The 121,896-nt window shown below is 39.8% G+C and overlaps 2 protein-coding genes and 1 non-coding gene across 3 annotated transcripts; 2 read left to right on the top strand and 1 right to left on the bottom strand.

Moving 5' to 3' along the window:
- Nucleotides 1–373: 373 nt before the first annotated feature.
- On the bottom strand, nt 374–50,433 carry FIGNL2 (fidgetin like 2). The gene is given in 3 exon segments (XM_051963583.1): nt 374–5,357; nt 5,359–6,058; nt 49,283–50,433. Coding segments are annotated over 2 exon segments (2,025 nt in total). The 5' UTR covers nt 6,048–6,058; nt 49,283–50,433; the 3' UTR covers nt 374–4,021.
- On the top strand, nt 6,963–7,069 carry LOC127539560 (U6 spliceosomal RNA). The gene has a single exon (XR_007947987.1). It is a non-coding gene; the product is annotated as a U6 spliceosomal RNA (small nuclear RNA).
- Nucleotides 50,434–104,461: 54,028 nt separating the features above from the next.
- Nucleotides 104,462–112,321, top strand: ANKRD33 (ankyrin repeat domain 33). The gene is made up of 4 exons (XM_051963588.1): nt 104,462–105,527; nt 107,021–107,150; nt 109,599–109,739; nt 110,875–112,321. Exons 1-4 carry the CDS (start codon nt 105,327–105,329, stop codon nt 111,567–111,569), a joined length of 1,167 nt encoding a protein of 388 aa, XP_051819548.1. The 5' UTR covers nt 104,462–105,326; the 3' UTR covers nt 111,570–112,321.
- The last annotated feature ends 9,575 nt before the right edge of the window (nt 112,322–121,896 follow it).

Below are 121,896 nucleotides of genomic sequence, written 5' to 3'. Positions count from 1 at the left end.
CACTAATACAGATCTTAAGAGGTAGTCAATCAATGGTCTTTCAGGACTTTCGGTGGCTCCAAATGGTATCACCCTGCAGCCTGTCCAACAATGAGCCTCTGTACATGTATGTCACTTTGTGGAAATATAATGATTCATCTCTGGAGTCACATTCAAAGACTTTAAAACTGTTTTCGGAGCCTTCAAGAATACTAATGCCAAGGTGAGTGATGTTAATAAGACTTCAGTGGAGGATTTAGTAACAAATTAAAAACAGAATCAGGCTCCCAATTAATTTTTGTTTACACCAGATACCCCATTCAGAGTGTTCACGTCACCTCTGCCTTCCTCCCAATCCAGCCCTTGTGGGTTCCCCAAGAAAACCACTGGCACCTCACATCATCTCTTTAATACTGTGTAATACAATTTTTTTTCTTTAAAATACAGTCTTTTCTGAGGTAGACAGACCACAACTCCAGAGCATGGGTCAGACAGGAGATAAATATGCCCATGTACAATACATTGCAAAATGAGGTAGAAATGGTTAGTTACACACCTCCTCCCCCAACAAAATCTGGGGGGAGGAAGAAAAGGACCAGGTGGTAAAGTAGGGCACTGGTCCCTCCCAGACCTCCTGCCCCTGGATTCTTTGGTAAACCCTCCCAGCCTCCCCCCGACCCAAAACCTGAAATCTTGAACTCTACTCCCTCCACTGTCACCTAAAGATGTTTTAGCCCTCCTCCCCACCCAATTCCCCTTGAGGTAGGTGAATCTCTATGTCCCCATTGTATAGATGGGCAGACTTGAGACATCTGGGGGATCTAGGGGGGCAAGGGATAACTTTCCCCATGTGCAAAGTGGGGACTGGGCAAATACAATAATGTGAGGGGGGGGGGAGAGAGTATCTGGCAAAAAAGAGGATCCCTGAGTCCCCTGGGAGGGGAGGGAGTGGTTAGTGAGAGATCTATAAACATATCTCTGCCAGACAGCCAAGTCTGCAAATCAGAGGTAAATTCCCTGGAGGCTGGTGTCTGTGGGAAATTTGTAAAATCAGTGCTATCCATCCACTTCTCCAGAACATAGATTCATTCCCTCCCAGTCCTCCACCAAAAAAAAAAGTCTGAGTGGCAACCTACAAATCTCTTCTCTTCCCTGATCCTCCCAAAGTTTTTTTCCTATGTGACATGACTAGTCCTGCAGTTACTAAGGAGCCTGGGGGTAGGGCTAGATTTATAGAGAAGGAAATAAAGGATAGAGGGCAAAAGGGTTAGAAATAAGAGTGAGGGCAGAGACATGGGGAGGAAAGAGGACAGCTGAAATTAAGGAGGGATGATTCCCTCTCCTACACTCACTGGGGCAAGGCCGTGGGCACTGCATCCCCAGGGTCTCACAGACTGTGCCAAGCCTGAAAGAACAGGATTGAGGCAGCTAGATCCTAAGTGGTCCAGAGCTTCTCTTGGCCTAACCCCACCAGGAAGGATCTCAGAGATGGCAAAGCATCCCCTCCAGAGCCCTCAGCTTCATCCTAAAAGCTTCTAACCTAGCCTGGGAACTGGGGGAGCTGAAGGACCTTTACCATGCTTCCTCTTTGCCCTTTAGCTTAGATAATCTAGACCATGTTGCCTCTTCCCTTCCCCCTTTTTCAAGAGCAACTTGGGTAGGCTTAGGTTAATTTTGGGTTGCTTGATGATTGCATCAAGAAAGGCCACTGTTGCAGGCTAGGCCACATCCTTGGGGACCATGGAAATCACTGGCTTCATTTAGAAAGGAGAGGTCCCAGTTAGAGTATCCTTCATCCTGGCACAACGCTCAGGGAATCCAGAGGACCCAGGATGATGAGGGGAGGTCAGGGGGGGTAAGTTTGGGACAGGAATGAAAAGTAATCGAGACTCTGCAGACAGGGAAGGAAGAGAGAAGAGTGTGGCAGAGACAGGCTATCAGGAAATAAATCTGAAATTGGGTGCTAATAACTGTCCCTACTCCTAGTTCCATAGACCAAGGCACAGAAACACCTTCCATCGGTCATAGCCACATGTGGGTTATAGCACAAGAGGCCTGGGCATCTGGATGTGTGGGAAATTCTGAATTTCTGAGATAAAGGCCTTCCCAGTGAGATGGGGGAGAGGGGAAACGACCAGGGAGGAGCTTGGTACAAATAGCCCAAGGCCAACAGGAAGACACCCACCTATGGCACTATCTAACTATTCCCCACCCTGAATCCCCTGTACTTTGAGAGATGGGCAGAATGGGGAAGATCCTTTGGGTTTGCCTCAGTTCTCTGGAGAAGTGTCCATGACAAATCTACTGGGAGTCCCTGGTATCGATGGGAGCAAAGGGAGGGAGGAAGAAATACATTTCACTTCACCTCCCTCCCCTTAGCTCTCTAATTCAGGGCACTCAGATGACGTTTTCCTTATTATTAGAACCAGGACATCAATCCTCTTCCCATTCCAATTCTGGAAAACTCAACTTTCCTGAACCTTCTAAGGTAATGCTGAGAACTATTTGCCCAGGAGTCAGGAGCTCCTACTGGCACTATAGCTGCCTCTCACTTCCCACCAACTGAAAACCAAAAACCTTCCAGGGACATCTCAGCACAAATTTACATCCCAGTGATGGATGGGGTCCTAAATCCCAGCAGACAAGACGCGTGACTTGAGGATCTTCCCTTCCTAGCCTCCATTCGTTAGAGCCCTTTGAAGTCCTGCCAAACCACTGAGAGTTCTTCCTTCTCCCAGCTCCGGAGATGACCAGCACATAGAGCTTTGGAATTGGGATAGGGAAGATCCCAGGATGCATAGTAGGATTTGGGTTTGTTTGTGTTTTTTTCAAATAGCTTTTTCAAAACTCACAACTTTTCTACAGAATCCAGCAGGAGACAGGCAGAGAGATAGGGAGGGGGAGATAGGAGAACATCCAAGATAGAGGGGATTCCGGGCTAGGGAACATCCCCTGCCTTAAATAACCAAATCCAGCAGCTCCCTCCCAAATCTTTGTACTTATGGCCTCAGACCTGGAGAGGAAGCCCCAGAAATACATTCAGCTTCTCTTCCAGAAAGAGCTGGGAGTTGGGAGGAGGGCCAGAGTCAAGAAGTTTTTGATACTAGTCCCATTTCCTAAGCCCTTTTTTGGGAGAAGTTGCTCTCAGCCCCAATAGGGAAGCTAAGGGAGCAGCTTTATTCAAAGACATTCTTTCTGGGGTTTCTTCCTGAGTCATTAAAAAAAAAAAAAAAAAAAAAGACAGAAAACAGCAACTTCTACAAACCTTACAAAAATAATAGGGAGGTCTAGAATATGAAACACACTACTCCCCCCACTCAAAAAAAAAAAATCCCTTGCTTGGGGTATTATTTGGCTTTTTTTCTTTTTTAATTTTTTTTTTTTTTTTTTTTTTTTTGGCTCCCACAGGCTGGAAGGCAGCCCGGGATAGCAGAGTATTGGTCCCAGGAAGGAGACGGAAATAAAGAGTATTGAATTATTTCTCCATTCCTGGGATCTTTAACAACAGACAGAGGCTACAGACCCCTTTGTCTGCTATTCATGAACACTGCTCCGGCTATCTGTTAGGGACAGAAAGTCAGAGATGAATAGATATCGAGAAAAGAAGGAGGAGCTACAGAAAGAGATGGCAGTTAACAAGAGAAAGGGAAATACACGCAGAAAGATGGATGGAACTGGAGAGAGCTAGACAAGAAGAGAAGAGAGAGGCCAGTAAAGATGGAGATGAGATGGGGGAAGAGAGAACAAGACAATCCTCTCCACAAAGAGGGACAGATGGGAAGAAAGGCTCCTGGGACCTGAGGTCACTTAGCCCAGGGCTGGGTAATAAATAGTAGAGACCTGAGTATATCGAGCCTTCCCTGGGTGACCAGGCAGGGCCAAAGCCTCTTCCTCACCGCGGAAGGAAGCAGCTCACACCGATTCCCCTCCCTCCCCTCCCTCCCCACCGCAGACCCCTCCCTGATATCAGTCTGGTTACAGAGACATCCCAAAGTAGTCATCGCTCCCTGCCGAGGGGGTTGGAGGGCATCCCCCCCACCCCTCAGTGTCCTGTGCCATACATCTTGTCCCATTCCACATACAAGTCCAGCTCCTTGGGGGATGCTTGGGGACACACTTTGGCCAAGGCTGCCTCAAAGTCTTTGTAGGAGGGGGCCGGCTGCAGCCCCGGGAGGCCCCCCCCAGCTCCGGCTCTGGCCACGGCCTGCTGGCACAGCTGCACCAGCTCGCCTCCTGAGTATCCCTGGGTGCCCCGCACCAGGGCGGAGAGCTCCCCCTCACTCAGCCCGCAGCCCTGCTGGGCCAGCGACTGCTGGAGGATCTGCCCGCGGGCAGCCGCGTCAGGGAGGGGCACGTAGAACCGGTGAGCAAAGCGCCTCCGGGCAGCCTCGTCCAGTGCCCCCGGGCGGGGCGTGGTGCCCACCACCACTACCCCCTCCCCACCAGAGCCACCGCCCCCGTCCAGGTAGGCCAGGAGCTGGGCCTGCAGGCTTCCAGAAGCGGGGGCCTCATCCTGGGCAGGCAGAAGGGCTTCCAGCTCACTGATCACCAGCACGGCGGGCGGACGGCACCGGGCGGCGAAGAAGGCAGCTTGGAGCAGGCGCCCGCCCTCCCCGGCCCCCTGGGCGGCCAAGGCTGCCCCGCTCAAGCGCAGCAGCATGGAGCCCAGCTGGGTGGAGAGGCAGCGGCCCAGAAGGGACTTTCCTGCACCCCGAGGGCCAAAAAGCAGCAGAGTCCGGGGTGGGCAAGGCCCTCGCGAATACGTGGCCGGCCTCAGCATGGGCCACACCAGCTCCTCTTCCAGGGCGGCCTTGAGGGGGCCCTGTCCCGCGATGTCGGCCCATTGCACCGGGGGGCCGCAGTCCACCATCTTGCTGGTCACTAGTTCCAGAGCCACAGGGTCCACACCCTTGGGAGGCTCCCCGGGGACAGCAAAGCCCCCCCGAGAGGTTGGGACCAGCCCTCGCTCCGCCGACACCCGTTCGGGGAACTTCTCAAAGGACTCTGGGTGTGGGCTGTAAGCTGGAGAGCCCAATCCCTTGAGAGAAGGGGCCCCTCCACCGCCATATTTTCCCGACACCTCCTCCCTGGCCCCTGGCAGCTTCCCTGGGAACCCGTTGCCTTGGCATTCGCCATTGTTTGAAGGAGGGTAGGGGGGGCCGTCAGGGATGGCGGGCTTGGCGGGCTCATAGCCACATTTGTGGTATCGGCCTTCCCCACCTTCGTCAAAGGCCTTGCGCTTCAGTGAAATGCTGGGCTCGCTGCCTGGGGTGGGGGGCTGGAAACTGTAGGCTGCGGGTGTGGGAGGGGCATGGGCTGGTGGGGGCAAAGGGGTGGGTGTTGCCAGGCCCGAGGAAAGGTAAGGGGTGGGGGGTGGGGGGTGGGGGGAGGCCCCCAAATCCAGGCTGAGCTGGGTAGCCCCCTGAGGGGTAGTTGTACAGGGAGCTGGAAGGGCCATAGCCAGGGGGAGGGGGAGGCTGGAGGAGCCCCGCTGAGGGTGGGGGGGGCAGAGCTGCACTTGCTTGCCCACAGTAGCCAGTGGTAAGGTATCCCCCACCATATCCTGGACCATACTCAGGCCCCCCAGATGGGCCCCCACAGGCATTGCCAGTGTATAGAGGCTCAGGAAGATTCCCGGCTAAAACGGGGGATCCTGCCAGGCCCCCCGACCCTGCTCCCACGCCCCCACTGACTGCCTTGGCTCCTGGAAGACCCTCATGGAGGGAGGTAACTGGGTATGGGGGCTCCGTCCCGGGGGTCCCAGGCCAGGAGTCCACCTCTCCTTTGGCCCCGTTGATGGCTCCGAAGGCGGCCTCTGCGTAGCCCCCCAGGGCGGGCCTATCATAGGGAGCACTGAGCACGCCGGAGTACTTCTCGGCGTAGCGCTTGAGGAGATTGGAGGCTGTGAGGGTGGAGATGTCATCATGGGCCCAGGCGTAATGGCAGCGCTGACGGCCTGCAGCGGGCAGCTCCAGCTTGTGGGCCGGCGACGGAGTGGTGGAAGAGACATCCAGGTGCTGGTCCGGCCACTGGTTGAGGGGCTGGGCATGTTCTGGTGTCCAGTGCATCTTCGACAGAGCTGGAAAAACACAAGAAAAGGATCCGTGAAAACCCGACCCAGGTCTTGCCAAGGCTGCCCGGGCCAGTGAGGGCATCAACCAGGCTAGGACAGCTCTCAAGTCCTCCCTTTCAAGCTCAGAGGGTCAGGTTTGTGACCCCAGAGCACAGTTACATCCTAGGGGCTCATCCAGGAGGTGAGGGGTTAATTTATAATCAACCTCAAACCCCTACTGCCTTTTTAGGAGCCCCACTCACTTTTGAGGCTCTTACAAAGTTTGGTTTGGTGTGGTTTTAAGCGATTTTCTATATTATGGCTTAAATCTGGACATCGATCTGAGATCCCACAGATTTTAGGTAGATAGAAAAGGAGTTTCCTGAATGCTTAAAAAGCCCGTGTGTCATCCCTTTTTGGAGAGTCAGCTTGACCAGGCTGATAGGAACCCTGATCACCTGGGTCCCTTTCCACTATAACACACACACATGCATAACAGATACATATTAACATCAGAAGCCAATATGGTAAGCCTGGGGCATCCCTCTAAACAGCATCATACACAAGCACCCAATTTGCTATGAGTCAGTTCCTCCATCCATCCATGTTCCTGCCATTAGGAAGTTGTAAATCACCTCCCGGTTCTGAAACTAGTTTCTTCCTTAAAAAAGAGAGAGAGAGAGAGAGAGAGAGAGGGCTGGACTAGGAAATTCCCAAGATCCCTTCTCGTTTTAAATTCTAGACTATGAACAATGCACAGGTATATATATACACACACACATATATAAAACCCAGAACATTATTTTCAAAGATATAAACACTTATCTATGTCTATATCAAAGCACAAACCACTACCCATGCGCGTGGAAAGAGCAATGGATTTGACATCGGAGGACCTGGGTTCAAAACCATAAGCTAGATGCTTGAAGGTGTGCTCATTTTGGCAACACATATACTAAAATTGAAATGAGACAGAAAAGATGAGCATGAACCCTGAACAAGGATAACAGGCAGATTTGGGAAAGGCGCTGTCCCTTCTAGACAGATGGATGGGTGAATGGATTGAACGGTAGAAAAGCAGACTAGACAGATAGACAAATGGATAGATTAGACAGACATAGATTAAACAGATAGACAGACAGACATATGCAAAGGCAGGCAGGCAAGCAGACAAACAAAAAGATAGATTAGACAGATGGACACACATCAGATGGATCAAATAGATAAACAGACTAGCCAGGCTGCCAAATAGATCAATCAGACAGACAGATTAGTCAAACAGATGTGAGAGAGAGACATACGGACAGAAAGACAGAGAGGCAGAGGGAGACAGAGATAGAGACAGAAGTAGAGAAAGAGAGAGGAAAGATAGAAAAAGAGCCCATCTTTGAGATTCCCCCATGTTTAGAGACCAGGATAGCAATTAGTCAGCAAAGAAGACTGAAAAGGAACAGTCAGAGAGAGAGAGAAGAACCTGGAGAGAATAATGTCAAAAAAACTCAGAGGAGAAAGTAACTAGGAGGAGAAAGAGGGTGGCCAATAGTGTCAAAGGCTGCAGAGAGAGGTCAAGAAGGATGAGGACTGAGAAAAGGCCATTGGATCTGGCAATTAAGAGATCACTAGTAACTTTGGAGAGAGCAGGTTCAGTTGAGTGATGAGGTCAGAGGCCAGATTTGTTGAGAAGTAAATGAGAAGAGAGGAAATGGAGGTGACAAGTGAGAATATCTTTTTCTGGGAGCTCAGCAGAGAAGGGGAGAAGGAATATAGCACAATAGTTTGAGAATCTAGTGAAGATTTTTGTGTTTTGAATGTTTTTTTTTTTTTAATAATAAGGAAGACTTGGGTCATTTGTGGGCACAGGAAAGGAATCAGTACAAAACAGCAACACCAGTAACAACAAAACAACATTGGCTAACATGTATATAGACTTTACAAAGAACTTTAAATATGTTCTCATTTGATATAGGGAAAGATTAAAGTTTAGCAAGAGGAGAAAGATGATAGGGGCGGGGGGAATCCACTAGAGAAGACAGGAGGGGATGGAATCACAAATAGTTGCCTGCTATGTCTTTTTAAAAATCTAGGCTGAGTAATTAATTCCCTCAGTGACCACATCAGTCTCTTTTTTGAAAACTCCCTTTTTTACTCCTCATAGGAATTGTTTCTCATTTAGCCTTCAGAATTTAATTTCTGAGTTTCCCTTTCTACCTGAGTGGATACATGCCCCATAGAATTGGAGAATTCTGCCTCCTCTTTCTCTGAACCCTTACTTTAACTATAAAATAAAAGGTTTGGACTATATTATCTTGCAAGTTTCAAATCCAATGAATTCATTTACAAGCAAGCATAGACTGTGAATCTTGGGTAAGTGATTCCTGACAGTTGGCCCCCTATCCTCAAGGTTTTCTGGTAGGCACAGATCCTTGTATCATACTTCATACTCTCAGATAACAAAAAATGAAGGGAATGAATTGGAATCAAAGTGATTCAAAACAATTCCAATAGACTTGAGATGGAAAACACCATGCCATATCCAGAGACTGAATGTGGATCAAACTATACTATTTTCACTTTTTTGTTGTTGTTGTTGTTTTTTAGTTTTTTTCTTTCTTGTGGTTTTTCCTTTTTTGATCTGATTTTTCTTGTGTAGCATGGCAAATATGGAAATATGTTTATAAGAATTGCACATGTTTAATCTATATAGGATTATTTGTTGTCTCGAGAAGCAGAAAATTTTGGAGCACAAGGTTTTGCAAAGGTGAATGTTGAAAACTATCTTTGCATGTATTTGGAAAAAGTATTAAACAGATACACAACATACCCAATGGTCTTACTCCTTTAAGATACTGCATTAAGATGAAAAGGGGGCTAGAAGAAAATTTGGAACTCAAAATTTCTAAAAAATGAATTTTATGACTACTTATGCATATTCTATATCTACTGCTTGCCTTCTCTATGAGGGTGAAAGCAAATAAAATACTAAATACAAAAAATTTCTAAATCAAATAAAAAAATTTTTAAAAATGTTATATGAAGTAATTACATAAATATTCTGCTTCAATACTTGAAGATACCATATTTAGATACCATATTTTTTGCTTAAACTGTACAATGATAATTCAGGAAAATACCCCTTTCTTAAAGTTGATTTTTTTTTTTTTTACTGTAAAGCATTTGTAATAATGTAAAAATGAGTCTTACCAATGTTCAATAAAAATGATGTCTTGAGGGGCAGCTATATGGCACAATGGAGAGAGCACCAGCCTTGGAGCTAGTGGGACCTGAGTTCAAATCCCATCTCAGATACACTAGCTATGTGACCCTAGGCAAGTCACCTCCTCCCTCCTTTTCCAAAATAATCATATTTTTAAAAATATATAATAACTTAATGGAAAGAGCACTAGATTTACAGTTGAGAGTAGTTCAAATTCTGGCTTAACTACTTAATATTAATCCCTATTTGGGAAGAAGGTCAATGGAGTACTCTAGGAATCTGTGTTTAGTCCTCTGCTATTTATTTTTAGCAATGACTTTCTATTGCCAGATGAGGGAATACCTTAAAAAAAAATTCTTTGTATCTACTACATGTAAAATTCTCTCTAGGTGCCAGAGATTCAAACAGAAAACTAAGTCAGCCTTTGCTCATGGGCAGCTCCCATTCTAATAGGAGACAATACACATGGAACATTTTAGCCGTAAGTCAAATAGCAAACAGGGTGACTTGCCCAGGGTCACACAACTTGTGGTTATCTTAAGCTGGATTTGAACTCAGGTCTTCTTGAAGACTCCTGGTCTAGTGCTCTGTTTACCCCAGGAAATGTGTTCAATGGAGCAAAGATAGTATACTAGTACATCCAGATAAGAGGATAAAAGTGTGGTCTGGGATGTGTAGACATGCAAATATTACAAAGGTAGGGAAGGGCTGGGCTTTCATTTTTGCCTTCTATTTTAAATATACAAACCCTGCCAAACACTCTGGTTACAAATAGCTAACAAAAAAAAAAAGAGATGTCTATAAGGTAAATAAAGCTAATTTTCTGAGTTTTCCACTAAAGCATCTGTTTTAAAGATAAAGTTTTGAATATTTAAAAAATAGTTGAATATTCTCTTCAAGAAAGAAATAAAAGAGGCCATGGGGAAGAGAAAAAAAGTTCTCTAGCTGAACACAAATAAACTTGCTATATGAGACTTAAAGGTTTTAAGTTCCAAGGCTTTTTCTACGTAGTAGGTTATTTTTAAAAACATGATTATTTTGGAAAGGGAGGGAGGAGGTGACTTGCCCTCCTTCCCGGATTGAATGAATGAATGAATGACTTCTTCCTTATTCTATCACAGGAGAGTTTATCCGGAGAGAACTGGCCAATACTAACTTGGTCTTGCCATAGATAATCCCAGCCTGCCCCATTCAAATGTTATACCAACTTTTGGCTTATTTGGAAGACTCAGTGAATATAAACTAGAGACTTGAATCAGAAAAGGTCCCCAGCACTCTCTATGCTATGCAATCCCTTAGCCTCCATGGGCCTATTTGTTCATCTGTCAAATGGGTTCATACTCTTTCCAGCACTTCCTTCCCAACAATGTTATTACAAACATGAGCCACTGTGAAATATCTGATTTAGCGGTCACTTTTCAAATGAGAATACTGAGGTTCAAAGAAATGAAATACCTTGTCCAAAGTCACAGAATGAATTATCACTGAGATTATCCTAAAAATAATCCCAAACCTCTAAAACTCTCTGTTCTAGATCTTATTGCTAAATTTCTAACTTAATAGATGGACTTTCCCTCTCTGTTAACTACTCTCTTAAATTTTGATTTGGGAGGGAAAAAAAAAAAAACAAGTTGTGTGGGAAGAGGGAGTTTTTAACCTAGGGTAAATTTCAGGGGGTCTATGAACTTGGATAGAAAAAAACTTATATTGTTATTTTCAATCACCTCTACTTAAAATTTAGCATTACCTTGAATTATTTAAAAATGATTCTGAGAAAGGTCCCTTGGTTTCACCAGATGGTCAAAGGGGTCCATGACACAGAAAATAAAAACCTCTGACATCGAGAGGAAAAGCTCAAACAGTACATATTAGAAGTTCAAAATTTCATATGCCAGCTGCTTTTTTTCCTAATACTAAAATGTTCTTGTTTCTGATATTAAGTTCATAATAAAAAGGAAAAAATTTAAAAGATTCTATATCCACCATAGCCTCCCCCCCCAATATCTCAGGCTGGGACAAAGGGGGCCTTGGGAGGGATGGATCCTATTGTCCTCTGTCTCCCGATGGAAATCTCATTAATCTATTCACTACAGCTCTGACATGCCTTTTATGGAAGCCTTTTTGTCAACTGCTTAGAATTGGGGGTTGGGGGAAGCTAGCTCACTGGGCAGAACTGGTAGAGAAGTCATTTCCCTATCCCACTTCCTCTTCAAATGCCAACCCCTCAGTTGCTTCAAGAAGGGAATAAAAGAGGACTTCTCCGAGGAAGAGAAAAAGGTTCTCAAAAAGGAGAGGATAAGAAGCATATGACAGAAAGGGCAAAAAAAGAAAAAAAAGAGATGGATGGGAGGAAGGGAAAGGGGAGAGGTTACTTTTGCCTTTGTATCTCTAGTACTTAGCAGTCTTTGGCATATAGTGGGCACTTAATTAATGCTTGTTGATTGATTGATTGATTGAAAGAGAGGAAAAAGGACATGAGAATAGGGAATGGGGAAAAGTCTGCTGAATTAACATTGACCCCCCCCAGGTCACCCCTAGTTAACCCTTTTACTTTGCTCCCATCTTAGAATGGGGACCCTTCCTCTCCCCTTTTATCATCTAGTATAGAAAATTCCAGTGTCTCAAAAGGGGTGAGGGAGGACAGACACACATATGCATTGTTAGTGAAGTTGTGAATTGATCCAACCATTCAGGAAAGCGATTAGCAACTATATCGCCAAAAGTCACTAAAGTGTGCAGACACATAACCCCAAAATGATTAAAGAAAGAGAGAAATGACCCATATGTATAAAAATACTTATAGCAACATTTTTTAATCATAAAGAACCAAAACCAAGTGGATGTCTATTAATCAGACAATGGCTGACTAAATTACAGCAAATGAATGTAACAGTGTACTACTGAACTATATCGAGTGACTGAGGAACATAACCAAAAGAAGAATTTCTGCAATGACTGCTATCATAAAGGAAAATGACTGTAAAAGTTCTAGGAATTCTTAACAATGCAATGACCAATCACAGCTCCAGAAAACTGATAGTGAATCATGCTTCCTTTCCAATCTCTTGCCTGAGAAGTGAGGGACAGACAGGGCAGAATGCAACACACGTCCAGCATGGCCAATGTGTGGATTTCTTATTTAGGGAGAGTGAAGAGTTATGATAGAAAGTCAGGGGAGGGGCATAGTGCCACATATACCCTTTAAAAAAAGAAAAGAAAAAAAATCAATAAAGTATTTTAAAATACACAGAAGAATTTAATTCAGAAAGGGACAAAAACAAGGACAATGTTGGAACTACCAAGTTAAATTCTACATATACTTAAAATAGTTATATACAATAGAGATGTCATGATACCATATTTTTAAAAAGAGCTAAAGTCTGTCGCTTACATCTGTAAGACCCACATAGAGAAGGTTAGAGGAAATGATCAGTAAGATGCTGACTGTCTTTTATACAATCCATTCCTGGTCTCTATCAAATCTCCAACTTTATTTCCCTTAGATTCACAGTCTGATTTCTGTGAGGCTCTGGTCATAAGAATTAACACCATAATATTTCCCTTCAATATCCCACTGTACCCTTCTAGAATGAAGGGAAATGAGGAGGCTTTCATTTTGCAAAGTGAAAAGGTCAAGGAACAAAAGAAGTGATTTGCTTTGTTTAACATAGCAGGTGTAGGTTAGAGATCCCAAAGGCCTCTGTCCCAACTGGATACTCTTCCTCTAACCAGAGGTACCCAGGTAGAGTGAGGAAAGAGAGATCAAAATGAATGGATGAAGAACTAGCGATGTTTGCCTTTTAAAAAGGTACACTTCCTCAGATGCTGAGATTTTTGATCCTAGCAGACAAGACTAGAAGCAATAGGGGGCAATTAAAGAGGGATAAATTTTGGCTCAATATGAGGAAGAACTTCCTAACAATGAGAACTGTCCAAAAATTAAATGAGGTTGCCTATTTAACCAGAGACTGAATAACTGTGTCAAGGTTGATACCAAAAGGATTACTGCATAAGGGAGAAAAATTAGTCTAGATGGTCCCCGAGGGTCCCTTCCAATTTGGGAGAATCATGATTCTATGAAATAAAAGGGTCCAATTTCAGGCACAAGATGAAGTGAGATAGCCAATTTGGAACAATGAGGCTTTTGCCCCTAACTAAAATTGTCCTTCATCCCTTTTCAATCCATGAAATGGGTCTGTTTCTGATGTCCACCCTCCCGCTTAGGGGTAGACTTCTGGGTCTTCGGGGACCTTGAACTGAAGGAAAGGGGGATGGAACTTAAAGGGGAGGATGTGTGGTGATCTTGCTGCTGAGTTAGGGCCAAACAGTTCAAAGTGAGAGGAGTCAGCTGGTCAGTTCTGCTTATTGTTTTATGGGTGAATAGCTATGTACCTTTGGGCAAATTGTATAATTTCTCAGTGCCCTAGTTTCACCATCTGTGAAAGTCAACTGACACCACAGGTCTTTATGGCCCCTCTGGGACCAGGAAATAATGCTACAAGGCAAATAATCCTTCCTCCCCCATGTCCAGATGAATGGGCTGAAGCCATTTGCCTCTCTGCCCTCCGCTCATGGTATTTTCCCCACGGGATATGAATTTTCTCCCTCTTTCTCAGAGTCTATAGAAATCTCAACCCACCTTCGAGGGCTTGTCCAAATCCCACTGCCTCCAGTGATCTCTCCCGCCTGATCATACTAAACCATTTATTTCATCCTTGTCTTTTCCTCGAACTCACAGACTTTGGAGCTGGAAAGGAACTAAAGGTTCAAGTCCAAACTGAATGCTCTTCAGAAGAGGAAACTGAGGTCTAAAGAAAAGAGGGATACTTTGCACACATTCCTGTATCTAGAAACGTGCAAGGTGGAAGTCAAATTCAGGACCCTTGTCTCCAAGCTCAAGTCTTTCCTCTACAGCACAAGGGCTCAGTCATCTCTCATCAGACCACAAAATCCCTGCTTCTCAGTAGCCTATTGAGTTAGGCGTATAAAAAGGGGCCTATATAAACTTATCAGTCCATTCACTCCTATACTGAACAAACCACCTTGTTCCATTCTCCCCATCCAATCCTATGGCAAATGACTATCAAAGCCAAAAGGAATGGGGAGAGACCCCAAGGAAGCAAGAAGAGACTCAAGCACTGAGGATCCCAGTAAGATACAGGGAGATTAAAGATATGAATTTAGGATTGTACATGTAAAAACCTATATTAGATGGTTGCCACCTTTGGGGGGGTGGGAGGGGAGATGGGGAAGGGAAGAGGGAGAAAAAAATGGAAATCAATAAACAATAAAAGTAAACCTTGACACAAATAACTCAAAAAAGACATTCAAAACATACATGTATACAGAGAGAAAAAGAAAGAATTAGATGTAGCCTGGCAGAGCCCTGTAATAATCAAATCAAATGAGCTAGATGATATGTTAGATAGGGTGCTGGAACTGAGGTGAGAAAGATCTGAGTCCATATGTGATCTCAGAGACATTCTAGTTGTGTGATCTTAGGTGAATTTCTATTGGCCTCTATTTCCTCAACTATAGAATGGGGACAACAGTAACTACCTCGAGGTTTGAGGGAAGAGGAAATTAGTGATATTCTTCAAGGATTTTGCAAACCTATCAATACCAGTTCTGATGATGACAATTATGTTTTGAGTGGTAGGTGAAAAGCAGAGATAACAGAATCAAGGGACTCAGTAGAGGAAGAGTTCTACCAAAAAAGCAGGTGAACTTTTTTGTTTGTTTGTTTGCTTTTTTCTTTCTCATGTTTTTCCCCCTGTTGGTCTGATTTTTTTTTACAACATGATAAATATGGAAATATGTTTAAAAGGATTGTACATATTTATCCTACGTAAGATTTCTTGCTATCTTGGGGAGGGATATAAGAGGGAGAGAGAAAAATTTGGAACACCAAGTCTCACAAAAATGAATGTTGAAAACTATCTTTACATATATTTGGAAAAATAAAATATGATTGAGAATTTTTTTTTAAATGAAAGAAACAAGTGAAGCAGAATAGGGAAAGTGAGAAGGAGCAGAGCAGGAGCTAAGAAAAAAGGACAGGTTTACAAATGGCACCTGAGCACAGGAGGAGTGGAAGCTCCATTCCCAGGAGACACTACTTCTGTCTCCTGTATGTGTTACCTTTAAATATGCAGGGTTTAAAGCAGGAGTTCTTGGGATGAGAAAAGTTTGTGGTTCAAATAGAAATGTAGACTTAATAACACTGATATGGATGACAGATCCCCTAACCTCCTAACCATTACCCCCTTCTTCCCCAATGAAAACCAGGCAACAACCCAATGAGACAGTGCTATCATTGTATGTATTTTATAGATAGGGAAACTGAAGCTGCAAGAAGCTGAATATCTGAGGGAGGATTTGAATTCAGAGCTTCCTAATTCCACCCACTCTGCCACAGAGCTGCCTCACTGAACCACACCTCATTTGTGCTTATTAGTCCATCTGCCAATTCCTTCTGCCCCCTGTTCCTCCTTTCCACCTGTCTCCCCTCCCCTCATGATGCTGACAAAAGGAAGGGATGGAATTCCCATCAAATCCCTGATCTCCACACATGGTAAAAACATCACTATGAGTCCGATCCTGTTTCCTCGTGGACAGTGGGGCCCACTTGACCTGCCCTCTCTTCTCTCCCACATCAGGGAAAGAAGCAGCTCCGGCTGCTCGTATGTCAAAAGCCAAACAGCAGGAGGTCAGCATGAGAGCCGTCTGACCCCCAAACTGCCTCCATCTGGACTGTATGTGAGGGGGTGCTTCTAAGCAATAGAGAAGTCCCTTCTCTGTCCCCTCGGTCAGGGCCACAGCTGAGCTGTGTCCATCTGTTAGCCTGTAACTGAGTAGTCTCAAGTAGATGGGGGCAGGTATGGACAGGGGAAACAAATGGTGGCAAAAGAATGTAATGGAATACTAACATCAGGAAGGCTTCATGACCTGACACAAAGTAAAGCAAGCAGAGCCAAGGAGAAAAACATGACAATGGCAACAATGGGAAAAGAAAGAATAACTACAGAACAATGACCATTAATGCTGCAGAATGGCACAGAATAAGCTTGGTCCCAAAGAAGAGACGAGGAAAGACATCTTCATATTACTCTTTTATAGAAATGGAGGGATGGGGTCCATAGGTACAGAACAGGGCATACAATTTTTTTTCCATGTATTAATTAGTTTTGCTGAATTTTTTTTTCCTTAAAAAAATATCTTGTTATATGGGACAACTCTCTAGGAAAAGAAGGGGTAATGCTACAAGAAGAAATTTATGCAGTGCAAAAATAAAATATAGCAATAAAAACCAAAGAAGAAGGGTGGGGAAGATGGGCAACTTCCTTCAGGAGGAAGAAGCTGCCCAGGCCAGAGCTCTTCAAATATGGAAGGGGGATAATGATTTCCTCAGGCTCCCAGGCCTGGGACAGAGGAGCAGAATACTACTTGTTCCCAATCTCAATCCATACTCAGCTCTGCCAGAAAAACTTGCCTGTTCTTCTACAGTGAATAATCTTCCCCCAAAAAATGCATATTAAAAAAAAAATTCCTACATATCATGTTATAATTATTTGGCTAATACCATGATGTAATGAATTAAAAGTCTGAAAAACCTGAATTCTAATCTAATTCTCTGACACTGGATAAAGGTCCATTTAGAAGAATACCAGATTTGGAGTTAGAGGGTCTAGATTCTCTGTCACTTATATCTGAGTTACTTTGAGCAAATCACTTACTTTATTAAGGGTCTTAGTCATCTCAATAATCTTCAAGATCCATTCCAGTTCTAAATTTATAAGCCCCATTGTCTTCTTTGGGTCTCAGTTTCTCCATCTGTAAAATGAACTCCAAGGTCCAAGTTTCTATGGGTCTATGATGCCCTTCATTCTATGTGTCTAGATCAAATATTCCCTCTAAATTACCACTTATGAAGGAGAAAAGTAGACTGAGCTTCAACACTCCCTCACAAGTGGCTCCTCTTCAGTTGGGGTTTTGAGGGACAATCCTGGCCAATCATAGTTTCAACACATCTCTACAGATGATCAGTCTACAAATATTCCTAGCTACCTATCCTGGCAAGTAAGATCTTCCTAATATCTAGCATACTGCATCATCTTTTACCTTTAATTTTAGTGAGAGAGTCAATGACATCCCATTGATGTCCTTTGCCTCTATGTTAGGGCCATAGAATGGTCACCTGATGAGGCTTTTGGTACTGAATAGATTTGTGCATCTGGCTCCTAAAATCTGTGGCCCATCTTTCCTCCCTGCTTCCATTCAGAGAGAAAGAGTAAGGGGCCTGGCCCATTCAAGAATTCTTGGGTGAAGAAAGATGAATAGTTTGTTATGGAGGAGTATAGGCTAGGCTAAGGATTGACCCATTTCCCTCCCTCCCTCCCTCCCTCCACTTCACCATCTTTCTCAACTTTTACTCTTTCCCACCATCCTCACTATATTCCAGGAACAGCAAAGGGAAGGAAAGAGCAATTGAGAAAATCTTCCGGAGAAAATACAGTACAGGAATCACAGAGGGTTGTCCAGGCTGTCCAGCCCCTTTTCCAGAACACTAGGGTTAGCTAGTAGAGATACAATTTTACAATCTCCATTCAAAAAGGCAGGTTTATCTATACAGTGAGTGGATGGAGGTGGGAGGAGGCGAAGAGAAAGAAAGGGAAGGAAGAGCCAGGGACTCCCTCATTCTTGGGGCCTGGACTGAGCCTCTTTGTCTCTGCCCAGTGGCCCAGGCAGGTGGAGGAGAGGGGGTGCCTGGGAGGAGGGGGAGAGGAGACCGGGACAGGAACGAATGTTCTTCTAGTCTCCCCCACCCCGCTGCCTCCCAGCTGCCACCAGCCCCTGGAGCATTGTAATGGTTTGGGCCAATCACGAACCAGCTCAAGAGAAAGTCCCAATGCCCAGTTCAATCCCAAGGGAGGGAATTAGCACTTTTGAACCACTCAACCCACAACTAACAAAGCAAGAGGCGGAGGGAGGGTGGGAGAGGGAGAAGGGAGAAAGGGGAGAAGGGAGGGAGGCCCTTTTTAAATTAAAAAGGGGGAAGAGAATTTATTCCTCTCCCCAACCTCAGCCCCTTTTCGTTCCCCCCTCAGGATAGAGGCTAAAGATAAGCAATTCCAGGGGCACTTAATTTCTAATTAAAACAATGAATCACTGATAAAGCAGCTTCCAGAAATAGAGACTAATGGCCCATCTATTATGCCCGGGGGTCTTGGAGGGGTGAGGACCTATCTCCCAATCCTGTCCTCCCTCCAACATCACCCAGCTATTGACCTCTATAGGAAGGCTGGACGACACAGAACAAATGAACAAGCTGACTCCTCCTCCCTTACCCCTGCCCCGCCCCTCAAGCAGCCGCCCCTCATTCTGGTCTCCACGCCGGCCAACAAACACAAACCCCCGCACGCATGCACAGGCACACATCCACATCCATCCCCCAGCCTGGGCATCTGCCAGTGGGCAGGCAGAGGAGTGGCTAGGGGCGGAGGGCGGGCAGGGGCCGGCTCTCCACCTCCCTCCGCCCCCTCCCCTTGCAATCTGGCCTTCTTTCAGGACCAGAGCCCCGGCACCCTTTGTTCTGTTCCCTCGCTGAGTGACAGCTCGTTTGTGGCGCCCCTGGGGCTTCCAAGCCGACTCCGGCTCCCGGCTCCAGCTCCGACCTCATTTGAACAGCAAATGGTTTTTCCAGCGGTGGTCCTTTCAGGCCGAGCTCTCCAGCCCCCCTGCGGCTTCCCCTCCCCCGCGTTGGCCCTTTCTGTCCTTCCTCTTCTTAGTCCTTCGCCACCATCCAGCACCTCTCCTCTCCGAAAGCAACCCGAGCCCCTCGCTGGACCCCCTCCCCAGACCCCCGTTACAGGGGGCAGCCTTTTCCGGTGTGCATCTTGCCTCCAGTGGACACTAAGCCGTTTCCTCGGCTCCCCACTCACGCAAAGGAATCCCCTGTAAACCGTCTTCACATTCTGATTTAGAAATACCCCAAATAGAAAGGGGGCACTAGAAATGGGGGTCAGTGGGCCTGGGTTCACATCTTTGGCTCTGCCTGTGGGGCCTCAGCAAGGGACCTTCATAAATGAGATTAGACCAGATAATCTTCAAAGGTTCCTTCCAGTCCTAAAGCTTAGGATCCCAAAAGCTCTCCCTCTTAGTAGCTATATGATGTTTAGGTAGGACACCTAACATTTCTTCTCATCTGTAAAATGGGGTTAATACTCCTAGCCTCAACCCCAAATTGTGAAAGTAAATAGGACAGTTGGATTTGGCATCAGACAATCCACATCTGAATCTCCATTCTTTAATGCCATCCCATCCCTAATATATGGATCTCCTGCCCAAGGATGCTTGAAGAGAGAGTGAGAGAGAAAAAAAAAGAAAGAAAAAAGGAAAAAAAAACTTACAGCAACAGCTTTTAAATTATCAGTGGGTGAAGCTGACCCAGGGACTTTTGCCCTCCTGTGCCACATGACTTGGGAGTCTTAGAACCTAAAATCTGAATGGTATTTTTAGTATTCTACTCCAATCCTTGCACATCTTCCATTCTGCATGCCCTTTTTTGAGGCAGTTTGCAAGCCCTCCATAACTGAGTAGAAATGGCTCCAAGAGTGGCCATGTCAAAGGGAATCATCACTATGGTTACTGTTAAAATGGGTCTCACCAAATTTAACTAGGGTGGCCCTTGAAATGGCCTGCCTGGGTCAGTACCTTGCCAGCCTGTGCTTCCATGGCTTTGGAGAGCCCAGAATCACTCCCATGCCAGGACAAGATATCTGAGAAGGATCAAAGAAAGCTCTGCTCCCTTACCGTTTAAGTAGGTCTTAAGTATAAGTCGGGGAACCTAATTGTCCCCATGAAACACAGTGTCACTGGAAAAATACTCAGCAGCAAACTTAGAAACAAATTTCTGAAACATTCCGAATATTTTACTGGTATCTTCTGGAGAGTACCAATTAATAGGGGCAGGTTAGGTGGTGCAGTAAATAAAGTGTTAGGTCTGAAGTCGAGAAAACTCATTTTCATGAGTTCAAACCTTGCCTCAGAAACTACCCTGTGATCCTGGGTAAGTCACTTAACCCTGTTTGCCTCAGTTTTCTTATCTGTAAAATGGACTGGAGAAGGAAATCTATTACTCCAGTATCTTTGCCAAAATGACACATCAAATGAGTACTTGTTATTTTGGGTTAAGAATACCTTGTAACAAAAGGTTTGGCAATTGTCAATGCTGTAAAATTATCCATGCAGCTAACTTGTAAATAAAAAAGCTATTTTAAAAAATACCTTGTAACTCTTTTTTTAAACTCTAAGGTTCTTGAGAGCAGGATCCAGGATTCCTCAAAGGCGTCCAAAATATCCATTTGATAATAACAGAGGTAGCAATATAAATCAGGAATACCTGAGTTCAAATGCATCCTCAAACACTTATTAGCCCTGTGACCTTAGGCAAGTCACTTTACCTGTGTCCTCAATTATAAACAGAATAATAAGGACACCTACCTCACAAGGTTGTTTTGAGGATCAAATGAGATCATCTTTTAAAGCATATAGCATACACCAGGCCTAGCATATGATAGATGCTATATACATTTTAACTATTTTAATTATTATTCAATATATACTTGTTGAATTGAAAAATAACCCTTCATAAATCATGGATAAGTGAAACTACTTTATTACTGCCCAGTGACTACAACTTCTTCCTTCCTCCCCAGTCATCCATCTTTTCCCCCCCTTGTTTTGATAGTCTCCAGTTTAAATCTCATTTGTGGCTGCAGCTCAGTCAGGATTTGGTTCACAGAATGTCAGAGTTGTGAGGAATAGCAGGGATAATTACCCCCAGCATGCCTTATTCACAGATGGGGAAACTGAGGCCAAGAGAAGTGATTTGTTCAAAGTTATACTGCAGCAAAGCTAGAATTCAAAGCAAGGTCCTTTGAATTCAAACCCAGAGATCTCTCTACAACCCCGCAACTAGCATGTTTTCCCTCCTTCCCTCCCTCTCTTTGTATCTTTCCCTCCCAAGCAGAACAGAAGCACAGAGTGGGCCTGAAGGCAGAAGCCAGTGGGGTTCCCCTCTATTTAGCCTCATAGCCTCATTTCTCATTAGTCCCTCTGATTGCTTTCGCCCAGACCATGGGCAAAATAGACTTTCAAAGTGAAAGGAAGTCCTGGGGATTTAGGAGGGAGGGGCTCTAGGAAGATTCCTGCACACATTAATTACTCCAAAGGTTAGATTCTGCTTGTCTCCAAGACCAAACTTTCTCAGATTTCAGCTCCCAAGGCTGAGAGCCCGACCTGCTTTCTAGATGTATTTCAAACTAGAATCCAAACATTCAGGGGAAAAAAAAACTTCAGGGATAATATCTTACTGATTGTCCAGGTCTCATCACCACACACCCCTACTCTAGTCATCCAAACCCATATCCCCATTCCCTGTTGTTTATGAGCCCAGCCTACTCACTGTCCCTAATAAAACCCCTTCTCCACCCTCATGGCCACTTCAGCCCTGCTCTGTCCAAGCTTTTTTTTTTCTCCAGGAAGATCACAAACTTCCATTACTACTAGTCCCCTACCATCAGGACAGAGAAGTCCCCAAGATTGAACTCTGATCATGTAAGTCTGGAGTTGGAGGTTCTGGGCCGTAGGTTATATTCACATATACCTGCCTCTCTCCTAAACACATTGAAGTGCCAGTCTGCACTTAAATCACAAAATCCTGATCAGAATGTTAGAGCACCTGGTACCATTTACTCCCACCCACGCTTTTTACTGATGAGAAAACTTCAGTTCATTTACCTCCTTTATCTGCTGCTTTTTAAGATTTCTCCTGTCCAGTCTCTCTCTCCTTTTATAACCATGTGTCTGCCTCATGTACCCTAATACACCAAAACACTGAAGAGGCTGTGTGTGTTCCCTTCTCCTGTTCTTTCACTACATCATCCCAGAAGCATGGAATAGACACAGATAGTGTGTGTATGGGGTATAGGGTTGGGGGAGGAGGGAGAAAATAATTGACGACCTAGAAGTCACAAGATCAAAAATCAAAGTTGGTCTAAGGTACCTCTTCACACCACTCAGATTAGCTAAAATGACAGGAAAGATAATGATAAATGTTGGAGGGTTTGTGGGAAAACTGGGACATTGTTGGTGGAGTTGTGAACTGATCCAACCATTCTGGAGAGCAATATGGAACTATGGCCAAAGGGCTATAAAATTGTGCGTACCCTTTGATCCCTCAGTGTTGCTACTGGACCTGTATCACAAAAACATCATAAACAAGGAAAAAGGATCCACATGTGCAAAAATGTTTGTGGCAGCCCTTTTACTAGTGGAAACTGAATGGATGCCCATCAGTTGGGGAAATGGTTTAGTAAGTCATGGTATACAAAAGTAATGGAATATTATTGTTTTATAGGAAATAATCAGCAGGATGATTTCAGAGAGACCTGGAGAGACTTACATGGACTAAGTGAAGTGAATAGAACCAAGAGAACATTGTATATAACAACAAGAAAATTATGTTTTTATCAACTGTGATAGACGGGGCTCTTTTCAACAATGAGGTAATTCAGACCAGTTCCAATAGACTTGTGATGGAGAGAGCCATCTACAACCAGAAAGAGAACTATAAATTCTGAATGTGGATCACAACATAGTATTTTCATCTTTTTATTGTTGTTTGCTTGCTTGTTTTTTTCTTTCTCTTTTTCCTCCTTTTCAATCTGATTTTTCTTGTGCAGCATGATAAATGTGGAAATATGTTTAAAAGAATGAACATGTTTACCCTAATTTGGATTGCTTGCAGTTTAGGAGAGGGGATAGGTGGGAAGAGAGGGGGAAAAATATGGAACACAAGGTTTTGCAAGGGTGAATGTTGAAAACTATCTTTGCATATAATTTGAAAAATAAAAAGCTATTATTTAAAAAAAAAAAAATACCTGGAGTTGGACATGATCTTTGGGGGCATCTAATCCAACCCTCCCATTTATAAATGGAAATTGAGCCCTCAAAACGTCCCATCACTCGTCCTATCCTCTTTCTCCTCCTGTCTCCCAAGTCACCAGTGATCTCTTAACTGCTGGAGACAATGGTCCTTTCTCAGGCCTCACCCCTCTTGACCTCTCAGCAGCCTGGGACAATGTGGATTCCCCTTTCCTCTGGTATACTTTCTCTTTTCTAGGTTTTCAAGGCATTGCTGCCTCTAGCTTGTCCTCCTATTTGTCCTTCTCTGTCTAATTGCCCGAATACCCCTAGCTCTTATCTTTGGTCCTTTTCTCTTCTCTTTGCACACTTGGGCTCAGTGAAATGACCTCCTCCCCTCACAGTGAGTTTAATTGGCGTCACTTTGCAAATGACTCCACAACCTTGCTTGAGTTTCTCTCAAGAGCTCACAATTAATTCCAATACTATGTAAACTATTTGGGAAAATAAGTAAAGAAGGAGTTCTGCCTTCTAAGACACAAATATGGTTCTGATACTAAACCAAGAAGAGTCAAAATAGAGAAAAAAAATTACATGACTATTGCCAATATTTATATCGCACCTATTATTATGTACCAGGCACTGAGCCTTAGCACTTTTCAAATAATATCTCATTTAATTTCATGACAGCCTTGGGAGGTGGCTACTACTATTACCTCTATTTTACAAATGGGAAAACTTCCCACCCAGTCAGGAAGTATTTGAGATCATATTTGAAACCTGATTCTAGATCTGGTGCTCTATCCACTGCACCACCTAATTGCACTGACATTTCCAATTATTTGTCTCCTATAAGCATCTCATGTTCAAAACAGAACAGAATCTTTTCCCCAAAATTCACAGATCCTCTTCCTAACATCCCCATTTTTCATTCCAGCACACCATCCTCCTTTCAGTTTCACACCAAAATCTCAATACCTTATATTTTTTCACCTCACGTATTTTATCATTTGACAAGTCATGGATTCTTAGGTTCTTTTTTACCTTAAATTTATGCTGAAATGTATAGTGCTATAAATTCCGCCTATATCTCTTGTATCTGTCACATTCACTTCACTCAAATCATCCTACTTAACACCCTTACCACCTTTCACAAGGATTATTGCAATAGCCCTTTAATTAACCTTCCTGGTTCAACCTTCCTCTCCAATCCATCCCTCACCTGTCTATCAACAACCACACAAGAAGCTTCCAAGTCACTAATAAGAACAAAAATGGTTTAACTTAAGTTGCTAATCTATTAGATTAGCAAAGTAACAAAAGGAAAAATGACAATTGTTGGAAGAAAAGTAGGAGGATGGGGACCACTAATGCAGAGTTGGTGAAGCTGAGAATTGGTTTGACCACTGAAAAGTAAGCGGCTCTGTATGACTTCTAAGGGGAAAAAATACAAAACCTTCCATTTTTTATTTAAAAACAAAAACTTAGCCATGTTTTATTTATAGTTTTATTAGACGTGATTCTCCCCTTCACACACCTGTCCAGTCAAATGAGCTGTTTTTCACCTGCAATATTTCACCTCCAGACTCTTTGCCTTTGCCTAGGATGGGCCTTATACCTGGAGTGAACTCTCTCCTTACTCTGCCTCTGAGAATCCCAAAAGCATTCAAAGCTCAGGCTCAAATGCTACCTTTTACAAACTCTTTCCTGATTGCATGTGGCTTTTTCTCAAAATTACCTTCTATTATCTTGACTTTGTCCCGCCACGGACAATGATGGCTCGTGTGAGTGAGCCTGATGCTTTCATGTAATTCTACTTAACTTATATTCAATTTACACACAAATCAAAATCCTTCTCCATCACCACTATTCCATATACTATGAGATCCTTGGAAACAAGAACTGTTTTTGTTTCTGACTTAGCACAGTTCACTGCACATAAGTAGGTGCTTAATAAATGTTGATTGATTATTATACCATCCTACCTGGGTCCTTTTCACTTGAGAACTATTCTCTTATTTTCCATTAAGAATGTGTGAAACTGGCTGCCCATCCCCCCTGGGGGATCACTGTCCTGATCCAATCTCTTCCTTCCATATAAGATTTTGCTGCCCAAGTCTGACAATGTAACCAAAATGGATGAATATTTTTTTAAAATATAAATTGCCTAGATTAACAGAAGAGAAAATAAATTACTTAAATAGTCCCATTTTAGAAAAAGAAATCGAACAAGCCATTAATGAACTTCCTAAGAAAAAATCTCCAGAGTCAGATGGATTCACAAGTGAATTCTACCATTTAAAAAAAATAATTAATTCCAATACTATGTAAACTATTTGGGAAAATAAGTAAAGAAGGAGTACTGCCTTCTATAAAACAAATATGGTTCTGGTATCTAAATCAGGAAGATCTAAAATAGGAAAAGAAATTTCCAATCTCTAACATGAATATTAATGCAAAATTTTAAATAAAATATTAGCAAAGAGATTACAGCAACTTAGCAGGATAATACACTATGACCAAGTGGGATTTATACCAGGAATGCAAGGCTGGTTCAGAAAAATTATTATCAGAAAAACTATTATGTTGACAATATCAATAACAAAACCAACAGAAATCATATAATAATTTCAATAGACTTTGCTGCTTTACAACCCAATTGTTTTACTTTCCCTCCGCCCTAATATTCCTTCCATAGGAATCCTCTTGAAATTTTAAATAACAATTACCATGCTATCTCCCATTCTCTCACCAAGTCTTTTCTTCCAGACCTATTCACTGCAGATTCTAATTTGTCTGTAAAGCCCAGAGGCTAGGACACATATGGAGTATGGGATAAGATCTAAGAGTAAAAACAGTATCTCCTGATTGGGGTAGGGGAGTACATTTCCCTCTTCCCAAAGGAATGGGATGCCAACGTGCATCATAAAAGCAGAGAATTTTAGAACCACTTCTCTCTGCTTGGATGAGGACAGATTACCAGTCTTGAAATTCAACCTAAAAAAAGGCTTGTAGGAAGAAGGATTAAGATGTAGTTATAGTGCTTCCAATGTGCCAAAGCAATTGTACTAAGCAACTTATAAATTATCACATTTGATCTTCATAAGAACAATTAATAGGGATATAATATTAATACACCCATTTCCAGTCGACAGAGTTTAAGTAAATACTTGGGGTCACACAGTTAGTAGATATCTGAGGCCATTCAGATCTTCCTGATTTCAGTCTACTGTCATGGAAACAGCACACTGGGGTTGGAATTAAGAGCTGGCACAGTGGATAGAATACTACATTCAGAGTCTGAAAGACCTGCATTCAAATCCAGCCTCATTCACTTAACAACTGTGTACCTGGGCAAATCCCATCTTGGTTTCTTCATCTGTTAAATGAAAATAACAGTATCAACCTCCTAGGGATTGTGTGAGAGTTAAATGAGATAATATTTATAAAAAGCTTGACACAGATGAATGCTAGATGTTGCTACTATTATTCTGAATCTACCAATTACTAGCTGTGTGACACTAGGCAAATCCCCAGAAACTGGGGTTCCCAGTGAAATGTACATAAAAACACTTCTATTAGCAATCCCATGAGAAAGGGGTAAAGCTAAAACACTGAGGATAAGCTGATGAAGTGGCTATTAGAAGTTAGAAATTTACTGGCGTTTTCCTGACAGGATACATGTCCTGTCCAATATAGGAACACTACCTTGTACAGCAGAGGTTCCCAATAAATCTTTACTGAATTGAGTGCTAAGAGAAAGGTTCAACTGTGATAATTAATTTCTGGGAGGGAATGATCCAGGAGTTCACATAGAATGTGTTCTTTCTATGGCTTGAGTCTAGCCTTGCCTGAACCAAAGTGGGAGAGACAGAAGGACCCCTGATCTGGCTAATGCCTTCAGGCTCAAGAGTCACTCTCAGCTTCCTCCAAGCCCTAAAACTAGAGGTCACATGCTCCTAACCCCCCACCTATGGCTCTGCTTGTAATCTTCAATCAGTCCTGAGAATCCAAATATGGTGACTTCCTGAGGCAGAGTACATTCTGTTTTCATTCATGGAGCTGTCTGAGTTCTTTCATCCTTGCTATCTCATCAACCCATCAATCAACATGGTGTACAACTTAGGTCTGGTGGGGGGAAAGGAGTAAAGAAATGAAATAGATCCTCCCCTCACTTAACATGCTGATAAGTATGTAAAGAATATAAACAGTGATTTAGGAGGAGAAAGGAACAAACTTAACCACTCAAAAGTCCTTTTAAGCAGGGAAGCCTCAAAGGGAGCTGGGGGTTCCAAGAGGGGTTCCTCCTGTGGGGAGAAAAAATTTTCCAGGCCTGGGGCACAGACAGCTTGTACAAAGGCAAAGAGGTGGGAGATGGAATGTCATGTATGGGGAACTACAAGTATGCAAGTATGCGAAGGGGGATGGAGCCAGATTGCAATTTAAAGGTCAAACAGAAGTTTGTATTATAATCTAAGGGCAAATGGGAGCTACTGAAGCTTCTTGAGTAGAGGACTGATATAATCAGACTTGTGCTTTGGTAACATTAGTTTGTCAGCATGTGGTAGAAAAATGGATTGAATAATAATAATAATTATTATTATTAATATAGCATTTTAAGTGTGAATATAAGTGCAAAGCACTTGACAATTATTTCATTTGATCCTCACAGCAACTTTGAGAAATAGAAACTACAGTTAATCCCCATTTTACAGACAAAGAAACTCAAATGCATAGCTCCCCCACATACTGTTTCCCACACATGACATTCCATCTTCCCCCTCTTGCCTTTTTACAAGCTATCTGTGCCTCAGGCTCAGAATGTTCTTCCTCCTCACCTTCAGCTCTTGGAAGCCTAAATCCCTTTAAGTGACTTGTACAAGGTCACATAACTAGTAATTACCTGAGAGAGAGGATTAGAACTCGGACCTTCCTGATTCCAGGTTCACCCACTGCACTGTAGCGAGACCAAAATAACAGGCTATTGGAATAATTCAGACAAGACATAAGGAAGGTTTTTTTTTTTTTAATGTGGGTTGTGAAACAAGCCTGATTTAAGAGAAGCTTGAGGAGGAGAAATTAATTACACTTGACTGGACACCAAGCGTGAAGAGGTTGTGGAGTAAAGTGACTGGAAGATTGGTCACGCGCTTGACAAGAAAAGCAAAGTTAGGGAAGAAACAGGTCAGGAAATAAGAGGAAGGTTGGGTCTGGGGGGGAAATAACAAACTCTGTTTTTTTATATTCTGAGTCTGAGATACCTATGGGATATACAGGTGGAGAGATCAAGCATTCCCCACACTACTTTATACTCATTTCACCTAATTCTGCTACCAAAATAAATACTAAAGTCAACAGCCTTAGTGCTGGGGTCAGTGAAGCTGTCCCAGATCTAATCTGATTGAGGAGGCTGGTCAAAATGACCATTATAGACTCTTCCAGCTCTGTTTCCCTATCTGGTCTAGATATGGGAACAAGATCCATCTATAACAACTAACATTTCCAGAGCAATCTGAGGTTTGCACATATATTCTTGCTTATCTAGACCCAGATAGGTCTAGATTTCTTATCTTTCTTCTCCTTATCTCTTTTTCTTGCTCTTCAAAATTCTTCCCAACAGTTGGATCTCTGCCCCTAAGAGTGAGAAGATCAAGTAAGAAACCATTTGATAGGAAATGTGAACTTGAATGGTCAAGGTAAAGCTTTTTGAAAATTAACTATGAGTTTGGTGTCTTTCCTTCTTCCCTAATCCCAATTCTCCATTTCCTAATCATTTATTCAAAATCCTTCACCTTGAGATTCTATTGTCATCCTTCCTACTATGACCACATTAATTTTCCTTATGCACAGTTCTGAAAATGCCACTTCTCTGATAAAAAAAAATCAAAATCAAAAACACCTTCCTATGTCTATGAAGTCAAGTAATGCTCTCTCGTCCTCATCCATCTCTATCAAAATCCTCTTTATCCTTAAAATTTTGCTGCTGCTTCCTCTTATGAAGTTTCCCTAAGAACAGAACCTACATGTGCAAAAATGTTTGTAGCAGCCCTTTTTGTGGTGGCAAGGAATTGGAAACTGAGGGGCTGCCCATCAATTGGAGAAAGGCTGAATAAGTTATGATATATGAATATTATGGAATATTATTGTTCTATAAGAAACAATTGGTAGGAAACAAAAGATTTCAGAAAAGTCTGGAAAGACATGAACTGATGCTGAATGAAGTGAACGAAACACTGACATTGTACAAGAGAACATTGTACACAGTAACAAGATTATGTGATGATCAACCATGATGGACTTGTCTCTTTTCAACAATGCAATGATTCAAGGCAATTCTAACAGACTTGGAATGGAAAATGCAATCCACATCCAGAGAGAAACTGAATGTGGATAAGCATAGTGTTTTAATCTTTATGTTACTGTTGTTTGCTTGGTTTTTGTCCTTCTATTTTTTCACTTTTGATCTGATTTTTCTTGCATAACATGACAAATATGTAAATATGTTTACAAGAATTGTACATGTTTAGCCCATATCAGATTGCTTGTTGTCTTGGGGAGGAAAGAGGTAAGGAAGGGGAAGGGAAAAAAATTTGGAACAATAACTTTTATCGAAACAAATGCTGAAAAACATTTTTATATTTTTAGAAAAACATTTAGAAAAATAAAATACTATTTTTAGAAAACTAAAGCTTCCCTGATCCCCTCAGCCCACGAGGATGCCTGATTCCATTGAACTGCCACACCATGATGAGCCTTTCTTACAGCACGGGTCACATTCTGCCTAGCATTGTCATTTTGTACATGCACCTCTGATCTTTGAATCCAAGTTCTGACACTTATGACCTACATTATAATTGCTTGGTCACAACGCTTACTCTCTGGGCTCTAGTTTCCTCATTTGTAAAATGGAAGGGTTAGAGTGTAAGACAATCAATAAGGTTCCTGCCAGCTTTAAATCCTATGATCCTACTACATTAGGGTTTATTAACCCAGGGTTCAAAGAACCCCAAAGAGTTCATGGAAATATGTCAGAGTCTTTGAACTTGGATGAAAAAAAAAAAAAAGATATCTTTATTTCATTAACATTTAACTGAAATTTAGCATTCCTTTTGATTATGAACGTAGGTAACAAAACACAATTCTGAGGAAGGCTCACTACACTGCAGAAGGAGCCAGAACATACAAAAAAGATTAAGAATTCCAGTGTAAGTTATAATCTTCGTGAAGGAAAAGATTGTGTTGTTTTCCATCTTGATATCTCCAGTCTGTCATGTATAGAGTGGGCTCTTTGGATGCTTGTTGAAGAATGAATAAGTGACTGGTATTTGGAGTCAATTTGGAGTCAAACTTCAATCCAGCCCTCTTTAAATATTAAAACTTTTAAAATGTATTTTTACTATTACTATCATTTAAGCCTTGAGTTATTGTGCTGAATTATAAGCACTTGAGGATAGGAACTATCTTTTATCCCTTTCATATTCCCAGAATACAGTAGGTGCTTAATAATTGTTTATTGATTGTTTGCCTAATTTCCCCAAATCTTTCCACCTTCCAATACATCCTGCACCCTCATAATATACAGAGTAAAGCAAAGCAAATTCTTTCATATATATATATGTATATTTATTATGGGGATTCTCTCTCTTTCCTCCCCCCCTCTTGTCTTTGTTCAGTTAGGGAAGATATGCAATAGAGACAAAATATATGCTTTTTATTTGAAAAAAATTTAAAAGGAAATAAAAGGAGTGTTAGTCCAAAGATAGGGTTGTGATTGGTAGAAACAAAGAGCAGCTAAGACAATGTAGTGAATAAAGTGCTAAGCCCGAAGGAAAGGAAGGAAATCTGGCCTCAGATACTTTCTAGTTATGTGACCCCAGGAAAGTCACTTAACTCTGTTTGCCTCAGTTTCCTTGTCTGTAAAATAAACTGGAGAAGAAAATGGCAAACTACTACAGTGTCTTTGCCAAGAAAATTCCAAATGGGGTCACAAAGAATCAGATATGGCTGAAAATGACTGACAACGGAAAGAAGAAATATTTTTACCTACTGAATAATGAACAGAAAAAGTTACTTGACCTTATTATGCAAAAATAAAAGGGATCAAGAAAGCCTGAGATTGCATTAGCCTTTGGGGATACCATAATACCTAGCTAATTCAAAATGAGCTTATAAATCCTACCTTTCTTCACAAGAACCAAGGATGCTTTATACCTAGACTGCTTAAACTTTTTCCACTTGCAACCCCTTTTCACCCAAGAAATTTTAATGTGACCCTGGGTGTATAGATATATAAAACAGGTATACAAATCAAACATTTACTGATAATAAATCATAATTTCATGACCTTCCCATTCAGTTACAAAACCCCATATGGCATTGACCCCACAATTTAAGAAGCTGGACTTTATATGAGCAGACTATCGTCCCCAAAGTATGCAGTTGTTTATAATTCCAGCAATAGTGTTAAGTGGATTAAGGTCTGTTTCAATATTTAGACCATGGAACTGATATTAATAGATTGAACAATTTGGCATTTCTGCTGAGATTTTGTGAGAGAATTCTCTAGAAGTGTTCCAGAAATGTCTTTGCTCCTGTGCTTTCAATATTCTTATCAATAACTTGAATAAAAGCAAAGATGGTTATGAATTTTGCAGAATATACCAAACTGGCAAAAATGATTACGACAGAGCAAATGAATTAAGACACAAAAAGATCTCAACAAGGTAGGAAATGGGCAAATTCTTATATGATAAATTTATCACCAAAGCACAGAATTTCACGTTGAAGATACAAATGACTATCTAGTTTAGAATCTAGCAAATCTCTGCATTTACTTCATTTGTTCAATCTTTCCCATCCTCCAGAGCTCTAGTTTCACTTCCACTTTCTCCACAAAACTTGTTCTGTATCACTAGGGATCTCTTTCTTGGTCCTCTGAGTTCCTAAAATTCTTGCAGTTTGCAATATTCACTTTGTAAGTGACCTTACTCTTTCTTACAGAAAAAGAATACGGAAACAAGAATAAGCATTTAGTAAGCACTTACTATGTGTCATGTGCAAATGTTCCTTACCCCAATGCTCCAATCCATTTGAAGTTTTCTGCAAGCTATATTCCTGTTACCTCTTATTAGCCATTAGTCTTATGTAGGTGCTCAAGGAGTTGTTTAATAGGTTAATGGATAAAGGAGTGAATTGTAGGATAGATGAATTAATGAACAAAAAGTTGAGAGAGATTGGGAGAGAGAAAGCATTTCTTAAATGCTTATTTTGTGCTAATCATAGTGTTAAACTAAGCTAAGCTAGGCTATTCAAATTAAAACATCAAATATAAAGCCACCCAATTGGCTCCTGGTTTCATAGCAGAATCAGGACCAGAATCCAAGTCTTTAGATTTCTTCACAATCCTTCCTCGAGGTTTGGGAGATGTGGAGAAAAAGTAAGTCCTGTGTGTGTTCTGTGGTAGGATTTTGCTGAGAAAGGTCCAGGAGGGAACAGTGTATCAGACTACAGATGGAGCAATGGACAAGAAGATCTGCATTCAAATCTTGGACACTTACAAGTTATGAAATTCTGGATAAGTCACTTAATCTTTGTCTGCCTCAGTTTCCTCATCAGTAAAATGGAGATAATAATAACACCTAGAAAGATTGTAGGGAGGCTCACACAAGCCTCCCATTAGGACTAGCTTTTAGAGTATTGCTCTTTGGGGTTATTTATGCACTGGACCCCTCCCTAGATTCTCCTTTTTTTCTAGCCCTTCCCATATCCATAAAATGGCAATGATTCCCTTTCCTCCTAAGGTATCTCTAGTTCTACTTGACTGAAACTGATCTGCTTTATAGTAGATAGGCCTTGCTAACCATGCTGGGCTCAGATCAATAGAAAACACATCTGAATCAACGGAAGGACTTATGGGATGGATAACTGATAAATTGTTAGAGATAGCTATGTGTGAAAGGTCCATTAAAAAAACAAAAGCTCAGTTGAAAGTTTAATTGACCTGGTTGGTGTTTAAGGGTCAGAAGAAAAATGCAGTAGTGAATAAAAAGTGAACCCTCAAGTTAGGAAGGCCTGATCTTAAGGCTTTCCTCTCACTGTATGTTCCTCAGTGTTCCTGATCAACTCTCTGATAAGAAATTGCAGGATAATACAGATCTGCAATAGTGGAGGGAATCTCCACACAGGAGTTCTATCTATTCATGAAATCAAAGGTCTAAATATTTTTTATTTGTTTATGGCTAAAAAATTTATAATAAAATAATTTTTATTTATATTTTGTTGTTGTCATGTCTGATTTTTTATGACTCCATTTGGAGTTTTCTTGGCAGAGATACTGGAGTGGTTTGTCATTTTCTTCTCTAGCTCATTTTATAGATAAGGAAACTGAGGCAAATTGGATTAAAGTGACATAGTCAAAGTCATATAACTAGTAAGCATCTGAGGCCAGATTTGAACTCATGAAAATAAGTCTTCCTGACTTCAGGCCCAGTGTTCTATCTACTGTGCCGCCTAGTTACCCCATGATTTGTATATATTATAAATATTATAAACCATGTTAATCTTTTGTTGTTAATATTACATGTTCTATGCATGTGCTATCACATGTAATATATTTATGTAATATTGAATATTCTGTGTTTATATGTACATATTTTATGGACATGCATGTATATATGTGTGTGTGCACACACACGTATACATACATACATCTACAGATGAATGTGTGTATCTTCTAAAGCCTCAGCATAGTGTGGCAATGACCCTAGTTTCTATATAGTGGAGTCCAAACTCCCAAGGACCTTCCTGGCTAACTGAGACTAGCCTGGTTAAGGATGGACAGACATCTCTGTTGAACACTAGATAAGGGATTCTTTGACTATGGAAACCAGCACAAGATATAAGTATCACTATCCCAGTTTGGTGTGAAAGAGAAATGGATCTGGAGCAAAGAGACCCCATTTCACATTTTTTAGCTGTGGGACCTCAGCTTTCTCATGCAAATCTCAGTTTTCTCCTCTGTACAATGGGGGTGATGATTCTTATACTCCCTATTTCACATAATTGTGAGGAAAGTCTCAGGCATGTGCCAGCTGTGTGAGACACCGGGCGATTCACTTAATTTCTCAGCCTTAGTTTCTACATCTATAAAATGAGAATAAAAGCACTTATCTTGTAGAGTTTTGAGAATCAAGACCATTGCAAACCTTACAGCTATTATTATTATTATAGAAATCAGTTACACAGCTATATATATTAAACAAACTTGAGTTTTCTGAATATGCACTGAACAATAGGGTTGGAGAGGGTAGTGGTCTAGAAACCTTTCATAAGGTAACAAAGGAATGAAGAGAATCCTTTCTGAAGTGAACATTTATCTTGGATGATCAAAGTGATGATGATCTTAGTGTCTGAATCGATTCTGGTTTTCTTTGACAGTCACCATTTTGTCACAATTGTGATTCTATATAACCACTTTTTCTCTCTTAGATTTAGTTTCTTTTTCTATAAAATGAAGGGGTTGGATTGGGTCATTCCTCAGATATCTATTAATTCTGGTCCTCAATCATTCTCGGATTCAGTCATCTCCAAGAACAACCTGACCTTAGTTAGATCACTGTGAAAACACATGCTTAGACCCAATACCTTGAAGTACAACCAGAAAAGAGCAGCCTTCCCCTTGGTTTTCCCTTGCTTGATTGAAAGAAGTGGAGCATAAAATCAATAAGAAATGACCTTTGGCCTCTGAGGAAATTCCTGGGAAAGGCTGAATAACCTAGGACATCAACTCACTCCTCTGTCTTAACCATAGTAGTTTGGCTACTGAGAGGCGGAGAAAAGACTAAGGTTTGCCAAAGGACTCCATGAAGACACCATAGGATGAGATATATACCAAAGACCCAGGGAATTACGGAAGGCATGGTGCCCATTTGTAGAACTTGTGCTGGCAAACAAAACCTTTTCTATCATACATCCTCTCATCTGATTCTTACAACAACCCTGGGAGGCAGACAGAGGTGAGTACTATTATCGAACCTCATTTGATGGATGAGGAGCTCGAGGTAAGATAGGTAATCTGGCACAACCTCTTGGTAGCCACTGGAACTTGGATCTGTGTCTTCTGACTCAAAATTTTAGGTTTCTTCTCCTCCCCCAGAGTGATATGTGGACATTTATGAGACACCACCTTTCATGCCAATGCCCAAGAAATTTTCCTAACCACTGCTTCTGTGAAATTAATTCTATAGGCAGAGTCTTTTAGTTATTTTCTACTGCCTGCTAAATAAAGGGTAAAATTCCCGATTTTGGTATTCCAGAACCTCCACATATGGATCCAAATTTCTTTCCCAGCCTTATCTCAAATTATTCCCCTTTGTATTGAAGGGGAATTAATTCTCATCATGGATATAGTACTTGGAATCAAGGAAACCTCAGACAGTAGCTGTTTGATTTTGGGAAAGTCACTTAATCTGTCTGTGGCTCAGTTTCTTCATTTGAAAAATAAGGGAGTTAGTAGCCTCTAAGATCTCTTTCAGTTCTAAATTTATGATTCTATTATAGACTCTGAATTCTAAACTAGACTGCTCCCTCCCTGCCCATCATTCTCAATTAAGTTTTCTTCTTTCTGCTTCTTTGCTCATAACCATCCATCATGTCTCAAATGGACTAAAGCATTACTTTCATCTGCTAAAGTCTCTCCCTTATCCTCAAAATTCAAGTCAGGTACCAGTCTCATCCAGAATTCCTTCTCTGACTCTCCCCATGTGAAAGGGTTCCATCCTTAAAATTTCACCAACTATTTTATCAGGCACACTTCTTTGTACTTATCATATTCTATCTTGAATCTTAGCTATTTATGTCTATGACTTATTTGATTGTGGTAAGCTCCTAGAGAGCAAGGTCTAGGTCATGTATGGTTGCACATCCCCAACATGATCAGCACCTAACATTGTACCTTGTATACTATAGGACTTAATGTCTGTTGAGTTGAATCACAGAGGAGAAGATTAAATAAATATTATGCAAGCTGGAGCAATTCCTGATGAGTCAACTGAGTAGAAGGAGGGACCAGAGTCCAGGAAGATTAATCTAAGAAGATTTCCTGAATGAGATGACTTTGAGGTAGAACGTTGAAAAAAAAGAAGGATTTAGAACCAGAGACCTCAAAACGTATGTGGGTTTTTTTTTTTTAATTTACCAGAATAAAAGACTATCCAAAGTTCATTCCAGGCATGGATCCTTTTAACCTAAAGTGTGCTTTGGGATTGCTAATGAGCCAGCTACAAGAAAGCAGAACCAACTTGACTTCACCCAACAACCCTTGAATTGCATCAAAGAGTTAAAAGTTAAAAAAAAAAAATTGAAAATTCCAAGAATTTTCCTTGTTATGTAATTTTGATTCTCCACTCTGAGAAACTCAGTTTCTTCATCTGTAAAATGAGGGAATTATCTTGAATTAAAGCTGTCAAAAACAGAGATTACAATTTAACCAGATTAAAATGTTATTGAGAGACTGGGGCTAGAGGGGAGAAACTAGGTTGCTCAGTGGATAGAACATTAGCTCTAGAATCAAAGAGTTCAAATATGGTCTCAGACACTTGACATTTGCTAGCTGTGTTACCCTGGGCAAGTAATTTAACCCTGATTGCTTCATCTGCCCTCTTCTTCCTCCCCCAAAAGGAATTGGGAAACATTAACAAGATAAATAAAAATGCATTAGAATATAGATGATATTACTATGAGGTTTTCTAAGTCAATATGCCACAGAGATCCTTATATTCCACATAGTGGCCCCCATTTATTTTGTAGTTTGATACTGCTGGACTAGATGTCCAGCAACTTTTAAGAATTTTCCAGAACTTATGATCCCCATTGCTTTGTAATTCAGTCCATGTGGACTTCCACTGACCTGCTGTTTAACAAACTGACCTTAGTTGAGGTAAAAGAATGCTATTTTGGAAAAGAAGGTGCCCATCCTCCTTAGCTATGAGGAAAAGACAGAGTAACTCCACCCAGATGTCCCAGAGTGCTTGCCTTAGGAAGAGGGTTTCAAGTAGCTTCTTCTATTTTGGAAAGGGAGCAAGAAACACTCACAGTAATGCTCACAGTGATCCCAGCTTGACATTCAACAGCTATCTCCAGCCTACTGTGAAGTTTTTCTTCTTATTCCCTTTCATACATGCTACATTCAGCCGAACTGAACAATGAAACCTTTTCTGAATTTTGCCAAACTATCCCTCTCCCAGATTTCCTGGAAGACTGGGACCAGCTCCCTTTTCATCCCTATCTGTTGATATTATTCTTCTTCCACATGGTATAATTTAGGTCCTTTCTCCCAAAGAAAGGCAGCCAAGAAGGAAGGATTCTTAAGAGGGGTCTGGTCTGCATCTTTTCTTTATCTGACATTCATTCTGCTTTGTTTCATGCTTATTTGCATACCCATCTCATTACTCTCCCTTCCCCCAATCCCCCACCTCCCAAAAAGCACACCCTTCAAGGACAGCCTCTATTTTCTCCCATCTCTTTTTATTTACATTAGCTTCCTACAAAGCACCTATGCATTGCAGATGGTTTTTAAAATGTTTGCTGAATGGAAAAAAAGGTCTTCCGCAAAGGGCAAGGAAGTTTTCTAGATTTTCAAATTGCTTACATTTTATAGCCCCTATATTGGAAATTCTCACTAGAAGATCCCTATTGTCAGGCATTTAAGGCCTGGATAATTTTGGTCCAATTTGCCTTTCCTGGTCTATTTCAAGTTCCTTCCTTACAACTAGCCTAGCTGTTCCCTGAATTCCACATTCCTTTTACTGAGTCCTTGAATTCCCAGGGGCCATCTGACCATGCTTGGAATGCAGGCCTTTGGTATCTGTGCCTCTTAGAATTATCTTTCTCCAAGGCCAACCTTGAATCTTTTCCTTCCAATCCAATTTTGAGTATTCTCTTTCCTCAAATCTCTTTGTATTTTCTTATTTGAGTGCATGTTGCATCCCCACAATCAAATAATAATAATTAACACAAAGTGGGAGATAGAAGAGCTGGATCAGTTGTGGTATTTGAATGGAATGGAAGATAATTATACAATTAAAAAAACAAGGGAAAAGATGATGTCAGAGAACTATGGAAAGACTGGTCTGAACGGATGCTGAGTGAACTGAGCAGAACCAGAAAACAATTTATGCTATAATATTAGTATTAGAAATACATACTTATATATAAATACAATATAAATTAGTATTAGAAAAATGAATAATTTTGAAAGACTTAAGAAGTATGATCACCTATATAACCAACTATGACTCCAGAGGAAATAAGACTGTTAGCCACTTAATGAATGAGGTGATGGATTAATATGCTATATAAGAAAGGCATTTTTGGATGATAAATGTATGACTATATTTTGTTTAATGTAAGACAGTGATTCCCTTTCTCTCTCTTCTTCTCTTTCTCTTTCTTCTCTGTCTTCTCTATTTCTTTGTCTTCGTGTGTGTGTGTGTGTGTGTGTGTGTGTGTGTGTATGTATGTGTGTGTGTCCTTCCTTTCTTCCTTCCTTTTCTGTGGGTAGAAGAAAAAGAATGAATGTTTGATCATTAAAAAAGTAATTTTAAAATCCCTTAAAAAAGAAAGCATAATGGCTTTTAAGTTAATGGATTTGAGTTCAAATTTCACACTAGAAACTTACTACTTGAATAACATAAGGGCAAGGAATCCATTTCTTCAGATAAAGACCCTCTGACATCTTTCTGTTCTATATTTATAATCCTCACCACCACCAATGGGGGAAGAAATTATAATTCAGAGTGGTTAGGTAACTAGTCCAAAGTAATGCACTCAAGTATTAGAGGTGGGTTTGTACCAGATGCAACCTTTCCACCACCTGCTCAATTTATAGAAGAGAGAAATTGTCTCTTTTTTATGTATGTGAACTTGTGTTTGTATTCTCGGCATGAAGAAGGTAGAGCATTTAATAAATATTTATTTACTTTAATAAGGAAGAGGTAAGAGTCTGTAATCCATTGAGCTGGGAAAGGCAACATGGGAAGAACTCTAGCTTGTAGTGAAGGGACCTGTGTTGGAATCTCCTCTCTAAAGTTAGATCTGGGGCAATGTTGCGTTCCTTTGAACCTCAGAGCCTCATCTATAAAACTACAATGATTCTACCAGTCCATCTATCTCATGGGGTTGTTTGGGAATTTAGAATTAAAGGACAACCATGTTTTAGGAAAGCATTAGACAACTAAGATCTAGCCATCAGTTAATAGTTCGCCTTCCCTCTCCTACAAGTGTTGGCCCCTTCTCCTCAGTTTCTTCTAGGAATTGAACCCTTTTTTTGAATATTGCCTGGACCAAACTACAGCCAGGACCGAAACTTGCTGAAACAAGAAGATCCTCTGAAGGATTCCAAAGCCACAGAGAGAGAGTACTTTGAAATCAGTCCTAGTTTTGGATTATCCAGGAACTAATTCCTTGCTTCTTTCTATTTATTCCACCTTCTGTTTACTTCTTATGAGTGACCATGAGGTTATTATACTCCTACTTCAAACTGCAAAGTGTCCAGATTAGTTAAACTATCTTTGGCTAGAGATCTCTTTTTCCCAGAAGGCCAACCCTTTCACACATATCCCAAGGCTTGTCACTCAACACAGGAAGTCCCTTCCCATCCCCACCCCCCACAGTACACAGAACCATAGGCTTTGAGTTGGAAGGGATCTTAAAAACCAATCCCAATACTCTACAGATGTAGAAATTTAAACACAAAGAGGATAAATAACTTTTTCAGAGACAAACAACTAATAAATATATGAGGTAAGCCTTGAAGCCAAATCTTCCTGAGTTTAGTGCTCTATGCATGAAACCATTTTGCATTTCATGCCTTGCTAAATGCCAGTGCCATATTTTCCCCACCATTTATCTTACCCCTCCTACTCAGGCACTGCTAATGACTGGAGCTACCTAGATCCACTACAAATGGTTATCTAATCTCAATAGGACCCTCAGTGCCACTAAAAAGTCCTTTTTGCTCCTCCCTAAGTAATTCTCTACTCCACTCTTCACAAAGAGTGAGCCTTCTTTTCTCTCCCCAAAACTTCCTTTTCCTCTGCTATCTCTGCTGAGGACTTCACCTCCATCAACCAAATCCTGGCAGTTTCACCAACCATCCCCTATACCTGAATGTTTTTTAAGCTCCTAATTTCTCTGGCTCTCCTCAAAAGTCCCAACTAAAATAATATTTTCTCCCTCTTGGTTCCCTTAATTATGGTGCCTTTCCTCTATTGATTAGAACTAATTTATCATATATATATACATATACATATCTTGTTTGCACATAGATGTTTATATGCTGTCTTTCCCATTACACTGTGAGTTCTATGACAATAAGACTTTCTTTTGTGTTTCTTTGTATTCCCGAAGTTTAGCAGTGTCAGGCTCACAGCAGGCACTTAATAATTGGTTATCTAATGTCATATTTTACCCAGAAAATACAAACTATATGCCACAAGCTCCCTCTCCCTTTATCTCAAAACTCCTGGACACCATCCCTCCTTGCTCCTCCTTTACTGTGCTCTAAGATAATTAGGGTTTCTTTCTCCTCAACACAAGAGCAAAAAAGAAAAACACATTTATATAGGCTCTATTATGTGACAGGCGCTGGGCTAAGTGCTTTACAAAAGTGGTTTCATCTGATCTGATGATCTTATTTGATACATGTGCCTAGGATCTTATTCCCTCTTTTATTTTCCAAGAGATCCCTCCCTCAGTCATTACTATTTACCCATTCTTTTGATACTACCAACAAACATTCCTTTTTCATTCATCCTTAAGAAAAACTAAAAACTTTACTTAGGCCCAACTATTCCCTCAAGCTGTCATTCCGTACCTTGCCTCTTTTTTCAGCCAAATGTCTAGAAAAATAGCTGTCAACATACCATTTTCTGCCTCAAATTCACTCCTCAACTTTTGCAATCTGATTTCTGATTTGATCATTCAACGAACACTGCTCTTTCCAAAGTTTTCAGTGATCTCTCAATTGCTAAATCTGATGGTCTTTTTCTTGGTGCTCATTCTACTTGCCATCTCCAATGCATTCCCCACTGTTGATCTTCTCTGGCTTTTGGGGACACTAACTCTGACTTATGTCTTTGAGGAGATGAAGAGCCTTAACTGTCATCTATAAAAACACTGAGTTTTAATTATCATTAATGAAGAGACTAAAAGGTTATCATTCTGAAGCATTATTGTCTTGTGACTGAGAGACTATGAAAAGAAAGAGAAAAAAACTGACTTCCTGAGAGGAATGAATTTAGTTCTTTTTTATGAGTAAATAAGAAAAGGCTTCTTGAGAGACTTTGGATGTAATCTTAGGAAATGATGGATGGGTATGTGTTTCACAAACTAAATAATTTGACTTTGTGTTAATATTTGTTACAATATTAATACATTGTCACTGGTGTTTTATATAAGTCTTTGAGAGTGGAGATTTGAAACATAGTGTTTATAGAAAAAGATTTTTTTTCAGTTTGATTAAATACATAGTTTCATAAACTGAGATTGAAGCCCCAAGCTAATTGGTAAATCTGTCTGGGCTCTTCCTACCTCTAGTAATAGGAGTTAAGGCTAGTTTTTCCTTAAGAGATGACAAAGGTTAGGATTTGATTAGTCCAAGGGAAGAAGGGGAAGGAGGGAAGGCTTAAGCTGTGTCCTTGGATGCAGCTTTTGGAGAGCCTCTGTCTTATTAATGTGTCTTCCTGGTTATCCAGAAGCATAAAAAATCCCATTTTCATGGAGTGGAGAGTCTTTCAGATTTGGTGGATGTCCCAAGATTACCTTAATCACCACACCAACCCTTGAGATCTGATATGTTTACATACGGAGATGAAAGGGGCCTACATCTATGTAGACTATATGTTCCTGTATTGTTGTTGAATATCATTTCCATATTAGTATTAAGTAAATCTCCTTTTATTAACTGTTCAATGTCCTCATTTTGATCCAACTTCAAACCTGAACTAACAAGGTAATGAATCGAATCAATATCACTCTTAACAACTCTGAAGTCCTCAAAGCAATCTGTATATTATTAGGTAAATGTCAACCAACTTTTAAAATTCTGAATTTAATGTTCAGGGGAGATGGTTTATGAAGATCCAGACAATACTTTTGTCAGGAATGCAATTGCTAGCCTGGAAAGCTTAAGAGCATTCTTGTACCAAGAGTTGATATCACTGGAAATCATTTACCTTCACCAACAGGGGTAAGGAAACTAAGTTACTTTCTCAGGGACAAATAGCTAGTAAATATAGAAGAGGCAAGTCTTGAATCTGGTTCTTCCTGAATCCAACTCTACTGCCCTATGCACTAAACTATGTGTCCATGCACTAAGTCACTTGGTAACAATCAGACTAGCTGTTCTGTACATAAATTGGAATTTTTTGAAGTGGACTATCCTCCCTTCACCACAACTCCCCATTCCTACCTCCATCACCCCACCCCCCAGAGCCAACATGGATCATGTTTGGACCAAGACCATGAAGAAGGTGACATGGGTCATCATAGAAAAGAACAACAGCTGCCTGGGCAATTCCATACTAACAAGTGCCTGTGCTAGGACATTATCATCAACCCCAGCAAGAAACTCTGCAACAAAATTGTAGGATATATTACTCATCTGATAAAAGAGATCCAGAGAGGCCCCATGAGAGGTAGCTCCATCAAATTGCAGGAATAATAAAGCAAAAAAAAAAAAAAAAAAAAAAGGGATAATTCTGTCCCCAAGATCTCAGCTTTGGATCAGGAGATCACTGAAGTGGACCCTGATACCAAAGAAATGTTGAAACTCCTGGACTTTGGAAGTTTGTCCAACTTACAAGCCCATTGTTGGGATAGCCTCCAAAACAGCAAGAGAAGTTGATAAATATTTACTTTTGATTTCTAACAAACTCAGGAAACACTCTTCCCCTCTCAAAAAATGAAATGGATTGTCACTGAAAAATTTGAAGATTATGTATATGAAGCTAAATACCTAGTGTAGATTGACAAAAATATACTCATGTGACTAATGGAAAGTTTGTTGCTATTCACCAAAACTTGGTAGCAACAGTAGCCAATTTTGAATTTCGCATATGCTAACAGCCTGGGAAAACAAATGTGGATGTTGCTGACTTCTCTTAAAGGACATGTGACACAAAAGCCATAGTAATTTCTAAGGAAGAAATGAAGGCTCAATGCCATCCCTAGGGAGTGGGATTATAACCAAATAGACAACAGAAGTCTGGAACGTCCACTAGACAACACGTCAGCAACTCATGTGAGCTTTGTTTCATTAAACCAACCTCTATTTGTCTTGGCTGTCTGTGGATGACTAGAAGAGATAAATAGATAGTTGGCGATGGATTGTGAGAAGTAATACAAGTTAAGAAGTAAAGCTGTAATGCTAAAAAGGCCTTGAGTTCCATTGGTGGTTATGATGACAGAAGTTTAAGTTGTAAAAAGATTGTCACTGTTACCACATATAAGATACCTGCAAGTAGTTGTTTCTTGTAATAGTCATGAAGGAAACAAGCATTTACCAAGGGTCTACTATGTGCCAGATACTGTGTTAAACCCTTTACAGATATTTTATTTAAAAGCTCTACACTGTAACTCTGGATATGCAGATCAAGAGAGGACCTACAACCAGTAAATAATAGATTTTATTGATCCAAGATAGCTGACTGCAAAGAAAAACTATTACTAACTAGTACAGCATGTTTGTAGAACATAAGCAAACCTTTGGAATTCATATGCATTGACATTTTATCACTGGAAAGAGATAAGAAGAATATAAGCCATATTTTAGCATTGACTAATTGTTTTGCTATATTTGCAAAGGCACATCCAAGTAGAAATCAAAAAGCTTCCACTGTTAAGTAATATAGAAGTATCTTTTAGTATTTAGATTCATTTTGACCAAGGAAAGAAGAGCTTTGAAACCAAGTTTTTTTAAAGAAATGCTAGCTTTGGCAGGTAATTGAGAATTGTACATTGAAGCCCTCAAGGAGACCAATATCCTGAATGTTTCAATCAGGTGTTGATGCACATACTGAGAACATTTTGAAGGTTAAACATAAAGTTCTCTGGGGTCAACGTGTATTTTTTTTTATTAATATAAATCTATTAGAAATTATATGACAGGTTTTATAACGTCTTTACTAATGTCTGCCCATAAATCATATATACCTATTGACATGATTTGGAGTCTCAGAAATTGAAAGAGATACAGTTACTTACAAACAATACTAATTTCAGTTGACAAAAGTTGAAGAAATTTTATCAGCTATGACCTCAGCTTAAAAGTACTCTATCAGAAATAAACAAAGGTTCGATGTCCAAGTTTGTTATCAAGAACTACAATAGGTGATAGGGCTTTGCTGAGAAACATTGGGATTCAAGGAACCCATCACAAATTGGACATGTGGAGATGTCCACCCCTTTCAAGTTGCTGAGAGACTGGATAACTTGCCAGTGTATAGAATAATACTGGAAAGTAATGGAGGTTCTATAAAATACAAATTCATTTAAATCATCTATTGCCTATTTTATAATCAGTTGGATTCCCTGAGTAAGGATAGGCAAATAATTAAGAGGTGTTTGAAAGGAGATTATCTACCAGTTAGAATTAAATTTTCTGAGTTGCAAAATAGCTTGGAAAGGTATGCTCCCAGTAAGGTTGACACCACGTCCAGGGTACAAAGCTCAAATATAAGTTTGGGTGTGGATACAAAAAGGTAAGTATATCACAAAAGAATTATCACCATTTGACTTCTGCCTAAACTAGACTGATGATGTTATAGAAACAAGAAAAGTAGATAGTCACAGAATCAGTTCCTGTTGATAAATTATATACATTGTTACTCTATACTTTTTATGTGTAAGAAGTGTTATGAACATATTATTGTATTAACTATGATTATAGTTACTCTATCATTTTAAAGTTGCATTTAACTATTATTATTATTATTATTAATAGCGTTGAATTATTTTTTCCTTATCTGGAACAACTTATCAAGTGGTCTTTACATTATATATTTGTATCATGGGTCTAATATTAATGAGTATTTTGACATACACACCAAATGATTTTTCAGGAGCCCTAAAAAAGTTTTAACCATGTGGAGAATATAACGCTAACTCTAATAGTCTTCCTCAAAGACAATACTTATCATATCTATATCTTTAACAAGTTTTGGAATCTTGGAGCAGTGATAATTGAACTTTCATTACTTGAGAAGTCAGTGGTGAATATGTGAGTTTTAACTTTGGACCATAAGGACTCTAAGAAGAAATGAAGAGCTGAAGTATCATCTATAAAGAGACTGAGTTTTAACTGTCATCTGTAGATCTAGATTTAGCTATCATCTGTGTGGAGACACAGAAAATATTTCTCATTCTGAAGCTATCTATCACACCTGGAGAGAAACTAAAAGAATAGAGATAAAGTACTGATTTCCTAAGAGAAGTGAATTTACTCTGGATTTTCTTGGGACAGAGAGGTGAGATTGTGATCCAGAAGTGAAATCAAGAATAACTAATAGTTAAAAAACAAGTCTAGCTATAATCTTCTTCATAACCAAAACATTGTAAATAGTTATGTCTTTGTGTTGTTACTGATTACATTATTAATAAATCACATCATTGGCAACTGATATTTATTTAAGCCTAATAGAGTAGGGGTTTCAAATATTTTGAGACATAAGCAATGATTTATAAGAAAATAAATTTCTCTAATTTATTAAATAAAAATGTTTGGCCTTGGAATTTAGAACTGATTGTCTAATAAATGAGTTTGAAATTTTCATAATTGATAAAGAAATATACAAATATGCCCCCAATTACCTTAGAATAAAAGATAATGAGAATGACCATGGTAACAAGCCAAGTTATGAGATATAATATATGCCATACATCAATGTGATTGATCTTAAAACCCAGTTACATAAAAATGTACATGTTGTCTCCTCCTTGATAAAATGGAAATGATTACATTTGTAGTTCTATCACCCTAGCACAGTGCCTGCCACCAAACGGGTGCTTAATAAATGCTTGATTTTATTGATGGATATGGTAGAAAGGCACTGGATATGCAGCAAGATTATATCATTTTTAATCCAGATTCCCACACTTGCTATCTTTGTGATCTCTGAGCTGAGGCTCCAGTATGTAAAATAAGAATAATATTACTTGTACTACCTTCCTCAAAAAAGAAATGTGAAAAAATGTCTGGCAACTTAAAGCATTATGTTACAAATATGCTGTTATTATCACATAGAGTGTCACTTAGTCTAGTAAGACTCCGTCTCTTAGTAATAACTCATTACTCACAACTCAAGCCATCAAATACCCACTTACATACATTCTAGACAGGGACACATATATCAGTAGCTCCAGATCCCTGCTCTACCCCCGCACCATTCTCAACTTCTATCTAGTTGGCCTGGCATCATGGAGATTTGATCTGTTTCACTGGAAGAAGAGGAGGTTGAATGTGTCTGACTTTGCCTCATATATAATACTATGGCAGAACTAAACTCATAGGCTATTTCCTATATTTACTCCTGAGATGGAGCATATAGAGACTGTCCCTGAGTTCCAAACACTTTTGGCATTTTTCTTCATTGTCCATTACAGCAGATATGGAACATTAGAGACAGAGTAGTTCCTGTGACTCAGAGGATAGGGCACTTTCTTTAAGAAGTAAAGATTCTTTCCTAGGAGAGTCTCCTGCTCCTCCAGTTTAGATCTTCAGCAGGTTCATTGGAACCAGTTCATCCTCAGTCTCTAGTGGACACCTGTAGTTTTCATTCAGAATCTCTGGCAATTATCTTTCTTCTTCCTTTCTCCTTACTCCCCACAGCAGGAAATTACTTCTATAGGTTCCCCTTCCAGTCAGCAAACTGTAACTAATTTTGGCCCGAAGCTCTAGCTTTCTAACTCCTCTTCCTCAACCTTTCTTCACCTGTAGTGAAGGTTTTGAGGATAGTGGGCTCAGGTATAGGCATGTAGGAATTCATATCTGAGAATATTTTTTTCTTATAGCTGAGAGGGAAATTTTAACAGGATTCTACCCTAAGCCACCAGGCTCTGTGCCTTGTGCTCAATCCTCCTCCCCCTTCCTATCAACCTCTTCCCTTCCTTTCTCCCTCCCTCCCTCCCTCCCTCCCTCCCTCCCCAGCACTGGTCTTGGAATAAGGCAGCCCCTCCTGTCCCAGCCTGGGACAACAGCCCCTAGCCCAGCCACTGGCCACCGGCCACAGCAAAACACAACACAAACATTCTTCCGTCCTCTATTCTCCTCCAAATTAGGTCTCTATGGAGACAGGCACAGGCAGCCTGACAGCCCCACAGCCTAATCCTGATTTAGTGACCATCCCTTTAACAGCCCACCCACCCCAGCAGCCAGGGCCCAGCTTCCCTCAGGCCCTCCCCTTCCTCTCCTCTCCTTTTCTCTTCTCATTTCCCAAGCCTTCTCCTTAACAAGGTGGAGAAGATAAAAGATCCTGAAAGACCCTAAAAGTGGGGTTCAGGATACAAGGCAAGGGATACCCTCAGGAATAAAAGGTTTTCTGCCCTTTGGCCAGAATGGGAGTGGGGTGGAGACGATTTGACCTTTCTGATCAAAACTGATCCATGTAAAATGAGGGGGTTGGACTACATGACCTCCAAGGCCCAATAATAATAGTTTGCCTTTTCATAGCACTTTACTTATATTATGTCATTTCAGTCTAACAGCTGTGGCATAAGTGCAGTTTTTTGTTTTTGTTTTTTATCAATGAGCAAGCTGAGTCACTACAAGCTCCTATATGAAGTTAGATTCAAATGGAGGTCCTTATGATTCCAAGTCCAGCTCTCTAGCTAGTGTTGCCTTCTACTTCCCTGCCTAAGAGTCAAAAGACCTGGTTTGAATTTTGCCTCTCTATTTTGCCCATGTATTAGCTTGGCAAATCACTTTCCTCTATTCTGTTGCTCATTTTTCTCAACTAGATAATGAAAGGCTCTGGTTACTAGATGATTTCAGAGGTGCCTTGTAAACCTAATTCTTATGATGCCTTCTATGTTTAATATTTGGTGGTTTTGAAATAGTCACCTCCAGGACTCAAATCCAGAGGAAGATTTCTGGGGAAGCCTAATGGATCTTGAAGGCTCTCCTGGCAGGTCACTGGGTATCTAAAGACTCCCTTAGACTCTCCCAGAGCCTTTCCTTTGGTGGAGAAGAGGTTTGGGGAAAAAAAGAGGGATCTTGTGCCCCTATTATAAACACCCTGCTCCTTCTGGAGCCTGGAGTCTGTGGTCAGGAGGGAGGAAATGAACTGCAAAGATACAGCAGTCTCCAAATGTCCACGGGGCACCAGGCAGGAGCCAGGAGGGGTTAGGGCGTCTTTTAGGGAGTGGGGGCGGGGACGGACTGTGCCGGATAGTGCTTTATCCTCCTGTCACTTGGGGAGGGGGTGGATGGAGAACCTATCCTGCTCCAGTATCTCTCAGCGTAGTTACTGCTCCCCCAGTCCACATACACACACATATACACACACACACACACACACACACACACACACACACACACACAGAGGCCTCCGGACAAAGACCTAACAGGGGTGGGAGGGGCCAGAGGGCCAGCCCCTCAGCTCGTAGAGTCTCAGAGGTTCCCTCTGAACCCTGAACCCCCAAAATTCAAGCCCTCCCAGCATCCCCCAATCCTTGCCAGGCTCCTCCTCAGAGCCAGATGCAAGTCAAGGGTGCAGCACAGAGCCTACTCGGAAGGGGAAGCGGCCGGTGGTGGTTTGGAGATAGCCTTCCTCAGAGTAGGAGGTGACCCTGGGCTCCCAAGCACTAGCACTGGCCTTCTCCTCCCTCCGACCCCATGCCCCGGTTGGGCCGAGCAGTTCAGCCCTACCCCACCCATCCCAACACGGCTCCGCCGATGTCCCGCTCTCGGACAATGCCTCCGGACTCCCCGCCCCGACCCATCACCCACCCCTGGCCTGCTGCCCCTACTCCACCCCCCCTCCCCTCCCCGTCCCCTGTCTCTCCTCAATCTGGCCCCGACCCCAACCCGCAGTCCACTGCCCCCGGCCCGCTCGTACCTCGGCATCCCGGCCCCAGTTCTAGGTGAGTGTGCGAGGGCCGGGAGGGCGTCCGGTACCAGGGCCGGGCCGGGAGCAGAGGCGCGGACCAGGGACTGCGGGCCGGACCGGGGGGGCGGCGGCAGCGGCGGCGGGCCGACCGGCCGCGACGCTGACCATCCTGAGGACGCTGCTGCCGCTGCCGCTGCCGCGGCTGGGAGCGGGACTGGGCAGTGGGGGTGGCCGGACAAGGGGCGGCCCTGGCTCCCGGAGCAGGGAGGACCCCCCTCCCCCGCCCATCCCCCGCCTCCTTCCCTCCCCGGCTACCTCGGTTCCCGCCCCTTTCCCCGCCCCCTCCCCTTACCTTTACCCCTCCCTCCTTCCCCCAATTCCTCTCAATGCTTCGCCCTCCTTCCTTTCCCTCTCCCCTCGCTTCCCTGCACTCCTTCCCTCCCCCCTTTCCCTCCGCCCTTTCTGCTCCCTCCCCTTAGTCTCTTCTTCCTTTCCGAACCTCCTTTCTTCTCTCCTTTCCTAACCTCTGTCCCCCACCCCCACCTCCCCAGGGCTCTCCCAGTCCCTCCCCCTTCTCTCCCCTCCCCCCTCCTTCTCCTCTAAGATAAATTAGCCCCGAGGAAAGGGGGTGGGGGGGGGGGCGGCGAGTGGCCAATGGTGCGTGGAGAGTTGTCCTGGCTTCTCTCTCCAGGAGTGCCCCAGCGGCGTCCCTTTTCCTCTCTCCCCTCCCCCTTCCCATCTGGGCCTTCGGAGCAAGAGATTGGGGGACAAGGAGAGGGAGAGTTGGAGAAAGCTCTGGAAAGTCAGGGGACATTTAAATAGAAACGGACTCAAGGGAAAAGGCCAGGGAACAGCTGAGGAGTGACCCCTGTGCCCAAAAGGAAGCAGAAGTGGGTAGGGTGTGGCTGATCGAAGGCCACTGAGTTTTCCCTGTGGACCTCCTGCCCAAGGTCTGCTGGGATCTGAGCAGGCTTCCTAGGGTAAAGTAGGGATAAGGGTGCTGAAAGGGAAATCTGAAAACTCCATTCAGTCCCAAAGCGTTCTCTCTGAACTTCCACCCCACGTAAGGAAATGAAACTATTTTCTACAGAAAGACTAGCATTCTTCCCCTTAGTTACCCTTTAATCATTCAATAAATATTTATTAAATACTAATTATGGTAATAATAGCTTACATTTCTATCCCTTTTTGTAGTTCCACATCCCATATGCGTGTATATTTCATTTGGTCCTTGCAACTGACTCTGGGTTGTTGTTGTTTTTACACCCCATTTTACAGATGAAAAAACTGAGTCACACAGCTAGCAAGTAGGAGAGCATCTGTAATTCCAGCTTTAGTGTTCTTTCCACCACACAGGGAAGCAAAATTAACAAGCTTGAAACAAAACAGCAATACAAGAGCTGAGATAGTATATACCTTGATCAAGACTGGAAGTAAATAATATCCCAGAAAGGAAGGATCACTATGGGCTGAGATGGTCAAGGGAGGCTTCATGGAGGAGGGTAAGACCTCCTAACCAGCCTCCTCACCTAAAGGTCTCTAACCAGTCTACTTAAGACTGAAAAGTATCTTACATATCATTTAACCCCAAGCCCTCCATTTTTGGTGTGGGAAGGGATAAGAAGTGGGAACATGGGAAGATCCACCACTTTTTTTTTTCATCAACCTGAGAATCCCTGACATAAAAGCTCCCCACAGATGTAGACCTGTTAGCAGCTTGTACTTAGGATGTTAGAAAATTCTCTTGGACAAAGGCCCCAAATCACACAGTTAGTATGTTGTTTCTGACTCCACTCCATGCTGCCTTTCCTTTTAACAACTGAAAAAATTGAAAAGTTAAGTGTCTAAGGTCACACAACTACAGATGTGTCACAGTCACTTCTTTGCACACAAGTCAGCAAGATTTCCCTTTTGTCTCCTAGGTAAAGTTCAAATCCAGTCTTTTTTTGAAGGCTCTCAGTACAATCTTACTATTTAAGTAGGTGGAGTAACCATTTACATACTCCAAGTTCCAGCTAAACTGAGCTAGATTTAAAAAAACAAAAAACAAAAAAAATACATGAAAGGGTATCTCAGCACTCTGCTTAGATTGCCTAGTAAGTTCTCATCTATCCTTTAGAGCCCAACTCAGATGCCATCTCCTCCATAAAATCTAGACTGACCTTTCCCCCCACTCCCGCCATTCTTCAGCACTGTGCCTCCCATTGAATTCTGTCGGTTCCTCTAATACACATGTAGTCTGTCATATTTATTTTACATGTTGAATCCTCTACTACACTATAAGCTCTCTAAAAGCAAGGATGTACCTTGTTTAAACTTTGTATAATCTTGGCACTATTTGAGTTGCTCAAAATAGGTATTCAACATAATGTTTTATTTGATTGCTTCGAGTGCCCTATAAACAGTAGGGTTTTAATAAATGCTCATGGAATTGAATTACTGTATGTCCTGCCAAGTTCAGTTTGGTAGATCATCTGACAGAGAAGTCAGATGTCTAGACTTGCAAGGTACTCATGGAAAAGCTCCAAAGTTAGAGCATCTCTGTTCCAATCATCCATTCAGTTAGATAATATTATCCTCATCCACACACTCAGCAGAGTTCCCAAAAACACCATGATGGCTCTTGGCTGGGAATTTCTTTCCCCTCTCCTATTTACTTAATAATATTGTAGACAAATAGGAAAAATGATCACCTCTTTTAAAGCTCTTTTCCATCCTCTCTTCTTTTATTCCTTCCCTCTTTTTTCTTCACCATTTTATATCATTTCTCCCTCTTCTCTTACCTAATTTCTTTTCTCTCCCCAACTTTTTTCTCTCTCCTTTTCACCTCCCTCTTTCTTTTCACTCCCCACTCCTTCTTCACTTTCCCTACTAATTCAAATCCCTTCTTAACCTTTATGTAAACTACCTGCACCAGATGGGTTTCATTATATTTTCTTTATATTCACATAAATAACCCATTATAATTTTTTACTTGATGAAAGATATCACATTCACACACAGACATATATTAATATAGTCACATATAGTAGCGATAATTTATGTAGTATTTTAAGGTTTGACAATTATTTTACTTATATGCCATTTGATCTCAGACATAAACATACAAATGCTGAAACATGAACACTGAACCAGAAATAGTCAAATGCACTTATAGAATACTGGACTGTCTAACCTCATTCTGGTTCAGTTCAGAAGCTCTCCATGTTGTTTGTGATATGTGTGAATGCACTTGGGAAAATGCACCCATAAATTTAGAATGTCATCCATCTTTCAGTCCATTGCTTTGGACTTGATCTACAGGATGATCAAAAGCTAAAACATGGATTCGAAAGTATGGACCTGACATGATTTGTGTGTACTGGTTGATTTCCCTGGACTCCTTGCCATGGCCACCTTTGTTTCACCAAGTTGTTTCTTGACATGGGCAAGGAGAGGCTGAGTCTAAAGCTGCCACTGCCCCCTCCCATCAGATGATTAAGGGTCATTTGCTGTAGGATTGGGTATTTGTCAGCTAGGAAGGCTGGAATGATGTATTAACAGGGATTTAATGAGCTTGAGGCTGAAGGAGCCACACTTCATTTCCTGACTATTCAGCCAGGATGGTGGATGGTGTGTGTGTGTGTGTGTGTGTGTGTGTGTGTGTGTGTGTGTGTGTAGGATTCAGATTTCCTCCTCACCCCCACTTTACTTCTGCCCCCTCCTGCCCCAGGGATTAAGCATTTCTACAAAAAGGGTCAATCCATTCTGCATGTTAAGAGTATCAAGGCCCTGTCATAGAAGAAACTTTGAGTCTGAAAATTTCAAGTTAACTCTTGTTTGGTGAATCCCTTAAACTGTAAGGCCTCAGTTTCCTCTTCTGGAAAATGAAGAATTTAGATTAGATCTCTAAGTTCCCTTCTACCTTTAACGGTCAATAAACCTAAGAATTGATTGATCCTCTTCCTCCAAAAAGAATCCCATTCATTCAGCTGAGAGAAAGAGATGGCACAGCCTCCCTTGATCATCTCTGTAAAAGATGTTATTTCTCCCTACTGGGAAGTACTTTCCTAGAGTAAACTTTCTCTTTGGTCACTTTGGCCATAGTGGATCAGTGTTTCATTCAGTTCAGGTCAATAGACATTTATTAAATGTTCATTATTTGCAAAGTACTGAACGAGGTCCTGAGAATACAAAGACTAAAAGGGGAAAAATCCTTTCCCTCAAGAAGCTTATGGACAGAAGTATCAGTAGAGTTAGAGCAGGAAACTACTTTTTACCTAATCCAATCCTTTCCTGTCATAGATAAAGCAAGGAAGGGCAGATTCACAGAGGTTAAGTGACTATTTAAGCGTCACAAAAAAGTAGTTGGGAATGGGTGGTGGGGATACAACTTTTATACAAATAATTAAAGACAAAGTAATTTAGAGAGGGCAGCTAGGTGGCCCAGAAGATAAAGTTCTGAGCTTAGTGTCAGGAGATTCATTTTCCTGAATTCAAATATGGCTGGGCATGTTATGAAATTGGAAGAAAGATAAAACACTAAGGTGGGGAGGGAAAGGGAAGAGAAAGTAGTTATACATTTTAAAGACATAATCTTACAGTATGGTGGAGAAACTAGTTTAAATTCTGCTTCTCATGTTTGCTGTGTTCAATCCTTTCCTCGTATACAAAATGAAGAAATTAGCCTAGATCAGTGGTTCTCAAACCTTTTGGTCTCAGGAACCCTTTATACTCTTAAAAAAATTTTGAGGGAACCCCCCCCCCCAAAGAGCTTTTGTTTATGTGAGCGTTATCTACCAATAGTTATATCAGAAATTTAAGATGATAAAAAATATACACTAATTAATTTAAAATAGTAATAAACCCACTAGATGTTAAAATAACATTTTAATGGAAAATAACCATATTTTCCACACAAAAAACCAATGAGAAGAGTGGCATTGCTTCACGTATTTTTACAAATGATGGAAGACTACTGGATTTTTCTATCAATTTCTGCACTCAATCTATTGTGATAAGTTGTTTTGGCCAAAATATATGAAGAAAATCTGGCCTCACACATACATGCAGCTAGAAAAAAGAGAAGTATTTTAATAATCAGATAGTATCTTAATACTATTTTTTAAATAATTTTGATTTCATGAAGGGTGGGGCTTGTCAGGAGTCTATAGACCATATCTGAATAACCCATGGTTGCAATGATTGTGAAGATACCTTCCAACTCTAAATGCTTACACTTGGATACTTCAAATCTATGTAGAATCATAAAAGCTCTATAGGTTGATCTATGTCTTCAAAATGTTTTCATAAAATGAGTAGATACCCACCAATTGGGTAGTGGCTAAGTAAAAGTATGTGGAAGTAATGCAATATTGTTGTCTATAAAAAATGATGAATGGGCTGATTTTAGAAAAACCTGGAAAGGTTTTCATAAACAGTTGAGTGAAGCAAGCAGAACCAGGAAAATATCATGCCTAGAGATTTGGTTCTTTTCAGCAATTCAGCCATTCAAGGCAATTCCAATAACGTTTGGAAAATGCCATCTGCACCCAGAGAGAAAGAACTATAGAAAATGAATATGAATTAATGCTATTTTAACTCTTTTTTTGCCTCCTTTTTTTCTCATAGTTTTTCTCTTTTCTTCTAATTTTTCTCTCCCAACATAACTCATATAGAAATACATAAAAAATGAATGCATATACATAACCTAAAAGAAATAAATAAATAAAAATGTTTAAATGCTTTCATAAATTACTGTGGATGAAAAGACTCTTTAACTAATGGCCAACCCAGGAATGATCAATGCCACCAAAGCCAAGTAGTCTGGTCCAGAGGGACCAACATAGTTGCCAGGTCCTTATTTAAAGCCTTTTTAATTTGTTAGGGAAATTACCCTCTGTTGAAATAATCTTTAAAGGCAGAGGGTCACTAAGAGAGAATGATTTTAGTAAGTAATAGCAGATATTATGTAGGTTTACAAAAAAGATTACAAAGCACTTTACACAGGTTCTTGTGACACTATTGTATGCTATTATTTCCCTTATTTTATGGATGAGGAAACTGAGACTGAGAAATATTGAATGATTTGCCTAGGATCATGCATCTAGCAAATGAATTAAGTTGGATTTGAACTCAGCTCTTTCTCACTCTAAATCCAGGAGGGGGCAGAAGAAGGAGATTCATCTTTCATCCTCTAAAAAGATCAATGACATCACACTGTAATGCATTTGTCCATGAATTCATTAGACCCATAATGGGAGAGGAAAATACAGAGAGACAGAAGCAAAATACAGCTCTTTGGTGAAGGGGAAGTAAAAAAAGAGATTCTTCCTTGATGGATTTTAGAAATTGATACAGGAAAGACGGGGAGAAAAGAATAAAAAGCAAGTGCTGGTAAGGGAGCTTCTTATATTCTGGTCTTTTGACATTAATAGAACACTTGCTTCATTGTCTTTTCCCCTCATCTGATTGGGAAAAAATCCAGCCAAATCAGCTAGGATTTTGGAGTACTTATTATGTATTATGGGAAAACAGATTTAGAGGTAGCAGAGACTTTAGAGAAAATCTGGCCCAATTCCTTCCCCCCCCCCCCTCTCTTTTAATAGATGGGGAAATTGAAGCCTACATCAGTCACACAGAACTAGGTCTTCTGACTCTGGATCTGTATTATCTCTGATATACTATATTAATTCCAGTTCAATGAGCATTTATTAGCCTTCCACTATATGGAAAACTCCAAGCCCTCAGTGCTCCCAGATACTGCAAGAACTTTCCTCAGTTAATTGTTTCTTTTATAATTTTAATGACTTTGATTTTTTTTTGTAAAAAATCTTTTAATTGTAAATTATCAAAAATTATTCATTATATCTCCTATGAACTTCTGTCCCTTGTTTGCAAGTGAAGAAATCTGTCGGACTAGAAGACTCAGAGAGAGCTCTGCATTAATAAGGAAGCTAGTAGTGAGAATTCCTCCATCAACATTCCCCATATTGATAAAATCATGTGTTTGGTCCAAAAAAAATTTAACCCAAGATTGTATAGGCTTCAGAGCAATGGTCCTCAAACTTTTGGGTCTCTGAATTCTGTTAGAGTCTTAAAAACCCAGAATCTCTAAGAGCACTTGCTTTCTATTGGAAGTTTTCATATTAGAAATTAAAACTGATAAATTAAAAAAAATTTATAATTTTTTCCAAAATACATGCAAAGATAGTTTTCAACATTTGCCCTTGCAAGACCTTGTGTTCCAAAGCTTTCTCCCTTCCTCTCAACCTCCCCCCTCCTCTAGACAGCAAATAATCTAATATATATTAAATATGTGAGATTCTTCTATGTGGGTTTCCACAATTATCATGTTGCACAAGAAAAATCATATCAAAAAGGAAAAAAATGAGAAAGAAAACAAAATGCAAGCAAACAACAACAAAAAAGGTGAAAATACTATTTTGTAATCCACATTCTGACAATCCTCTTTCTGGATTCAGATGACTCTCTTCATCACAAGACGAATCACTTCATTGTTGAAAAGAGCTATGTCCATCAAAACTGATGATTGCATAATCTTGTTGCTGTTCTCTTGGTTCTATTCACTTCACCTAGCATCAAAACTGATATATTTTAAAATATTAATTTTTTAAAGTAACAATAAACCCATTACATGTTCATATAATAACATTGTGATATTAAAATTACTATTTAAAAATAATTAATGAGAATAATGGACTTGTTCTATACATTTTTGCAAAATCTTTGATGATTACTTTAATAGGAAACAGTTGGATTCCCATATCTGCTTTTGCAGTCTTTTGTAATATATTATTTTGAAGTACAAAAAGAAAACCCAGCCTCATACAGATAATATATTTGGGAAAGGGAGGAGTATTTTAATAGGCAGGTAGTATTTTTGTACTTTATCAAAATAATTTTGACCTTGTGGACCTCCTGAAAGGTCTTGGAGAGCCCCAGGAGTCTGCAGACCATACTTTGAAAACTACTGATAGAAAGGATCCCTGGTGAAGATAATCCCTCTATCAGCACAGGCTGGCATCTTCTTTCTAAAGGATGTATATACATATGTGGGGGCTACCCAAGTATATAAATATGGCTAATGGGTAGCATAGTTAGATATGATCTGTCATCTGATTTAATGCACCAAGGCCAACTGTCTTTCCTCTTTTTTAGGGAACAGAAAGGCTGTACTGACACAGCCAAACGCCTGGCTGTGTGATGGGGAGGAAGAGGATTGCAGGATCCCAGACTGCTGAAGCTGGGCAATCTCTCCTCTAGTCTCTAACAGGGATGTGGGGCTGGAATTAAATCTGTCACCCTTAAATATACCTAATCCAAGTGTACTAATCTGGGTTCAGAAGAAGGTGAACTTAACTGTCTGTTTAGATCCTTCAACCCTTTATCAGAGAATGGATTTCATCTATTTGATCAATTTCCTATTTATCTTAGACATCAGAGAAACTAGCTGCAAAAAATAGTTTCCTTATCATTTTAACAATACTGAATTGTTTGTACAAAAGCTTCCAGATTTTTAAAATAAGAAACTCATTAATTCAAGTTCATACAAAAATAGAAATCAGAGAAAATATATATGTGAAACATATGTGTGTGCACGCATATTATATTTATGCATATTTATATTTATGTTTCGGTCAGATGATATCATTTTAAGGAGTTCTCCCATTAGGAATGATGTAACTCAGATCAAATGAGAGAGAGTCCCAGATTTTGCCCAAAGGTAAATTCTCCAAAGTCATTGGAGTAGTAAGTTGTGGATGGAGACATGATAGAGCTTCTTCCTTTCTCCCTTTATGACCCTGAAGAGAGGTTGAAATTCCTCATGTCTTCCTTTTTTTATTCTTAGAGCCCAGAAAAATGCAAAGAAACTAAAGACCCTGATTATTTTCTGTAGTTATCAGCTGGCTATTCTTCCTCCCCAGTGGAGGGCATATACCCATACCAATGAAGAGACAGCTCCATACTAGTGGACCTTAGGGCCTGAGTCACAAATAGATAATATATGTTAGCAATTGGCCTTATAAAAATTTCAAAATTTATACATCAATTTTATCTCCTATGATACTCTGATCCTTGTTTGTGAAGCAATCTTCCCCTAACAACAGTTGTGAAAATATCTCCTTCCCTGCTCTTCTAATTTATTTAATATATGATATTTCGTGAAGAGGCAATTAAGGATAGTGGAGAAAGGCCAGAAACTGTAGAAACCTGGGTTTGAATTCCAGTCTCTGATCCATAATGGCTCCCTGAGCATTGACAAATACTTAAGCTCTCAATGCTCTAGAAAACTACAGGATTTTAAGTGACAGAGAGGATACTGACGCGCATTAATGTAGAAAATTTCCTTCCCTGGTAATTCCTAATGAAGTAACAGGTCTAGATCCCAACATTATTACCTTTTATATTTTGGTCATGTATCCATTTGAAGATTAGTGTGTATATTGTGTGAAAGATTGATTTAAATCTAATTTCTTTTTTTTTTTTAATTAAAGTGTTTTATTTTTCAAAACCTATGTGTGGACAATTCCTCAACATTAGCCCTTGCAAAACCCTGTGTTCCAATTTTTCTCCCCTTCCCCCACACCCTCTCCTAGATGGCAAGTAGTCCAATATATATTAAATATGGAAGAAATATATGTCATTTCCATTGACCTCACTATTCTTTCCTAGAAAAGCTTGAAAACATACATATAATTTAATATTCCTACTTTACAAAAAAAATTAGTTCTAGATAGATACTATTTAACACATTAAGGGATAATCCATTTACTTCTATGCATTTTGATGTGTTTTTTTAAACATAAAGGAATATTGTATTTTCTAGAATTTTAAAATTTTAAAAAATTTTTATTAACATAATCACATTTTAACAATCTTTCTTGTTCTATTAATTTTGGCATTTATATTTTGAAATATTCATCTATGTAATTTATTTTGACATTTTTGCTGATAAGTAATTGGACAAGATAGTTTTCAATAAAATTTCTTTTGCTTCTTCATTTGCTGTGAATTTTCCTTTTTCATTTTTGTTATGGGAATTTGATTTTTCTATTTTATCAGATTATTAAAAGGTTTGTCAGTTGTTAATCAAATCACTCCTAATTTTATGTATTTATGCAGTTTTCTTTTTAATTTGTAATTTCACTTATCTCACTTTTTGAGGTTTTTTTATTTGTTTCTTTTCTAGCATTTTTTAGTTGCATACTAAATTCATTAATGTATGCTCCTTTGTTAATCAAAGTGTTTAAAGATCTGAATTTTCTTCTGAGGGACTGCTTTAAATGCACCCCTAAACTTTTGTTATGTTGTCTCATTGTGTCTCATTCATTGTTCGGTCTGGTGGTCTTTTGAGGTATTTGCTGGGGTATAAGTGGGAGAATTGGACTCCTCCAGGATCTTTCATGACCCAGAAGTGCTTAGTTAGCAGCTCTTGATTCTACCAGAGCAACATATTTTCCAGCTATTCCCCCTTCACTTCATTCATAAGACTCCTAACCAAATTCAGGTTCCCATCACCTCCTGCCTGTATTATGCAGACTCTCTGCTAATTCTTTTCCAGTCTCTAATCCATCCTCCATACAGCAGACACAGTCATCTTTTTATAGTATAGATGCAACTTTGTCATTCTCTAGGTCAAGACCTTTTGGTGAATCCCTATTGCTTCCAAATAGCACATTCTTTTTAGCATCAAAAGCCCTCTACAATTATCTCTAGCCTATCTTTCCAGGCTTAATACACACTTATTCATCTCCCACACTTCACTTTTCAGACAAAATGGTCTGCTTGCTCTTTTTTATACAAAGCATTCCACATCCCACCTCCTAATTAGTCTCCATAGATGTAGTCTCTTCTATTCCTTCCACACAGTTGTCAAATTGCTATTCTAAAAGTGGACATCTGGACATGTGCCTCCTCTCTTCAAGAAGCTTCATTGGCTCCTTATTTCCTTCAAGATAAAATGTGCTCTTCTGATTGATCTTTAAAGCCTTTGGAATTTGACTCCTGCCTGTTTCCTGGCTGTTTATACATTACACATTATTCTTCATGGATCCTAAGCTCTAGTCTGTTTGCCATTTTCATAGAACATTCCATCTCCCACCTCCATGCCTTTGTACAGGCTTTCCTCCTGCCTGGAGTGTTCTCACTTTTCATCCATGCCTCTTAAAACCCCACGCTCCGTACATAAACACAATAACAATGATTAGGAGTATAATTTATTAGGGAAAAAAAGTAGGGATAATAATAATTGATTCAGACAAAGTCAAACTTAAAGATTCAATCAAGAGAGAAATCTACATTATGTCAGTCATGTTAATTTTATTTTAGATGCATGTCTATATATTATATATGCATAAGTATACATGTGTTCATGTGTGCATACATGTAGGTTAATGTACGCATGTATATAGTTATATGCATTCTATATGTGTATATATGCTTTATGTTTATGTATGTGTATGTAAGTTTATGTATGCATAGATAAATATGTGTATATATTTATATGTGTGTGTATGTATGTATGTATATATAAATATATCTGTGCTTAACTAACCTGCTTAGGTGGGGAGTATAAAAGGGGAAAGAAAGAATAAAGTAAAAAGTGCTCAGAAGTCAACAAAAGAGAACCTACAAGGAAGCAAAGATAGACAATCATGAATATAGCATCTTCTATTATTATATATGCTTTCTTAAAATAGAAATTTATTGTATATTTTGAATCCTTTCAGTTGTTCTGCAGGGCACATGATAATGCTTTGTTTTGTTTTGCTTTTTTCCTTTTTCTGTTTTTTTTTTCTATTTTGTTTTTTCTTATTTTGTACTTAAGTTTTAAATAAATTTTAAAATAAACCATTAGCTCCCTCTAAGGCTCAATCATCTCTTATAGGAAGTTCTTTCTGATTCCAGTAATTGATAATTTGCTCTTCAAATCATTCCTTTTATACTTACCCCATGTTCATGTTGTATTTCTGCAATAGAATATAAGCTTCTTGAGGGCAAGGTCCATTTTTCATTTTGTCTTTATATCCCTGGAATCATGAGGAACCAACAATAGGCACTTAATAAATACTTATTAAAATAGAGCACTCTTTCATAAGGGAAAAGAAGAGAATCAGAATAGTAAAGCAGGAAGGAAAAAATTGTAATTGCAGAATATCCTTCCTCACAATCTCATTCATTTATTCCATAAACATTTCCAAAACATTCATGCCCAAAACAAACCTCCAACATTCAGAGCATTGTAGGGGATAAAAGATTGAGATTCTGTTCTTGAACTCATGGCAGTTATAGTCTAGGAGGAAAGGCAAACATGCCCGTGAGTGCTAGAATACAGGTTAGAATGTCAGCTTATATAGATTTGTTTCATTGGTTGTCCCCCGCAATATGTGTTTGTTGAAGGAAGGACTCAGTCCCCAGACAACCTCTCTGTTTTATTCCTTCTTCCCCATCTAGTTCTCCAAGTTACTCATACTTTAGTGAAGAAAACAAACTCAGGATTGGGAGCAAGCACTGCTTGCTATTTATCACTTTTCTTATGCTCTTTTCTTCCTCTTCAAAATGGGATGAAAAATTGCTCTAAGTACCCCAGAGGGTTCCTTCAAAGATCAAATAAGATAATAGATGTGAAAGTGCTTGAAAAAGAGAAAATGATACAAATATGGGGTCTAGAATTATAGAACATTAGAGCTGGAAGGGGACTTAGGGTCGATATAGTCCAATTGTGTGATTTTACATAATAGTATGAGTTCTGAGAGGGGAAATCTCTTATCCCAAGGTATTATTATTGGGCAGCTAAGTGTGACAATGGCTGGGCTTGGAGTGAGCAATACTCCTAGATGCAGTTCAAATCTAGCTTAGGACACTTACCAGTTGTGTGATTTTACCCAATTTGCCTCAGTTCCCTCATCTGTAAAATGAACTGGAGAAGGAAATGGCAGACTACTCCAGAAAACCCCAAAATGAGGTCATGAAGTGTTAGACACAACTGAAATAACTCTACAACATTATTATTGTTGTTGTTATTATAGTCTCCCTTACTTCACTCTTTCAGCTCCTAACATCTCAAATCCATTGTTGATCCAAGGAGATAACCTTCCCCAACTCTACTCTGTATAAATACTCTTTCCAAATCTTCCCCTAGCCATACCTGGACTAATGCCCTCACCCTCTGGCTCCACATTCTGTAAATATTTAACCCTCCTTATTATTTGTTTATCATCCCTCCATGTTCTAAGTTCACTTATTGTCATTCAGAAACCTCATCTCTATCTGTCTACTGTTTCAGACTGAGAAACTCAAGGGCAGCTTCCTGAAAGCAGCCCCCATCCTATTGTAGCTTTTACAGTTTAGAACTAAGACCCAGTAACACCACAATTACTCCTGAAATCCCAAAGAGATGAAAAAGAGTCCATGTTTACAAAGTTAATAGCTACTGCTATTAATAGTTAATAGCATAGCAGTTCTTTCTGTGTTAGCAAAGAACTGGAATATCAAGGAATGACCATCAGCTGTGAAATTGCTGAACAAATCATGGCACAAAAATGTGATGGAATATTTTGGGGATGTAAGAATTGTAAAAGGGACAATTTTAGAGAAACTTGAAAATTTTCATATGAATTGATGCAGGATAAAGGGATGCAAAAAATAGAATGCTGGCCTGAGGTCAGCAAGACTCATTTTCCTGAATACAAATCCAGTCTCAGACATTTACTAGCTATGTGACCCTAGGCAAGTCACTCTACTCTGTTTGCCTCTGTTTTTTTTTTCTTTTTAAAATATTTTTTAATAATAGTTTTTTATTTTCAAAATATACGCAAAGATAATTTTCAACATTCACCCTTGTAAAACCTTGTGTTTCAAATTTTTCCCTCCCTTCCCGCCACCCCATCCCTTAAACAGCAAGCAATCCAATATATATTAAATATGTGCAATTCTTCTATACATATTTTAATATTTATCATGCTGCACAAAAAAATCAGATCAAAAATGGAAAAAAAGAGAAAGAAAGAAAAGCAAGCAAGCAAACAACAACAAAAAAGATAAAATACAATGTTGTGATCCACATTCAGTTCCCACAGACCTTTCTCTGGATGTTCTCTTCATCACAAGACCATTAGAATTGGACTGAATCAACTCATGGTTGAAAACAACCAAGTCCATGAGAGTTGATCATCACATAATCTTCTTGTTGCTGTATACAATGTTCTCTTGGTTCTACTCACTTTATTTAGCATCAGTTCATGTAAGTCTCTCCATTGCCTCAGTTTCTTAATCTGTAAAATGAGTTGGAGAAGGAAATGACAAATTACTTTAGTATCTTTGCCAAGAAAACCCCAAATAGAGTCACGAAGAGTCAGATATGACTGAAAATGATTGAATAACAATAACAACAACAAAAAAATAGGAGCAGAGCTAGTTGGAGAATACACATATATATGTATACATACACACACACATATATATAACACACAATATAATATTGTAAGGACAAACAGCTTTGGAAGAGTTGATAGCTCCCTGGCTTGATCCCACATATGGCCTTCAGTTTTGAATCCCACCATTTAGGAAGACCACTGACAAGCTATTGGACAGATAGTAGAATACTTCTTAGCTATGGCCTCAAAACTGTGATTGAAAGAAACTGGTGCTTTTTAGCCTGGGAAGGAGGAAGGAAGTCATGTAGTGTGATTGAAACAAGATTTTTATTAAAAATAAAAGTCTTTAGGTTCAAAAACCATCCTGCAATTCCTCATTTGTATAATCATGAGAAAGTCCTTTTATTTCTAACAAACTCAGTGGAGTTGAAAGATGGAGAGAAAGCTTTCACACAAGAGGAAGAAAAGAAAAACTATTTAGGGCAGTATAACTTTCAAATCTTTTCTGGAATCATCTTTGACTCTTCCCTCTCCCTCACCATCTATTTCCTCCTTCCCAGCCAAACACATGAGATCTTATCTATTTTACTTCACAGCATCTGGTGCATTCATCCCCTTCTCTCTACTTTCAGCACCCACCAATCTAGTTCAGGTCCTCACCACCTTTCACCTTGGTTTCTTATGGCTTCACTGTTTCCTTATCTGTAAAATGGGAATAATAATAGCACCTGCCTCACAGGGATATTGTGACGATATGAAACCAAGGTGAAAGATGGTGAATCATGCATGGGGGAAGAGGAAAGAAATAAGCCTTTATTATGTCCTACCTACTATGTTCTAGTAACTACAGATAGGTTTAGAAATATTATCTCATTTCATTTTCATGATAATCCTGTAAAGTAAGTGCAATCATTATCTCTATTTTACAGATGAGAAAACTGAGGCAAAGCTAAGTGACATCCTTGAAAAGGATAATAATTGATTGAAAGGAATTTGTCATTTTATCATTATAAACAAGAACTAGCAAATAAAAATGTTCAGATGCACAAATGAAAATAAAAAATATAAAATGATAAACTTATTTTTCTATTTGAAAGCATATTTTATGTGTGTGTATATATATATATGTATATATATATGCATACATACATACACACATCTATTTAAGAAGGTAACAATAAAATTATCCTTTTTTCTCTTTGGTCCTAACTTAAATTTTTCCTGTTCTTACATTTCCCAATATTTTGTTAATGTCTCACATTTACAGAGCACTTAACAGTTTATAAGCATTCTGGGTGTTTAAAAATTGTCGTGCAGTTTTAAGCTGTTAAAACATATAAGACTTTTTTGGTACATATGTGTGTGTGTGTGTGTGTGTGTGTGTGTGTGAGAGAGAGAGAGAGAGAGAGAGAGAGAGAGAGAGAGAGAGAGAGAGAGAGAGAGAAGCCTTGTTTTGAGTGTTCACAGTTTTTCCAGCATGGAGTGTGTTTTGTCTTCTTCCATCTAGGCTTCTTTATTGACCATTTGCATTTTGGAAAGCAGCTGTGCTCCTTTTGGCAGTGCCTATTTGCTGAGCCCAGTGTGGACAAAAAAAAAAAAACTGACTTGGTAAGAGAGGGAAGGACTTCCATTCTCCTGCCCGCCCTCTTTTAAACCAGTTCTAAAAGTGAACCTGGGAGATATTTGTTTCTATCTTGTGTTGTTTGTCCTCAGTGAAACATACATAATCAAGCAAAACAATTGCCTTTAATTGGTCATCCAAAAAAATGTACCTCTCACTCTACTTTTTTAATTTCTGTTAGGAGGTGGACGATATGTTTTCTCATTGGTCTTGAGTGGCCATCAGCCACTACATTCATCAGAGTTTTTAAAAGTCTTTCAAAGTTGAGATACTATCTCATGATAGTCATGAGACATGAAAGGTCAAAGTAATCTTATGAAACTCTCACTTCTATGTCTGATTTACCATCTACCCTTCTTAAGTGAAACTTTTGGACTTCAGTTTCTGGCTCATTTGTTCCAACCCAGTTAGTACCTGCCTAAGATTAGACTTCAACTCCTTTTACAAGTACTGAGGCTCACAAACATCAAACCAAGAATACAGCTCATTCTTGGAAATAAAAGAGTGATTTTTCCTTCTTGGTGGATCCTGTCTCCCTCCACTCCAGTGGACACCTATGCAGCCTTGTTGACTCACTCCTGCTTTGAGTGGCATTGGGGAGAACAAGATCAGGATTTGTTCTTTCCTGTTGCTCTCTTATCATTTGTAGATTCCATAAAACTATGGATGCTTTGATTTATAGTGACTGGTTTATAGCTCCTATGATCCTTTTTCCAATGATTGGATGTTGCCAGAAGTTGGATACATTCAAAAATGCTTCTCTTTGTCATGTGGCTAGAAAACTAGAAGCAGCTGTAGAATAACTCCAATGCTCCAAATCTCTCCAAGGAAGTTCTAATACATCTCTGTAATACCAGCCCCTCCCCATATCTCTTCCACATGGGGGAATTACATCAGTCCAAAATGCCAATACTTACTGACCAGTTTCTCATTATATATTAAATATCAGACCTTTGAGAAAGATAGGTTCAATTAAATGTTACCCTCCTAATTCTGTCTGCATTAATTTTATTCATGTAAAACCTTTTCAATTTGAAACAAATTATCTTCTTTGGCTACCTCTACCTTTTGTTTAATTAAGGATTCTTCCCTTAGCCAGAGTTGGACAGGGTACCTCCTTCCATTTTCCTCTATTTTTGGTTATGTATCCATTTGGACCTTATTGTAGCATACTGAAAGATAATAGCCTAAATTTACTTTCTGCCAAATTGCTTTGCAATTTGCCCAGTGGTTTTTGTTAGCTAAGGAATGCTTACTCTAGTTATTGGTACTCTTGGGTATCTTAAACTATGCTTGATTACTTCTAAGTTTTGTTTACCTACTCTGAACCTTTGATTCATTTTCTAGGTTTTAACCAGTATGGAAATATATTCACTAATAGCTCTTTTTTTTTTTTTGCTCTCCTCCTTTTTTTCTTAAAAAAGGTATTTTTAATTGAATTTTTAAAAAACTTAAATGCGAAATAAGAAAAAATAGAAAAACAAAGACAGAAAAAGGGAAAAAAACATTATCATATGCCTACTCAGAACATCAGAAAGTATTCAAAATTTGTAACAACAAATTTACATTTCAAGAAAGTATATATAATAATAGAAAATGTGTTCATGACTATCCATCTTTTCTTTGATTCTTTGTAGTTTTTCTTTTTTTTTGCTGAGCATGATTTACTTTATTCTTTTCTCCCCTTTCTTCTCCTCCCCCTCTCATCTCCCAAGTAGGCTACAGTTAAGCACAGATATATTTATGTATATATATATATATATATATATATACACACACACCTGCACACGCATATCTTTATGCATACATACATATACCTATCTATATCCATATATACATACATACACAAATATATACATATACATACATCTAAAATTATTAATATGGCTGACATATAATGTAGATTTCTCTCTTGATTGAATATTTAAGTTTCATTTTGTCTGAGATCAATGATTATTACTCCTACTTCTTTTCCTAATAAATTCTACTCCTGATCATTATTATTACCTCTTTTTATTTTAGGAAATATTAAGCAATAATATTATATTGATGTCAGGATCTAAAGTCTGTGGTATCATGTGAAAGATCTAATCGGTCTCCTTTGAATAGGAAGGATTACTCGCTGTCAAGAAGACAGGACTCTCCTCCAAATTCAATGGTTTCATTCTAAATAAAGGTCCAGTAAGTTCTTATAACAGAAGACAATCAAGATCAAGAAAAGATCTTGATTTCCTGGAATTAAGATATTTTATTTCATTTCTTGTGACAAATTAGGAGTGGAAGTGAGTATTTTTGTTTAATTCAATTTAATAGCAGAATCTCTTGAATTCATTGGACATTGAACAGATTGAAAGATAAATCCTCTGCCATATAGTAAGCATTTGATAAAAGTTGATTGATTGAATGATTAAAAAGGAAATCTGGGGTTTGGGAAGTGATTTTTTTTAAGGGTCCATTACATATTGACATTGTTTACTCTTTCTTTGTTTTATCTTGCAGGAATGTTGCCTTTTGTTTATTCAACACTATAAAATGGAATAGTCTTCTTCCATTGTTTGGGGCAGAGGAAGCTTCAAATAGTAGGAGAAATTTTGCCTATTTAGATCTTCCTCCTAGGAGAAATGCATTTCGTGAGTGTATATATACATACATGCAATATTTTATATATGTGTGTATATAACCATGCCTGATCTTTTGACTCTGTGTTTATGTGTATACACACACATGCTTACATGGCTTGCCGGTTGGTGCGCTTTTTCTTAAAGAAGACCAAAATGGCACCCATTGTGTTGGAATCAAGGTATAGTGTGTCCAACTGTGGCTGATCAGACTAGCACCAGCTAAGAAGAGTCTACCACAGGTTGGGCACAAATAGTCCAAATGAACATTAGAAGTGGAAATGTCTCTAAATTTGTGCATCTAAATTTGTTTCTTTTGAGCTACTGAACTTATGCTTCACTCATAGAGCACGACAACTTCTTTGATGCAGACAAACCCTGCTAGGGCAGTCCTTTGCCAGTGTCTTCCATGTCACATGATCAATTTCAAAGTTCTTCAGAGAGAAACTGAGGGTGTACTTCTTCTGACTTCCATGTGATCACTTGCCTTGTGTGAGTACTCTATAAAACAGTTTTTAGGAAAATGTAAATTTGGCATTCAAACAATGTAGCCAGCTCATCAGAGTGGTGCTGTCTGCATAAAGTTTGAATGCTTGGCAGTTTAGCTTGAGGAAGGATCCTAGTGTCTGGTACCTTGTCTTCCAGATGATCTTCAGAATTTTCCTAAGACAATTCAAATGGAAGAGATTCAGTTTCCTGGCATATTCTGGTATACTATCCAGATTTCATAGGGATGCAACAATGGGGTCAGCTCAATGACTCTGTAGACCTTCAGTTTTGTAGGCAATCGAATACCTCTTCTCTCCCACACTTTTCTTTGGAGTCTTCCAAACACTGAGCTAACTCTGGCAATGATATGTCAATCTCATCATCTATGTGTACATCCCTGAAAAGTAGACTGCCAAAGTAAGTGAACTTATTCATAGCCTTCAATATTTCTTCATTTATAACCATATTTCACATATAGATAGTGTGATGCTGGCTAGTGGAGAAGCTGTGTTTCCTTGGTGTTAATTGTTAGGTCAAAACTGGGACAAACAGCAGAGAATCAATCAATACTTCATTACATCTTAGCTTACGAGGCTACATTGAGTGCCCTATCATTGATAAATAAAAAAAAAATCATGAACTAACTCTTCCTCTACTTTAGTCTTAACTTGTAGATGTTTCAAGTTAAATAATTTACTGTCATTGCAGTAGCTGATCTTGATTTCATTATCATCCTTGTTGGATGCATCTGACATCATTATTGAAAACATCATGCTAAATTCTCTAAATCATTATTGATTAAAAATGCAAATTAAGATAACTGAGGTACCACACCATTTTTCTCAGATTGGGTAACATGACTGGAAAAGATAAAGATAAATGTTAAAGAGAATGTGAGAAAACTGGGATACTATTGCATTAGTATGGAGTTATAAAATGCCCCAACCATCTGGAGAGCAATTTGGAACTATGCCCAAAGGGCTATAAAATTAGGTATACCCTTTGATCCAGCATGTCACTATTGGGTCTGTATCCCAAAGAAATAAAAGAGGAAAAAGGATCCATCTGTGCAAAAATGTTTGCTCTTTTTGTAATGGCAAGAAATTGAAAATTGAGTAGATGTCCAACGATTGGGGAATGGTTGAATAAGTCATGGCATATGAATGTAATAGAATATTATTATTCTATAAGAAATGATGAACAACTGATTTCACAAAAACCTGAAGAGATTTATGTGAACTGATGTGAGTGAAATGAGCAGAACCAGAAGAATATGGTATATAGGAACTCAAGATTATGTGATGGTCAGCTGTGATGGATTTAGCTCTTCTCCGTGATTCAAGTGATTCAAGACAATTCCAATAGACTTGGGAAGGAAAATGTCTTCCACATCTAGAGAAGGAACTATGGAAAGTGAATGTGATTTGAAGCATAGTATTTTCACCTATTTTTGTTTGTTTATCTGCTTTTTCTTTCTTATGATTTTTTCCTTTTTAGTCTGATTTTTCCTTGCACAACATGACAAATATGGAAATATATTTTTTTAAATTGCACATATTTAACCTATAGCATTGCTTTCAGTCCTTTCAATCAATCAATAAACATTCATTTCACTTCTACTATTATGTGTCAGTGCTAAGCACTGAGGTACAAAAAGAGGCAAAACAACAGTCCCTGCCTTCAAGAAGCTTATAATTTAATGGGAGAGAGCATGCAGACATATATGAGGAAAGTTAAATATAGGATAAATGTGAAATTATCAACAAAGGGAAGACATTAAACATAAAAGGGCTTCTTGTAGAAGATGGAATCTTAGTTGGGACTTGCAGGAAGCCAGAGGGGTCAGTACAGAGGAAAAAGAGCGTTCCAGGCATGTGGAACAAGAAAATGTCCAGAACCAAGAGTTGGAATATCTGTTTCATGAAATAACCAGAAAGCCAGTATTTCTGAACCAGAGTGTGTATTGGGGAGCAAGTTGTATAAATCCTGGAAAGGTAGGAGGGGACTAAATTATGAAGGACTTTGAATGCCATATAAAATATTTTTTATTTGTTCCCAGAGACAATAGGAAGCCATTGGTGTTTATTGAGTAGGGGAGAGTGGTAGATCACTTTAGGAAAATCACTTTGGTGGCTAAATAGAGAATAGATTGGTCCAATAGACCTGTGATGGAGAGAGCTGTTTGCATCTAGAGAGAAAATTATGGGGACTAAATATGGATCATCCTTTTTGTTCTTGTTTGCTTGCTTGTTTTTTTCTTTCTGATTTTTCCCCTTTGTGATCTGATTTTTCTTGCGTGGCATGACAAATGTGGAAATATGGTTAGAAGAAAGCACATATTTAACTTATATTGGATTGCTTGCTGTGTAGGGAAGCAGGGAGGGAGAGAGGGAGGGAGAAAAATTTGGACCACAAAGTTTTGCATGGCTGAACGCTGAACACTATATTTGCATGTAGTTTGAAAAATGAAAAGCTATCATTATTATTTTTTTTAAAGAGAAGAAATTGGATGGAAGAGAGACTGGAGTCAAGCAGATCCGCCAGCAGATATTGTAGTAGTCCAGGCATGAGATGATGAGAGCCTGCTATATAGTGGCAATATTGGAGGAGAAAAAGGGATAAATTGGACAGATGTTACAAAGGTGAAATTGATAAATCTTGGCAACAGCTTGGATATTGGGGGAGGTGGGTTTCAGAGATTGTGAGTAATCTAGGACAACTCCTAGATCCCCAAGTCTAGAGAAAGAACCTGGGTAAGTTTGGCCAGAGATAGATTTCTTTACCCTGATCCCCCAGAAAATTTGATTTGTAGCATGAAAATTGAATTCATATTCCATGGTTGGGGCTGGTCCTCAGAACTTAATATCTGTATGGCCGCTCCGATAGCTCTCATAGCTGGAGTAGCTATGTGCTAGGATCATGGTGCTATTCTGCTTCCCCCCACTCCATACAATCCCAGATGGGATGCTGTGCAGGGTTAGACCCGCCTTCTCCCTCCCTTCCCTCACTGCACCAAGCCGGCATCTGCTTCTTGCCAGAGGTGCTGCAGATTGTGGTTCTGAAGCAGGAATCCTGTTCTCTGGGTCTCAACTTCTCTATAGCTTCTAGAAAGAGCCTTGATGATCTAGAATGGGGCCTCCTTTGTATTAACTCACACCTATTCCTTTCTCATTGTGTCTCTTTATCTGTTTGTTTTTTTTTTGTTTTTTTTTTTGTTTTTTTGGCAGGGAGGTAATAGGTGATAAGGTGGGGATTATCTCACTTGTGATCCTCTTATTTCTCTGTTTAGCATTTAAAATGCTTCATAACCTGACCCCTCCCTACTTTTCCAGTATTCTTACACATTACTCTCCTCCAAGCCCTCAGCTTTACTGGCTGATCCTGTCTTTCCTCTGTGTCTGGAATGCCTTGTCCTCCTTCAGGTTTCACCTCAAATCCCATCCTCTGCAAGAAGTCTTTCTTGGTCCCTGATGTAGGTGCTGTTGCCTTTCCTTCTCAGATTACCTGTGCATGTACCTTGTATGTACTTGGTTATTTACATTATTTCCCCATTTGGAATGTGCCCAGAGTGCTCCTTGATTGCCTGCCTCTTGTTCCTGTTTCACCTGGCACTATTTTCTATTGCTTTTGAAATGGTTCTGAAGAACTAACTGGGCTTACTTGGAATTTTTCATGTTATTCCTTTTGCCAAAATTCCTTCTCATTGGACATTACATTTTCTACTTTTGGCTTAATCAGAGTAAATCAATGCCATGTGTTCCCTTTCTCCCCCCTCCAAATGAGGAGCCTCCATTCATTCAACATCTCCTGTTGAGCCTTGAAGTACAAAAGAACCTCTCGAATGAGTTCAGATCTGACCTCAGACACTCACTAGCTGTGTGACCCTGAGCAAGTCACTTTAACCTTGTTTGCCTCGGTTTGCTCATCTGTAAAATGAGCTAGAGAAGGAAATGACAAATCACAAGTGGAGTTGCAAAAATTTCCTTTCTTTATTTATCTTTCTCTTCTCCATCTTCCTCCAAAGAGACTGAAGCTATCCTGAGAAATCAGAAATAAGGTGAGAATAAGGCAGGAAGCAAGTGTAAACTGGCAGGCTGCTGTCATCACAGATCAAGCAAGAGGACAGGAAGCAACCTCTCCTTGCACACTTAATCCTCATATCACCTCTGTGGGGTTGATAGTATAAGTGTTAGGATCCCTATTTAAAATTAACAAAATTGAGATTTGGAAAACTTGGCCAAGGTCACATAGCTACTAAGTGGCAGAGTAAGCCTTTCCCTCATTCTTTTTGGTCTCTCAGTGCTGATGTCCAGAGCATTGTCCTGTATATCTTGTGACAGCGATTCTGTGTGTCCCCTCCTCCCAGACCCAAAAGAGGTCTCTGGGATTCAGGTGAGGAATGGTTTGTGGAGATGGGTATATGATGGAATTCTCTCCCAATCCTCATCCCCACAAAGGGCAGGGGAGTAGAGAGGAAAGGTTTCTACTCCATCTGAGACCCTTGGAGGCAATGGCCATCTCTGGGTATCACTGAAACAGACTCACTGCCTGTCCACAGCTGCCCTGCCTTCCTAAATGATTAAGAGGGCAAGATCTGCTTCTAATTCAGGGATACTCTCTCCTTTCCCCCTTCCTCATAACCTACCACTATTGTTCAAACAAAAGATACCACCCTGTCTGACTTCGTCTTATCCTACCTTCATCTCATACAGGTCCAGCCTCATACAGATCACTAACTATTCTGAATTTATTTCACCCCTTTATAACACTATGTAAATTATATGCAAAACTAAGACATGTTTCCTGCTTCTGGACTGACCAGAGTGAAATCCTTTGTCTGTCCAATCCAGCAGGTTGGAAGCATAATCAAAGAGTTTCTACCATAAATCTTGGGCTGTCAGTGTTAATGGCTCCTGACTAATTACCTAGGACTTAGGATCCAGAGCTCTGACTGGCCATTAAAATTCAATCAGGCGGAGCACTGAGCTATTAAATATTCATTGGCTGAGCTTCTTAACATAGGTTTGGGATACAGTTCTGAATACTCCCTCATTCTGTCCCCTGGCATGCTCTTCAATTCTTCTCCCTCCCATTCTTGGCTAAATGACTGACTTATACCCAGCAGCACCTGGTGTTTTAGCTCATTTTCCCCCTGCTCCTCATACTCCCACTCCATCCTGATTTGGCTATATGTATTCAAAAAGAACAAGTAGTCTGACAAAAGGGAATCTTTTCTCAAATCCTCAATAAAAGGGCACATGCTGTTCTTGATATTATCATGTATGGTAACTGCTAGAGGTGCTTAGAGACCAGGGGTCCTAGATCAGCAGCCCGTATCATTCACTTGCTGCATGAATCTGGACAACTGTGCAGAAGGTGGAAAAAGAGCAGAGTCAGCAGGCTGCTCTCACCACAAATCGAGCAGGAGGACAGAGAGCAACCATACACGCGCCTGTGGTATGGGCAGGGTGTTTGTATCCCTATTTTATAGATGAAGAAACTGAGTCTCAGAAAACTTGGTCAAGGTTACATGGCTAGTATGTGGTAGGGCAAGCCTTTCTCCCATTCTTCCCTCTCCCCAGTACTGATGTCCAGAGCTCTGTCTTGTATATCTTGTATCTCATTTCTTTATCAAATATGGGTCTCTTTCTGAGTCCTCCTCTCCTAGCTCCAAAGAGAGGGTTTTTTCAGGGGGGAAGGGAATGGCAAAGATAGCTCAGAGAATTAAATTCAGGTTGGACTCTGTCTGGAAGTACTAGCTGAGTGACCATAGGCAGCTTGTTTTGAACCTGTTTTCTCATCTGTAAAATGGGGTTACATTATTTTCCTCATGGGACTTTGCTAAGCAAAACTGCAAGTTTATAAAACTTGTAGTAGGCACAGACACGTGAACTATTATTGCTATGGACCTCTCTGGGTCTCCAGTTACACTGTGAAATGAGGACTAAAACTTTTCTTTTTGTTTCTTTATCTAGAATGAGGAAACAAATGAGAAATCCTTGGGAAATCTCAAACTCAGTGGTCCTTAATGCAGACTGGGAGGAGATTTGGAGATACTGGGAATTGAGGGGAGGTCAGAAAGGAGGTTTATTTGGAGGAAAGAGATAAGGACATCTGCAGCCAGGAGAAATCTGGGACTTTGGTGGGTGTGGTGGAGCTACAGACACAATATCTGAAAGGATAGAAAGCTAAGTCTGAGATGCTCCAAATCCCATTCATAAATCCATGTCCTTTTTTCCCCTGCTACCACTCTTCTCAATTCAACAAATCAAAAAAAAAAATTTATCAAGTGGCATAGTGGATAGAATATTGAACTTTAGTGTCAGGAAAGTGGGTTCAAATACTGCCTCTGATGCTTACTGGCTATGACACTATGGTAGAATCATTTATGTGCTCTGACTCAGTTTTCTTATCTGTAAGATAGGTATAAGACTGCTTATAAAACAGAACATACAATATAAGATTATTGTAGATTATTGCAAGGCTTACATAAAATGTCATAGGTAAGGTGCTTTGAAAACTTTAAGGCATCATAAAAATTACATTTATTTATTCTTTAAGCATCATCTGTGGGCAGAGCACTGTGCTAGGTATTTGGTGTATGTCTATGGGACCATGTGGTAATTCTGAAAAATGGATTTTGGGAGAGTGGCTACCTTGGAAGCTCCTATGATTACTGTATATAATACTTTTCAGAGGAAATCATCGCCGGCAAAAGGATGAACTCAATCTTTGATCTGACATCAGTTGATATGAACGTTAAAAGAGTTATATGGACAGTGCAGAGACAAGGTGAAGTTGAGCTGCCAATCCTCAGCTGGATACTTGGTAGACAAGATCAGAGAAATAAAGTTGAGGTGAAACAGACTCTTTAGAACTCACAGTTCAATTCACAAATCACTTTTTTAAAAGGAAGAAAGAGAACTAACTTTGAATGTAATTAGGAGAACCTCACCTCCAACTCTCTTTCCCACTCCCCACTTTCATGAACTGGGACTAAAGAAGACCTAACTCTCCCTCTAGTGCTTTCTTCTTTCTTCCCTTTGGATTGTATGGCATATTACTTCCCCTCTGGAACATCTTGTAAGGGGGTCAGGAAAGAAGGATTTCTTCTAGCCCACTCCTGAAAGTTGTAGAGGCTTTGAACGCATTTACCGCCCAGGTGAGTCTGAGTGGTGCTTTTGAAAAGTAGACTTTGGGAGAGTGGCTACCTTGAGAGCTCCTATGATTACTATCTATAATACTTCTCAGAGGAGATTATCACCCACAAAAAGATGGGCTCAGTTCTTAACCTGGCGTGGCAGTTGACATGGATTATAAAGGAATTGATTGGATGGACAATGCAGAGGCAAGGTGAAGTTGAAATGTCAATTCAGTGGATTCAGATATTGTCTCAAGTTTTGGTAATTTAAGTATCAACCTTGTGGGAGAATTTTAAATTACTGGTTCAAGCTTAAATCTTGGTGAGTCTTTTGTGTAGCATTTCTTTTGTGTGAGGTAAATAAATAGTTATTTGTAGAGTAACTTTCTGTTTTCCTTTTAAGGAAAGGCTTCTAGACAGAAGCCTAACCTAAGTTTTAAATGAGTCTCCCTGAGGCTCCAGGTTGGGACTTTAAAGAGCTGTAGTGAAAGGGAAAAGGTCTTATCTTTAGGGGTGAGGATCCCTTCAGGATTAAACCCAGTCCCCATTCATAAATTGAGAGTTAGGGATCCCTTTAAAGAAAGAGGCCTAGCATTAGGCTCAGCCGCAGTTTAGTGTTGTTACATAAATAAACAAGAAAAAGAAAAAATCAATAATTAAGAAAAATTGCAGACTACGAGCATGGTAGGCAGATGGTAGTATAGTGAGGATGAAGAGAGCCTGAGGGAAGCAAATATAATGAAAGGAAAATTGACAGAGGCAAAGTATTGATTTAAAAGAAAGGAATAAAAATATTTTTTTAAAAAAATGAGAAAAATGCAAGCCTAACATTCATAACTAACTATGAATAGAGTAAGCAAGCTAATAAAACCAAAGGCTGCAAAATGAAAAAGAGAATAAAAACCAAATTATTACGCTTGACTTAATGAGATACAATTGCACTATAAGACAAGCGAAAAATGATACATCCAGAAAAATCTGGGAGTATTTGTTATAACTGATTCAGAATGAGGTAAACAGAACCGAGAGAATAAATTATGCCACGAGTAAGGGAAAAGAATGTAATTGTTGAAGACTTAAGAAGTCTGATCAATACAATGACCAGTGCATTAGACCAATGAATCATGATTTTCTTTCTCTTGGCAGAGAAGTAAGGGACAGAGGAACAGAATGAGGCATACATTTTCTAGCCGACATGTGGCTGGACTTGTTTTACTCAATTAGACTCATTTGTTACAAGGAAGCCAGTTTTTTTTTTTTTTTTTTCTGGGAAAGAGGAAAGACATTTAGAGAGAAATAGGGAAATCAACTAATTAACATTTTAAAGGAAACTATTATGTGCAAGGCACTGTGGTAAGTGACAGTGATTCCAAAAAATAAAAACATGTTCAGAAATGAATAAAGATAAGTAGGACAATATTAATACTGTCATGCTAAATTTATTCCAAAATTTTTAAAAATTCAAGCTATTTGTAACAGATTTCTGATTTCACCTACAATTCTCTTGGTTTTGTTCCTTGTTTGTGAAAATGCTCATGTTTGTTGAATTTTAAGTTTATAACAAAAAAAAAAAGTTTTCAAAAGTTAATGCACACATTAACAATGAAAGAAATTAAGAATGAATAATTGAAGGGATTTTCAATGCTCATGTTTGGGGCATGCCAATATAATAAAAATTAAAATAGCAACCACAATTAATTTAAAGATTTCGTGTTATGACATTCAGATTATCAAGAAGATGATTTATAGATCTGGACAAGATAAAATAAAATTCCTCTGAAGAAAAAAATTATTTAAACCAAAGTTAATAACTTGGAGTCCATAAACTTAAAAAAAAAAAACTTTTGATAACTGTATTTCAGCATAATTAGTTTCCTTTGTAATAGTATGCATTTTATTTTATGAATTTGAAAGGCAATATTTTGAAAAGAGATCCATACACTTCACCAGTCTGTGTGCTAAGAACCTATGATTTAGATATGATCTAGAAATGAATGAGGAATAATACTTCCATATTCCAAATCATATTGTAAAGCAATAACAGCAAAACAACATGGTATTGGATAAAAGGAAATAGAAAATTAGATGAATGAAACAGACTAGACAAAAAGAATTGTAAAAAAACTGAACTCAATGTAGGAAGTGAATTATTTTTTAAATAGTATTTTATTTTTCCAAATACATGCAAATATAGTTTTTTAACATTCACCTTTGCAAATCTTATGTTCCAAACTTTTCTCCCTCTCTTTTCCCCATCCCCTTCCCAAGATAACAAGAAATCTGTTACAGGTTAACATGTGCAATTCTTTTAAACATTTCCATTTTTGTAATGCTGCCTAAGAAAAATCAGATTAAAAAGGGAAAAAAAAAAAAACAAGGAAACAACCAACAACAATGAAAAAGGTAAAAATACTAAGCTTTGGTCCACATTCAGTCTAGGAAATTAATTCTTTTTCTATTATTAAAGCTTTTTATTTTCAAAACATATATAGGAATAATTTTTCAACATTGACCCCTATAAAATCATGTGTTCCAAACTTTCCCTTCCTTCTCCCCACCCGTTCCCCTAGATAGCAAGCAATCAATGTTAACCATGTTAAAAATATGTTAAATCCAACATATGCATACATACTTATACAATTATCTTGCACAAGAAAAATCAGATCAAAAAGGGAAAAAATGAGAAAGAAAACAAAATACAAGCAAATAACAGAAAGAGTGAGAATGCTATATTGTGATCCACAGTCAGCTCCCATGGTCCGCTCTTTGGGTGTAGATGACTCTTTTCATCACTGAACAATTGGAATTGGTTTGAATCATCTCATTGTTGAAAAGAGGAAGTAGCTCTTTTCAACAATGAGATGATTAAAGCCAGTTCTAATGATCTTCTGATATATAAGGTATATATAAGATCAGACTTTTTTCGATGTGTCAGTTAATTTTGCTGAAATGTTTTCCCCCACTTTTCTGATGCTTTGTTATAAGACATGGCTTTCTGGGAGAAGGGACATGATGGGAAATATAAAAATAAAAGATGATAAACATTTATTTCTTTAAAAAATAACTGTTTATGAGTGTGTATATGATAGGGATCTTTTATAAATTTTCACATTTATTCTTTCTCTCTCCCCTATTCCTTTTGTAATAAAGACTCAAAAAAGGTGAAAAAAAAAGTTCAGCAAAGCTAATCAACATAAAGCCTTTCCCTTCTTCTTACAGAATTTTTCCATTCCATTCATTTTCCTTAACTTGGTTGCTGATTCCTCAATCAATGGTCTTCTGAGTTTTTTCCCCTAGTTTTGGAGGGTCTTTTTTGCCTCTACAAAAAGTGCTGCTACTTATTTTTGATGTATATAAAATCTATTTTTTATTTTACTTGAGTCTGATTGTATATACACTATTCCACTTTTGTGCAAAGAAAAGTGAGAGGTTCATTTTCTTAACTCTCCTCCAAAGCCAAATATAATTACACAGTATAAAACTGGGGGTAGAGAGTTGTTGTTCTTCACATTACATTGTTGTTACTATATATGTTGTTTTCCTTGTTCTGAATTCTCTGAATTCTAATATATTCATTGTTTCTTTTGGTACAATAATGTCACATTACATTGATGTATCCTAATTTGCTTAGTTATTACCCAACTGATGGAAAGCTACTATATTTCATATTCCTTGTAGCCACTGAAAGTGTTGCTATGATTATCATGATGTGTGTGTGGTCAAGGAAGTCCAAGGCAAAAGATGGCCATATCTTTTGTAGCAGTAGGATCTCTGGGTCAAAGAGCATCAGTTACATTTTTATTTATTTATTTATTAGCATAAATTGCTTTTCAGAATGGTTGGACATATCCATAACTATACCAACAGTGGATTAGTGTGCCTTTCTTCCTCCAAGTCACCTGATATTGACTATTTTCATCTTTTGCTGTCTTTGCCAATTTAAGATGAAACTCATAAATAACTTTCAGTGGGTCAGAGGACTCAGAGTTAGAAGAGACCTTAAGAAGTCATGAAGTCCAATCTTCTAATTTTAATATGAGGAAATTAAGGTTCAAGGAGACCTGATTTATCCAAGGTTATACATGATAGGTTTATGTGTGTGTGTGTGTGTGTGTGTGTGTGTGTGTGTATCTCTGTGTGTGTGTGTATAAAATAGATATCAGAGCCAAGATCAAATCTAGGTCTTTTGAATCCAATATTCTTCCCACTATATTAAAACTCTTTCTTTGCTCTTGCAAAGAAGAAGCTGTTTTCAGCAGGACTGGCCCTTCCAATTTATGATGAAAAATCCTATCCATACCCAGAGAAGGAACACATTGTGTCTGAATATAGATTGAATTATTCTCTCTTGCTCTCTCTGTCTCTGTCTTTGTTTTTCTGTCTGTCTGTCTCTCCTTTATTTTTCTTGAGAGTTTTAATTTTCATTAGGGTAAGAGATCCATGTTTTCTTTCACAACTTGACTTTTATGGAAATGTTTTGCATAACTTCACATGTGGTTTCTTAGTTGTGGGTGAGGATAAAGGAGAGAATCTAGAACACAAAAATTTTACAAACAAATATATACATATATTTAGTTTCAAATGTAACTGAGGGAAAATCTTAAATAAATAAATCAAATACAAAAAAATTTCTAAAAAAAGGATTGGCCCTTTCATGTCCAAAGTCTATAAACTCCAAAGGAAGGAGGTACAGTGCTCTTAATAACACTGTTATTGTAGGAATTGTAGGATCATTACTCCAACTCAGTCTTAAAAGTCTAAATCCATTTATTGGGAGAGCTCATCAAATGCCTTGAAAGGGAGGAGGAGAAAGGGAGAGAAACAGTCTTTGTTGAGCTTTTTATTCTTCTAAGGTGGGAAGGAAGGAAGAAGGTCCCATCCTTGAATGCTACACAAATCATATTTTCGGCATAATCCTAAAGACCCTCAGGCAGAGTAGCCATGAACTCTGGAAGTGAGAGATGGTATAGAGAATAGCTATTCAACAAACACAGAATCAGCTGCTTTACTATTCTAAGTATAGGAATGCAAAAATAGACATGAAACAGACCCTGCAATCAAGGAGCTAACAATCAAATCATGGCTAGTGGCTTGGAGGGAGAGAAGAATCAAGATTAATGAATGTGGAGGAATTGGGTTTCCCTATTAGAGAGGAAGAATGGCATGACTATAAACTATTCCAGTAGGTCTGGGGGTTCCTTCCCTGCAATGACGAGTGTAGAACACAATCAACTGTACCTGCTCACATGAGGCAACTCTTTGTTTTCTGAGGATGTCAGCAGAAGATTCTGCTCAGCCAGCCATCATCCACCATGCCCACAACTCATCAACCCTTCCTTTGTTCCCTAGTAGATACTGTCCCAAGGGATCATCCCCTTCAGTTCTTGTTGTACCCAAGGTTTCACTGACTTGTAGCAGTATCAGTAAAATGTTGGTCTTAAAAAAACATAAACTTCTATTTTCAGGAGGGGTCATGAAAAGAATTTTGTACTTTGTTGAAGGAAATACAACTTGCTTGCTTTCTTCTTTTGAAATCTGAAGTTGCATATTTTTGATGTCTGTCATTTGTTTGCTTGTTACTCTGTCAGCATATAAAATATAATAGTATATATATTTACTATAACAACAAGAGGCATATATATAGATGGTATATATGTGTGTATATACATATATGCTTTTCTTAAAACATACATATGAAAAATATATTTACACATATGTATTCATATATACGAATATATTTTGTGTGGCTTTTTGTATATTTTGTAACCCTATACAAAAAGCCACACAAAATTGTGTGTATATATTTAAAAATATACACACAAAAGAGAAAAGTGAGAAAAAATGTACACATATACATATAGACTATTCACCAATATATTAAATATGTACTGTATATATGTATATATTGCATAACATGTGAATATATACAACATATATATATGTCTAAACGGAGCAGTTAGGTGGTACAGTGGATAGAGCATTAAGTTTGGAATCAGGAAGATGTCTTCCTGAATTAAAAAATCTGGTCTCAGAATTTTACTTGTTGTATGAGCCTGAGCAAGTCATTTGACCCTGTTTATCTTCATTTCTTCATCTGTGAAATAAGCTGTAATTTAAGCTGAAGAAGGATATGGCAACCAGTTCAGTATCTTTGCCAAGAAATCCCCAATGGGATCATAAAGAATCAGACATGACTGAAATAATTGAACAATAACAATATGCATGTGTGTTTACACACACATAAATACACAATATACTAATATAAACACATACACATATAAATATGTGTATACATCCTGTCTACAGATGAGAAGTCAAGGTGAAATTTGTTCAATGCATTCTTGTAACATCGAAATAGATGTCTAAACTTAATTCTCATTAAAACAAGCAAGGCAACTTAAAAAGAAATCAAACAAATTCAGACAACCCCAAGAAGGAAGTTATTTTAGCTCTTAAGAAGAGATTAAGTGCTTGGGGTGGATTTCTCAGTGTTCCCAGACTATCAGGCAGACCTTATGGTACAGTGGTACAGTCTATAAGGATCTCAGACAAATTGTTTGGACTTAGGTCACACAGTAAGGCAAGCACTCTAGATTTATTCAAAAGTAAAATAAAAAATAAGATGAATGACTCCTCAAAGGGTATCCAAGTTTCATTGCTAGAATCCTAGTTATTCACCAGATTGCACTTATTGCCTTTTATTCTTTTTACAAAATATTTTTATTAAAACTTTTTATTTTCTCTCTGGGTTCTTAGGGCTAAAATTGTAGCTCATGAATGCCTGCTTATGCATTCATCTTTACTAGTCAGACTATCTAACATTTATATAATAAATGTAACTGAGGTTTCAATCCTGGATCATTTGCAAAAAATTCTCATCACTGATGGAGAAAACAGTGATTCAGTATTACTTGTCTAAAGGGTGGCGATGGTTTGAATACTTTGGAGAAAAGAGAACATTTTCTTCATTCCTGTTTTGAGGGAGGATACATGTGTTCCAGAGTCTCTTCGAGGAGAAACTCATAGAGAAAGGTAGATTTTGTAAGACAAACACGTAAGAGGAAGCCAGTTCAACATGTCCCACATTTTCAGCTTGCTTCCCTAGAGAATGTGGGAAATCTCTTCTTGGTTGGCTGAACTGAGATTGCTTGCTCCCAGGAGGAGAACTCATTGACTTTGTACATTTTCAGGTATAATGTTTGCTCTCTGCTGGAATAAATAAGTTTTGCTTGCTATATACTGTGATATTCTTTTGCATATCTTGAACAAGGTTGGAAGGAATCACATTAGCATGTCAACTTGGAATACTCTTTTCTTTTTAAGAGATAGTGATCAGAAAAACAGCTTGAACCTAAAAACAGCTTTCTCTTGAAGCCCAACTTCTTAAACTGTGAGTCACAACCCCATTTGAGGTCTTGTAACTAAATGTAAGTGTTGTGAAATTATGACATGATTAGTAAATGTTTGATTTGTATAGCTATTTTATATAATTATGTATCTAGAGTCCCATAAAAATTTCTCAGATGAAAAGGGGTTGTGAGTAGAAAAAGTTTAAGAAGTTCTGATCTAGACCAATAATATTTAACAGGCAGACAGATAGATTTCTTCGTAGGGCTGTACTCTTGGTCTCTGGGAGTTTAGAGAGAGGATACTCTTCTGAGAATCCATGGTCCTTCTCCTAGTCCCCTTCAGACAGGAATCAAACCCTTCCTTAGAGAGGATGGCATAAAATTCCAGAGCTATCTATTGCTTCTACCTGAGCTGCACTTTTATAACTTACATAGACAGGTACATAACTTACATGGACAGCATAGCCACCTTACACATTAACTTTTATATGATATTTTAAGGTTGACCCATGGGATCCAGCTTTGGCACATGCCGAGGCAACCAAAGAGAGTGATGCATATGAAAGATGGCAAGAATCTGTTTCTGGGAAAATTATCCGGCATTCTTTTACCATGTAGGTGAGAATACAATAGGGGAGAACAGGCTCTTTCCTGTTGGCTATGCAGTCAGAATGAGTGGTATCTTTAAAATCACCAAACTGGAACAGTATCCTTCTCTTTCTAGTTGCATCCCTGGTCCTGATATCCCAAAGTATAGGTACTATGAACTAAAATAGGTGATTACTTACCATCTCCTTTTTAGACATAATGAACTTGAGAACTGGGTTTCAAGTTTTGGTCTGTTTCATTTATTCTTTTTAGTTCTAAGAGGGAGTGGAGTAGGGGAGGTCCCCCTTCCCCAATCAAAACCTTGACCCATGGAGATCTTGAAGCCCAGGATTCCACACCAGATGTTGTTACTAGCCCTGAGAAGTCAGGGTACCTGGGTACCAGGGTACCTGAATGGAGGGTATCCCTGGACTTTGAATTTTGTAGGACTAGAAATTGAATTAAATTGTGAATCTAACCCTCATCCCTTCTGCAGAGACTGAGATGGCAAAAGTGGAGGTACTGGAAGCAGTGGTGGTAGGGAAGGAGTTGTATATTTGTTCTTTCTGTACTTTTGCAATAAATATTCCTTTGTAAAAGCTAATTCAGCACGTTAAGTAGGTAAATGGAATTAGGATGCTTAAGGACCTTTCAAAATTTGGAAACACGATTAATGGGCCTTTGAGTCCATGACAGAGATTCCTCTGTCTTCTGGTGGAGGAATGAAACCTAACCTTCAAGCCTTGGGGGTGAGGGATGTCACTGTAACACACACACACACACACACACACACACACACACACACACACACACACACAGAAGGGGTAGAGAAAGAGAAGGAGGAAGAAAGAGACAGAGAGACAGAGAGATAGAGACAAAATGTTCTAATTTTCACAATCACCCTTCAAAGTAGGTGTGATTAGTATCTCAACTTATGAGGATTTTACTTATGAGGAAACTGATATCCAGAGCAGTTCAGTGATTTGCCCAATTTCTGAGGTGAGATTTAAACTCTGTCAAGCATAAGAGAGATCCAGACTAGGTATGATTTGAGGAGGGAGAAATCACTTCCAGCTGGGGGAGGGGAAAGGAATATCAGGGAAGGTTTCATGGAGGAAGTAATACTTAAATTGGGCTTTGAAGGGAAGGATTTTGTAGGTACAACTAAAAGGGAAGTTAATCTATTTCAGGAATGGAAGACGAGTGGCATTTGAAAGAATTGTAAAGATTCTTTAGTTCTTTTTTTCCTAGACCTTGGACCCCTTCAACAATCTAGTAAAACTGATGAATTCTTACTCAGAATAATGTTTTTAAATACAAAAATAAAAGATGCTATCTGCATCCAGAGAAAGAACTGATAAATAGGAGTATGTATAAAATGATTTTACATTGTATACACACATACATACACACACACATATAATCACATATATGTATCTAATGGTAGCCATCTGGAGGGAAGAAAAGAAAAAAAGAAATTTACATGATAAATATATATTTAAAAGGAATAGCAAATAGTTTATTCCAGATTTACAGTTTCATTGTTATCTTTTTATTATTTTAAAATGGTATAGATATGCTTGCTTTATTTTATAAATTAAAAATAAATTTAATTTAATTTTAAAATATATAGGATTACAAAGAAAATCTATTTTATTGAAATAAAAATGGAATTATGTTTTTCCATCCAAGTTTATTGACCCCCTGAAATCTGTCTGTGAATCCCAGTTAAGAACTTCTAATCTAATCCAAAGCACACATTTTTAAAAACAACAACACTGATACAATAGGTCACGTTTCTATCTTTTTTTTTTTCAATTTTACAAAGTATCTTCCCCACAACAATTCTGGAAATAGTCTGAGCAAACAGCATTATCTGCACTTTGTAGAAGAGGCTGATGGCCAGAGAAGCTCACCAGCAATTCAAACCTATTAAAGGGCAGGATAGACCATAATCCAAATCTGGAGAGAGTAGAACAACAGAGGATCAAAGAGGTTGTTTGATGGAGGTAGAAGCTATTGAAAGCTACTGAAATGCAGATTTTAAAATTAAATTAAAATTTAAAATGTTCTTTTTATCCTTTGATAAAAGGAGATCAAGAGTATAGAATTTGTTTCAAATGGGAATGTGGGAAATGGATGACTCAATGAATGGAAAAAACATTTATTAAGCATTTACTGTGTCTAAAGCATTGTGTTAAGTGCTGGGAATACCAATAGAAAAGTAAGAAAGTCCCTGTTCCCATTCTAATAGGAGTGACAATTCACTGGGCTTCTTCAGTCACAGAATAGCAAAAAGAGAAATAAATTTGGAGTTTGTGGAACTTGATTTATACTCATCTCTACTATCTGCTACCTATGAAACACGGGACTATATAGAGTGTATAAGAAGGACCAGAACTTCTGGTGTGAGGGCCACCAAGCCCTTTTTATGGCTGCTCATCCACCTTTGGTGTCCATCTTTCAGCCAGCTCTCACCTGTAGCTCCGAGAAGCTGTAGCAGGTACAGTAAATTGTCTCAGCAGAAGGGCTAAACCGGATTGAGGGTAAGCAGCAGACCTCAATTCTCATCAGTGTTTTGGGGGATGTCTACCCCAAGCATGGTAGGACTTTCCCAGTGTAATGGCCCCCTGAGAACAAACAACATGTTCCAATAACCATGAAGGCAGCTGAAGCAGGCACTGTGGAGCCCTTAGAGTTTGGTCAGACTTTGAAGGCACCAAATCATCCACTGTATCCTGGGCCATCATTAGTTGTCTTGATTTTTGTCTTGTCACTGGATTTTGATGACTCTGGAAGAGAATGAAGCTAGCAATTTTGTGCAACTCTGTCTCACTTAAATTTACAAGCAAGTCAAGATGTCTTTTGAAAACAGAACCCAAACAACAACTGGGTAAGTCATTACATCGGGTAAATCAATTTATCTTTTGGGGCATTAATTTCCTCATCTGGGGCAGATGAGGTGTTTCACTAGTTGGTTTCTAAGGCGCTTTCCATCTCTAAAGCGTCTATCAGTCGTCTTTTGTCCTGCTTTTAATCAGTATGTGTGAGAACTCCTGGCTCTTTGATACCTTTCCTTCCCCCTCCCCCATGCACAGAGCTCCATCATTGCTACCCCTCTGAATGGAAAGGGACAGATAAAAGTTAGCCTCTCACCCTCAGCAGACCCTGGCTCTGGGTGGGGGAGGAGGGGCAGTGGGGCATGTCTGCCATTTATTAGTGAGTGGAAAGACCCCAGGCTGTGACATCAACATCAACACATCAGAACTAGAGAAGCCAGATGTCCTAATTCACCAACAATTGGGGTTTACTCAGTGTTTGGTTCCCATTAAAAGTTGCCCTAGGTCTGGGCTTCAGTCTTCCAGAAGACAGACTGGATTCCTAAGCTGATCCCTGCCCTTCCCCATCTCCCACAACTCCCTCCAAACCCACCTTGATATTTTCAAGAGAAGACACACAGAGGAGATAAGGTCTGAAATTCCTTTACAAGGATAAAACCTTTCCTTTTTTTTTAAAGTAGTTTTTGAGGGGTTTTGAGTCCTTCTTCTGGGAGACTTATGATAGTATTGTAAATTATACTTGGATATTAAAGACTATCACAAGAATACTTTTAGTTAGAGAGGAAGGAAGTTTCAGAGAAAGCTGAGGACAGAAAAAGGAAACATAGAAGATGTACTTCCTCTAATGGAAGGAATACTAGGAAAAGCATTAAATTAAGGGTCTTATCCTGACTCAGTGGAATTTTAGTCATGGTTAAGTCTTTCTTGCCTTTCTATATTTTTTCTATAATTTCTATAATTCTATAATTTCAGTTTCCTCATACTAAAATAAATAAATAAAATAAAAAAGAATAGGGACGGGGAGTACATACACACACATGTGTGTATATGAAGAAAAAACAGAAACTGAAATACCCAGAAATCCAGAGAAAACAAAATTAAAGAAGAGACCCAATGGCCTCAAATGTCTATATGCAAATGCCCAAAGTTTAGATAACAAAGAAGGACTAGAAGTCTTTTAATACAGGAGGCAAATTAGACCTAAGGTATCACTAAAACTTTAGTGATGTAGAATCTATGATTGGGCTAAGGCTATGAATGGTTATAGCATAGGTACAAGACTACCCATATAATACTGATATACTCCAGGGCTTCTTAAACATTTTCCACTCACAACCCCTTTTCACCTGAGGAATTTTTCTGTGACTCTAGGTATATAAGTATCCAAAATAGGTATACCAATCAAACATTCACTGATAATAAATCATAATTTCAAGGCCCCTTCATTCAGTTATGTGACCCTAAATAGGGAAATCACCCAAACTCAGAGGAGAAGGCCCTAATGCCTTTCCTGTTACCAAATGGGCTCTTATTGGATACCAAAATGAGAGGAAGTCATCTGAATTCTCCTAGACTTAAATGGAGCAAAAACAGAACAGTTGAATCTGATGGGCCTTTGTGAAGACACCAATAGTTTACTTTTATACAGCCAATTCAAAAAAGGCTTCTCTGAACCATAGTGTTAGCCAACTAGAACCAGTTCAGAATAACTACCTATATATGACAGTCTTTCCAAGGTGCTTTCCTTATACAACAAGGTGCAGCTCCTGAATGTCCTCTGCATAGAGCAGTTATGGCCACTAAGCAAGCTGAAGGGGTCTGTTCCTTTTCTGGACTCTCATTAAAGGCAAAGGAGGAGAGGCATATTTATATGTTAGGAAATCCAAAATGGGGGCAGAGAAATGTCAGAGAGTATTTGGGTGGCACAGAGTAGGTGCTTAGTTAATGTTTATTGATCGAAATTCAGTGGAGGGAGAAAGAAAAGTGATTTTGTCATTGGTGCAAATTAGCCCATCTGGAAAGAAAGAGGAAATATGTAAAAAGGTTTGGTGAACAGATTAAAAAGTTGTCATGGAGGAGTTTTATACCAATGCTAAGGGATTTCATTTATCCAGGCACAAAGCCTGATGATATGAGATGCTTGGGCAGTTGTTAATCCAGAATCCACCAGTTTGTGACATTTTGTAAGTAGAATTTCAGAAAGATAGATACAGAGACAAAAAGAGACACAGAAAGACAGAGATAGAGAGATATAGAAAGAGTAAGAATTAGATAGAGAAACAGAGAGATAGAGGAAGACAGACAGACAGACAGACAGAGACAGAGGTAGGGAGGGAGAGAGAGAGAAAGAAAGAGGAAGGGAGACAGAGACAGAGACAGAGACAGAGACAAAGAGACAGAGAGACAGAGACAGAGAGAGGGACACAGAGACAGAGAGAGGAAGAGAGAAAGAGACAGAGAGAGAGAGAGAGAGAGAGAGAGAGAGAGAGAGAGAGAGAGAGAGAGAGAGAGAGAGGGAGAGAGAGAGACAGGGAAAGAGAGAGATAGAGAGAGACAGAGAGAGAGACAGAGAGAGAGAGAGACAGAGAGACGCAGAGAGAGAGAGAGAGACAGAGAGAGAGAGAGACAGAGAGAGACAGAGAGAGAGACAGAGAGAGACAGGGAGAGAGAGAGAGAGAGAAAGAGAGACAGAGAGAGAGAGAGACAGAGAGAGAGAGAGAGACAGAGAGAGAGAGAGACAGAGAGAGACAGAGAGAGACAGAGAGAGAGAGAGAGAGAGAGAGACACAGAGAGAGACAGAGAGAGAGAGAGACAGGGAGAGAGAGAGAGAGAGAAAGAGAGAGACAGAGAGAGAGAGACAGAGAGAGAGAGAGAGACAGAGAGAGACAGAGAGAGAGAGACAGGAGAGAGAGACAGAGAGAGAGAGACAGAGAGAGAGACAGAGAGAGAGAGACACAGAGAGAGACACAGAGAGAGACACAGAGAGAGAGACACAGAGAGAGACAGGGAGAGAGAGAGAGAGAGAGAGAGAGAGAGAGAGAGAGAGAGACAGGGAGAGAGAGAGAGAGAGAGAGACAGGGAGACAGGGAGACTCGAGAGAGACCTGAATGAGAGTGTGGTTGAGTTCAATCTCAGACTCCAGAATCCAGAGAGATCCTTCAGAAAGCTAGCTGGGACATTACACACACACACACACACACACACACACACACACACACACACACACACGGAAACAGAGAGACAGAGAGACAGAGACAGAGACACAAAGACACAGAGAGAAAGAGTTTCCAAGAGAGGGAACCAGAAAAGAGTGAGTTAAAGTTTGGGCTTGTAGAGTTTGTGGAATTTGTCCTCAATCTTTACTATGTATAGATAAAGGTCAAAACAGGCCCCGTGTCCAGGTAACCCTGGAAGGTAACCCTTCGGTCACAATTACTGTGCTATGTAGACCAGAGGTGTCAAATTCCTGTGGCCCAGAGGCAAGCTGCCCTAAAAGCAAATTTTGTTCATTTTTTTTGTTTGTTTTCAAATAAGACCAGCGACATAATGGGCTGGTGTTTTGACTTGCTTATAAATTGGATTGAAGTGAGGCAGAGCTTTACAAAGTCATCAACTTCACTCTGTCTTCCAGAATCATCGAAAGTCCAGTGACAAGACCAAAGTCAAGACGGCTGGTGATGGTCCAAGACTCGGTGGATGACTTTGTTATCTGACCGAGCTCTAAAAGTTCCACTGGATCTCATTCAGCTGCCTTCATGGTGTTTGGAACAAATTGTTTTCATCTGCCCAATTTCACATGCTTGGGTTAGACATCCCATTAAACTCACCATTGGGTTTAAGGGTTTAAGAACTCAGTTGCTCTGTTCTGGAGGACCCCCCTCCTCTGCTGTGAAGATTTGCCAAGCCCTTTTCAGAGCTGTTCATCCACCTTTGGCGTCAACCCATCACCCAACTCTCATTGTAGCTCCAAGAAGCTATGTTCAGCTGGCATACGCCAGTAAACCATTGAAGTAGACCGGCTAAATATATAAACATATACACATACAAAAGATGTGAGACATATTGAAAAAGAGAAATAGACATGTCTATCGCTTTCCCTATTTCTTGATTATTTCTGTGAAAATTATTTTGAGTAATATTGTCATCCTATTATTAAAATGATATTTTTCTTACTAAGATATCACATAAACATGGCTGTACCTTGAAAAACTTTAATGTGGTTAATGGAGCAAGAAAACTGGTTTTTAATTGATGTTGTATTGTTTGTCTTCTTGGTTAATGAAAGAGGGATGGGAGAGAAAAAATCTGGAACTCAAAATTTTAAAAAGAATACTAAAAATAATAAGTAGACAATTAAAATCATAAAAAAAAGAAAACTGGTTTCAGTGGTAACATTCTAAAAAGCCAAAATATAAGAAATGTATTATATGAAAATAAATAATAAAATATATTATATGTTTAATAATATAATAGAAGTACATTATTTTATATATTTTATTATATGTAATATAATATAAGAATTATAATATCATATTCTATGTAATTAGAATATTGCATATACTATGTAAGTATAATATTATATGTAATATATAAATAGCATATATATAATATAAAATATAATATAGTAGATCATAGGGTCAGAATCCAAAAGAATCTTGACAGACTCTCAGAGCATTGGACTAAATCTATTAAGATGAAATTAAATGAGAATAAATGTAAAATCTTACAGCTTGCACCCAAAAAAATCAGCCTCACAAGTACAAGTTGAGTACTTAGGCCACACTTGGTCTGAAAAAATCTGGGAGCTTTGACTCACTATGAGTCAGCAGGGTGATATGGTAGCCAAGAAAGCTAACTCGGTCTTGGGGTGCATGCAGTGGGGTATGGTTCCTAGAAAAGACATTGAAATGGAGTGGAGGATCTAGGTTCAAATCACAGCTGCGCCACTTACACACTGCCTTGTTATCATTTCTTATAACCTTTCTTTAAAGAAGCTTTAGTTTCTATATTCAACTTTATAAACCTCATCTCTAAAATGAGAGTTAGACTAGAGAACTTCAGAGGTTCCTTCTAGCAGCAAAAATCTATGATCTTGTGAACTCCGATGAGATAGCTAATAGAAGTGTCATCATCTCTATTTTACCAGGAAGAAAACTGAGCCCAGAGAGAGAAAGTAATAAAGGTGAGATTGGTGAGTGTCAACAAAAGATGGAAATAGAGGAGGGAAAAGCAGAGGAAGCAGTGGGCTTATTGCAAGCCCCATCTGCCTTGGCAATAAAAACAAACCTTTTAATAGAAGCCAGTGGAGGGGCTCTGAAAAGGGGGATTGAATTACTACCAGGTGTGAGATCCAAGACAAGAGGAATCTCAAATTTGACACAGAAATTTCAATTCATAAAGATTCCTTTAAGGTTTAATGTAGCTGTTGAGGGAGCTATCCAGTCTAGGGGTGACTTCAGGGCCCCCCTCCATGGGCAATTAGGAAAATGAACGAGGAAAGCAATCAATTTAACCACCAGGTCCACCTTTATATGCATCATCTCTTGTGATAACTCTGTGAAATGGGCATTCTACCCTGAGGGACAGCTGGATGTTCAATGGATAGCCCATCCCTGGAGTCAGGAAGATCTGAGTTCAAATCCAGCCTCAGAGACTAGCTGTATGATCTTGGAAAAAATCACTTATCCCTATTGCCTCAGTTTCTCCTTTGTAAAATGAGCAGCAGAAGGAAATGGCAAACCACTCCAGTATCTCTGTCAAGGACACCACAAATGAGGTCACAAAGAATGGGACATATCTAAAACAAGTCAGCAATAAGATTGGTATTATTATCTATTCAACTTAACAATGAGGAAATTGAGACTCAGAGATTGAGTGGTGTTTGTGATTAGCCAGCAAGTACATGTCAGATGGGGGATTCAAACTCAGTTGCCTCTGAGTCTAAGCTGAGCTTCCCCTGCCCTGTGCATACCGAGGTGTGCAGGCAGCAGTTCCTGTTCTGTCCTTCTTCCGAAGGCCTCAGGCTGGATAGAGATAAGCCCCAGAAGTTCTTGTCCCTTCTCTCTACTTATTCTCCCTTCCCCCACTATTCTTGGAGAAACCAAGCTTCTCATCGAGCCACTATGTGGTCCATAGAAAGAACATTGAACTCGGAATCAAGAAGATATGAATTCAAATCCAGCTGTGTATCCCTGGACAAGCCATTTGACCACTGCCTACCTCAGATTCCCCATATGTAAAATGGGAATAACGAGCATCTACCTCTCAGAGTTGTTGTGAGGATTGAGTTGTAAGAGGAGGCATTTAATAAATGTTTCCTTCCTCTCTTCTTTCTTTTCTTCTTCCCCTAATAGAAGCAAGCCTCTCTAGCTCTCCAATGCTATTAATATAGGCAGCGTGGAATTTTGCCAAGAGCACAGAACTTGGGCTTGGGAGAAAACTGATTTGGGATCTTGGTTTTGCTGTGTAATAGCTAAATCAAGGTTAGCAAGTTACCAAGCCTCAGTTTTTTGGCCCATATAATGGGAACAAATGCTTATGTTTTCTTACCTTATAGGGCTATTGTGAAGAAAGTACTAGTGAAATCCTTTTGGAAATGAGAGTCCTTACTTTGACACAGGTTCTCTCTAATAGCTCAGTCATGAATGATAATGAGCTCTTTATGATATAACACATTTTCATAGGCATTCTCTCAAAGCAACTCTGTACAGTAGGGAGGCAGGTCATTTTGTCTCCATTTAACAGAAGGGCAAACTGAGTCTTAGAGAAGTGAAATGACCTAAGGTCACACAATCTTGTGTTATAATGCCAAATCCAAAATATGGACTTCCTCAATATAAGATCATGCTTTATTTATACCACATTGACCATCACGGATCATATAGACTGCCACCAAAACACACGTCCCCCCAACATAATGTGGTTGATAGAGTTCTAAAATCTGGAATCAGGAGGATTTGAGTTCACATTTTACTTCAGATGCCTCTGGACAAGTTATTTAATTTTTCTCTGCCTCAATTTCTTTATCTGTAAAATGGGGATAATAAGAGCAGCTACCTCCCAGGGTTGTGAGGATTAAATGAGATATTTATAAAGCACTTTGCAGATCTTAAAGCCTGATATAAATGCTACCTATTATTATTGTTATTATTACAGGCATACATGTGACCTCTGGATCTCAGTTCCATTACACAGAGGTCACTGGGTGGTCAGGATGTATTCTCCCCTTGCTCCCACCCATGATGGGCCTTTTCACCTTCCCTCCCCCAATTCAGAAGCCTGTAGTTGGGGGGGGGGTAACAAAGGTGAACTGACCCTGACATCCCTCCCTATCCCTTTTACACAAATCTAGCATCCTCTTAGTCCCATCCCTCCCTGGGCAAAATGGACAATGTGCTCTTATGTGTCTGAGCGGAGAGATGCCAGAGCAGAGCTCCCCTCCCCCAGCTCCCTGTCCCCCAAAATTTATAGGTTTCTTATTGTCCTGCACAAAGACCTGAGTTTCTGGAGGCTGGAGGGGGAGATGCACATTAAAAAGTCAGATGCTGAGTAACAGCCTACCACACCCACAGCTGCCATAAATCTGCCGGTGGTCTGAGCTCCTGCTCCTCCCCCTCCCCTGGGTGGGAAGGGGACTCTGTTCCCTGTACCCTTTGCCAGTGTCTCCATTAGGCCCCAAGCTCAGCTCCTGGACCTCAGCTTCCCTACCCTGAATCTTAATCCATCTTTAGAGGCTTTGGAGTGGGAGGGGGTGGAAGGGCCTGACCTGACCCACAGTTGTTCCAGGATATGCAGTGTACTTTGTCATGACCTGAATGTCAGGCTGTCCTTCCTGACATCTATGCTCCATCTGTCCATCTGAAATTTCAGTCTTTCCTTGATTGTTCAGAATGCAATCACAAAACATCAGCATTGAAAGGAATCTTAGAGACTGAATCTAACAACCGAGGAAACTGAAAACCAGAAAGAAATGACTTGGCTGAAGTCACTCAGCAAATAGCAAAGTTTTTCTGCTCTGGATCCAAGATTTCCTCCATTATACTACAATTTCTTTTATCAGCTTTCCTGAGGGTTGTGTCTCCCAGAGAGCAAGTGCTAGTTACATAGAAAGCTCTCCATCCTATCCAACATTTCCCAAGTCATGGCAGCCCAGTCAGGAAAATGCAAACAGTATAAAGTTAATGTGTCATTGAATCATAGGTTTAGAAACCTCCTTAGTCCAATCCCCCTTTTTACACACAAGGAAACTGAGTCTTAGAAAGGTTAAGTCATTTGCCCAAAGTCACACAAGAAGTAAGGATTCAGATTCAGCTGTACATAGAACACTGGCTCAGTACTCTGGAGGATTTGAGTTTGATTTGACCTCAGACACTTAAAACTCACTAGTTATGTGACCTCAGGCAAGTCACTTAAGCCTGATTACTTCACTCCCCCCCCAAAAAAGTAAGATTCCAACAAGAGGTGTGAACCCCCAAATCTCCTTTCCAGAGTCAATATTCTTCCCACTGTACCATGTATCACTGCACCTTAGAGATCATCTACTCCTGTGATTCTCAAACTTTTTGGTCTTGGGTTTCCTTCACATGCTTATTAGAAAGTTGTTGAAGCCCCCACAAAGAGCTTTTAAAAAATATGGGTTATATCCAAGATGTGTGTTAGAGCCAGCTCATTCTGGTTTGCAAGAGTCAGAAGTTAAACTTTCAGAAGGATTATTCCTTAGAAATCAGTAAAAGCTACAAATCAGTAGCTATAATACACTGCCAATGTACTCCATTTATATTTATAATTTTATAAATTATATATTATATACATTTTGTAAATTTATAAATTATGTTATATATTATAAATATCTAATTTATAAATGATATCAATAATATTTGCTATATCAGAAATTAAAATGTTTCGGTATTATTATAAAAATACTTTTGAAAGGGACTTGCACAGATGCTGGGATTCCTAGGCAACATTTATTTATTTGGGTAGTAATCAGTTAAGTGACTTGCCCATTGACACAGCTAGTAACTACCTAAGGTCAGATTTGAATAAAGGTGCATGCAGTGTGCCACCTAGCTGCCTAGGCTAAATTTTGAAAACTGGTCTAGTCTAACTGGACTCAACATGGATAGATGGTCACACAGGTAGCTGGGCTTAGAATCCAGCTCTTAATGCTCAGTCTAGGTGTCTTTTCATTTTATCACCCTGAGAATGGCCTTAAAAGCCACTAAGTTGCATAGCACTTGACTTAGAGAAAGGAAGACCTGAATTCAAATCTTGTCTCACACACTCATTGCCAGAGTCCAACTCTAGTGAAAACGGAGAGTATGAATCTTGTGACTCCAACAAATAACTTATCTCTCTTGGAATCAGTTTCCTTACTTTAAAATGGAGATAACAATAACAGCTCTTTCACAGGGCTGTTGTGAAGATCACAGGAGACATTAGTTATTATTGTTGAAACTAGAATAGTTGGAAGATACATATGTAACCATTAGGTATCACTAAGAAGAAAAGTTTGATCTCTCTCTTTTTTTTTGAAAGCCCTGCCTCTACCTGCCCTTCCATGGGAGACAAGATTTTCCTAAAATCCCTAAGTTCCATTGATCTGAATCTGGTTACCATAGTAGCTCAGGCAAGCTTTAGTTTAGGTCTCAGTTAATGTGATTGTGTTTTTATGAGAATTTAGGAGTTTGTAAATAAATGTTATGAATGAAAATTATCACTATAAAATCTTCTTAGACAAATAGTTCTGAAGATCCACTTAGGGAGAAAACTCCTATTATTTTAGATAGAGATCTATATCTCTGAACTTATTAAATTCTGTATATTTCCAGCAAGCTGCTGATGTTCTCTATTTGTACTTTCCCATTATAGCATAAATATAGATGTGCAGCTAAAAACATGAGTGAATGATTCTGGACTTTTACATGAAACATCATAATATCAGAAAATATCAATAGCTTATAGAAATTGTATGTGTGTGTATGTGAAACATTTGGGAAGACTAAAACCTCATGGAGCCTTTCTTTCTAAAGGGTGCTTGCAACTAGAAGCTTCGATCTGAGTTTTTGCTCTTTAGAGTAGAGGCTGCTGAAGCTAGCCTGCTATGTTAGTCCATAGTTCTGTAGGGAGAATAGTAAGATCACTGGTCTGATCAGCCACAGCTGGACAGATCACTGGTCTGATCAGCCACAGCTGGACACACGGTAACTCAACTCTAATACAGTGATATCATTTTGGTCCTCTTCAAAAATGAAGGACAGCAACCAATCCTAGAGTTATATCTCAAGATACTTATTGGAACTCCATTCCTGTATCAAGGCTATTGCTGTTTCCATTCTCATCTCTGTTAACTTCTCTCCACCTTCTATTCTATCTCCTCATCCTTTTCCACAGGCTGATTTACTGATTCAAAATTCCTGGGATCTACTGTTGTCTGCCTCCTGGCTCAGAACTTGCACTAACCTCAATTTCTTCCTGGACAGATGATTACAATCTGTCCGTCCAAACCTCGAATCCCAGGATTCCTAGGTAGGTTTAGAATCTCTTTCCCCACTCACAAGAAAATCAGTTGGAATATTTTAGTCCAAGTATACCCAAATACCTTACTAATTATAGTTAATCATGTACTTAAGTCCAGGTAAAGTGCAGAGTTAGTAAAAGTGCACCTAGTAGCTTTAATTAAAGCTATTTTGAACTTAATTAAATTCAGCTCTTCGGGCTCCTCGAAAAGTGTTTCAGGTTACTGAAAGAATTTGAAGATATAATCAAGAAACCCCTGCTTGGGAGCTTAGAGGAGCTGTGGATAATGGAAGATGAGCCAAAAGGTTTGAGATTGATAAATATTGTTCTGATTTTCCAAAGATACATTCCAGGAGTATCTAGGTAGAGAGGGTGCTGGAACTGAAGTCAGACCTCAGAAAGTTATAACCTGTATGACTTCCACCAAGATACTCAACCTCTCTGCCTTAGTATAGCACTTTGCAAACTTTAAGGTACTATATAAATGGAAACTATTGTTTTGTTGTTGATAATAATAATAATGAACAAGAAAGCAAAGAGATCTAAATCATTAAGGCTTTTGTAAACATAATGTGGATTTTGTCAATGCAAACTGTCTGGGAGTTCAGATTTCAGAGAGATAAGAGCTTTATTAATTTGTTTTAAATTTTTAAAATTCCCCAGAAAGTGAGAAGGGGTTTAAAAAAACCTCTGGAGAAAATATTCCTAGTAGATTCTAGTTGGTATAGTCCAAGAAACAGGGGCAGTATTTTTTTTTCCCCCTTTCTCCTGGAGTGATAGCACATTGGGTTTGAAAGAAAAGCCATGCCCCAAGAGGGAGTGAGTCACTAGGGAAGCTCTGCCCTAGGCTCTGGAAAATGACCTCCCAGTTCCCTCTCCCCTCAACCACCCCCCACCTTCAGGCGTGATTGACAATTTAAAATACAGCAGCAGCAGTGTGTGTGTGTGTGTGTGTGTGTGTGTGTGTGTGTGTGTGTGTCTTGTATTGAGGAGGAATTGAAAATATTTGGGAGTAGGGTAGGAAATCAAGGATAGAGTAGAGATTGTGGTCTATAACTAGAATGTAATTGAAGGGAAGAGTGTAGGGGGAATAGTAAGAATGAAATTGCTCTGAGTAAAATAAGAATATATTGTTCTGAGTAAAGGTTATAGAATCATAAGGTTCTAGTCTTAGAGCTAGAAGGAATTTTAGACATGGGAGATTAAATAGAAGGCAGCTCAAGATAGTGATAGAATTAGAGCTAATGACAATTAATGTTTAAATTTGCAAAATCCTTTACTACTTAAGTGCATTGAGTGATTCCTACAACAATCTTGTGAAGTAAAAGCTACAAAGATCATCACATTTTCTATACAAAGGAGGAAACTGAGGCTCATAGAGCTTAAGCCATTGGTCCCTGGAATTGAGAGCTATAATTAGGGAACTTTATCACAGAAGACTCCATCATAAAAAGAAATGAGCAACTAGTTTGTAAATTAAAAGAGGAACTACCAAATAGCACAATTTCTGGCCCTCACATCACAGGGTCAACACCAGAGGCAAATTCATCCCCATACTTTTTACCCTCCTGAAATAAGTTTCTCCAACAGTGACTGTAAGAGATTCCCATGTCTCTATCTCCCTTACCTATAGCAATGTCCCGGGGTCTTTTCCCTAACCCAAATAAATTTGTTTTTGAAATGATTTAAAACCATATGTCTCCTGCTGCTTGCCCTAAATGGCAAAACTATAAGTTATGATACTACTGTGGTCATGATTTGAATGATTTGAACCTAGGTCTCTCAACACTAAATTCTGAATCTCAAAGATGAACACATAGACAAAATAGAATAATAACACTGAGTGGAAGTAATCTGACTTTTCTGAGATTTCTCAACTGTAAAAATGAAAAATTTTAAAGCTAATATTTATGAATTATTTGTAACATACAAGGTATTTTATTTGGAGGCATAAAATGAAAAATAACAATTCACTCTAAAGTAGTTTAGACTTTAAGAGGCAGGATAAGTTATTCACAAGTAAATGTGCAACATGGTAGAATATGGTTGGGACAGAAGAAAGCTACAAAGGAATTTAGAAAAAAATCAATGAAAAAGAAATCAATTTAATTTGGTTATTCATGGAATTTATAACTCCAATATTTCATGGAGAAGGGGACTGACCATTAAGCTGGGCTTTTCAGGAAGAGGACTGCAATGGAGATGATAAGTGAGAATATTTCTGGCTGCATGGAGGTGGGAAACAACAGAATGAGACTGAGGAATGTCTAAAAGTCTGGCTGAAATGTAAACTTCATGAAAAGAAATAAAGTTGGGAAGGTGGGTTGGTACCAGATTTTAGAAGAATTTAATTGTCAGCCTGAGGAATTTAGATTTTTATGTTATAGGCATTAGGAATCACTGAAAAAATTTCCGAGAGATGTGCTCTGATTTCTTCATTAGGAAGATGGCACTGGCAGCTGTTTAAAGGATGGAATAGAATGGAGAGAAAGTAGAGGCTGAGATTATTTTTAAGGGCTGCAAAATTTTTGACTGTGGGAACAGAAATGTTGTTGCTGATATTTTCTTCACCTTCTCCCTCCTCTTCTTATGTTTGATAAATGGGGAATATAAATATTTTTATTCCTGAAGCAATATATGAGAATAAGTCAAACTGGAAAGAGATAAGAGAAAAGGGGGAAAAAGGTAGTGAAAGGGGTAACATGAGAGAAAAACAGACCCTGGAAGTTGTGTGCCCCTCAGTTTATACAAAGAAGATAACGAGGAAAGATTGTTCCACTCCAAAAGTCCTCAACTTCTCTGAAAAATGTTGTACATATGAAGTCCAGCAGAAAGAGATGAAGAAAAAGGGAGAGGAGTTGTCCCATATCCTCCCCCCAACAATGGAGAGAGAAAAGCTGCCATAGTTATGTTTTCCAATCCCAATTTGGTGAACAGAAGTAAGATAGAACTTGTTTGAGACTCCAAAGACTTGCAGATGTTTTGGAGCACCAAAATTTATTTCCTATAGTGTGTGTTTTATCTACTTCCTTCTAAATACAACTTTCTTTTGTATGAAAAAAAACCCCAAAGATGTCCACTTAGTGGCTTACATATCTGCTCAAAGAAAGATTCTCACCTGAATAAATTATGGTTTACAAATGTAATGAAATATTATTGTGCCATAAGAAATGGCAAAAAAAATTTTTTGGTGATATAAATTTTTATTTTTTATTTATTTTCTTTCTTTTTTTTTTTTAAAATAGTTTTTTTATTTACAAGTTATATCCATGGGTAATTTTACAGCATTGACAATTGCCAAACCTCTTGTTCCAATTTTTCCCCTCCTTCCCCCCATCCCCTCTCCTAGATGGCAGGCTGACCAATACATGTTAAATATGTTAAAGTATAAATTAAATACAAAATAAGTATACATGTCCAAACTGTTATTTTGCTGTACAAAAAGAATCGGACTCTGAAATAGTGTACAATTAGCCTGTGAAGGAAATAAAAAATGCAGATGTGCAAAAATATAGGGATTGGGAATTCTATGTAATGGTTCTTAGTCATTTCCCAGAGGTCTTTCGCTGGGTGTGGCTGGTTCAGTTCATTTCTGCTCCATTGGAACTGATTTGGTTCATCTCATTGTTGAAGATGGCCATGTCCATCAGAATTGATCCTCATATAGTATTGTTATTTAAGTATATAATGATCTTCTGGTCTTGCTCATTTCACTCAGCATCAGTTCATGTAAGTCTCTCCAGACCTCTCTGAAATCATCCTGCTGGTCATTTCTTACAGAACAATAATATTCCATAACATTCATATACCACAATTTATTCAGCCATTCTCCAATTGATGGGCATCCACTTGGTTTCCAGTTTCTGGCCACTACAAATAGGGCTGCCACAAGCATTCTTGCACATACAGGTCCCTTTCCCTTCTTGCACAGTTTGATAACTTTTTGAACATAGTTCCAGATTGCTCTCCAGAATGGTTGGATTCGTTCACAACTCCACCAACAATGTATCAGTGTCCCTGTTTTCCCACATATCCTCCAACATTCATCATTATCTTTCCCTGTCATTCTAGCCAGTCTGACAGGTGTGTAGTGGTATCTCAGAGTTGTCCTAATTTGCAAGAAATGACAAATTTGAGGAATTCAAACAAATGGAGGCAGACTTATATGAGCTTATATAGAATGTAAAGCCAGGAAAGAAATATAAACAATGACCACAATAATGTGAATGAATACACTTAAGTGACATCAGAAATCAGATTAATACGAGTATTCTTGATTCCAGAGGTCCAGTGATGAAGCATACTTTACTTCTTCCAGGAATCAAGTGGTTGCTTACAGGTAAGGAATGCTACATGCCTTGTCAATCATGGTTGATATTTTAGTTTGTTTTGCATCACTGTTTTTATTGGTTATAGAGAGAATACTGTGGACTGTGTATGTGTATGTATGTATATGTTTGTATGCAAAGAAAAAAATAATCATGATAAGAAAATTTAAACAAGATTTGTCATTTACTTAGTGTGTTTCTTTTTTAAAAATAGCTTTTTATTTTCAAAATATATGCAAAGATAGTTTTCAACATTCATTCTTGCAAAACTTGTTGTTCTAAATTTTTCTTCCTCCTCCCTCCCATCCTTTGCCTAGATAGCAAGTAATTCAATATATGTTAAACATATGTTAAAAATATGCAATTCCTCTATACATATTTCCACATTTATCATGCTGCACAAGAAAAAGTCAGATCAAAAAGGAAAAAAAATGACAGGAAAAAAAGCAAGCAAACAACAACAAAAAAGGTGAAAAAAATATATTGTAATCCATATTCAATCCCCATAGTCTTATTTCTGGATGCAGATGGCTCTCTCCATCACAAATCTATTGAAATTGATCTGAATCACCTCACTGTTGAAAGGAGTTAAGTCCATCACAGTTGATCATCACATAATCTTGTTGCTGTGTACAATATTCTCTTAGTTCTGCTCACATCACTTAGCATCAGTACATGTCCAGGCCTTTCTGAAATCATCCTGCCAATTGTTTCTTATAGAATAATAATATTCCATAATATTCATATACCCTAAATTCAGTCATTCCACAACTGGTGACTAGCATAATAACAATTCTAGTAAATAATAATAAAAATAAAGAATAATAATTCTAATAAATACAGAAACTCAGAAAAACACAGAACATTCAGATGATCCCTTCATTGTAGATAAGAAGAAACACTGTAGGATACTGGAAAGTTGATGAAACCTGGATTCAAAAGTGATCCATATTTAATCTATACTCTGTCACCTACTAGCTATGTGGCCTCTTTGAGTATCTTTTTGTCCATTTTTTGATATATATCAATACAATCTTCATGTTAATCATTTCTATTATGTCAATCTAAGTAATGTTCAGGCATATCATATCCTTTCCCCCGATCAACTTCACCCTACTTTTTAGGGGCCTGGTAGGGAAATGGAAGTGAAGAGCCAATGGAAGTAGGAATGGCATCCTCTTCTGGGCTACATGGTTCTCATCCCATTAATTGACCAACAAGAATGCATTGAGTAAAATGTGGCTAGGCCCTTGCCTTTTTCTGACTCTAGGGCCCAGTGCTCTATCTTCTCAGCCACCTAGTTCCCTTCTGGAAAAGGAAATGTATTTTTGTTGTTCAGTCGTGTTCAAAGCCCTATGATCCCATTTTGGTTTTTCTTGGCAGAGATATTGGAGTGGCTCCCCATTTCCTTTTCTAGCTTATTTTATAGATGAAGAATTGAGGAAAACAGGATTAAGTGTATTGCCCAGGATAAATAAGCTAATAACTGGATTATTTCAATGGATGGGATTTGAACTGATGAAGTTGAGTCTTTGGCCCCAGTGTTCTATTCACATTACTGAGATAATACAATAAAACCAATTGGGTCAAAACGAGTCTGCCCTCAAAAATCTAGAGAAGAAAAGAGACAAAAAAGCCATTAGAGATGTGGCTAAGTCTAACAAAATCAGAGGTCAGCTGGAGGCGACCTTAAAAGTCACCAACTAATCCAACGAGCATTTATTATCCATAGGTGCTAAGGACACCAAGAGGAAATGAAAATCATTTCCTGCCATGAAAAAGCTCACAATCTATTTAGATAAATTGTCATATTCCCACTAGCTGCCTGGCCAGCAGTTCATCTCAAAAATGCCCAAAGAGCCATTATTTCAGGTCACCAACCTATTAATTTTACAAACTAAAATCCTCTACCCTAGTTATCCCTTCCCATGTATTATGCTCTCCTATATAAATTCTTTGAGGATAGAGACTATCTTTGCTTTTGTTTTTATAACCCAGGGCTTGGCACATAGTTGATCACATTTAAGTGTAATTTATTTATTTGATAATTAAATAGGGAGGTAGTTAATTGATTAAGTTAATTAATCAAAAAATCATTTAATAAAAGGTTTTTCGTATCATAATTGAAGAAACAGGCTTACTTAGTAAGTGGCAGGACTATGATTCAAACTCAGGTCCTCTGTATGTGCCAAAATGTTTGTGGCAGCCCTGTTTGCAGTGGCTAGAAACTGGAAAATGAATGGATGCCCATCAATTGGAGAATGGCTGGGTAAATTGTGGTATATGAATGTTATGGAATATTATTGTTCTGTAAGGAATGACCAGCAGGATGAATACAGAGAGGACTGGCGAGACTTACATGAACTGATGCCAAGTGAAATGAGCAGAACCAGGAGATCATTATATACTTCGACAATGATATTGTATGAGGATGTATTCTGATGGAAGTAGATTTCTTTGACAAAGAGACCTAACTCAGTTTCAATGGATAAATGATGGACAGAAGCAACTACACCCAAAGAAAGAACACTGGGAAATGAATGTAAACTATTTGCATTTTTGTTTTTCTTCCCGGGTTATTTATACCTTCTGAATCCAATTCTCCCTGTGCAACAAGAGAACTGTTCGGTTCTGCAAACATATATTGTATCTAGGATATACTGCAACATATCTAACATATATAGGACTGCTTGCCATCTGGGGGAGGGGGTGGAGGGAGGGAGGGGAAAAATCGGAACAGAAACAAGTGCAAGGGATAATGTTGTAAAAATTATCCTGGCATGGATTCTGTCAATATGAAGTTATTATTAAATAAAATTAAATTAAAAAAAAACTCAGGTCCTCAGATTACAAATATATGGTTCTTTCCACTATACCAGGTTGTCACCCTTGGCCTCCTGTGACTGTCAGTAACTAGGACACCTTCATTCACCTTAGAAGCTAAGAGATCTTAGGCAAATCACTCCCCCATTATGGTCCTCCTCCCCTTTCGTTTTTTCCTTCCATTTCATCTCATCTCATCTCATCTCTTCCTCCTCCTCCTCCTCTACCTTCTCCTCTTCTTCTTCCTCCTTCTCCTCCTCTTCCTCCTTGTCCTCTGTTCCTCCTCTTCCCCTTCCTCCTTCCTCCTCTTCTTCTTCCTCTTCCTCCTCCTCCCCTCCTCCTCTCTCCTCTTCCTCTTCCTTCTTTTCAGTTCAATTAATTAAATATCTATTAAATGCCTACTGTGTACCAGACAGACCTTGAAGCTACCTCTGCCTGTGTTACCAAATTTGTCAAGCTCTACATTCTATTTTAATACTGCTGCCTCCCCACAGCCAGCCTTAGTCACTTTAGCCTGATTCTTTGTCTCTAGTAGAAATTCACTATCTAATCCTGCCTAGGGTGGCCACCTGCTGCCCTATGCTGGTAGTGCCCCCTATTCTTCAAGCAGCAGGACACCGAGTTTTATAGAATCTCAGGATATTTAGAAGCGGCAAGGATTCCAGAAGCCAAATTTTTTTAATTTAAAAAAATGTTTTATTGATGCCTCCTGTCTTCACATCACAGTCATTTCTGGGGGTGCTCCATGGGGGAAGGAGATCTGAGGTCAGGGGAACCTTTATCTTCTTTCCCGTGTTAAGAGCAGTTCCATCTGCCCGTCTTTTTCACCTTGTCCCTCCCTAGCTTTGCCCACCCTCTGTCATCCTCACCCCCTCAATCCCTGGCTAACCCAGGCTTGATCCAGCTCAGGCTGGGAGGGATTCTCGGGGTCATTTCCCCTAAGCCTCGTCCATCTGCTATGACTGCTCTGTGTTGCTGGTTATTAGAAGTCCGAGGTGTCAGAGTTTGAGAGGTGAGTTTACTGAGGGAGTGGGGTCCCTGGGAGCTCCTCAGGCTCCCCAGCCAGCTTTCCTTTGGGGGACCTAGAAGGGGTTCTGTCATAATGTTCCTCAGCCTCCACCCTGGGCGTGTGTGATTGGCGATGGGGGCGGAGGGTGAAATAACACCTCTTGCCTGTGCCCACTCACACCTGGCACCCAACTGGGAGAGGGCGTAGGAGGGATGCCTTCTGCAGCCAGAACCACCCTTCCCTCTCCGAGCACACACACACTCACTCAGCATCTGTTTGTGTTTCAGAGGGCTCCCTGGTGGTGAGGATGGGGCAATGACGGGCGGCGGACCCCACAACTAAGCCACAGAAATGGAGGAGGAAAACAGGGAGCTTTCAGAAGACTCTGTGCAACAGCTTGAGGACCCCCCTCCGACTGAAAGGCCTTCCCCCAGCAGGGAGCTGGGGCCTCTCTACTGGGCCTGTGTCTACAATGACCCAACTAAACTCCAAGCCGCCCTGGACCGGGGCGTCAGCCCTGAAGAGGCCACCCAGGTGGACAGGAACGGGAGGGTGAGGAGACCAGAGGGCTTGGGCAGAAGTGCTCCAGCCTGCCTCCAGCAGGGGCAGTCAGGAAGGCCCGGGCCCATAGATGACACCCCCTGCCTCCACAGGCAGAGAAGGGAGCCCCCGAAGGGGGCCCGGGCCCATAGATGACACCCCCTGCCTCCACAGGCAGAGAAGAGAGCCCCCGAAGGGGGCCCGGGCCCATAGATGACACCCCCTGCCTCCACAGGCAGAGAAGGGAGCCCCTGAAGGGGGCCCGGGCCCATAGATGACACTCCCTTCCTCCACAGGCAGAGAAGGGAGCACCCCGAAGGGGGCCCGGGCCCATAGATGACACTCCCTTCCTCCACAGGCAGAGAAGGGAGCCCCCAAAGGGGGCCTGGGTCCATAGATGACACCCCCTGCCTCCACAGGCAGAGAAGGGAGCACCCCGAAGGGGGCCCGGGCCCATAGATGACACTCCCTTCCTCCACAGGCAGAGAAGGGAGCCCCCAAAGGGGGCCCGGGTCCATAGATGACACTCCTTCCTCCACAGGCAGAGAAGGGAGCTCCCAAAGGGGGCCCGGGTCCATAGATGACACCCCCTGCCTCCACAGGCAGAGAAGGGAGCCCCCGAAGGGGGCCCGGGCCCATAGATGACACTCCCTTCCTCCACAGGCAGAGAAGGGAGCCCCCAAAGGGGGCCCGGGTCCATAGATGACACTCCCTTCCTCCACAGGCAGAGAAGGGAGCTCCCAAAGGGGGCCCGGGTCCATAGATGACACCCCCTGCCTCCACAGGCAGAGAAGGGAGCCCCCAAAGGGGGCCCGGGTCCATAGATGACACTCCCTTCCTCCACAGGCAGAGAAGGGAGCCCCCAAAGGGGGCCCGGGTCCATAGATGACACTCCCTTCCTCCACAGGCAGAGAAGGGAGCCCCCAAAGGGGGCCCGGGTCCATAGATGACACCCCCTGCCTCCACAGGCAGAGAAGGGAGCCCCCGAAGGGGGCCCGGGCCCATAGATGACACCCTCTGCCTCCACAGGCAGAGAAGGGAGCCCCCGAAGGGGGCCCGGGCCCATAGATGACACCTCCCTGCCTCCACAGGCAGAGAAGGGAGCCCCCGAAGGGGGCCCGGGCCCATAGATGACACCTCCCTGCCTCCACAGGCAGGGAGTGCCCCAAAAGGGTCCCGGAAGAACGAAGGGATGCTGAGTGAGAGAGAATGGTTTCTCGGCTTTGGCCCCTCAGGAATCACATCCAGGGCACGGTGCGGGGTGGAGGGAAGCAGATGAGGTTGTGGGGACCCCTCGACTGGGCCAGGACAGGCGCCGGGAGAAAGGCAGAGTTGGGCAGAGTCGAGGCTGCTGCGGGAGCGGGAAGGGGGCACCCAGGGAGGACGTGCATGTGCGAGGCGCAGAAGGAGGAGAAGGGCAGCTGGAGAAGGCGCCCGGGGTGAGAATTCTGGGAGAGGAGAGGCGGGAAGAGGAGGAGGCTCTGCTGAGTCGTGTCCTTTCTCAGACAGGCCTCATGGTCGCCTGCTACAAGGGCTTTGACAGGATCGTGGTCCTGCTCAGCCACTGCCCCTTCCTCGATGTCAATCAGCAGGACAAAGAAGGAAACACAGCCCTCATGCTGGCGGCCCAGGCAGGTGGGAGAGGGAGGGGGGAGGAGGGACAGATGGCAGAGGGGAAGCTGGAGGGAGGGAGCAGGGCCCTGGTGGGGCTGAAAAGGGGTCGTACTCGGAGTCCCTCTCTTCTCAGTTTCCTCAACTGTAAAATGAGCTTCCTGCCTCATTCTTTTTAATTCTACTGTAGAAAGTGTTCCAAAAGTCAGTTTAAGTCGTTAAAGCTTAAAACTGCATTAAGACTTTGGGGACACACTGCATTTGATGATGATGAAGATGATAGCTAACAGTTTGCTTCTCACAACAACCTTGCTTAGTAGATACTATTATTACCCTAACTTTACAGTTGAGGAAAGAGGTGAAATGACATGCCCAAAGTCACACAGTCATAAAGTATCTAAGGCTGGCTTTGAATTTGGGTCTGCTTCCCTCTGGGCCAAGTACTCTATTTGCTGAACCACCTAGGTCTACTTTTTGCAGGAATTTTTTCCTGATTCCTCTTAATTCTTATGCCTGCCTTCTGTTACTTATTTTCTATTTATCTATAGATAGATAGATAGATAGATAGATAGATAGATAGATAGATAGATATAGATATATTTTGCATCTTATCTCCTACATTAAATTGTGAGCTTCTAGGGAACAATAACTACCTTTTTTTGTTTATTTGGCTTTTGTTTTTTTAATATCCTCAGGACTTAACAAATAACAGACTCTTGATAAATGTGTATTGACTATTGACTTACAAGTGGTGGGGGAGCAGGAACAAAAAAAAAGAAAGAAAGGAAAGAATTTCTCAATTTACTAACATATACTACATATGAACTTATATATGTATGTATATACAGTTTGTATATATTCATACCCATACATATATATATTTCTCACATAGGATGGATATAAAGACATTTCTATCATATAAGTTGGAGTTGTGGCTATTAGTTTTTGTTGTTTGTCTTAGAGTCAGTTTAGCAGCTGGAGAGAGGGCTGCCTTGAACTCACCAAGGCCTAGGGTATATTCTTATATCACCTTAAGCATGTCACTTAACTTTTCAGTTTTCCCAGGCTTCTCTCTAAGACTTCATATTCCAGATGAGTTACAGAATTGCATTATGGAAAGCACTTTTCCACTGGGAGTTGGCTTCCCAGTTGCAGCACCCAATGGTGTATTGACAATAGAACACTCTCACATTTTCCCCCAGTTCTTCAGATTCACCTCTACTGGTAGTCACCACTCTGAGTATTTAAGCAGGGGTCCTCAAACTACAGCCCTCGCGCCAGATGCAGCAGTTGAGGACAATTATCCCCCTCACTCAGGGCTTTGAAGTTTCTTTATTTAAAGGCCCACAAAACTTTGTTTTTGTTTTTACTATACTCCCGGCCCTCCAACAGTCTGAGGGACAATAGCCCCCTATTTTAAAAGTTTGAGGACCCCTGGAGCGTCTAAAATACTCTTAGGTGAAACCTCGGAATAACTTCACACACAAAATATAGAACATTCCCAGCCTGGAACCATCTTCTTCATACACCCAGTCCCTTTATAACCTAGGTTCAAGGCCCATGGAATTAAACTCTATCCTCTTTCTCCCATTCATATTCAGAGCACTCTGTATGACTCACTTAATCTAGGGTTTTAAAGCAGATATAGATTATTCAAAAATGGGAACTATAGCTCTGAGAGGGCCAAATGTCAGTGTCAGAGAAATTAGGTTTCCTTGGATTGTTTTTAGGGAAACTGAGGCTCTGAGAAAAGTTCAAATCACATGTCCAGTTCTTAGTGTCAGAGAAGGATTATCAGAGCAAACTGAGTCTCAGAGGGGTTAATAGTCCAAAGTCTAGACTGAGTGGAATCCAAGAAGGCTTTATCATAGAATCGAACAAGCAAAGAATCTTAGTCTTCTGACCCCTAGCCCATGCTTAATGACTATATGAAATCATATATGGATGAGTCATTTTTTCCTTCAAGGCCTCAATTTTCCTCATCCATAAAACAAAAGAGGGTGTTAACCATATAACCTTAAAAGTCTTTTTTGACTCTAAAACAGAGATTCTTAATCATTTTCATGTCCTGGACCCCTTTGGCAATCTGGGGAAGCTTATAGAGCTTTCTTTTTAAATGCATAAAAAATGCCATTACAAAGGAACATAATTATATTGAAATAAAGTTATTAAATTATTTTTTAAACCAAAATTCTAGACCCTGGATTACAAATCCTTCCTCTAAAACAGTTACTCTTTCCAGCTCCTATCCTTAGGACTATCCCTAAAGAAAAGTTTTCTTTTGCTGAGAAGAGGGGGTGGGAGTAATAATTGCTAAGTTTCCTTCTTCACCTTCATTTTAAGGAAAATCCATTAGATTTCTCCTCCCTTTTCTCCTCTCCCTTAGTTGTTAGTATGTGGTCCCTGAAGGTTGCATGGGAGGGTTAGGATGCTAGGGAAGGGCTTGTCTGTTGTCTGACCATGTCCTTACAGGACACATCACCCTGGTGAATTACCTGCTGAACTATTACCCTGGCCTGGATCTGGATCGGAGAGATGGCCGAGGCCTGACCGCGCTGATGAAGGCTTCGGTCCGGGGCTGCTCGGACTGTGTGACTGCTCTCCTCATGTCAGGTGAGTGGGCTCCCTGTGACGGGTTCGGCCATCCATCTGTTCCTCCCTACATCTGCCAGGCCAGAGGGTAGAGGGAGGTGGAGACCCTGCTCTGTGTCACCCATTAGGATGGAGGCAGAGAAACAGGCCAGCAAGTGGTTAGCCCTGGGGAGCTGGAGATGAGGCTGTAGTCTTGGGTAGTCAACACTGGCAGAGGATTAAGTTTGTATGAGTGCCTAATAGAGAAATCAGGCTTAATGGAGTATCCAGGGCCCCAAGAGGCTTAGGGCCCCTTCTGAAAGGAGAAGAGTGCTAATGAGCCTCAGAGAGGGCAACAGCAGCAGGGACTCAAAGAAGCGTGGGCTAGGATGCTGATGGTAAGAAACTCCAAGGCCAGCTTGTTGTCATGGTTGTTTCCCTGGTAGATGCTTCCCCCCTGTGGCCACTCTCAGAAAAACCAGCCCCTGAAGATCACCTTTCTCTCCAAGGGACAAAGTCTTGGGCTTGGTTTTGAGGGTAGGACCATGGAATCAGTTTAGAATTGACAGAGACTTTAGAGAACGTCCAATCAAACAATATTATTCAGAGGTTGTCTCCAAGCCCCATTCCTAATTTAATTATTTGGGACATCGTGTTACTGAGCCAACCGGAAGAGAAAAAGCATGAGAACAGCTCTATAACCAAAAGAGGGTGCGAGGGAGCTTCAGCCAGGCTGCATTTCTGAGTTCTAAACATCTCTGGAGCAGAGGTAGAGAGCAGGAAGGATGCCAATGCAAGGGATCAGGGCAGGGAGCCCAAGGAAGCGCAGTAAATCCCGCTTATCCCTGAGACCCTCTCAGCAGGGTTGGCCCCCATCTCCTCCCTTCCCTCGCTGATGTAGAAGGAAGGGGAGGCATGAGAAAGGTTCCCTCCTGCTAAGAGATGGCCAGAGACACATTCATTCTCTACAGGTCCCAGCCAGTCTGACTAACCTCACTTCCTCCTGGACCAAAGTTAGAGTGGGAGTAGCGGGTGTAGGGGATGCTCCTAACTAGAGGTGCTCTGGACTTTGGTTTCCTTGTGTGCATTCCGTGATCCTGAAACCTCCTGCTTTTTTCAGACTTCTGGTCTCACTCCAATCCTTCTTGCTGTCACAGAAGCCCTTTGTTTCCCTCAGGTGCTGACCTGACAGCTGTGGACCCAGCTCGGGGCAAGACAGCTTTGGAATGGGCAGCCTTGACGGACAGCTTTGAGACGGTGGTGAGGATCCGTCAGCTGATCCGGCATCCGCGGGTTGAGCAGCTGAGTCCGCACTACGCGCTTGAGTGGCCGGCCCTGGCTGGGCTTGTGGCGCAGGCCCAGAGCAATCCCACTCCATCCTTTTTGGAGAGACTCCAGAGTGCCTTCAGCTTTTCCTTCCCCCAGTCTCCCCAGGAGGGTGGTGTCCTGGACCACCTGGTGAGAGTGACCACCAGTCTAGCCAGCCCCTTCATCATCACTGCCTGCCACACTTTGTGCCCGGATCTCCCACCTGAATTGGGCATGCTTCGTCCTTCTGTGCCGGAGCTTCAAGGCACAGTACCTCTTCAACCCCAAACGCCGAGCGTCTCCCCGCCTCCCTCCAGCCCGCGGCTCCTGGTTCCATCTCAGAGGCCATCGGGCGCATTCAGCCTGTGCCCAAGTTGGCTGCTGGCCAGGGAAAGTAGTCCCTCTAATACACAGATCCCCAAAATTCGCTTCACCAAGGTCAAATCTCAATTCCATCAGCAGAGGCAGAATTCAATCCCCAAAGGGCATCAAGGACTGGTGCCCCCCTCTTGGCACTACCAGAAACTCAGGGAGGAGAGGAAATTGGCAGAAGAGAGAGACTAGAATGGGCCACCGGCGGGGAAGACGGGCTAGGGAGGACCTAAGTATTAGGTAGGACTCTGAGGGAATGGGAATAAAGGCCACAGTCCATCTTCTCTCCCTATTCTGTATGTTTTCTCTTGTCTCCAACTCTGCCCTTAGGAAAAGGTCCCTTACCCACAGACTGGAATGTCAATAGCTTTAAAGGCTAAAGTTCTCCTTCTGACTGGGTTTTCACTTTTTGCCAAGGATTTGATACTAGTGGCAGGATTTTGAAGCTTCTGGAAAGTGCGTGTGTGTACATGCACATAGAATATGGACCAAAACAAGTATTAACTTTTTTTTTAATGGATGTGCTGGTTTTTAAAATAATAATGTTTTTATTTTCAAAATATATGTAAAGATAGTTTCCAACATTGCCCTTTGCTTGCAAAACCTTATATTCTACATTTTTCTCCCTCTCTTTCTCCCCCTCCCTCCCCTATTCAGCAAATAATCCAATATAGGTTAAATATGTGCAATTCTTCTATACATACTTATCTATACATATTTATATACAATTATCATGCTGCACAACAAAAATTAGATCAAAAAGGAAAAAAATGAGAAAGAAAAAAAAGCAAGCAAACAACAACAAAAAAGGTGAAAATACTGTGTCATGCTCCACATTCAGTTAGTCCTCCCTCTGTGTGCAGATAGCTCTCTCTGTCACAGGTCTATTGGAATTGGCCTGAATTACTTTGCTGTTGAAAAGAGCCACATCCATTAAAATTGATCCTCACATAATCTTGTTGCTGTGTACAATGTTTTCTTGATTCTACTCATTTCACTTAGCGTCAGATCCTTTAAGTTTTTCCAGACTTCTCTGAAATCATCCTGCTGATTGTTTCTTATAGAACAATGATATTCCATTATATGCAGGTATTAACTTTGGCCCTTTCCCTTTACATTAGGTAATAGTTGCTCTCTGGTGGGCCAGCACACTAATCACTGCATACTAAGCACTCTGTTGGGGTGGGAGGATCAAGAGTTTCTCCTTAGGGCTCTGGTCTCACACCACTAGATGGCCACCTTGCCCACCTCTGATCAGAAGCAGAATTCTTGCCCAGAAATTGGATACCTGCCTCTGTCTGCTTCTAGCTCAATGTCCTCATGCCAGAATCTGAGGAGCGTGTTCTGATATTTCCGCATGATTATAAAATCATAACATATCTTATTAATTAATCAATTAGCCTTGAGACCAACACCTAAGTTTATTAAGAAAGACTTATCTGATAAAGTGGGGAAACCTCCAAAAACTCCAGATGAGTTTTTGCTCACCTCTCTCTACCCCCACCCATTGCCCCAACCTCCTAGGCTTAAACAAACATCATGATTACTGGATGCTCTACTTACGTATGCTATAACAGTGATAAAATGAAGCCAATTATTTTTAATATTCCAACTGTGAGAAAGAATACAGCCACGTCTTTTACCATCACTACAACTGTTAACTTTTCCATTCTGGAAAGTTTGATTTTCTCTGGAGATCCATTAAAAAGCTCTTTCCAAGAATCCCCTTTCTATTTCTTTGAAAGGTAAAAGTTATTTTCACTTGTCTAAGGAAATAAGTTCTTTGTGCTAAGATGAGAGATTGTATCCTGTGCAAAGAATAGTGAACACGCCAGAGTAGCATGACTAAATCACTCTATGAAGGGGAATAAAGTCAATCAAGAAATATTTATTGAGGTTCTACTGTGTGCCAGGCACTGTGCTGCCTTTGTAAAAAAAAAAAGATTGGAAAGGTAAGAAAAGGCCAGGTTGTAAATGCTTTAAATGTCATACAGTGGAGTTTCTATTTGGTCTTATGGATAGTAAGAAGCCCCTGGAATTTAGTTTATTGAATAGTGGGTGAAAAATAGAAATCTGCACTTTAGGAAAATCGTTTTGGTTTTTGGTGTGTGTGTATGTATGTGTGTGTTTGCAATTGAAATTGCAACTGGTATTAAATGACTTGTCCTGGGTCACAACTAATTTGAGACCATATTTGACTTCAGGGCTAATTCTCTATTCTCTGTGCCATCTAGCTGCCCCTAGGAAAGCATTTTGGCCATTGAATGGAGGACAAATTGAAAAGAAGGAGGTGGAAAGAGAGCAATTAGAAAGGGAGATGTAATAAGACACTAAAGTAGGGTTATGATTATGTGTGAGAAGAAAAGGGGGCACTTATGAGAAAAGATGGTAAGATAGAAATAATGAACTTTAGCAATAAGCTGTCTGTATAGGGAAAGGTGAAAGTCAGAGCATGAGAATCAAGGATAGCATCAAGGTTGTTGGCCTGATTGGGAGGATGATGTTCCCCTTGACAATAATAGGGAAGTGAAGTCAAGGAGAGTTTGAAAAGAAAAGATAATGAGACACGTTTGAGCATGTTGAACATGAGATCTTTATAGGACATCCATTTCAAGAGCTCCAAAAGACAGTTGGCAACATAGGATTGGAACTCAGGAGAGAAATCCAAGCTGAATAGCTTGATCTGGGAATCATCTGCCTAGAGATGATAATTGCACTCATGGGAGGTGATGAAATCACCCAGGGAGATAATATCACAAAGAGAAGAGAGCCCAAGACAGAGCCTAAGGGGATGTCTATGTTTTGTGGGCATGATCTGGATGAAGATCCTGAAAAAGACACTGAGAAGAAGTTGGGTAAGATGAAAATCAGGAGAGAGCAGTCTCATTGAAAGCTAAGAGGAGAGAGTATTCGTGAGGAAAAGCACAATAAAAACATTGTATTATGGACATGCCTGTTTTGTTCTGTGAATTGAAAATAAAATAAATTTGTAATATAAAAAAAGAATAATTTGAATGTTAATAAAAAGGATGAGAACTGAGAAAAGATATTATAAAATTATAAAATATATAACATATATATTATATATATATAATTATAAAAGAAAAGATGATGAAGAGAACACTGGTAACTTAGATTTGGTTTGGCTTGAATGATAAAAACAGAGGCCAGGCTATGGAGAATTAAGAAGAGGGAGAGGAAAGGAAGTGGAAGCACCTAAAGCGATCATCTTAAGAAATTTAGCCAAGAAGGGGAGCCATAGATTGATAGCTAATGGAGATGGTCAAATCAAATCAAAGTTGTTTTTATTTATTTATTTATTTAAAATTAAATATAAAATAAGAAAAACAAAATAGAAAATGAAAGACTGAAAAGGAAAACTAAAAAACAAAATAAAAAATTAAACATAGTTATGTGACCAGCAGAGCATCTGGGAGAATTCAAAATATGTAACAATAAATTTCTATTTCAAGAAAGTATATATTATAATAGAAGGCATTATATTCATGACTGTTCTTTTTTTTTTTTTTTTGCTTCCTTATAGGTTATTCTTTAGTTCTCTACTGTATACTTTTACTTTATTCTTTTTTCCCTTTTTCACTCCCTCCATCTCCTCCAAGCAGTTATAACTATATATAAATATAACCATATATATATATGTAAATATAATTAAGCACAGTTATATTTATAGGTCCATATATCTCTCTATATATTCATGCATTCCACCTCCATATATATATACACATACCCATATGCATATACACATATAAACATACACATATATGTATATGTATTTATACATAGACATGGATCTAAAAGAATATTAATATGGCTGACATATCATATAGATTTCTCTCTTGACCAAATCTTTAAGTTTGACTTAAATTGATTTGAGATCAATGATTACTAGCCCTACTTTTTTTCTCTAGTGAATGAAAATGAAAGTTTTTTTTTTTTTTTTTTAAAGATAGAGGAGACATGAATGTATTGATAGGCAACAAGGAAGAAACCGGGATATAGGGAGAAACTGAAGATTAGAAGGTCATAGAAAGAGTCATCTGCTGGAAGAATTGGACAGGAGAGAATCTAAGGTATGTGGAGAGGGGGTGTCCTTGGTGAGGGGAAGGACCGTTTCATCATGTGAGGCAGGAGATAGTTGGGGGAGATATCTAAGTGATATTAGATGAGGGAGGAGGAGGGAAGAAGAGTATTGGTGGTTTTTTAGAAAGAATACTGAGTTTGAAATCAGAGGGTCTAGATTGAAAACCTGACTCTAACACTATATAACTCTAACCTGTATAACATTGGAGAAAATTGCTTCCACACTTCAGTTTACTCATTTGTGAAAAAAAAAAAAGAGATGGGACTAGATCTCTTCCAGCATTAAATATTGTGATGTAGCTGTTGAATAGGAACCTTGTATCTTCTATCCAAATCCTCCTAGCTTCTCTTCCTCCAGGCAACCTTTCAAGACTAACTTACATTCAGTCCTGCTCCTTGACTTCTTTATTACCCTCTTTTGGGACTCCTGGGAGCTCCTCTCTCTCCCTTTCCCCTTAGTGGTTGGACTGAACTCTGTACCAGGGGTTGGGATGCCTGCCATAGCAAGGGAAGACCTTCACTTTCTGCCTAGAAAACCCAGATTAGCCTTCACTTCTTTTCTCTTTCCCTCAAAGCCTCAGCCTTTGCCTGCTTGGCTCCCATCCCCAGCACTATCTTACTAGACCCTTGCTGTTCATACAGTTTTGGGAACTTGCAGACTCCCCTGGGCTGCCCTTAGATGGGGGAGGGATGACAGGGAGTGAGTCATCTGCTGCCATCCTGGGGATCTCCAGGCCCAGCCCTGTCTCCTTGGGGGAAATTTTCCCAGAAATAATTGGAGGAAAGCAACTCCTGTCTATCCTGCCTGCTGGATTTGGAGATATATTAATAGTCCACATTCACATAGCATTTTATTATGATTTGTATACCATTCTATGGTTTATACTTTGTATGTATCATCTTACTTAATTCCTAGATAACCTTTGAGAGCAGGGAGGGTAGTAACTACTCTCATTTTACAGAGAAGGAAACTAAGGCTTAGAGCAGCAACAATGTGCCATAGTGAAAATGATTTGGAGTAGAAGAAGGGCTCAGATATCTCCCCCAAATATCTCCTGCATGTATAATGAAATGGCTATCTCTCACCAAGGACTGCCCCCTCTCCATATATCTTTGATTCTCTCTCCTCCAATTTTCTCCAGTAGATAACTCTTACTATCATCTGCTAAACTTCAGTCTCTCCCTATATACCAATTCCTTCCCTGATGTCTATCAATATATTCATGTCTCCTCTATCTTTAAAAAAAACTTTTATCATCAGGAGTATAATTCATTAGGGGGAAAATGTTGGATTAGTAATCATTGATCTCAAGACTATATGATGATCAATTCTGATGGACGTGGCTCTCTTCAACAATGAGATGATTCAAACCAGTTCCAACTGTTCAATAATTAAGAGAGCCATCTACATCCAGAGAGAGGACTATAGGAATTGAATGTGGACCACAATATAGCATTTTCACTCTTTTTGTTATTGTTTGCTTGCCTTTCCAGGTTTTTTTCTTTCTAGATCCGATTTTTCTTGTGCAGCAAGATAACTGTATAAATGTGTATACATATATGGGATTTAATGTATATGTTAACATATTTAACATATATTGGACTACCTGCTATCTGGAGGGGGTAGGGAGAAGGAAGAGAAAAATTTGGAACAGAAGGTTTTGAAAGGGTCAATGTTGAAAAATTATCCAAGATATATTTTGTAAATAAAAAACTATAATAAAATACATTTTTTAAAAGTAGTCATTGATCTTAGATCAATTTAAGTAAAAAAATTTTTAATTTTTTTTTTTTTTTTTTTGCTGAGGCGATTGGGATTAAATGACTTCCCCAGGGTCACACAGCTAGGGCCTATTAAGTGTCTGAGATCAAATTTGAACTCAGGTTCTCCTTGACTTCAGGGTTGGTGCTCTATCCATTGTGCCACCTCGCTGTCCCAATTTAAGTAAAATTTAAAGATTCAATCAAGAGAGAAATCTATGTCAGCCATATCAATATATAGACATAAAAAAGGAGGGTAGATTAAAGGAGGGGTCAGTCCTAAACAAAACAAGCATACCTATTGTTCTTTTTGAGGTGGAAAGGATAGTAACCTAAGAGAATGTCCATAAATTGGAGAGTGGAGGAACAAGTTATGGTATATAAAGGTGATGCAATACTATTGTGCTGTAAGAAATGATGGAAAGAGTTTCAGAGAATACTTGTATCAACTAATGCAGAATGAAGTGAACAGAACCAGGAGGATAATTCATATCACAACAAGATGGTAATGACAAATTAAAAGAAATAGGATCTCTGATAAGCATAATAACTAATCAGGATTCCATAGGACTAATGATTAAACCTGATACCCACCCCTTGAAGAAGTGGACTCACTGCAGAATGAGACAAATACTCTTTTAGTCATGATCATTGTGGACATTTATTTTGGTTGACTATAGGTTTTTGTAATAGGTCTCTCTCTCTCTCTCTTTTTTTTTTGTTCTCAGCTGGAGGAAGGTTGGGATGGGAGGATAGAAAGTGAATTTTTGCTGAAAATGAGGAATCCAAGATTAGGTTTGGTAAGTTTTTGATTCAAAATCCTTTAAATACTCAGCTTGAACATTTTTTTTTCTGTGTACATCAAATCTTCCCAAATATCTATGGGGTCATCCTTTCCTAGCTTCTCTCCCACAATTCTGATTGGTTTAGGGCCCATCTAGATCTGGGACTGGGAGGTGGAGGGGAAGGAGACATATTCCATTTCTGTTATTAGCATTATTAATTAATACTAACCATGTGGAAGAAGGATGGGATAGGAAGGATGGAATGGGACACTTCCTTGCCTTCCTTAATCCCTTCCATACCCGACCAGAGCAGCATGGAGTAGGGGAAAGTGGAGGTGCAAAGAATGCTCCTAGAAGTTGAGAAAGGCCAAACTACAGCAGGTTTTTGAACCTACCACCATGCATCCAGCAGATCCACATAAGGCTTTCCAGAATTGAGTGAATCTGGAACCTTACTGATAGATAAGCTCCTGTTGAGGATCTATCTAGACTTTCTCTTCTGAAGATTATCCATAACTTCTTTTAACACAGACACACACACACAATTTGCTTTGGGGATTTACTACAGATCCCTTGATATTGCTTGGCCACTAAAGGGAGGCATGATGATGTAAGTAGGAAGCTTTCTGGACCTGAAGTCAGGAGATCTGCCTTAGCATCTCAATTGACATTTACCAGCTGTTTGACCTTTACTTCTCATTTTAAAAATGAGTATGATGATACTAACTGATGATTTATATGCCCACAAAAGGCAAAACTGTTAAATCCTGAGTTCATAGATTATCTCCACTTATATCCTTATTTTTCTTCTTTTAAAAAGAAAGTTCCATTAATATCTTTTATTTTCATGCCACAATTACTTCTAAATGTAGCCTCCAATACATTCACCATTAAAACTTTTCTCAAATAAATAAATAATGAAAACAAAATTAATTAGACTGAGTCTGGCAGCATATGTGACATTCCACCACTACAATTTCCCAACTGTTGAGTACCTGCTTGATTTTCAGAAGTTTTGTTTTTGTTTTTGTTTTTGTTTTGCTACTATGCAAAATGCAGCTAAGATTATTTGGTGTTATATATGATGGTTACCTTACTTCATAGAAGAAGAAACTGGCTATAGAGTTGTATAGTGATTTAAATTTATTTTCGCTACCAATTGACACCAATCCAAACAACCTCTGAAGTACTGGGGGTTTCCCAGGGTCCCATTTGATGCCCAATCTGTCTTTCCCTTCTCTCAACTCTAAAGATTTTCCAGCCATTCTTCCCTAATCCTATCCTTCATCCATAGCCATCAAAACTTTCTAGCCCTGAATTCTATTCCCCTTGGGAGCAAGCTCTCTATCAGGTAACAGCTAGTTAAAGCAACTCAGCTACAGGGGGTTCATGGGAAAGGGTTAAAATAAACACCTTCCATTCCTTCTTATGCTTTTTACCCTACTCAGAAACTTGTATTTTTTCTTAGGGACTTTTTGGAAATGTCTTTGATGTTCAACCCCAGAGAGTGACTAACAGTGAGACTTTTCATCTGGTTATAGTAAGAAGATATGGGGAGGAGGAGATTTGGGGGGAACCCCCTTCATTATCCATTAAAGGCTGCCCCTGAAATGGGTACTGAATATGACATCAGAAGGACCAGGTTAAAATTCCAGCTCTGCTAATTACTACTGATGTGACTTCTCTCCTCTCCCTCCCTTCCCTTCCCCTCTCCTCCCCTCCCTTCCTTTCCCCTTTCCTCCCCTCCCTTCCCTTCCTCTCTCTTCCCCTCCCTTCCCCCTCCTCTCATCCCTCCCTTCTCTTCCCTCCCTTCCCCCTCTTCCCTTTCCCTCCCCTTCCTCCTTCGCCCTCCCCTCCCCCTCCTTCACCCTCCTCTCCCTTCCTTTATCCTTCCCTTTTCTCCCTTCTTTCTCCTCTCCTCTCTTCTCCTCCCTTCCCTCCCCTTCCCTCCCCTCTCCTTCCTTTCTTTCCCTCCCTTTCCCTCCTTTTTTCTCCTCTCTCACTTTCTCCCCTCTGGTCTGTCTGTCTGTCTGTCTGCCTGCCTGTCTATGTCTGTTTCTCTCTCTCTGTCTCTCTTTACATGTACACATAATACACACACAGTCATTGGTATAGGAAAGACCTGCTTCCCTTTGCCTATGTCTTCCTGTAGCAAAGTTATTTATTTTTAGCCTTCTTCTCCTTAGGAAGACTCAGAGAAGCTGAAGCTATCCATCATCTAGAAGGAGAGAGATTTGCAGTGAGAGAAGCCCACCTAACCGGTGTCCCTGGGGCAGAGTAGAAGGAAGGGAGCCAGGAGTGGATGGGGGTGGGAGAGGGGTAGTAATGGGAAGGGAGGGTCTGGCAGAGGGGCTGGTTTTCAATGGAATTTCCGTTCTGGCTGCAAACAAAGGCAGGTTCCTGTATCCAAGCAAGCCGTCTGGACCCCACCCACCTTAGCCTTAGAAGGACTAAGAGATGTCCTGTCTGCCTCTATTCCTGCTGCTGAGTGCTAAGGTCCACCAATTTATTAATAAGTGAAATTTATATAAAGTGCTTTAGAGAGTAAAAGTATTTCACCCATCATAGCCTGAGAATGTAAGTAACATAAATACCACGACCCCCATTTTACAGATGTAAAAACTGAGGTTTAAGTGATTTCTCGAAGGTGCCAGCTGTGAACAGCAGGGGGTCCAGTCCTCTCTGTTTCATAGTATTCCCTGGATGCTGTTCTCCTTCACCCAACTTTTAAAATCTCTTTCTTCACTAGTTCCCCTTACACACAGTTTTCCCCACAAACATTCTGCTCCTCATCTTTCACCCTCAATCTCTGAATGACTTTTCTCCATTACTTCTCTCCAAGCTTCTTTTCTTTTTTCTGCTACTCCTGATAATCACCCAGATCACCCAGGATCTCTCTGATCTCTCCATGAAGAGCCTTGCAGAAGTTCCTACCCCTCCCTGAACCTGGCCCTAAGCCTACTTTGGCCTCAAAAAACCACAGTCCAAACTTCATTCTTGTCATTCACTAGTGTCTGAATTCTCATTTCTCTTCAAAAGTCAAAACGATATAAGACCTCGGCACAGCCTTTGAGGCCCTTTTTCACAGCCTGTCCCCTCCCCAACCTCAAACTCAGCCATAAGTGTAATAATAGTTTAAACTATGGCAAAAGTTTATAATGATACACTACTTCAAACACACTATTCTTTTGGCTCTTCGAAGCAATGCAAGACCAAAAACTCATTCATCTTTGACTTATTCCTCTTCTTCAGCCTCCATAGTAATTCAACAACATTTTAAAATTTAAAAATTTAAAAGGCTAAAAATATTAAAAATAGAAAATAAAAATTTTCTAAATTTCAAATAGTATGCATTTATTTTCTCTTCTCTCTCCCCGCCAAAAGAAAACAAAACTCTTAAAACAAATACACATAGTTGATCAAAACGAATTCACACATTGGCCATGATTAGAAATATTTATTCCATTCTGAATCTTGAGTTCATCACCTCTGTGTCAGGAGCTGGTTACCACTTTCTTCATCAATGATCTTAATGGAGTTTTGGATGGTCATTGCATTGATCAGAGTTTTTAAGTCTTTCATGTTTAATTTTTTTAAAAGCATTTATTCAAGCACCTACTATGTGCTTTATTTGTGCTAAACACTAGAGATACAAAGATAAAAAGGGAAACATACATTATGAATGTCATACTTTTGGAACTAACAATACTATTACTAGGTCTGTATCTCAAAGAGATCAAAGAAAAAGAACCTATAGGTACAACAATATTTATAGCAGCTCTTTTTGTGGTGGCAAAGAATTGAAATCGAGAGCATGTCCATCATTTGGGAAATAGCTAAACAAATTGTAGATGATTGTGATGGAACACTTT

This window comes from Antechinus flavipes, chromosome 5 (genome assembly GCF_016432865.1).
Source record: "Antechinus flavipes isolate AdamAnt ecotype Samford, QLD, Australia chromosome 5, AdamAnt_v2, whole genome shotgun sequence".
Lineage (NCBI taxonomy): Eukaryota > Metazoa > Chordata > Mammalia > Dasyuromorphia > Dasyuridae > Antechinus > Antechinus flavipes.
Note: the sequence above shows the minus strand (reverse complement) of the source record. Positions and strands in the feature narration are given on the sequence as shown.

Bases quoted from the DNA above. Each gene is read 5' to 3' on its own strand.
- ANKRD33 (XM_051963588.1), top strand. From the start codon at position 105,327: ATGGAGGAGGAAAACAGGGAGCTTTCAGAAGACTCTGTGCAACAGCTT. The intron at 107,151-109,598 runs GTGGGAGAGGGA...ATGTCCTTACAG, and splicing joins CATGCTGGCGGCCCAGGCAG to GACACATCACCCTGGTGAAT. The intron at 109,740-110,874 runs GTGAGTGGGCTC...TGTTTCCCTCAG, and splicing joins GACTGCTCTCCTCATGTCAG to GTGCTGACCTGACAGCTGTG.